Here is a 107500-nt window from a genome sequence, read left to right as displayed (position 1 = left end):
TTTTATAAATATATCTTTTTAAAAATACTATTTACTATAAATACCAATTATTTTTCCACTCTCTTTCTCTCTCTCTCTCTCTCTCTATATATATATATATATATATATATATATATATATATATTTACGTGTAACGTAAATACATAAATATGATCTCAGAATTTGTTCAGAAACGACGAATTTATTTTTTTGCCTGGAATACTTTTAATGGCAATACATTTAATTCGTACAGTTAATAAGATTAACTATAATAATCATGATAAAAGCAGGAAAAAAGCGCATCAGAAAAAATTTATTCTTCAAAGTACATAATTAAATATTACTTTTCCTTTTTTTTGTAATTTTTATTATTATTTATAAATTACGCAGAACGAAAATACGTACCATCTTAAAGTTCGTTTAGGAACGATAAATCCATTTTTTTGTTTTAAATATTTTTAATACAGATAAATCAGATTCGTACACTTAACAAGATTAATCCATATATATATATATAATATATATATATATATATATTATAAATATTTTATTATATTGTATCTACTAAAATAATCATAACACGAATCGGAAGAAGGCTAATTTAAAAAAAAATTCATCCTTCAAAATCAAAGATCAAATCTTATGTCCTATTTTCTTTTCTTTTTATAAACATCATAATTATTCTATTAAGCCCTATATATTACAACCAATATACATATATATATATATACACACACACATACATACATACATATATATATATATATATATATATATATATATATGATCTTAGAGTTTGTTCAGGAACTTAGGATGATACCAATGCACCGATTGAGGAAGCAATACTACAATACTACGTAGGACGATGAAGAGAGACATGGGTGAGAATAGTTAGGTAGTACATAACAGAATATATACATACCTAGGCGATATTCAAGATTTGATATCGAATTGGATCGGACGTTGATAGCGTATTCGGCTGTCATCGGTTAAATCGAATATATGCCAATGAACGATTTTCTGTAACGAAATATCGAAAATATTTGTGTATCTGGATAAAAGAAATTCTTATCGGCGTTATACAGGAAATCATAATTTTTTGTTAGGAGAATATTTTCCACGAAAAAAAATACGATATCTTATCTTTGCTAATCTATTAAAACGAGAGTATTGTCGACGACATATGTTACAAATAAATAAATAAATAAATATAATAAATATACATATATGTGTGTATATATATATATATATATTTATATATAGGGTTTTTATCGTTACGCTCGACGATTCGATAGAAAATCCAATTCGGATATTTATCGGGTAAAAATTGAATGAAGAGGGAGAAAAAAAGTATTGGACCGATCGTACATTCATAGAAAGATCCATGAGAGCGTGAAAGATCGATCGTTTCTATCTACTAAAATGATTAAAAAATGGCAGGAGAAACCTGAGTACCGTTAGAAATCCTTGCATTACTCGTAATGGAAGCCCTAGCTAATCTTCTTATTTTTAATAAAATAGAAAGATATATATATATATAATTCTATGAATATATATATATATATATATATATATATATTCATAGAATTTCTCGTTTGACACATACATTTAAAATAATTGTACTTTTTTCTTTTCCTTTTTTTTTCCTTTTATTCTTTAATACCCGCTGCATCATGCATTATAAAATAAGTAAGTATTGCATAGATCAAAAGATCTCTCTGCCCAATATAGATTTTTTATATAATTTTCTTTCAACTTTTTCAATTTTCCTGTTCGTTTTTAATTCACAGAAGCGATATCGTTTAGCGGTCCAATGTAATATCGACGTCATTTTGGTGTATGTAGAAAGACGAAATATATACTACATGCATGCGTATGCACTGACGTTTGAGAGGAGTTTCGTGAGAGAGACAGAGATAGAGAGAGAGAGAGAAAGAGAGAGAGAAAGAGAAAGAGAGAGAGAGAGAGAAGGATAAAGAAACAAATGTCAAAAGAATTTTTCACGCGTTCCATTAATCCGAAATAAAGTAATATCGAAATAAAAAAAAAAAAAACGGAAAAAAAAGAAGGAAATGATTGTAACGAAATCTAAACGCCATTAGTAGGATGATGTTAATCATAATCATAAATTTGGACAAGTTCATTAGTCAATCTATCAGCATCTACAGCTAGGCAACGCTTTTCTAGAGCGAAGAAGCATCGTGAATATTAATCGTCTACGTTCTCTTACATCCTTTTACCTCTTCTCTTACTGACTACTATTCTTTTGCAAGCAACTATCGATCCATTTCACCCACGTAACAGAATAAGTGTAATATATTGCGGAATTCATAAGACATAGTTATTGCTTCGTTTGTATACCGAATTCGGAACGTGTGTTTAATTTACGTAATGTATTGTGAAACTGTACTGGACACGTTTCTTTACTTATATATGTGTATATATATATATATAAATAAATAATTATATATATATGTGTATATGTGTGTGTGTGTGTGTGTGTGTGTGTGTGTTGGATCGTTCTAATAAAATCATTCACGTGTACAAATATACGTTTTTGAATAAAATTTGTTTAGAAAAGAAACAGTAAAAAATTTGAGGAAATAAAAAATGTAATTTATACACACAGATATATATATATATATATATATATATATATATATATATGAAATATTATCGACCCTACAATAAATTGAATCGATTATATAAAAACTTTTATTAAAGTAAATATCACACACGTTAAACCAAATGTTAATTTTGTTACGCTAATAGTGAATCCCTTAATTGGACTATCTATTTAATTTATTTATCCATCGATTAACAGCATAGAAATTTAATTAATTACTTCGTAACTGATATAATGTTCGGAGATAAAATGTACTTATATATATATACATATATACTGTACTATATATATATATATATACATATATATATGTATATATAGGTATGTATGTATATATATATATATATATATATATATATATATATATATATAAGTCGATCTAGATAATTTATCTTTTACACACGTATATTATGTATGCACGTATTATCCGACGAGTTACGAATAATCCTATACGAATTTGTTGGAAAAGAAAAGAAATTCACGACGCGTAATGCGAGTATTCGGCAGTTACGAAACAGAAAGCGATCGACTACGGCGAATACTTACATTCTTCCAGAACTGTTTTGTATTCACGAAGCTTTGACTATCAGCCTTATAAACGTGGGGCCGCATATAAAGACGAAAGACGGACTTGTGCTAAGGACAGTTACATTTTTTTTCGTCGTGGATATAGCAGCTCATAAAACTGGTAGTTATGAAGGTGACAATTATCTATTTCGTTTCCAGTTATTGTTAAATTCCGATTATTTGAGGGGAGAGGCTGATATAAAAAAATCATATTTCTATCCGAGATAAATTTATACGTAATCCAGTCCATTCGATTTGTCAAGAAATATCTACTTAAAGAAGATAATTATTCAGAAAAAAAAAAAGAAAAAAAAAGTAAAAAGAACTTCTATCTAGAATAAACTTATACTATTAGTCCGATCTTTTCGATGCATCAAAAAGTGTCTACTCGGTGAATAATTATTTAAAAAGAAAAAAAAGAATGATAAAAAAGAGAGAGAGAGAGAGAGAGAGAGAGAGAGAAAGTAAAATAAGAAAAAAAAAAAGAAAGAAATTTTTAATCGAAATATAAAATTTGATCGACGTTAAACCGACGTAATATTTCATGTAATATTGTTAAAGGAATATGAAATGGGGATTCATTTTTTGTTATCTTTCGGACTTTTGGATAAGATTCACCGGTATCATTTACTTTTAGATAATCTTCTTGATCCTTTTCATCGGAGTGGCAGCTACAACAGAATTGGCTCGCTACATGCCTAGAGGATGGCGTCCAAGTGGGAGACACTTCAATCCCGGTCACAGTCAGCCACACGCATACTATCGACCGGTTGGTCCATCGAATGCGATCACTTATCCAGCAGCATTTCCACCTCCGGGTAGTACGACGCCAACAACAGCTAGTACATCGTCAATGATACCAAGTACTACTACTCCTACTACTTCTACTATTACCATTACTACAACCGAGAGAAATATAGAACCAACGACTCAACCAAATCTATCTGATGAAAGTTTCGACACGAATCCGGCCCTTGCCATCGCCAATTCCTTCGCCTTCAACAGACCTGTCTACGTTTATAATACCTTCCCGTTCCTCCCAGGACACGTTTTAGTCAAGTAACCTGACCAGGACCGAAGAATATCCAAGAGAACTTGTGGAATAATCCCGACCCACCTCTTCTCTATCGTGTTCGTTCATGTATGTATATATGTATATATGTATGTATGTATGTATGTATGTATGTATATATGTATATATATATACATTACGACATTAATACTGTATTATATGTACCACCGATATATTCTCTCGACTTTGTCTATGTAATATTTGTTTTAGTAAATACATGTGCACATCATCAACATTTTCGACCACAAATGTTTGGAAACTTCGTGTTTGTAATTCAATATGTAGAATCTATTGTATTATATTGCGCTCTTATCCAATCGATACATTTACTACTTTTATATTATATTTCTTTTAGTATACATGAGTAAATTATTTCAATTGTAAATCTTTTATATATTTATATATATATATATATATATATATATATATATATATATAAAAGATTGATATACAGATCAATCCTTACACGGCCGATGAATAAAATTGTTATCGCGATAGAGTCAAAGTTCGAGGTGCTAAATACGTCATAAAAATATGACGCCCTCGCGGGTGGGACACTCTCATCGATATTCCTACATTTTTACAATCTCGCACGAGTGAGGTACGTCCAACTTCTACTGCATCTGACACTTTAAACGATCCATTTGAGAAGTATGTGCTTATATCCCATAACTTCTCGCGGCACTTCTCTTCATTGATCGCGCCTGATAGCACAACCAATGGTGTGTATAGAACATTGGTAACTATAATCCAAATACCTACCAATATAAATCTTTTTCTTTCTCGAGCAACTATAAATGTCAATAATATTCCTAGATGCTATCGTTCAGTAAACCATCGATATTTTCAAATTTTTCTTTCTCGATTAAATTCAAATCTCCATAATCATTTCGTTCGAGTTACATGTCACATTATTTTTTTTTTTATTCTTTCCTTCTATATTTTTTTCTTGTTCTCTTTTTTTTTTATCTTTGAAAAAAAAAAAAAAAAAAAAAGAGAGAAAGAGGGAGAACTATAATGTCGTTACAATTTCGTAAAAAGTGCGATGTCGGACAACGGCCATATTTTACATATGGCACGACCACGAAGTAATCCTTGTGGAACTGGCCCGTAGATTCGTGAATCTGTAGAATTACTGCTATTATCTCCTTCTAGCCAAACGTGTCCGATTGGTACCTAAAACGAGACAGCGCCTATATTTGGAAACTTCTTTTTTCTTTTCTTTTCTTTTCTTTTCTTTTCTTTTTTTTTTTTTTTGTTTTATTTCTGCTGTTCTCTTTTTCTATTTTTTTTTTTCTTCTATTTTTTCTCTTTCTTTCTCTCTTCTTCGTTTTTCAATACGTTTTACAATACGAAAATTGTATCACCCACGTATGCGGAATTATAATCGTAAAAAGGGAGAATTCTGTGGAGAATACGAATTCCTGACCGGCCAGGAATAAAATGAATGTACTGAGAAACAGTTGCTAATTTATAGTGTTACTATTTGCAGCTAAGTAGCCACTAGAGACAGTAAGAGGAGAATATAGACATAAGCATTTCTGTAAGATGGAACGCGGTAGTTAGACTATACGAGAAAGCAAATAAAAATATTCATTTTTTTTTTTTTTTCGTATTTCATCTACAATAGGAATATCCGAAATTCTTCATACAGTAAAGATGATTCTTAATTTTTAATCGAATTGTTTGGAGTAAAATTGATATTTTTTACTTAAAAAAAAAAAAAAAAAAAAAAAAAAGGAAGAAGAAAAAAGAAAAAAAAAAACGAGTTATATTTGCCCGTTTCTATACAATTTCTATAATGATAATAAAATAAAAAGAAAAAATTAATTTATGGTATATCAAATGTACATATATATTTTACGATGTTAGATTTGTAAGTTTTTTAGCGTATTAGATACTCACGATATGAGTGGTAAATCCATGTCGTATACTGTCCCCGGGTAAACCTACTACTCTCTTACAAATATGTTGCCTAGGATTGGAAGGACATATGGAAATGATTATATCACCTTTCTTATACCATCTTAATCTTGTACTTATATGTTCTGTAAATAATATATCTTTGCTATGTATCGTTGGCTCCATAGATGGACCAGAACACTGAAAAATAATAACGTGGAAATAACGTGAAACTAAATACTGCGATTAGGATACAAGACACGTTGTATTGAACGATATCAACAGAAATCATTAAATATAATTTACATGAGAGAAGTAACTAAATTTTTATAAGTATTACGATAACATTGATGTATTCTGTTTAAATGTATACGTCTATTACTTCTAATCATCCTAGTCATCTATAAAAATTATATTAAAGATCGTACAATTGCATAATCTTTAAATATAAATTCAGTATGAATATGAAATAACCTCTAAATTGCCATACAACGATACATCACACACAAACGATAAAACTTGTATGATACAAGAGATTAATTTTTTTTTACTTACCACTACAAACTCTCCGATATATTCAAACGCACAGTGTGTGATGCATGCATACTGTAATGTAACTCCTAACACACTTAAAACTTTGTATATGTGTTTCCGGAACATAATAACTAATAGTATGGTATAGGTTACATTTTCATAGAAATATTTTCTAATAAAAATGCTACATCGCATTAAATATTATACTTGTCTAAATACACGATATATATATGTATGTATATGTACTTAACATTTTCATTAAATAAATAAGATATAAGAATCACGTGTAAACGCGAGTTTAAACATCATCTTAAAATAAAAACATCGTGAAGTATAAAGCACGAGTAATTTGAATCTAATTGCGATCGTAGCGCCATCATCGAAGACTAAAATGAATTAGCAGCGACGCCTGGCGATAACATACTATAACTATTTTATATTTCAATTTACATTTCAAACGTCGAGTACGATCGATAAGTAGCATACGTTTGTTTTATTTTTCCAAAAAAAAATTATAATTAAAGAATGTGATGTTGACGTCACTCATTCTTTCGAAACGACAGAAAATAAAAATTTGCAATATTATTTCAAACGAAACAATGAAAATATTCTTTCGATATCTATCATACACGCGACATACGTGCGCACATATTTTTTTGTACATTCCTTACAAAGAGACTCTTACGTATCTAGTACATTAAAAATTCTATGTGATAAAAAGACTAATTAGAAACTAATTGGTGTAATGATACTAATACAAAATAAATTAATAAAAACAACAAAGAATTAATAAATGAAACTATGCAATAATGAACCAGACGAGGCCACACGCGCTCCTCCATATACATACATAGTTCTTATTGAAACGAACATATGAATTCATCGATTATATAATCAATATTTATATACATATATATATATATATGTATGTATGTATGTATGTATATCAATAGCCTTGCTTTTATAAATTACTTTGTCTATTATTAATTTTTTTCTTTCTTTCCCTTCTTTTTTTTCTTTTTTAACAGCAGGGAGCACGTGTTCGGTTCTGAAAAGACACTGAGAGATGGTAGACATACATGTTACATCTTTATATTACTCGAGTTAAAATACAAGATGTTGTGGTGTGCATAATCTTAATTTTAAAACGTCGCCTTATACAACTCTTCACGGTGATATAAAATAGAAGCATGAGAAGTTTGATCTTTCATTTAAAAGGCTATTAAGTTGTCTATAGATGACAACGCGTTCGCGATGATTAACGATGGCAATGATGATGTTTTAGAAGGATGATTCTAGGTGATTGTGAAAGTTAAACAAGTGGGACTGTAATTCATACTATTAATATAAATAATAATAATAATAATACTAATAATAATAATAATAATAATAACAATATATCAAGGATAATGAAAATGATGATGATAATGATGCTAATAATAATAATAATAATAATAATAATAATAATAATAATAATAATAATAATAATAATAATAATAATAATAATAATAACAGCAACAACAACAATAATTATTATAACAGTAATAGTAATAATAATGATGACAATAATAATAATTATTATAATTACAAGTATAATTATAATTATAATAATAATTATTATTATAATGATAAAGGATTAAGTTATTGTTTTTGCTGTAACTATTTCGACATATTGCACATTAACTATTTAGTCGAAAGATTGGTACATACAGATGGTATCGCGAGCGTTGCTCTTCTTCAACAAATTTCGATGATCTTTTAGCCACTTAAGAAAGTCTTTTCACGCTAATATTAAATTTATTTATATATATATATATATATATATTCATATAATATATATTTCGTCTCTTTCTCTCTCTCTCTCTTTCTTTCTCTCTCTCTCTCTCTCTTTATCTCTGTCTCTCTTTCTTTCTCTTTCTCTTTTTCTACCGTGTATGCATGGTATAGTATATACATATATATACGCTATGCGTATACATACGAGCCAAACACGTGTACGTACAAAGTTTAATCCTCCATCTGTACTGTAGCCAATATTATACGTTTCAAACGATTCTCAACGAGATAAATTAATTAAAAATAAATAAATAAATCGATAGATAGATAGATAGATAGATAGATAGATAGATAGATAGATAGATAGATAGATAGATAGATAGATAGATAAATGAATAAATAAATAAATGAGGGAAATCGTGTACATAAAACGACTCACTCATATTTTCATTCTAACTTATTTCGTTCATTTGTCAATATAATTTTTGTTATTGTTATATAGTGTTCTTAATGCAACCCACAATACTTCGAAGTGATTTTTATTTATAGAACAGATAAAGTCGAATTTTAATAATAATAATAATAATAATAATAATAATAATAATAATAATAATAATAATAATAATAATAATAATAGCTGTAAGATATCGATAACTTCGTCGTAATAACGATTAATCCGTCTCTTAGCCTAAACTTTACAATGCGACTTATGTCTTAAGTCAGCTAATAATTAATACTCGACGCAATTATTCGCGTAATTATCGTTGCAACAAATCGATCAACGTAAATATTACATCGTTTACATTTATAACAAGCACTTTATACAGAATTATACGATATGATAAATACAAAGAGCGATATTACGATTTTATACGGGTGATGCTCGTTCGTCGGTCGATTATTTATTTCATTATTAAAGTTAGGCGCTTAATGAGGTCACCAACGATCGGTGGTGCACGAAGAAAACGGGGGCGGTAGGGAAAGGGGAGGGAGGTTTAGGGGAAAGTTGACAAAACCTATATATACACATATATAGTATATATCGATCTATATGACGAACGTCTATTAATTTATAAAAAGATTTATCAAAATTTTATTTCTTCGCGATCGATTCTTCTTTCTCTTTCAATCTGCAATTTCGTTTTTCACATTTCAATAAGTTAAATAAAAAAGAAGAAAAAGAAAGATACATAAAGAGAACGTTTAATAGGACGATAAAGAAATAATTAAAATGTACTTCATTTTATGTAAATTTCACCACCACCCCCTATCCCTCCCTCTCCCCCACCAAAAACAAGATTAAGATAAGAGGAATTAATTTAAAGAAAAAAAAAAAACAAAAAAAAAAAGAACAGAAAAAAAAAAACAAATTGATGATAATAATAATTACATAGAAAGGTGGGAGAAACGCGTGTGCATCGTCTTATCAAGAATTATCAACTTTCTCTTTGTCTCTCTCTCTCTCTCTCTCTCTCTCTCTCTCTCTCTATTTTTCTCTCTCTTTTTCTTTTTTCATCTTTTTTATGTTTAAATCCGCTTTTTATAAGCTGTGCTTGAAACATTGCAACTATTGCATATTTTTTACTTTTGAAGAAACATTTCGATATATCGTCGACGACGCGAGGCTACAATACAGACGTGCGCGCGCACACACGCATCACACACGCATACGAACGCACACGCACGCATAAGCACTCTCAAATTATCGTTTTCCGATTTTCTATCTCTCTCTCTCTCTCTCTCTCTCTCTCTCTCTCTCTCTCTCTCTCTCTGTCTTTTCTCTTCTCTCTTTCTCGTATTATATTATATTTTGTTTTTATTTTATTTTATTTTTTTTTTCTCTTTCTCTTTCTCTTTCTCTCTTGCAACCCTTAACGATATTTTTCTTCCCCCTTTTCTTTCTTTCTTTCTCTCTCTCTCTCTCTCTCTCTCTCTTTCTTTATAATCTTTATAGTCGTTCTTCAATTATTAATAAGTTTTCTTTTTCATTTTCCTCAACACGATCTAAGATCAAAGTTAAGAAAAATTCTCTGCCATACTATTTCACTTTCTTCTTTTTCTTCTCGTTTTTTTCTTTCTTTTTTTTTTTTTTTATCTTCTTTTTTCCCCTTCTCCTCCTCTTCTTGTTCTTCTTATTCTTCTTCTTCTACTTTGCATATTTTTCTTCTTTACACATTTTTCTTCCTTTACTTTCTGTCTCTCCTTCTACATTATGTATTACGACGAGGGTAATGAACGATATCAAGTACAACACATACATATATGTATGTATATATGTATGTACCTACGTATGTGTTACGCCATGTGTATGTGTATGTGTGTATGCGTGTGTGTGTGTGTATCTGTGTCTGTGTCTATCGTCGTCGTCGATACAAAATTAATCGAATTAAGTTAAATTAAATTAAATTAAATTAAATTAAATTAAATTAAATTAAATTAAATTAAATAATAATACTAATAATTTATACATATATACATATGTATACAGCCTTATGAAACGTGACAATATTTAGCAAAGCGAAAATGTCAATGGTGTCGAAGATTCGTCGAACTTATTTTTCAACAATTACGAAGCCAAAAGTTTGCGTGACAGGATTAGGATGACTTAGCCCCATCGATTAATCTCGAGCAGAAAGTAATAAAAACATAAAAAGAAAAAAGTAATGAAATAATACTGAACGAGAGAGAATTGTATCAATCAGATTGGATATTTTTATTGATCGTTTTTTTTTTTTCATGGGGACTTTTTTTTTTATTCATTTCTTTTTGTCTTTTTTGGCTACGTCATCCTATTACACAATTATGTCCTCTCATCTAATAACATACATTCTCTCTCTCTCTCTCTCTCCCTCCCTCTCTTTTTCTATCTTCTTAAAGATAGAAAAACAAATTTTTTGTTTATAACGAAATGGTTCGTTACACCGATTCGAAAGATCGATTATTAACATTGCACTCTTGCTATAAGAAATGTATCAAAAGAAAAAAAAGTAAGAATATTAATAATATTGCTTTGAAGTATACGAGAGAAGATTCTTAAAAAAAAAAAAAAAAAAAAAAAAAAAAAATCGATTAGATTTTTAAATGGATCAATTTTACGAATCAAATAAAAAAAAGAGAAAATGAGAAATGGAAATGAGATTTGAAATATCTATATATAATATTTTTCAAAAATAGTAATCAGGAATAATAAAATAATCTATATAACAAAATTTGGTCCAAGTTAGATGCAACCCCCATCCCCTCCCTTTCTCCGTTCTCCCCGTCATCCCTTTTTTTTGTACCTTTGTCTTTTTCCTATTTATCGATTGATTTCTATTACATACACTTTTTATACCAATGACTCGAGTATTTTAAATTCAGTTTCGAAACGCGATCTAATAAAAAAAAAAAAAAAAAAAAAAAAAAAGGAACTAAATAACAAATAATATCTAACATATACATATTACTTTTGTTCGAGGTAATACGTGTGCATGCATTGTTAAAATATTTCATATATCTAACCCTTTATACTCGAAGTATTCCTCTGTAAAACATATACACACGCGCGCACACACACATACATACATATATATATATATATATATATATACATATATATGATGATGATTATGATATGATATAGGTGTATATATATATATCATATATATCATATCATATAATCTAGCTAATAAATTGTATAATAATAAGAAAAAATTAACAGAAAAAATTCTATGCTCTTTAAATATGCTTCAATAGTATGCTGTGTGTTTCCTTTTCTGTTCCTTGTCTTTTTTTTTTTTTTTTTTTTAATTTTTTTTTTCTTGTACACTATCACTTTATTACTCGAATATATTTACTCGAAATGATATGGCGGGCATATATATTATGTTTGACATCATTTGCTACTATTAAACGATAATAACAATTTGTAACTAACCAACTCCGAGTAAAAAGGGTTTTGCCGAGAAACTCATTGCAATAGACAGAAATGCTGTATTTCCATATCGGTCATAGATCATTTTTATTTTCATCATCTTTGACACGGTAGGTCCAGATAAGTAAAAGATTTATACTCTTTATACTCCTTTTTTTATCTTTTTCTTTTTCTTTTCATTTTTTTTTTTTTCTCATTACTTTCCCTAGAAGAAAGTCGCGAAGCGCTTAGGGCAATGTTATCGCTTATAATCGTTCGAATACGGTCATTATATATAATAATCAAATGTTCAAAATGACATTAATTCACAATTTCATTGTCCATTTTAATCGTAGAATATCACTCTATCCTCCGCTCACATGAAAGAGATATATCATCTTTTATACTTATAATCGTAAATAACATATTTTACATAATCGTTTCCTCGAGTTTTTCTACGAGTTAAACGATTGCGTTTAGACATACAACAAGAACGAAAGCTTCGATAAGAGAAGAATAGTTAAGTACTACTACAGAGCCTCTTGCAGTCTTAACACGATCTCTCCGAGATTATGAAGAGAGATTTTTAATTCCATTTTTAAACATTACGTCATCCGACGCCATCATCATTATCTTTCTGTCTCCTCTCTCTCTCTCTCTCTCTCTCTCTCTCTCTCTCTCTCTCTCTCTCTCTCTCTCTCAATCTATCTCTGCATTTTTTTTAATTTTTTATTCTTTCCTCACCCCTCTTTCCTTATCTCGCAAACATTGTCTCTCTCTCTCTCTCTCTCTCTCTCTCCCTCTTTCTTTTTTCTCGCTTTTTTTTTTTTTTTACACTTGTGCACCATTTCGAACGAGGCATTTTTTTAAATGGATAACTACAGCACATAGAAATGTCTGATAAGGATGAAAGCTGAAACGCGTGAGCTGCACGTGAAACACACACGTCGATATATAATGGAAAATAATTTCTTTTCGTTATAATCTCCTAAAGATTATCTCACCTCCTTCATATAACAAATAAAGGACACCTCGTAACGATATACATATACATACTTTAATAGTAATTCAATCATTTGTTTACATACTCATCGATGTGGTTCTTCTTTGGTAATGTGTGTATGTATGTGTATACGTGTTTGTATGTGTGTCTGTGTTTATTTTGTATTCGTTTATTTTGTATATATATATATGCGTCGTATTTCGTATATGTGATCGGCAAATAAATAATTATTTAAAAATGAGATAAGAGAGTTCTCTCTCGTCTATCTTCCCTCTCCCCCACTCCCACCCCTTCTACCATTCTTCCCAACACTCTCTCTCTTCTTGTTCTACTTCTTCCTTATTTCTTTTTTTTTTTTTTCCCTCTAAACGCACTTCACAATATTTAGGCATAAACGCATTCAACACGCAAACACCACCAATGTGTTTTTGGACGCACGTCTTTTCGAGAGATTTAACGAATACCTTTTTTTTCTTCCATAAGATTGGAAGCGGAAAGAAGAAGAGGGTATAGAAGAAAAAAAAAAAAAAAAGAAAAAGAAGAGAAGGAAAGAAAGAAAGAAAAATAAAGTACCAAGAAGAAAATGAAAGAAAATAAATAGAGATATACATGTAGACTGATTTATGAAATTCCCTGCGAACTTTCCTTGCTGTGTCTCGTCGGTGACATTTCGCAAGAAATCGAAACGTACCGAGAAACGCGAACCGCGAAAGTGCTCTCGGCTAAAACGCTAAAAGGTACAATGATTTTTTTTTTTTTTATTATTATTAATATATATATATTTTTTTTTCTTTTCAGCATGTTGCTATTCATAGAAGAGAATGTATTTCGCTTTTCTTTTTTACTTTTTTATCTTTTTTTTTTTTCAATCCTGCACGTAGGCGAAGTAAGCAGGGCATTTATTTATTTTGCTTTATTATAGTTTTTTTTTTTTTCTGTTTTACGCGATCGTTCAGTTTCTTCTTTCTTTTCTTTTCTGTATTATATCCTTGTTTTTCTTTTCATTTGGTATATTAGCGCCTATCTCGTGTATACGCGATTACGTGTGTATTTTTGTAAGTATTTTTTATGTATCCTTGCGTGTATATGTATGTATGTGTAAATGTGTTTGTCTCTGTGTATGATAAAATAACGTATGTATCCTTAAACGAGATTCCGAGATATCAAGATCGTCGGTTTAGCGAATAACCTCGTCGACGACGTTCTCTCGTCGCGACGATCACTCGATGACTACTGAAAATCGAAAACTATAGAAGTCCTGGGCCGAAAATGTCGCTTTTGGCCAACGGAATATTTTCTTGGAGGCTCTTGCAACGGCGCCGGTTACCTCCAGCAAGGCATCGATCACTCACTTGGTTTGATTCGATTGTTGTTCCGACGCCGAAGTTACACCAGTCGGTGAAACGTTGTTTAAGGATCTAGTAACCGGGCCTTTGCGTGCCAATTTTGATCTAAAACAAGTGATTTCGAGAAGAAAATTATCATTTAAGGAATCGTTAATCATATTTCATCAGACGCATACCTTATCTGGCCAGCTAGAAGTGGATTGATAGCGTACAACCAATCGTATACTTCCTTGTCACCTAAAGTCTGAAGAAGATAACCACGGTGTTTTGTCACGACGCTATAAAAAATAATAATAATATATATGTGTGTGTGTCTATCAAATGAAGTTCTTAATGTTTAATACTTTTTGACAAAAATAGATAAATGAAAGAATGGTTGACCGAACGAATGAATTTTTTACTAACCTGAACGTGTTTGGTACTTTTACCATAGCCAACTGATCCTCCGAGTATTCTACTTGAGCAGTTGCTAAATTAATCAAAGCTCTTTCTACGGGATCTTTTTCTTCTCGGAAGATCAAAACGTATGGTCGACGTACTGCCTACGTAGAAAGAAAGAAAAAAAAAAGAAATGAAACATTTGAGAAAACGATATAAGCAAGTTATCGACGATATAATTTATATTCCTTTTTTAAACTTACAACCCAACGTTTTTTCCATCCATTAGTCTTGTGTTCTAAAACATTCAAATATCCTTTCCTAGCAATGACAGGACTGATACGTATCTCTTCGACTTCCGGTACATACAACACTAGATTTTCTTTCGAAGGTGAGGACGATCCCATTGGAGCAGGTGCTGTACACGATTGACCAATTGTCTCGCTAGCCAATATGCTTTCTTGAAGTTCTTGCAATTTGGCTCTTTCGGGTGAACTCAATCTGTACAAAAGGAAAAGAAAAAAAGAAGAAAAGAAAAGGAAAGGAAAGGAGAAAAATGTTAATTTTTTTATTTTAACGCGTTCAGTTCTTATAAACAAACGAGATGAAAAATAGGATTAAGTTGTCTGTGAACTAACTCTTGTGACGATGAAGACAAAACCGATGATAGCATGGATGCCGACATATCACCCATCGTATCTTCTCCTGGCGAAACGTCGGATAATAAAATCGGTTCTTTGCTTGGAATTCTACCTTGGATAAGTTTAATATATTTAGTTGCCAATTCTCTCTCCCTGTCAGTCATTTCCCAAGGTTCATAAACGTCTTTGCTGGTTGAACGTTTGAGTTTGACCGGGCTGGCGTGTGATTCGTTCGTAGCTTTTGCTACCATGTTACAAACCTCCTATAAAAGGACGTCGCAAGGACCAATTTGTTTTTATAAATTTAAGTAAAAGTTTAAGCTTTAATAGTTTCAGTCTTATAAGTTCAAACGATAAATAATAAGAATATTGATTAACGGGATATTAATAACCTTTTCGCTTTTGGTGAAATCGTGTAATGGTTTATTGCACATGGGCATTTTGTCGATGCCAAGTTTCTCTCTTAAAAGTAGAGTATGTCTGACCCTTTCAACCTCTTCCAATCTCGTTAATTTCTCAAGTTCCCATTGGTGATCGAAAATCAAACTGTCACCTCGTGGTCTCCAGCCATGGAGATTTTCTTCACCTCTGACGTACGTAGAACTCGTGTCTAATACACGACGTTGTCGCCTTTGTACACCTAATATAATAAACGAAAGGAAAGAAGTTCGATGCGAATAGTCTAATAGACGTGTAAATTTCCATAAAACATTTTAATGCTTTTACTGAAATGTCTGCACGAAGCTTCGCGTTTGAACAAATAGGCGAAGCTGATGTACGCCAATAGAAGAAGCATGAACGAGATCGTCGTTATGTATTTAAAACGTCAAGTATATTACAGATATATTAAGATCAAAATATCGATCGTCGTTTCAAAAATTATTCAATAATGTATTCTTTACGTCTGTTATGTCTGTCATAATGATAACGATCATAGTGCAAACGTTTTAATTCGCTGTAACTTAGGATAGATAGTAGCAAGCTGCTACACTAAGGGATACACAGGACAAACCTGGGCTACCTGCTTCCGATGAACGTCGCAGCACCAATTCATAGACGCCGCTAAGTCGATTCGCTTCTTGATTTCGATAACTTCCACTGAACAGATGTTTCAAAGATCTTGGCCCGACCCTGGCATCTCTGCCATAAATAATCATGCTTAGATCTTTTGTAATGATTGCTGGTCTACCACAATTCTCCAACTAAAATCAAATCAAATCAAATCAAATCAAATCAAAGGATTTATATGTTTAAGAAAATGTCGCTTAATAGAAAAATAATATGTATATATATATATATATATATATATATGTATATAATTTTCTATTGTTGTTAAACGGGAAAACAAACCTCAAGGTATGCGGAGATAGTCATGAATATTTGTTCACCGTAAGACGTGACCCTGTTAAGCAAGGCCGAATTGTGCAAAGAACTGTCCCAGGCTGCTTCAAATCTGAACATACATCTGTCGTCACCTGGAACTTCAAGATATTCACCTGGGAATAATCCCAATGAAAGTACGGAGGAGTCGTTGTCCTCTTCTTCCGGTTCTGGTGTATTCCTAATACGACCTACAACGAGTTCTCTTACGTCTTTCCATCGTAATTCGGAAGCAGGCTCGTGTACGATCGTGATACGAATACGACGTTGAATCCCTTGATGAAGGAGGAATAATCCACGGCAAGGTAAATCATCGCTATGATCGACAACAGATGGAACGTATTCACCGTTTGGTGCTAACTCGCAAATTTCAAACCATACGAGCACATCGTATTTTGCATGAACGTGTGAAGTACTTGGTGATGGTAAAACGCTACCAAACTTTGGTGAACGTACAGGTTGACTGATCGGTATTGACGGTGGTAACATCCTTTTCGGTGGTTGTCGTACGCTAGTAGATAAATAGAAACAAATACTTAGACGTTTCGACACAATGGAAGAACTAGAATAGAAGATAATATTAATATTATATGTGTGTGTGTGTGTATAGATATCATTTATACTAACTATTCTAGTTTAGCATCCTTGTGTAACGGATGTTGCTGATAATGTCCAAAGATCTCAAATACAATCGGTTGTGATTTAAGATATTCCAAGAAAGATTTCGTGACCGTAACTGTAATCTGTACGATATATTATATCAAATATATTAGAATCGTTCGAAATTGATCGTATTATATTTTTCTTTGATCGTTGTATAATCACTTACATTTTGTACATGATAAAATCCAGGTGGATTTCCTTTGGTGGTGTTCTTTGCCGGTTCCGTTGAAAATGCTTCGTCGTGTCGGTGTAAGAAACTTAAATAATTAAATTTAAAAATGTAATTACATTCGGTTTGATTGATTTGTTCAAGTAAAATTTTGTAAATATTTGCTTTGACTGAACGCATCATTATCTACGTACTTGAATTGACAGAAAATATCTGCATACTCGGTCGAAATACCCATAGCCTGTAACACCGTAACTCTGAATGTAAATTCTGCACCGAGTTGTAAATGATCTGGTAGATCTTCCTCCTTCATATCGCTGGAAACTGAACTATCACCTCTTCCACTATCGGCATCACCTATGTCATCCTCATCTTTCAAATCCTTGTGTAATTCGTTATGTCCTATCACGCGATCATCGTTGATGAGTATTTGACGATTCTTTTCCAAAGTTTGAGTTAAAAGAGTGTTGCGTTTGTTATGCTTGTGTCCACCGAATAAATCATCTTCGAAAGAAATATGAGCCGACTGTCTAACGCCGCTAGAATATTCACTATTTTCTTCTCCTAAAAAAAAGATTGTCCTCTTCGTATATTTAGATCTATTTCCAAAAGGAAGAAAAAAAGAACACAAAATTTTAATTATCATATTCTACGTATTATTTTCAACACCTACCGACGACACCTTGTACGGCTACTCGTAAATAACCTTTGACATCTCCTTTCTCGTTGACTATTGCCACTTTGTGAATAAGTGGTACAGGATACATCAAATTACTTAGATATACGAATGATCTATAAATCAAAATTAATGATAATTATATTGTAACATCGCGTGTATGTGTTATCTTAAAAATTATAATATTCACCTTCCAACCATGCGGAACCAAGGGAAACGATCGTAAAATGGATCACCACCCGTGATAGTTTCGATATTAAAATCTGGGGACGTTGGTGAAAGTTCTGCCTCATTGTGATACATTTCACGCATGAGTTCTAACCTCAGCCTACGGAATGATTTATTTCAGTGATAAATTCTTTTTTCAAAACAAAAAATAAAATTCCTTTCTATCTTATTAACAAACTAATCTTAATTACCTTAATTTTTCCAAGGTCCAATAATGCGTAGCGCCATTCTTTGTATCCTGAACTTCAACTGCAACGATTGTACGAGGGAACGGTCTTTCTTCTTCGTCTTCGCCGTCGGTTGCAATCGGTAAAAGATCAACGGGTAACGGAGAGTAAAGGGTATCTGTTAATAGTGTAAATTGGAACTGAACCTGTAATTGAAAAATAATAAAATAAGATCCGTCGATATGTCTGACATAATATCTATTTATAAATATATATATATATATAAACATAATTAAATATATAAATATATAAATATATATGTATATATACTTACATATTTATATATCAGTGATAATATAAAAATTCTTTCTCCGTACGTTCGTTACCTTTTTCTTAAGTTCAACCGAAATCGCATTAGCTTCCTTGAGGAATATCGCGTTGCCCCAGAGGTCATCTCGTAGACTAGTAAATTGATGATACTTCCATTTGCGGAAGGCCCAAGCGGCCAGTTGGAAATCTCTCTCGGTCCAGTTGCTCTCTGCGTCAAACAAGGGGTTGACTGAAATGCAAGCCATCACAAGGCAAAACAGTCAGAAAAGCCAAGCATGTTACCAATGTCTTCGTCAACTACGCTCTACAATCATAACGATCGGGTAATACTGGTGCACAATAATAACAAATCAAATGAATGGTTCTTGCGTAAATAAAAGAATAATAATAATAATAATAATAATAACAAAAAAAATCGATTACAAGATGAGGAGAAATTTCGTGAGAGAACGAAGAGAAAAAAAAAAGTTCGACACATTAACAAATAATATTTCAACGTAGTTCTAACGAAGTGAGAAACGTGCCAATGGTGAAACGATAATGTTTGATGTTTGCGTAAACTAAGATATTAAAATACTATATTTCGTGAAATCGATTCGTCAAATATTACTCAGCGATTTCACAGCTATTTCATTAGCATACATACCGAATATATCTTCTTCGGTATTATTGAAGTCCTCTGGCGTGTAACTGCTATACATTGACATAGTCATACTTTGTTCTTCTACCTGCTTCTGCAAGGCATCTATTCGTGCTTCGTAACTCTATTATCGAGAAAAGAAATGGAAAAAATCTTCAGTGTTATGACGTAATGCGGGGTAAAAAGAAAATTGTAGAAAATTAAAGAAAAAGAGAGAGAGAGAGAGGAGAGAGAGAGAGAGAGAGAGAGAGAGAGAGAGAGAGAGAAAGTGAAAGAGAGAAAGAGAGAAAAAGAAAGAAAGAAAAAAAAAAGAAATAAAATACATGCGAACTTACCTTACGTTGTTCTTCGAAGAACTGATCAGCCTCTTCTTTTTCCTTCCGAAATTGTTCCTCTAGTACTAACAATCTCTTTTCCATTTCCAATTTAAGATCGATACCTTGTTTCTCTAATAATTCAATTTGTGCGAAGTTCCAGTCAACGGTCTCACCGTTGCCGGGTGTCTCAGCGGGCGAATTTTTCTCTCTTCGTTCACGTACTGTTTATTAACGTAATGGAACAAAGAAAGAAGAAGAAAAAAAATAAAAAATAATGACACTCTCTCGAGACACGCAAACGACATACAATCACCACGCACGCACACACGTATGTACGAATATAAAAAGTATATAGAATAAATAAATAGAAAAATATATATATAATATATATATATATATATATAGAAAACAATTGTTCAAGTACCTTGATCAGGATGATTGAACCTAAATACATGATTTTTCCCAAGGATTACGCGCGATCCAGTTTTAAGTACGATCGGTTCGGTTATTTCACGACCGTTTACATAAATCAATGCATCTTTCTTAGGCATCAGAGTGATAACACCTTCGTGATTTTCAAATACGCAATGCTCGCTCAATATATGAGGACCACAAAGTTGTATATCCTGTGGTATATTAGCTTCGGCACTTCCGATACGTGTGAAACCATCCTTTATATAATAAATAAGACACTCCGACATCAATGGATCCTCGTTTAGATTCACCAAGTGTGGTGTTTTCTTGGGAGAAAATACACCAACTGTAACGCCATCCTCTTTCACTGCTACACCCATTTCAGCAAAAACAGCTTCGCGTTGGAGTCGAATCGATTCGGTTCTCTTCAATTTTTCTTCCCATGTTTCGTTTAATTCTATAGATTTACAGATATACATATACATATATACATACATACATATACACACATATATATATATATATATGTAATATATAATAAAAAGTTTTATTAACAACGAGAATAAAGAAAATTAATTTTTCTTTTCTCGTCCTTTTTTCTTCCCTTTTTTTTTACGGATGAAAAATAAAAATAAAAAACGAGTTCATATAAAGTATATATACATGTTATATCAATTTACCGGCTATTAATTTTTCTGATGCTTGTAATTGATCAACCGCTTCTTCGGCGATAGTCGAAGTTGTGTGCGAGGGAATTCTTGAACGAGATTCTTTGTAATCGTCCTCGCGTTTATTCGTTCGAATGATTTCATCCCCTGCAGATTATAACAAAGAGACACAATATAATTTTAATATACGATAAAATATTATTCTTTTAGAAATTATGTTTTTTAAGTAATTATTGATTATTATTATTATTTTTATTTTTATTTTTTTATATATTGTTGTTGTTCTTGTTGTTTTCGTTGTTACCGTAATTATTATTATTATTACTATCATTATCATCATCGTTTTTATTTTTATTATTATAATTATTATTATTATTATTATTATTATTAGTATTATTATTATTATTATTATAAATTACGTGCTCGCGAAACGACGTCACGTATTTTTGAAAAACACACAGAAAGCCATAACTATAGGCGATAGCATAAGCAAAGAGATAATTTTTGACGCATTCGTCTCCTCCCTTCTCCTTTAAAATTTTCGTATTAAATTATTCATATAAATAATATACATATATATATATATACGTGAATATGTATATATATATATATATATATATATATATATATATAAGACGAATTATCTCCTCTTCTTGTTTTTATTTATTTATATATAATTAGAGCACCGTCTTCATTAAAAAATTTTCTAAATATAATTAGAGGGAACGAGGCGTAACGTGTCGATCATTGATCTTTCAAACGAAATTTAGCAGGGTTGTAATGAGAAAAGCATGGAGAATAAAATATGACGTTAGACATGTATATCTATCGTAATTACGTATGAATGAGTAACATAGAAACGATTTTTATATCTCGAATCTTTTTATACGTAATTCTTTTTTTCTTTTATGGGTATGGATAAGCTAACGTAACGATCAAATTTCTAAAACAGACGACATCTGAAAAATGAATCATTATCGTAGAATAAATGCATAAATATATCTATATATACTCGTGTATATACACCTAACAGATAAGCTTTTTAAAGCGTACATGCTATTTTATTTCAAGAACAACGAATCGCATAAGTCGACACCTCTTTCTTTTTTTTTCTCTTCTTTCTTTTTTTTAATCATCTCGTGTTATATCCTTTCGATAAATAATTCAGAAGCAAACATTTTTTCAAATTATTATATCTTCAAATATATTTCAAATTATTATATCTTGATGAGAAAAATTTGATATTATATAAAAAATTTATTATTGTCTATATAAAAAATTATTACATGGACTATAATTACATGGAAGATAATTATTTATATATATATATATATATATATATATATATATACTACGCAGGAAAAAAATATTCGAGAACTTACACTCGAGATAATATATTCATGCAATATGAAATAATAATAATAATAATAATAATAATAATAATAATAATACAACCATGTATTTCATATTATCAATGCAGCCATAATCACGCTTGCTTCTACCATGCATTTGACTTTATTATCATCGTTGCTACAGGATTTTTTATATGCGTCCATGCAACATGGTAGCTCATATATATATATATAGTTACTTCTTTTTTATAATTCATATCGATCAATCTTCTCTTTTGTTTGCTTGCTTGTTTATTTGTTCGTTTGTTCTTTTCTTTTCTTAATGCGATTCGTTATTTTCTTCATCGTGCATTCGATACGCTTCAAATGTAAAAGACTAAAAGAATTATATAATGATTATTTTTCTGCTAATACTATACTTGCAAAATCTATTATTCTTTTCAGAAAATAATTTATACATACATATAATTAATCTATATTTCTAATATCTTGTGCACTGATCTCTCAACAACTTTCTTACTTTCTTATTGTTCACATTTACTTTATTCTATTGTTCTTCTTTTCTTTTGCTTTTTATAACATTATACAGACGTTGATATTATTGTATTCGTTATAGGGAAGACACATTGGAAGGATATTGTAAATATGACATATACTTTTAATATAATGTTATCTAGGCTAAATGAAAACGAAGGAAAAAAAAAAAGAAAAATGGACACTCTCGCGAAGCAATATATATGATATGATATATATATATATATATATATATATATATATATATATAATACATATAAATAATCGAAGATATAAAAAAAGATACGCAGGTATGAAGGTGTTATGAATATTGTGCATTTGGCCGTGAAAAAGAAGCATATATCCAGTAAAAGGCACAATGGTAAAACAATTGCCTGGCTTGGACGCTGCTTTTGCCGTGTTTACTTGTCATTCTTATTCTTTTTTTTTTTTTTAGTTTTGTTTTGTTTCTTAAACAAAGAGAATTTTTTTTTTGTAAATTGTTACTTACTAGGCTCTTTCTTTTCATAAGTGACTTTGCCATCTGGCCCTACGTTATGCATAAAAGGGACAAAGAAAAAAATACTATATAAATAGCTTACCTACGGTGCACCATATAATATATACATTATATTATTTCGTTAAAAAGAATTGCTGTTCTTCTCCTTTTCTGTTTTTTCTTTTTTTTTTTTTTTTTTAAGATATATATATATATATAAATAGCTTTTCTTTTTTATTTTTCTAAATTTTGCAGCAACACAGACACAATATATTATTATTTTTAATCCGATCATAAACGTGTTGATATTTCGTTATTTTTTTTACATAGTTATTATATTACAATTAATATCTGAAAAATACTTTTACTTTGTATGACATTATGGTATTGAAATTTTCTATATATTGCCTTCGTTATACTAAAATCAAAACTATTTATAGGTTTAATTGTGGAAATTTGCTTTGGAAGAGTCAGTTTTAAAAGGTTACTTTACAACGCACAAGATTTGCATACTCTAAACAAGCGACACCAGTAAGGTACACGTTGTAACTCACCTTCTTGTACGTCGATCCCTTCTTGTTTGAGAAGTTCACGTAGTTTCTGTATTTCTTCTTTAAGCTCTCGAATGAGTTTAGCGTTTGCATCCTCGTTGACCACAGCTTTGCAAACGATTTGTTTCGCCCGATCCGCGTATCTTTGAAAGTTACAGCAATGATTGACTTTATCATTTTGTTGACTATTCAATTAAAAAGAAAAAAAATATATATATATATATATGTATATAATTACCTTAACGTTGATAAAGTTTCATCGTAATTGATGTCGGCTGGACTGACTGCTGCTATCATTGCAGTCTTCGAATTACCACCAAGATTTTCACGTAATAACCATGTTAGAACTGAGTCTCTGTAGGGGATGAAGTCAGCCTTCTTTTTTTTCTTAGTAGCCTGAAAAAATTTATAAATATATATATATATATATATATATAAATATTAATATATTACATCATTGATTTGAAAATATTTATTAAACAATTGAACGAATCTACGAGTACGATAAAACTTACCGCCTAATTATCCGTAAAAATAATGAGAGCAAGTAAATGGAAAGTATTGCGATATTAATATCAGAAAAAATAAGATTTTTTCAATATTACGATTAATGCCAAAGTTAAATCATATCAAAGAATAAAATGTATACTAACGATCTCGGCCAATGCGCTGATAACTTTTCCAAGTGTAGTAAGACTCTTGTTTATATTTGCACCTTCCTTCAATCTTGTACCCTTTGCACCAGTCGAGTCGGCTCTTTCAGAACCTGCCAGATCGACAAGTGATATTTTACTAACTTTCTCTGTCGCTAATCCGGTCGTTGAATCTTGTCTTTGTTGTGTGAAGAAGATTGTAAAGACCGCGTGCGATCTGCTGGATGTCTCGTTCATATTTGTGGCTGCGACCGTTCTATTAAAAAATTATAATTATAATTATATATTATGTATTATAATATCCATATAATTATAATTAAATTATGTTTATAATTACGTATAAATTATAAACATATTTTATTTATAAACATAATTCAATACGCAGGAATGAAACGCAATAATAAATTAAATCTTTTCTCTGGTTGTTATTTATTTATGTTTTTTTTTTTTTTCTTTTTGTTTAAACCAACCTGGCTTTGTTTCCTTCGTCTATGAGATCGTGAATATCTTGATATGACATCACTGCTAATTTTGAAAGATCCTCGACGTATGGTCCAAGAAGAGGATGTTCTCGTACACGTAAATTTCCTTTGTTCTTTGGATTTAACAAATCCCTTACCCTCTCGCAATAAATCTCCATGTAGCTTACCTCAACCGAATATTTTAATTGTTCGGACGAGTTTCGACTGATCTTACGGAATAGATCCTTACAAATTTGAGGTATAATACCCTCTTGACCCTCCTCCTGTTTACCCATCATTGTATACGACTTTCCAGCACCGGTTTGTCCGTAAGCAAATATACAAACATTGTAGCCTGTAAAAATAATGTAACCATCAATTCGTGATTCTCGTGATCTTCGTTGCTACATTTAATATTGCGACTTTTTCTCTTTTTTATTTATTCATATTTTTTCAATTAATTTAATCGTGTTTAATCTTTACCTTCAAATGCATGTTCTAACATTTCCTCGCCTATGTCCTTGTAGACCATAATTTGCGAGGAATAATTAGAATCGCTTGGCTGCAATATATAGGATAACGTTATTACCTTTATCTTCTTATTTTTAATTAAGGAGATGTTATCATTATTGTTTCTTTTATTTATTTATTTATTTATTTATTATTTTCCTTTTTATACTCACGTCCATGGAAAAGTAGGAATAATCATAATTGAAGCTTTTTATTGCATCCTTACTGCCTGCAGGTGCTTTCGGATTTACTATTGCTGTTAATTGGAAATGAGATTTTAGTAATGAATTTTTTTTTTCGCTCCATTTTTTAACTCGAATAACGAACGAAAAAAGACATATATGTATATATTAATTAATTGTAATTATATATATATATATATCTTTTTTCTTTTTTGACGTATATTCTACTTACAAGTAGTACTTCCTGACATTTCAATGATGCATTGTGCTTCACGTGAAATTTCACGATTGTTAAAGGGTCGAACCCTCACCGCTACTTTCACCGACGACATCCTTACTTTTTTCTTGTTGGCCTTTCAACGTTTCTTACAATTATTATAGTCGCGTTATTATTATGTGCCTTTGGTCTGGTCTGTTCTACGAAAAGAAAAAAAAAAGAAACAATTACGAGAAACTCAAGTTAGAAATGAAATTAAATCGACGAAACATTTTCAACATCATGGACTTCCATTTTGAAGTTCGTGTTCGTTCATCAAGCATGGACAATTTCAAAAATCGATTTCAAACGGCGAAAGATATTCGATAATAAATATAATAATTTCGCACTTTGATCGACGACGCTAATATTGATCTTTTAATTTTTTTCTTGTCCTTATGGAAAATAAATATCAATCGCGTAAACAATGCAAATCATACAGAATAATTTCTAAGTAGATTTTAAGCAAGACGAGAGAGATGAAAAAAAAAAAAAGAAAAGAAAACGAAAAAAATTAGAAAATAATTTCACTGTTCGATTATGACGCACGAGAGATAATGTTTCGTATTTTATTTTTATTTTCTTTCTTTTTTCTTTTTTTTCTTTTTAACGGAAACAAATAGCAGAAAGAATTATATCGAAAACAGGATGATTTTTAAGTCTATTTTAATAAAAAGAGAAAAAGAAATAGTTTCACATTTTGATCGTCGTGCATCAAAAGATGTAATTTTATTTTATTATCGTTTCTTTTTCCCCAGCCGATGGAAATAAATCAGAGAAATGGAAATGTAAATTTTCAGGAGCGTTAATTATGGAATGACTCAGAGTGCTCGATTATGTACACATGCGCTCTTGTACACAGCCATCCTGGCGCACGAGCAATTTGTAACACAGCCTCTCTCTCTCTCTCTCTCTCTCTCTCTCTCTCTCTCTCTCTCTCTCTCTCTCTCTCTCTCTCTCTCTCTCGGTTGTATGCATTTGTCTATATGTGTGGTACCTACGTACGTAGTTTCTCGTAAATAACGAAATAACATCGATATATCACGTCGTTATTAACCAACATACGAGTTTGACGATCGATCGGGACAAACAAATCAAAATTCAAAACACGAATTTTATTCAATCTAACGAAGACGAAACTCCTGAAATCCCTGAAGAATTTTCAGAAACGGGAGAAACGATAAATCAATAAAGTCTCGCTGTAATGGGAGATACTCGTCGTCTTACTCGTGGAATTTAGAACGCTTATATTATTAGGTCAATAATGCATATACCACTCGGGAAATTTATTGGAAATGAAAAATTTTTCTTTTCTTTTTTCCCTCTCTTTTATTCACTCGTCGTCGCACGATATATTAATATCTTGGAATTTCGTGGAAAGAAAAATAAATAATATAATTTTCAATATTTTCCAAGAATTTTTATGCGTCACTGATTCGCGTGTAAAATGAAAAAAAAAAGAAGACGAAAGGAAAGAAAATAAAAGAAAAAAGAAAAAAAAAAGAAACAAGAAAATAACATCACCAGGGATGAACAATGACGAGCGAGGTCCCCTCGACGATGATAATGCGTTGACTCATGCTACTTGGAATGACGACACTTGTCCGTCTTTCAACGGACTTGTACTCCTTACGTGATGTAGCTCGACGAATGGCCGGACGAAGTAGAGCGAGACGGAACAGTCGGCCATTTAAAAAATCGAATACGAAGAAAGAATCTAATATTTCGCACGTTGTTTATTTATTTATGCGTAACGAGTGACTAGAGACGTAAACGGACGTAGAGAAAGAGAGAGAGAGAGAGACAGAGAAAGGAAAAAACAATAACAAAAAAAATGAGAACGCATCTGACGAGAGCGCAGATAACTGTAAAACAAAATTGTATTTATTTAAAATCCGTAGAACGAGACATCGAATTCGAGTTAATTTCAAACACGAAATCACGACGAGGCGATCAACGACGAGAGAGGTCACGTCGAAGACGTTTCGAAGAAAACTGAGAAGTTCGAACTAACCGAAAGGGATCGAATCTTTCCGAAGGACGTTCGAGAAACGACGAAAGAACGAGAGAAATAGGAAGAGAGAGAGAGAGAGAGAGAGAGAGAGAGAGAGAGAGAGAGAGAGAGTAAGGAGTGGGATAAATGAGAAAGGCATCGTACCGTGATCGATAGAGAACCGGGTTGGTTCGAGTTTCAAGGGAGTTCGAAAAGACAAAGAAGGAAAGATAGAGATAGACAAACGGAGAGAGAAAGAGAGAGAGAGAGAGAGAGAGAGGATAGACACCATTGGAATACAAAACGTAGTAAGAAACGAGGGTGAGTCTGCTTACTTGTGTTTTCCTTACCTTCTCTCTATCAAATTAAAATTCCACCCTTTACTGTCCTTCCTTACTCGTATTTCTCCTTGGTTTATTGTAATCGGATATAAAATAATCACTGAACACTGAGGGACGCGCGCACGAAGAGCGCACGAAGACGTCGCCCGTCGACGTCGTACGGCATCGACGTAACCCCGCGATTATAACTTACTATTCGCGAGAAATAGATATAGTAAGAGAACGCGCACAAGAAAGAGAGAGAGAGAGAAAGAAAGAGAGAGAGAGAGAGAGAGAGAGACAGATAGATGAATAGATAGAAAGAGAAAGAGAGAAAAAAATCTCGAGATTACTATCTCGATGCACTGAACGATCGACGATCGAGATACATACCGCGAGACGAAGACATTATTGTTATTATTATTATTATTATTATTAGGGTAATAATAATAATGACGATGATGATACTTCGATTCACATGTTATTTGATATAACTTTCACGTTTTCTTATTTCGTTTCTTTTTCCTTTTTTTTTTTTTTAACACGTATATATGTATATCTGTGAGTTTTTGTATATATATGTGTGTATGTGTATGTGTGTATGTGTGAGTGTATGTGTATATATGTGTGTCCGTCTGTTTCTCTCTGTCTACTTATGTGTGTGTGTACGTGTATGTGTGTATGTGTATGTGTATATTTTTTTTCTACGCACGGCACGCAGCCGTCTCTCTCGCTCTCGCAGATCCACCCCGATGCCGAGTACAGCTAGCAATGCTCCTACGTTTTGGTAATATCGGTCGCCGAGAGTCAAGTGCACTGCGGGCGCCTGCGTCGATCGACGTGTGTGAAAGAGAGAGAGAGAGAAAGAGGGAGGGAGAGAGAGAGAGAGAGAGAGAGAAAGAGTGAGAGAGAGAGAGAGAGAGAGAGAGAGTAGATGGAAGGCGAACGACTGCGCCTACGCCATTTTTTCGAGGCATCCCAAAAAATCAACCCCTTTTTCTTCGTTCGATAACAAAGGTTAAGACTAAGACGTTAATTACTCGAATTTTGTCAAATTCTGCTTTCCTTTATTTATTTTATTATGCACATATATATATATATATATATATATATATATATGCATATATGCATATATATATATATCGGTCTATCTTTTTAACGATATCTATCTATTTCTAAATTTTTCTCTTGACTCTTTCTAAACGAGGTCATATACTACGCGTTCGATGGATATTAAATGGAAAAAAAAAAGATAGAAAAAAGATTTTTTCGATAACGTCCCAATCGAATTCTCATTTCTATTATATATCTATTTTATTTCATAATTATTTCACAATATCTATCTAATTTATTGAAAACGCATTCTGAAATAAGATATCGCGAGAAAAAAATCTCTCAAGATTACGAATAGATTACGATATTTCATTCGAATCGTGTTTTCTCGACTACCTGTTATCTTTCGTCGACGATTTTAATTATTGCGAATAAGTATTTCGATCTAACCATTTGCTTTGGTTATCGCTTTCTTTTTTCTTTTTTTTTTTTTTTTTTTTTTTCATTGACGAGGACGAGGACGATTAGCTTCATCAAAAAGTCTACTTGATCGAATCTCATTTATTCGTCGAAATAAGAAAAAAAAGAAAAAGAAAAAAAAGAAAAGAAAAAACTAGAGAAAAAATGTTAAAATCAAGAAACAAGGGAACATGGAGTATTCAGATTTTGGGTAGTTGAAAAATTCGATATGCGGTATGGAATATCTTTAGGAAGAAAAGAAGAAGAAGAAGAAGAAGAAGAAGAAGAAGAAGAAGAAGAAGAAGAAGAAGAAGAAGAAGAAGAAGAAGAAGAAGAAGAAGAAGAGAGCTTCTATAGGTTAAATTCTCCGACTCCTCTTTAACTCCCTCCAATCCCAATCCTCTTTCCCAAAAGCCCCTTTCAAAAAGAGAAGAAACATGGTCTATCTCTTTTAAGGGATAGCTTACCTGTGTACCTGCATATAAAATCCGTAGTGAAAAAATCCGGTCGGGACGCACCCTGGTCGGTGAATCGTCCCTAAACGAATCCCTACCAAGACGGGCCCACGACCGATTGGTACCGCGACTGGCACTACAAACAAGGCCGAAAGGGTATATCGAACTCCGAATAAAGATGGCGGCTTCCGTTCGAGGTTAAAAAAAAGGACAGATAGAGAAAGAGAGAGAAAGAGAGAGAAAGAGAGAGAGAGAGAGAGAGAGAGGGAAGGAGAGAGAAAGAGAGGAAGAGAGAGAAAGAAGACAGAACAGAGACGCCATTAGTAAAAGATACACGCGCAGTCTCGCTCGGTTGGCCAATAGCGTTGCTCGGTTCGTAAGAAAATCAATAGCTGAGTAGACGCGAGTGACGTCAACGTGCGCGAAGAGAACCGCGATCGACCGATGCGACACGGGCGGCGCCGGCCAATTTCTATGGAGCAATCAATAAGCCACCGGGGCTGCCCACATTGTCGCCGATGAGGAGAGACACACGCTTCCTTCGTATATTTACTTTTCCCTCCTATTCTCTTTCTCTTTTTCTATTTATCTCTTTCTCTCTCTCTCTCTCTCTCTCTCTCTCTCTCTCTCTCTCTCTCTCTCTCTCTCTCTCCTCGATCGTCTTCGATTTCTCTTCGACTTTCTTCGTCATCCCTATAAAGTCGTCCATTTTTTTTTTGGTTCGTTCTACACAAACCCCCACACATGACGCATGCACACACGCACACACGCATGCATGCATGTATGCATGAGCGCGCGCACGCACATACGTATGAGGGATGACAAAGGGGTTAATAATTATTATTTGTATATATATGTTACAAGGATGAATATAGACTTGTATATAAATATATGAAAGTCGACAAAAGAGCGATTGATGAATTATTATTAATTTGAAAAAGAAATTAATGATATACTACTTCCTCGTATAAATAATATGAAAAAAGTGTCATATTTGTACTGACCTATTTTCTTTTTCTTTTTTCTTCTTCTTTTTTTTTTTTTTTTTTTTTTTTCATAGATCACGTCCATGAAAAGAGTAATCTATCAGGGATAGTATCTATGTGTTCTAATTAATACGTTCTTTCATTGTTGGTATCAGTTCGATCTAACGAAAAACAAAAAAAGAAATTAATTTATTATCTTGACCGTTCATCTACTTCGTTCCATTCTTTCTTTTTTATTTATTTCTATTCGTATTCTCCTCGATCGAATATCGTGCGACTAATACGAGAAATGATTAGGAAGTATTGAAGTTCTTTTGACATTCTTTTTCTTTTTCTTTTTTTTTTCAAATTTCCTAATCACGATATATGAATTGACGCGTTTAGTTTGAATATTGAATAAGATTTTGCATTGAGTTTGAAATGTTTGACCTTTATTTTTCCCACACCATTCGATGACCCCTTGCATTCGCCAACGATAATCCCAATTACGAGGGGTGTCCAAGTGAAGGATGACGCGTATCCGCAGTGTCTGATACGAGAAATGCATCTCTCTCCCTCTCTCATTCCTTTCCCTCCCCCCTCTCTCTCATATACACACATATATATATATACATACGTACATACATACATACATACATACGTACACATTCCAAGTATCAGAAATGTTGCCGCATTTTTTACTGTCGGATTTACTCCATCACGTTTGACCTGACGCACATACGCATATATATATTCATATATAAGTAAAAATGAATACATAAGGGTTGAAAAGGCAGACGATAGTTAATTCCTATCAAATACCTCGTTTTCCTTGTCCGTCCAATGAATTGATTGAAAACGATACGACAAGAGCTTTACGTGAAAAAGCTACTCAATATTTTGATGAGAAAAAATAAAATGGCGTGGGAGAAGCTCATTGATTCTATTGAATGTTAATACAAAAAATATATATATATCATTTAATGAATAGCGACATAGTAATTCTGATTTATTGAACGAGGGAAGAAAACTAATAAAATCTGACTGACATTGATTTGATATCCTTCGTATAACCTAAACATCATGTAATATATTTGAAGTATTATTATACCATAACATAATCGATATAATCATAATGGTCTTCCATAAATCGTGCAATGCCAATAATACTGCGATGATTTTTTACGCAATCGTTTTAGAAACTATATTTGTTTAGAAACATAGCATTTGTCTATTTAATCGATAATTTAAAAATACGACGATTTATAAAATAAGTGTACAAGGTATAAAGTCATCTTCGAAATAATATTATATTTCCTATTTTTTCATTCTCGATACCATTATCTAACTTTCTCAATCGATCTTTACGATCAAATTAATTTAAATTAAAAGATTCGATTTAGGTAAAAAAAAAAAAAAAAAAAAAAAAAAGAAAGAAAAAAATGATAAATTATAACGATGATTGATCTCGTTAGCTTTTCTAATTCGCAATATAAAACAATCTCACGTTTGTTATCGACCATTGTCACTATTCTTGATTTATATTAGAAAGTTAGATTGAGATAAAATAATAATTAAATAATTTTAACAATGGCAACGCTTGTAGGATTTTCTGTCTTCTTTGTATATATGTGTGTAGGATCGTTATACTGGCAGAGAACTTCGATTATCGGTAGCAGCTTTCAACCACCTATATATATATATATATATATATAAACACACACACATACACACATACATATATATATAACAGTCCCAATTACTAGAATATTGATTCTCTTGTAACTATTCCAAGTAGCAATCGTTCGAAATGTCAATAATTTGTAATATCTCGTAAATCATGATAATCAAGTATCACCTTTCCAGATTACAGCTGAAATTAAAAAGCAAACGAAAAAAAATACAAAGAGGGGAATAGAAACAAAGATAGAGAAATAGAGATAGAGATAGATAGAGAGAGAGAGAAAGAGAGAGAGAGAGAGAGAGAGAGAGAGAGAGAGAGAGAGAGAGAGAGAGAGAGAGAGAGACATTTTTACACCCAATCGATGTGCTACATTCTGAATGACTTTTCTGAATAGGATTGATGCAACGTTCTACAACGTTCCGTTCGATAGTGTGCTAAATGTAACGAATCGCAAACGCGACCATCGTTTTTATTAAAGCTTATTTTCAGCCTTGAAACACGCGTCACGCTTTATGCGCAAAACTATATCAAAGATTATAATAATAATTATAACAACAATAATAATAATAATTATTATTATAAGAATATGAAAAAGTGATTAGTAATTTTCTTAGAAAGTAACTAAAAAGAAAAATACGAATATACAAATATGTCGACGATAAAATGATATGATAATGATTATTATTATTGTTGTTACTACTATTATTTTTCTACGTTTTGTAAACGAATATTCCCGTATATTCTTCAAGATTTCTATTACTCATTTACATATATATATATATATATATATATATATATTAATATTATATATTCATTATTTCTGCTTGCACAATTTCTACCTACTCTTCTTTGTATTTCCAACAATAACTTTATTCACAGAACATTCTACTTAACCTCATCGTAAGTGCGAAAGGGACAAAAAGAAAGCATGAATGAAAAACGGTTGACCTGTTCTTATCGGAGAATAAAAAAGAAGGGGAAGAAGAACAAAAAAATAATAATAACAAAAAAAGAAACAGAAAAAGGAAAATAAAAAGGAAATATACACGGAGAAAAATAGAAGAAGAAAAAAATAAACGAGCACGTTATTTTAATGAGTGGCACGCGTGAGATGATGAAGGATTTTTAGAAAATGAAAATAAAAAAGAAAAGGAAAAAGAAAGAAAGAAAGAAAGAAAGAAAAACGTTCCTTTCTTTCGCACCTTTCAATTAACGTGCGACATTTTCGCGAAATAAAAAATCGGTTAATAAAACGAGACCTCGTAAGTCCTAGTAAAAATATTATACATTATATGTGCGAGCAATATTTTGATGAAAAAAATCGACACCGCAAGAAATGTCGAGAGATTTTTAGAAAATGAAAATATCTTCGTTCCTTTCAGGTTAACCTACAAAAATGTTTTGCAGGTCGATCGAAATAAAATTGATAATACATTAGAGACCGTCTATATTTCTCGTTATTTTTTATTATATACGTAGATATTTTCACAAATTATTGACTTATCGTTCAAAATCTGCTATCGAGATGAACAACCGAGATATCATTTGTCGTGTTCAACAAGTCTGACCATTAATATATACATATCTTATTAGAAAGTGTAATTTATTTTTATCTGGAAAATAAATTCTTCAAGAAATTGTTTATTAGAGATCTTCTATATTTCTTATCCGTAATCTACGTTTTTTGCGAATATTACGAATAAATATACGAGTAATAGGAGAAGTACTTACATGACGTCATGGCATTGACTAATGACGTCAGAATTTCGATAGACGACACCACCATTTTATATATCGATATTGACTCAGATAGCTAGGATAATACTTTTTATCTTTTTTCTTCTTATGTTTTTTCATCGATAACGTCATAATTAAATATGACATAGTTATAGATTTCAACAACGTCAAAGTAATGCTAATGACTTCCTCAAAACTTGATAAAAAAAAAAAAAAAAGATCAATCGCATAAATAAAGTCCATCGAACAAATTTCCTGGTAAAAATTAATTTTTGCGTCTGCAAGTGTATATAAACATTTTAAATAACGAAAAAGTAATACTAATGATTTTACGACAAAAATGTGTTAGTTACGCGAATAAAATCTATCTGATAAATTTGCTATTAAATCAGAACGATGATTATATTTATTTTTTTATCATAGATAATTTCTGCATCTATTTATATCTAATACTTTTATCAAGCAATATAAATATATTTCCATTTTTAGATATTTGACATTCCTAGAAAACGTATTGTCCTAACAAACATACTTCTGTAAGAAAATATTTTTATAAAATGTATATATTAAAAAAATAAAATATGATTTTATAGTAACTTATTCATAAACACGCATACTTTACTTAATTCTTTATATCTAAAAGCTTTAATATAACGTATTGGTTAACACAATTTAATATTGATTAAATACTGAATACCTATTGGCTTTATTGTTTTCAAAATAAGAATGCGGTGATTGTTGTAAGAAATATAATAGTAAGTGAAATAAAATAAATTAAATAAATATTTTAATTTGGTATCAAATCAATCGTTAAAAACGTTATTCGTATTAAGGATTGATATTCTAAAAGCAATATCTTTGTTTTAATCATAATATTAATCAGAGATATCATGACATTTAGAAATATCTAATAATTTTAAGGTTAGGTATAGGTATCAAGAATCATTATAGATCACTCATAAGAGAATTATCAATAAAAGTTAGATATTTATCAAGCGTACAAAGAAACATATGAAAGAAAATCTTTTAACGTCTGCACGATCACTTGTTTTTGTCATTTATAAAATGCATTTTTCAATCTTTCATTTATATAACTCATATATATTTTGTTTCTTATCACAATAAAATATACATATTTGATAATGAATTAACTTACGTTCATGAAGTTTGTTAAAATCCTGCAAATTCTTCAAATAGAATTTACGTTGGTAAGACTTGCTCGATAAACACAAGAGTTCTCCAAAACGTTCACATATTTTTCTAATAAAAATAATTCTTCACGGATCACGAAACTTATCGACATAACTTATTTACAAAAATCGATCATAGAAAAACGTATTGACTCACTTATCACATCGAAGCTACTTTTACGAATGATACGATATATGAATACAAAAGCACCGTAGGGATTTAAAAACATGATAGCTAACCGCTTTAACCTTCTTTGTACCCGGAAGCGTTTCAATTTGCGCGCTAACGCCATTAAAGATTTGAATTCGAATATTTCTCATTTTATTTTATAATTGAAATATTAGAAATCGTAATATATATATATATATATATATATATATATATATATATACATACAGACATATATATATATATATATATTAATAGAAATATTTCGAGATCTTCAAAGATGGAAGTCGTACGATGAAAGAATTTTAACGTTTCATCATTAAAATCGTAATAAATTGCAGAACAAAAATTAGTGGCCATTGGACATCCTTCAATTAGAATGACGCCATTGTAATCATTTTTATGACATCGCTAATAAAAAGAAAAAACTTCCGTATATTAAATAAATTTCAATGCCCTATACATTTAATATTACTAATCAATAAAAATATTGATTCATAAAAAACCTGCCTCATTTACTTTTCTCCATTGTTTAACATTTCAAAATTTTATCATTAATTTCACATATTCCGTCATTGTCATCGAAAAAATAAAGGAGAATAATTTTCTTTCCTTTTACTCGACAAAGATTATTCTTATTTTCTTTTAAGAATGTTATTTCTATATCGATGCAAAACAATCTTTTATATCTCAAAAATAATGATCGTTTCATCTATATACGATAAGATGTCGATAAAAATGTTCGATATTGATTCGATTTTTATACTTCGTTGAGACGTTAATAAAATGAAATTAATAGGGAAAAGATTATCCATATAGGTGAATAATTCATATTAGATCAGAATACATACATTTATACATATATATATATGTATATATTAAATATAAATTTGAAAAAAATACTTTAGAATACATACGTAAACGTAGTAGAAATTCTATGTGAAAGCAATCAACGATCGTCCTATTCTTCTCTCACTCATCAGCACTCACACACTGACATGAAACAGCTGAAATCCTCCAGCCATACTGTTTCTGGTTCCGCTACGTTCCTTTGGAACACCGACGTGCACGCGTCGCGACGTGAGTCTCCAACTCGGGGTCAGCTTGTGTCCGATCGATTATCAAAGCCACGTGTTAGAGTGCTCTTTTTCTACTTTCTACTAGCTTCTCTTACACATTACCAATCGCCATAGAATCCCATCTATCCCTGCCATCTACACACCCTCACCTAAATCCAACGTCCAACCCCGTCTTCGTTAATCCCTCTACGTCGATATCTGCAACAATATATCCCATATGCATATACATAATTCATCTCCAATTAAAATATATTATGCTGATGAATATCGAAAGTTCTCTTCGTTTATATATCGTATATATATTTTCTGTAAAATTTTATTTTAACAAGAAAGAAACATATTTGATTTTTACAAAGCTCTCTACGAAAAAATACACTGGTATATCGTATTGATTTTGTGTTGAATTCGACCGATTTATTATTCCCGTGACACGAATTTTAAATACCCGCTAGTACCTATCATTTTCCTCTTCGACCAATCGCTTTATTGCACTTGATTTTATAAATAAGAATTCATATGTAATGACAAGTGATTCTTCCAGTCTATTTGACCAATCAGATGCCATGGCCGCACTCTTCTAACATATGACAGCAACGCCATCTGGTGTAGAGGGTGTTTGTTTAACTGAAACATTCTCATTCGAAGCAGAATAGTATCATGAATAGACGATAACCTATATAATAAAATATTAAATAATATTGTTAGGCTGTTTGGTTTGTTTTCATATTAATTTATATATATATATGTATACATACACATAAATATATATATATATATATTTATATAATTCTTATTATTTGTTTTATACGCGAATTTGTAATTTATTGTATCTTGTTTTATCGTAATATTGATCAATGTGTACGACGTAACAAGATTCGCGTAAAATTTTTTTAAATATTAGTTATTAATTTAGGTTATTCTCAGAAATTTTATTAATAATTAGTTGAAATATTGAAATGCCGGCCCCTAGTTCACTTAGCGTAGCCGTTATTTGCTCCAGTAATATGAACAGAAGCATGGAAGCGCATGCTTTTCTAAGGTAAAAGGTTATGTGAAACATGGAGAATTTAAAACAAAAAAAAAAAAAAAAAAAAAAACAAAGTTAAATATATTTGAAAAAGACTAACATCTATTAACTATTCTTTCAGTAAAAAAGGCTTTAATGTTAAATCTTTTGGTACTGGAGATAAAGTTAAATTACCAGGAAATGCTCCAGATCGTCCTAACATATATGATTTTGGAACGACATACGATGAAATCTATAATGATTTGTTAAACAAGGACAAGCAATAGTATCCAATTTATCGTAGCAATGTTCATTCCTTTCCCGATAAGAAATATTTATCTTTTCTATTACTTTTAGATAGATTTATTGAAAACATTTCTAGTTTAAAATTTGAATAATTTTATATTTTTCTAGGACTAAAAATTTAATTGTTATTATTGTATTCTTAAGTTTATATTGTAGAAATATCTTTAATGAAATACCTTAACGAATAAATCAGTTATACACAAAATGGATTGTTGCACATGCTGGACAGAAATCGTCGGATAAAACCTAAGCCTGAAAGATTCCAACTGTCAAAAGAAAAATTTGACATTTTAATAACTTGCGAAGAACGTGTATATGACCAAGTAATTGAATGTATGGAATCAAGAACACAAGAAGATAATCAACCTGTACATCTTATTAATCTTGATATTCAAGATAATCACGAAGAAGCTACAGTTGGATCCTTTCTCATCTGTGAATTAGTCACTGTGGTATTTTTAACCTTTTTCTTTTTATTAATTGTTACAATTTTTATATTTCATTTATTTATTTATATAATTATTTATCTACAATAATTACGAAGGATAGACAGTATTATATAAAGAATAATAATATATTTTATCACATTTCAGTTGGCCAATAGCGAAGACTTAGACAATGATATAGATGAATTATTGCATGAATTTGAATCGAAATTTGCTAGAACAATTTTGCACACGGTACTTTTCTACTAAGGTAATGTTACCTTTGAAGCGTTATTACACAGGCTCCGACATAAGTTATAAAAAACTATATATAATTTTTATTATATCGTTTCCTGAATTTACTGATATAGATTTAAGGGTAACAATGAAGACGAATGATAAGTGCTTCCTATTTAAATAATGATCATTTTTGGTTAAATAAATTTTGTAAATCTGACACATTTGTATCATATATAGAATTTATAGAAGATATGCGCGCCAGGTTAAAAAAATTGTATTGGGAAATAGGATGCCAATGTATTGGCAAGATATTAATAAAAATAAATATGAAAGTTACAAAAACAAAATATTTTAACTTTATTATATTGTATATATATAATTATATATATATATTATAATTATATATATATATATGATTGTGTATATTATACAGACGATTAATTTGTTTTATTATTTCATGGAAAACGAATGCCCATTTTTCTTAAATTCAGTAACTTGTATGTTACAGAACTGATTCTTTGTAACATAATAATTTCCTAAGTTAAGGAAAATCATAATTTGTGCATCATACTTTTCCATATCAATGTTGATCAAGATAACTATATAATCTTCTAGCCTTTTCCCGTTTTTTTTTATTACAATGCTTATTAATTTTTTTCCAAGGTTTTTCCTCCATACAAAGACTTTGCATTGAACCAGCTACAGAATCCACACCACTAAAATTGATGTAATAGTAAAATTAACAAATATTTTGTAATTTGATAATGATTGCCATTAATACTAATGGCTTTGAAAGAAAATGCATACATGATTGTATGGTATATACATAATTGTTTAATATAATTAATATTATTTAAAAGTATATTAAATACGATAATTATTTAAGAAAAGTAACTATTTTGAATAATCCATACTTATGATTGACATTCCATGGTGTAGCAGATGATTTTCCAAGAACACCTCTAGTATGCACACCGCTGCATACTTGGTTTAAAAATTTTTTATCTAATTCTTCAGACATAGCTTTTCTTCCTCCCATTACACGAGCCATTCTAGGTGGTATGTGAGTATTTTCTGTTTTAATTCTTCGCGGAGGTGGAAACTGATGAAATTCATTTTGATTTTGTGTTGGTGGGGCAACGCAATATAACAGTTTGCCATTTACAAAATCTTTTAAAACGTAACGAGCAGTTCGTGGATTATCTGGTTGCCCATTTTGTGTCATAAAACCTCTATTATCTGAAAACAAATATATGCAATGATATTGATTGGATTATATATAATCTTCCTCAGTTTTAAAACTATATTATTAAAAGAGTAACGAATACATAAAGACCTACATCCATATGCATTTAAAATTTCTTCTGCAGTTGGTGATCGATCTGGATCTTCTCCTTCTACTGGTACAGGTAGCATAATTCCATATATATCTTCAAGTACATATTTAGGCATTAACGTACCAAGTAACGTAACTGGTGGAACATGGTCTCTCATTTGATCTATTGGCAATATGCCATTTAAAATCATATCAGCTTTAGTACAAACAAACGACGGCATCACTAAACCAGGACAATCGCATAAAAGTAAATCTTTATCCAAAAAAAGAGTTTGAAAATGCTTTGTTTTGCCTGGTGTAGCAGATACTGAGACTTTTTTGTATTGTAATAATGCATTAATCGTAGAACTTTTACCAACATTAGGATATCCTACCATACCAATTGTTGTAACCCCTTCCAGATATGTTTTTTCTTTATATATTGATCTAAATAATAAAATCAACTTATCCCTAGTTAATAATTCTGGAGAATTATTAATTGATGATTTATTTTCTCCAAGTTCAGATATTTTATTATCTTCATCTTCTATTTCTGTATTCTCTATTACATTATCTAATGACTCTTCTTTACTTTCATCATTTTCATCATTTTCATCATTACTTATAGAGTCCTCATCGCTATCATCATTTTCCTGCCCATCAACGGGATCTTCAACATCCTCATTCGATTCTTCCTCTATTTTCTCATCTTCCGCAGCTAATTTAGCGGAAAAAAAAGCAATTCGCATATTAATGCTTGTAAAGTATTCCGCCCACAACTGTCTTTGATGGTCAGTTAAAAAGTCTGCCTTGTTGATAAGAATTAAATTAATTTTTTTAGAATCAATTTCCTTGACATAATTTTCCAAGTCTTCACAGCGGAACAATAAAGGATTTCTTGCATCAACAATTTGAACAATAACGTCGCTACGTTCTACCACTCTCCATAATTGTCTCCAAAATTCTAAATTTTTTTCATAAGGTGTAAGTATAAGACCCTCCGCTTCTTGTAACATAGCTAAACCACGTCTCCACTCTAAAAATTCTTCTTTTTCTCTAGCTTGTAAATCTTCTCCCGTAGTAGAACTATCCCATTTGGGTCTTCTAGGTATTTTAAGAAATCCTTTATTTTTTTCGTGAGCTTCCAAAACCTTTTTCTTCTCATCTTTGTTCAATAATCCCGGTAGACCTTGTAAATTAACAAATTTGATGTTTAACTTTTCTGCATTGAATTCCGTTCCGGCAAGATCAGCAGTCGAAAGAAATTCTTCGAAAGAGCTTTCTTCCGTAACAGATTGAAGATTAAGACATGCCCAATCGTATCCATCGTTAACATTTTCAGAATGTAGCTTTAAAAATAAAAGGAAAATCAAATTACACCAACGATTTCAATATCGAATTGTTATCAATATTTTTGTCGAGATAACCTCAACATTACAATAGTCAAAACAACACTGTTTTTTTTTTTACGATACGTAATTGATATTAAACATTTTTATTTTAAACTGATTTTTATACGTAATATATCGTTGCTATATTTAATTTATAATATCATATGTTTCTTTTTTTAAATATAGTCGTACAATCGTAAACAAAAATTTTATGTCATCATTACCTTCGATACATCTCCACGAAACTTTCTAGCGGTCGAAGAACTAAAACGATCTCTGATTAAAGATTTTCCTAAATTCTGCGCTTTAGTTTTCTTTCCCATTTTCTTCAATTATATTTTCTTTCAAAACATTACACAATATTACACTATGATCTGTAAATTAATCAACGTAACTGTTTGATAATATTCAAGACAGATGGCGCCATGGTTGCTCTTTTATTCATGAATCGAGATACACACTGAATGTTACTACTGACTCTTATCGATTTATCGAAGTATGTATATTGATGAGGTGAATTAAAAACGATTTAAACGGGAAGGAAAATGCGTAGAAAACAAGTCTCTCTCTCTCTCTCTCTCTCTCTCTCTCTCTCTCTCTCTCTCTCTCTCTCATATGCGTAGTCGCAAACGTTGTAAGCGTAAAGCGAATTTCATAATCCGATCTTAAAAACAAAATAAAAGTTTACATAACAATTAATTCGACGATAATCTCTAGCGTTTCGATAAAAAAGAAAGACCGTGTAAAATAATAATTTAAATAAATAACAACAAATTCTCTCATAGAAGATTTTCATTTCAAAATGGTCGTATAGTATAATACATAAATACGTACGTACGTAAATACGTTCAAAAATGTACGACGAACATAAAATAAAATATTAATGAAATAAACACAATAAACAAAAATATTACTATATATATATATATATATATATATATATATATATATATATATATTAAAAGTAAAAGACTATAAATAAGGATTATGATTATTCCGTTTTATACGATTAATTTATTCATTCGTGATTTCGAACGTGAAAATTACAATCGCACATTAAAATAAATTTTTCAATATTTATCTAAAGTATGTATCTAATAACATATTTTTAATAGGTATAGAAGAGATATCCTTCAACGTTCGTATTGTATTACCATTCACGTTTCAATTACTACGGAACTTTAAAATGTCACCTGTAATACACAAAGTGTCCTCGAAAAACACGTACACATACATACATATATAGATAAATACATACATATAAATATATATATATATATATATAATACATATATACATATAATATATATGCAAATATACATTTGAAACGATCGTACAAGTCAAATAAACGCGGAAATAGCTGAAAAAGGAGACGAGATGAAAGAAACGTAAGAGTCAAAGGAAGAGATAGATAGAGAAAGAGATAGATGAATAGATAAATGGACAGATAGATAGATAAATATATAGATAAATAGATAAATAGATAGAGAAAGAGAGAATGATGATATGAGGATAAACGGGGAAAGTAGTAAAAGGCTAAGGTGAGATGGATGATGAAAAGGGAAAGAGAAAAAGAAAAAGAAAGAATGAAAAAAAGAAAGAAAAAAAGGAAGAGAGAGAGAGAGAGAGAGAGATAAAAGTAGAGGAATCCCGTATCCCAGAGGCAACGCAGGTGGTAGACGAGTGAAAAAGAGAACTCTCACGATGGTATTCCTCCTTCCTTTTTTTCGTTTTTTACTTACTTCCTCGCTACCTTTCTCAAAAAGGAAATCAGAAAGGGAATATACAAAAAGGGGGACGCAAGAGAAGGAAGAAGAAGTAGTAGAAGAAGAAGAAGAAGAAGAAGAAGAAGAAGAAGAAGAAATAGAAGTAGAAGAAGTATAAGTAGAAGTAAAAGTAAAAGTAGAAGTAGAAAAAGGAATAGGAGGAGTAGAAGAAGTAGAAGTAGAAGTAAAAGTAGAAGAAGAAAAAGAAGAAATAGGAAGAGTAGAAGATGTAAAAGTAGAAATAGAAGAAGAAGAAGAAGAAGAAGAAGAAGAAGAAGAAGAAGAAGTAGAAATAGGAAAAATAGAAGAACTATAAAAATAAGAAAAAGAAGAAGAAGAAGAAGAAGAAGTGGAGACCGAGTTCTCTCGGCACCGGTTGCATTTCGCAGTAGTGCAACAATGAGACACGAGATCGGGAAGGATAGGAGGAGGTGAGGTGAGGTAGGGTATTGGGATGACGAGAGAGAAGGGGAAGGTGGGGAGAAAAGATGGACACGGTCATAGGAAGGACGGTCTGTGGGAAAATAGGGTTGGGCACGGGGAGGCGGGGACGCATGCGTCGACCCGGCAAAGGGCTGTTATGTCGCACTCTGCCGTCAGTTCGGTCAGTCGTCGTGACAACCTCGTTGATACCGTTTCTATTCCTCGCTTCGCTTCGTTTACTAAAGATAGAGAGAGAGAAAGAGAGAGACAGAAATCGCCGCGAACTCGTCGCGACATTATAGTTTTGTATTATACGTGCGTGCCTTTCTTTCTTTCTTTCTTTATTTCTTTCTTTCTTTCTTTCTTTATTTATTCTTTTTTCGTTTCGTCTTTTCTTTCGTTTTCCTATTTTTTTCTTCTTCTTTAGATCAACTACAATTCTCTATCGTTAATTTTTATTTATATATGTATGTACGTATACATATATATGTATATATGTATATATATATATATATACACATATACATATACCTACATATATTAAAAAGTTTTCTTCTGCAGGAGAAAATCTTTGAAAATCGATATCGAACTTCTCTCTCTCTCTTTCTATCTCTCTCGCGCGCACGCACACGAGCTAGCCGGTAATCATCGACAAAACTATGACGTGTCGTAGTGTTGCGATGAAGTAAAGAAGGGCTCCTCCTTTTCTCTCTCTCTCTCTCTATCTATCTATTTATCTCTCTCTCTCTCTCTCTCCCTCTCTCTCTCTCTCTCTTTCTCTCTCTCTCTCTTTTTCTCACTTTTATAAAAAACGAAGAAAGAACGATTTTCTCATCTTCTCTTCTCTTCTATCTTTTTCTCTATATCTCTTCTTTTGGCTACATTGAAATCGGTGAAAGAGGATGAAGGGAAGCTTACTTCGCAACGTTCACGAATGGCGAGTGTAATTTGTGGGTTTTCCTCGTTTTGTGAGATCCGGACAGGTGTGTGCTTCGTAACCCTTGGCGATACTTTATTGGTACGTTTCCCCTTCCATTGGTATGTATGTACATACATAGTTATCTATCTTCTAACGTTTTATTTTCTACGTTTACGTCTACGTCTATGTCCTACGTCTACGGCGACGACCGATGACGATGACGAAACAGCGACCACGACGAAATCGTTTTAAACGAAAACGAAGACGAACTTTTACGATCGTGTAAAAAATTAGATCTTCGATTTCTCTTATTCTATTTTTTTTTATTTTTTTTCCCTTCTTTTCCCCTTTTCTTTTTCTTTTTTTTTTTTTTTTAATATATGACGTACCACGTCACACATCGGACGCGTTTCGTAAGAACGTCGAACGAAATCGATTGGTATAATAGAAGAACGAATTCTTTCTTTTTTTTTTTTGCTTGCTTTCTCTCTTTCTTTTTTTTTTAATTCCATTAAGTTCCTCTTAATTTCTGTCTATCTGTCTGTTTGTTTCTCTCTCTCTCTCTCTTTCTTTGAAGATTTTCATTTGCATGGAAAGAGTCTTTATCATTTATTTGCGTCGCTATTACAATCTTCTTTTTTTTTCTTCTCTTATCCTTTTTCTTTTTTCTGCTCTTACGAAATAAATAGAGAGAGAGAGAGAGAGAGAGAGAGAGAGAGAGAGAGAGAGAGAGAGAGAGAGAGAAGAAAAAGAATTGCACGAGAAATTGGATAAACTTTCGGCTTACTCGAGATAACTACACTCTCCGTGTAGACGGCACTGAAGTATGCATTAACACTTTAAAAAAAAAGAGAGAGAGAGAGAAAGAAAAAAAGAAAGAAAAAAAGAAAATAAAAGAAAAGGAAGAAATATAGAAGGAAAAAAAGAGGAAGGGAGAATCCAAAAAAAAAAAGAAAGAAAAAAGGAAAAAAAAAAGAAGAAAAAGAAAACGAGCACTCGCCGTTTTACAATGAACGCGCGGGGAAAACGCATTCAGCAATTTTTTTTCTCGAAATATAGTCACGAAATCGCAATTAACGATGTGTGATATATCAAATATATTAAACGTTATCTACTTACATATCTATCTATCTATCTATCTATCTATCTATCTATCTATCTATATGTATCGAAATGAAATTTAATCGTAATCGAATATTCATTTTATTATTATTCGATTGCGTACGGGATAATATAGGAGATATTCCTGCGGGGTATTATTTCGAACGCGATAATTTTTGCGAATGGAAAAAAGAGGAAACAAGGATCCGATAAACCATAGCAACAGAGGCAACAGCAACACCAACACCAGCATTAGCACCATTACTAGCACAAGCATCAGCACTAGCACTAGCACTAGCAGCAGCACCAGCACTAGCAGCAGCAGCAGCGACCGGTGGTGTAGTTGCTGGCTTATGGATATAACATCGGAACAGCTGCTGTCCGTGAGACGTTTACAAAATTCTAATCTTTCGGGCACGTACCTACATATGAATGAAATCATTCAATTCTATACATACGAATATACTACCAATACGTGTGTGTGTATATATGTATGTATGTATGTATGTATATAGGTATGTATAAAGAAACTTTTCCACCATAGCATAACTTTATGCGACCCATCGAGTTCCCATAAAACTCTTCCGCACCATCAAAAGTTATACGCGTAGAGCATCTATATTATATTATATTATATTATATTATATTATATTATATTATATTATATTATATTATATTATATTATATTATATTATAATCATATCCTTCGAACGATTGAACGAGAATAAGAGCTCGTAGTTATTCAAAACGAAAATAATTATTAAATGATTACCCAACGACGCTTCTCCAACGTCTATCATAGTACATACATACGTTTTAGATTTATTAAACAGTGTTCTCATAAACTAGCTCGCACGATGAAAAAATTAGGTCCGATAGTCTAGATGCATATATTATAAATCATTTCTCGATTGACTTAATCGAGTTTGGTCGAATGTACAAAATGAAAATAAGTATTAAGTAACGACGTATTTCCTGTGGAGTGCAAATAAATGGTAGTCCATGTCGAAGAGGAAGGGAATGGATGGATGGATGGATGGATGGAGAAGGGGTAAGGGTAGAGTGGAAGCTAAGGGGGGAAGAGGGACAGGAGAAATAGGGAAGGAGTAGGGAAAGTAGGAACGGGGAAGTGGGATGAGGAGTAGAAAGAAGAAGTGGATACGAGTGAGTAGCGTGCCGGGGTCATACTTAATGCAAAAAGCGATGCTTTTTGCTACTTGTCTCTGGACGAGTGGGAGTGCCAGCTACACACGAACGAGCCTCTGACGAACTTACCGGAACGAGCGCAGCAAAAGGTTGGATGAGAACGAAGAGAAAAAGGTGGGAGAGGGGTAGGATGGGGAGGGAGGGGGAGTGGACAAGAAGAAAAAAGGGATGAGAGGTGATGTGTGTAGTACTATGAGCCCGGTACCTGGGAGCCCAGAAAGTCACGGTTCACTTACAAAATCGTTAAACGAAATTTATATAAACCGCGCTCTTTCAACCGAACCCCTTCTTCCCCTTCACTCTCATCCCCCAGTTTACAGTCTCCAGCCCCCAGTTTCCAGTCCTCAGTCCTCAGTCCGCAGTCCCCAGTCCCCAGTCCCTAGCCCCTTCCACACTCCGACTCCTCACCACCCCTAGACCCAAGTCTCCACTACTACTGCGTTATCACCACAACCTTTACCATCATAATGACTGCTCCTCGTTATTACGTAGGTGATATGTCCTACGCGCATGTGTATACTGATGTGCCTGTGTGTACGTGCGTACGTATCGTGTGTTTGTGTGTGTCGCGTATCGACAATAAAAAGATAATAAAGATTCATTTCAGTCCCATTCATTCGACCTGCTGCTATTATACAACGCGATTCAACGCTTGCGCACACACGACGTTCAGTTGCTTCGCGTTGAATCAACTTCGAGATATGTAGTGTAACGCAGAATGTGTATATATGTATCTACATATATATTCGCGTTTTCGTTAGTATATATATATATATATATATATATATATATATATGTTGTGATGTGTGGTATCACATGTGTGTGTGTATATACGTGTACGTGTACTTTTCCGCACGAGTTTCTGTTTTTTTTCGTACATTGTGTGTTTTTATACACGCGTGCGTCTCATCAAACCGGATATACAACGTGGAGAAAATTTAGATGATCTTAGCCCTTCCTCATCTTGATATTTTAGATTATTTCGGTGGTTCCTTCGGTAAAATTAAAAAGTATCCCGCGCTCTGACACACTTGAGGATTCTTTAAATAGCTTTCAACGATCGATTCCACGTAGCTACGTTTTATTTTCGTTAACGAAAATGATCGGACGGCTTTCGTTAACACCATCATTGAGATTATCGAGTTTAATGAAAATTTGTTGAATTTATTTCGATTTATGCATAATAAATACATTATGCATAATAAATACATTATGCATAATAAATATATAAATACATACACATACAAGTACATATAACATATTTATAGGAGAAAAGTGAAGTTTAAATTTCAACCGGAATGTTGTAAGTCTAACAACGATTGCAAGTACATTTTAAATGATTTCTCTCTCTCTCTTTCTCTCTCTGTTCCTCGTTCTCATTCTTCTCTGCTACCCCTTCAAATATTTGATCTGCTTATTCAGCTACAGTACGCGAAGAGCAATATTGTTCCGACGAGTAGAAGGGTTGTACAGTGTTCAATTTCTCTCGAGATATATAAACTCTAACATTGTACCACTAATCGTGTTCCAAATCGTTTGTTATATTAACTTACGAAATATATATGTACGTTCTTACGTATCTACGTACCTACGTACGTATTATATATACGTATGTATATATTTATCTATGTATCAATGTATGTTTCTTAATATTTCTTTTGAACTTCTTCGCCATACAATCACTTCAATATTCTATAGAATTATTCAATGTTATTTTCAATGTAGTATCATTGAAATTCTTAAAATTTTTAATTTCATAGAAATAAATCGTTTGTTACGTTTACATTATTTCGAATGTGGTTTCACGATGTCTTTTCAATATTGGAAAAATCATGTGTATGTTCTTCGTTGAGAAGAAGATTACACCTTGTCAAGGCAACTATTCACACGTACGTTACATTTTCTTTTTTTTTTTTTTGTTTCAATACAACGTACGCTTGACAATACTAGCCTATTGTACTATATCAATGAAGTCAAATCGATTAAATCCCATGAAACATAAAAGTAGAAAAAATTGATAAAATTGTATTACATTGATAAATAGATTATTTACTATTCGATTATCATAGAAATTTTTTATCAATTCAGTAATACCAGGTCTTTACAATTTTTTGTAATTTATAAATATATAAAGTTTCAGCGTCAATCGATTACTTTTTAGAAAATTTTTAAAATTTAATAGAAAAAAGGATAGATATAAAATCCTAAAATAATAAAATTCTAAGATAAAATAATTCTAATTAAATTCTTTAAAAATAGAGTTAATCGTTTTAACGATGAACGGTAAAGATTTATGTGTTGACATACATACATAATACACAATACATACATACATACATATGTATGTACTTACGTATATAGATAGATATATAATTTGTATGTCAGGCATATTGGGACAAAGGAAGTATCGAATACCTCAATTCACACATATACACACATATATATATTCACATATATATATATATATATATATATATACACATATACACGTACGAATTACACGTAGCAGTGTATTACATTTTGGTCGTACGATCGTACAAATTTCTTTCTATTCCCGAGGCACAAGTAGTAGAATAGAAAGGTTTTTACCTTTTTCGAATCAGTTCCCCTTTCTTTGAAATCTCCGATTCATTGACAAGAAAAAGATAGAGAGAGAGAGAGAGAGAGAGAGAGAAATAGAGAGAAAAAGAGAGAGAGAGAGAAAGAGAGAAGACGAAATGAACCGACTTCTCGAAGCTTTCATCAAAGAACGAAATGGGTGACGACAGCCCAAGGGAGAATAAACCTTGACGTTGAGATTCGATGCAGTTGCTACTGGCTACTATTACGAAGGACTCGAATTTCAAATTAACGGATTGTTACCGTTGCGTGATTAACAATTCGATGAAGAGAGAGAGAGAGAGAGAGAGAGAGATAGATAGATAGAGAATGTATATGGTAGAGACAGAATATGTTATCGGTCTACCGCGGTTGTGTTCAAAGCCTGATTACGGTTGTTTGTAGTACAATATATGGATGGACGATTTCACGGTAAATTCTAGTGTCCTGCTTAGTGACGATCAGCAATAATGTGTGAATGTAATTGACATAGGTGCATTATAGTAGACAATGGGTGGGTTGGAGAGAATCTATCGTAGTTCGGTAATATGGGATTTATCGTACCTCACGAGAGGCAGACTTGTTAATTGTAAAGTTAGATGTAAAGTGGATTATAATATATTAAACGTCGTGAAGAAAATTTAAGTGTATATGTAAGTATGTATATTGTGCTTTTATAATAGAGAAATATTCGTTGAGATACATATTTATGTACATACATACATACATACATACATATATATATATATATATATATATATATATATATATATATATATTCAAAGAGACGTCCATCGACAAGAAGAAAGTAATAACTTCTTCCTTTCATCGTCGTCGCGTTAGAGGAATTTTCTTTTTTCTTATGTTCTAACTTTCCATACTTCGAGAAGAAAAGTTTTCTTTCTTGAGGCGTGAAAGAAGAAATCTTCGCGATCCGATCCAAAGTAATTTTTCTTTCTTTTATTCATTCATTCATTCATTCGTTCGTTCGTTCTTTCTTTCTTTTTTTCTTTCTTTCTCTTCTCTTCTTTATTTTTGATTTTTTTATTCTTCTTTTTTTTTTTTTATAAATATTTGTTCCATTTCTTCTTCTTCTTTTTTTCTTATCTCTTTTCTCACCTATTTTTCCTTTTACTTTTTTTGAATAGATCGCGTCGTTGTCACTAATAATTTGCACGATCTATGGCTTTCGACACCTGTTGAAATTCTCTACGTTTCTATTATCATCATCATGATTATCATCATCATGATCATCGTCGTCATCATCATCAAATATATATCGCTATGGTTGATGGAAAGAGAATGTAATTCTATCAATTTGTAATGAATTGTAATATACGGTACGATAATCCGCAGAAATGTAATTTGCGCATCGTTAACTAACAAATAGGGCTTCAATGGCCGTCTATCTGATTTATTCATAACGATACAAATCGATCGTATTATATTCGTTAAAGATTTATAAGCTTTGATTTTATTAATCACGATTAGAAACATCATGGTGCCTCCTCATCAATTATACATGTTAAATCGGTTCACTTTGTAGAATGTGAAATGAACGATGTCCGTTCGATAGCGATTATAGAATTAATTTGGGTACATTGAAATTTTAATGCCAATAATACGATTTGAAAGAGGGAAAAGAAGAAAAAGAGAAACAAAAAAAAAAAAAAAAGAAAAAACGAAAAAAATCAAATCCCGCTCCAATCATTATTTCTCTAATCGAAAGTTTAATTGCATCTCGCATCAAGCGATTCGTTAATCTCTTTGTACATATCTCTCAATTATTATTTGCGAGCTTCGCACGTTGAACGTGATTCGAATACGTAATAAAGCGAAATATATATATATATATATATATATATATATATATATGAAAATGGCGACTACTTCCGTCGTGAAAATGGTGATCTGAATACCGATCTTCAGCAATTTGTATGAGGCCATGGTATTTTAATAATGAACTACGTCTTGGTACGTGTTATCGTTGTTGTACTTTCTTTTTTTCTTTTTTTTTTCTTTTTTGTGATAAATTTTTTAAATACGTTAAAATAATATATCACATTTTCTTTCTTTTTCAATCTGTTCGCACGATTTCCTCACGGCGTGTCGACGTTCTATTTTGATGTGTTCTATGTGTTCTATTTCCTTTTTATTTTTCGTTCTTTTCAAAAATATGCAAATAATATATTATATTTCCTCCACTTTAAATCTTTCTTTCCATCTATTTGCACAAACTTTTTCACGATCTGACAGCGTTTCGTCCCCTTTCTTTTCTTTTCAAAAATATGAAAGTAACAATTTATTTCTCAAAGTCTTCCTTGCGATATATTTTTCACAATTTTTCACCATGCGTTAGCGTATTTTTCAAAAAATATACAAATGATAATATATATTCTTTCTAATTTTTCTTTCGATGTTTGTGCCCAATTTTTTCCTCTCTCTCTCTCTCTCTCTCTCTCTCTCTCTCTCTCTCTCTCTCTCTCTTTCTCTTTTAGACAGGAGAAAGAACACGAGCATGAAATCGATCGTCGATATCGTAACGTAGTTTTCTTTCTACTTCTTCTCTCGTCCTTTATTACTATCAACGAGTCTTTAGAGAGAAAAGGACAGAGATATAAATAGAAATAGAGAAAGAGAAAGAAAGAGAGACAGAGACAGAGATATCAGCAAAGGAATGCAACATATATTTTTCTCGGATCACAAGTGGCCATTCCAAGTTGAATTGGATGACAAAAGGCAGGTCGAAAGGCATGTTTACAGACAACGTACACCACTAAAGCTTTCTTTTGATGTACCACTTTATGCGGACTAACGACTTATGCTGATCATCGCTACCGCTTCCCGCCGACAATAATAGATGGGAGCTTGCAAAGCTTGCATCACTGAATTCCTCGTAATAGAGAACGAGATAATTTTTATTTGATCGTGCTAATCAAAGTTTTATCAGGAAACAGAAAACGTATCAATGAAATTATATTCGACGTTTCGATACATCGTCGTATCCGGTTCGATCGATATCCGATATGACGTTTGATGATCATTATCAAACGAGGAAATAATTATCATTATTGTTAATATTATTTTTTCATGTATAAATTTAATTTCATAATTGATCGCTACAGGACACGTTTCAATGACATTAATCAAAATTTTCAAATCTCATTCGACATGGATATCGCGTCGTTTAATAAATGTTTCTTCTACATTTATACGATTGAAAAACGAAAGAAACGAGTATACACAATATTAGAAAGAAAAAATTACATTAGATCGATTAAGAAAATATATATCGTTCGTTGAGTTCGATCGATAGATATTTTTTTCTTCTGTATCTACATTTGTGTGTATCTAAATTCAATTTGATAATTAATTACTATGAGATTATTACTACGAGATTACTTTCTCGACTTTAATCAAAAATTTCAAATCTCGTCGTCGTCGTTGTCGTCGTTTAACAATTTTTCCACATTTTCGCGATTGGAGAAATGAAAGGGACGAATTATAAAAATATTAGAAAAAAGAAAAGAAAAGAATTACATTGAATTAAATTAATACGAAATTACGATGGCGGATATATATCGCTCGGTAGTAGATACGAAAGAAATGTAACTGAGGATTTGTCAACACATTCGGATGAATCACCGATCCAAATTTAGAGTCTCAGGGGGGAAGGGGAAAATCTATGTTTCCTGTCGTGGCAACACGAATCTTCTTCTCTGATACATGAGCTTGAGCAATATACAGTGTGCTTTGTCAATGGTGTCCCTTGACTCTTGTTTGTATGTTCGACCATTATCGCTTTATTATATATATAATGAAGATTTACGTCAACGTTCGTTGCTATATTTTCTATTAAAAAAAAAAGAAAAGAAAAAGAAAGTGTAAAAGAAAAAAACAGATCCCTCTTGTCGATATAAATATATTTTCTTAAATTATGATCTTATAAATATATACTCTGAAATAATATGAATTTTAAAATTGATTAGAATATATCAGATAAAAAAAAAAATAAAAAAAAAAGAAAGATTTCGTGACGTCGCATAGAAATATTTAAAAAATGACACGAAGTATTTTAACGAGTATGTCGATCGATGAATCGACAAGTTATTATGTTTCCTTATGTCTCCTGTTGCTATTGAAGAGAAAGAGAGAGAAAGATGTGTATCTTGAAGATTCTCAATTGATCCACAGTGCCTGTTGCTGATATCTATTTATTTTGGCACCGATTCAGGAGACTAATAAAAAGAACGTTCTCCTACTAGTAGAGTTCTCTTGCGTCGATCAAAAGGAACTAGTTTCTCGCTCGTTTAGACAAATATTTTATAGTATTTTCTCTTCTCTCTCTCTCTCTCTCTCTATATATATATATATATATATATATATATCTCTTTTTCATTTTTTTTTTTTTTATAATACCAACTTTCGTCGACTTTTAATGGCTTAACGTTGGGAAAACCAGAGATAGGAATAAATTTATTTTCGTAACGACTTTTTACGCTCTTAGTTAGATGCATAACTACATACGTATTTACATATCTACATACATAAGTAGATACATATAATATAAATGCATGTATGTATGTATATATGTATGTATTTACGTATATACACACTCCTTTTCGGATATTAAGACTTTATCGTGGAGAAAAAAGTTTAACTTCTTGCTTTCTCTAATGGCATCCAGTTTCAAGCAATTTCCCTTACCAAACCAATATTTCTTTCTTTTTTCTTTTCTTTTTACTTTTTCTTTTTCTTTCTCTTGCCGATATCGCACAGATAATGGATAGAAGATATCGAGGCAAAAGTAACCAACTTTTTCTTTCTTTCTACCCCTTTTTTCTCTTCTTTTCTACATTCATTCCAAATGATTCGAGCGTCGATAATCATCTACAAAAATATAAAACCTTTTAACCGAGTATTAAATTTAAACGAATTCGTAAAAAAGAAAAAAAAAAAAGAAAAGAAAGAAAAAGAAATAGAACATCTATAGTTATAGTATTACATTTCGCTAATTCCAAAATTATTTTTTATCTATTTAATTATTATTATTATTATTATTATTATTATTATTATTACTATTTTTTAATTAAATGTACGTCAAAAACAAAAATATATAAATCTCTTTATATACGCATAAACACGTTTGTTATAATATATTATTAAAAAAAAAAAAAAAAAAAAAAAAAAAATGGGACAAAAAACCAATTAAATTAAATTGAACGTATATAATTCTCTCTCTCTCTCTCTCTCTCTCTTTCTTTCTTACTGCAAAAACAAGTTTCACGGTTATACGCGTAGACGAGCAGTTCACTAACTCGTCATTTCGTTTTACGCTGTGTCGCGTAAAGTACGATTACAAAGCCGTCATATATGTATGCTGGACCGTATAGGTAAATGCAATCGTATATGTACTCCCATCTATACTTATATATATGTGTGTGTGTAGAACACATACACACATACAATTTCGCCCCTGAAACTAATAGATGGTACTAAAGATTGCGTCCCATTTATAACACGCGAACTTGGGTACCCCCTTCGTCCAGTCATCCTCTCATATGCCCTTGTCTCTCTCTCTCTCTCTCTCTCTCTCTTTCTCTTTCTCTCTTTCTATATCTCTCTCTCTCTTTCTCTCTCTCTTTCTCTTTCTCTCCCTCCATGTCTTTCTCTCTCGCACTATTACTACGTCAGCACTACGTTCATCTCTACAACCACATGTTACCATCACCCCACCCACTATTCTATGATCATATATATGTATGTATGTATGTACGACCGATCTATACATATAACAACGTTGTTCCCTATACCCTGCCAAAAGGTGTCCTCCCCTCTTGCACTTACTCCGTCGTTGTTTGAAGTTTTGGACACGTGTAACGCTCACACGTACGAACATATGTATATAGATATATATATATATGCACACACACATATATATATATATATATGTATAGTGAACGAATTAAGGGTTCGTTGCATGCACCCAACTAGTACTCAAAAAGACAAAGAGAATACAGTAACGTTATTATCTTGAACGATTTCCGACTGGAATTGGATACTTTCCATTTGGTAACTTATCGCGAAAAGATCGAAATGATATTATCTGGATAAAGATAGGTTTTGATAACGTTAGATTTCTACAGGAATTTACGTCATTGTCATTCTATCATATATTTTACCGGTTAAGTCTTCTTGACGTTCGTGATATAACACCGAAGTTATGTTATTATTCTCTCTCTCTCTCTCTCTCTCTCTCTCTCTCTCTCTCTCTCTCTCTCTCTCGATGCAAGCAAACTCGTCTTCGGTAATAGCGTCTTAGATGGAAGAACATTTTATCGTAAAGATGCTGGAACATCACTTCGAGCTAGATAGAAAATTCTGCCATATTCTGGGCTAACAAAATCTGAGTCACGATAATGTCCTATGTCGGGTAGTAGTATGACGTAAAGTAAAAGAATGAAGGAAGGAAGGAAGGAAGGAAGGAAGGAAGGAAGGAAGTAAGAATAAGAGAGGAAGAGGAAGAGGAAGAGGAAAAGATAAAAGAGAAAGGACAGAGCTGGGCCACGAAGAGAGATGATAATGCTGCTGGTGGTGGTAGTTGTGGTGGTGCTGGTGAAAGAAACTAGAAAGTGGAGAAGTAGAAGAAGTAGAAGAAGAAGAAGAAGAAGAAGAAGAAGAAGAAGAAAAAGGATAAGGGGATGGGTGGGGTGGAATAGGGTGGTTTTGAGGTGGGGGTTAAGAAGGAAGGAAAAAAGCATCGCGATAATGGTCGCATGGAGCCACAGGTTTCCCAGACGTACGACCCTCACCCTGTCATCCTATAGGCCATTCCTAACTTGCTCTTTCATGCCTCCCTAGTTTCTCTCTTGTCCCCTTTTTCTACATAGATGCTGCCTTTCTTGCCTCGCCGTCGATCTCACTACCTACCATACCTCTCTCTCTCTCTCCCTCTCTCTCTCTCTCTCTCTCATTCTCTCTTTCTCTTTCTCTCTTTCTCTCGCTCCGTCTCGTTTGCGCTTTGAACAAACGGCGTATGCGCGTGCCACCGGGGCATGCTCCTGCTTGCCCTGCATCCCACCGTGGTGGTATTGATCCACGAGCGCTCCCTCCCACTCCCATCCCTCTTGCTCACCCAACGACAGGGATTGTCAACCAACCAACCAACCTACCTACCTATCTACCTACCCCTCTCTCTTTCTCTCTCGTTCTCTAATGCCTTTGCTAAAATAGTCCTTCGTCCTTCTCATTCATCCACACATAGAAGTGTACGTGCTTTTCGAACGATGACTTCCCCTATTTTATATATATTTCCTCTATCTCCCCTCTCTCTTTGTCTTTTATCATCCCTAAAATGTTAAACGAACGATAAAGGCAATCCCTATCCATCGTTAACCAACGTACCAGTCTAACGCCAAAGCCGAACGGATTTTTAATGAAAATCGAAAAAGGTTGAAGATCCCTGGCACGAAGTTAAGTTGGTGAGAGGCTGATGGTGCCGGTTGTGGTAGTGCGGAGAAGAAAAAAGGGCCCGAACCCATGCCGGAACGCCTACCCACAATCCAAACTGAACCGAACCATCCACGCGGCATACTACTCTCTCTTCACTGTCTTCGTTCACCTTTTTTCTTTTTCTTTTTTCTTTTTCCTTTTTTCTATTTTTTTCCCCCTCTCTCTCTCTCTGCTTTTTTCTCTTTTCTTTTCTCCCCCTTTCTCTTTCTCTTTCTCTTTCTTTCTTTCTTTCTTTCTTTCTTTCTTTCTCGACTACCGTTCCATTTCATTTCTCGGATTCGCTCCCTCGTAGTAAATAGTAATGTAGTAGTAGTAGTAGTAGAACGTTCGCTGTACTTACGTAGACGTACCGAACGCACGTTCGTCTATCTGCCCTCCAAGCAACTCGGTGCCATCCAAGCGATTCTCTTCTACGTCGGCGTTCAACCAACCTAAAATATGATGCTACGTCGACGGACTTTGAATAATGGGAAATACCATTTTGTACCACTGTACTAGTCGATATTTCTATTCTCATCTTCTGCGTCGTTCGTAAAAAAAAAAAAAAAAAAGAATAAAAAAATAAACAAAAAGAAAACAGAAAGGAAGAAAATATATTGCAACGAGATCACGTTTCGAAAAAGTTACAGAAGCAGAAGAGGAGAAGAACAAATGTCAAATATTCCGGAAACAACATGGATTACGATGATTAAACAATCGGCGACCTCCTATCGGTGTTGAATCGGAAAGGAATTCCATTTTGTAAAGGCAACGGCCAAACGCGGTTACCCTCGCGATTAGAGACAAGCAATTTGAAAGATAATGACTACAAACATGTGGTGGGTAACGTCAATGTAGAAGTACGAAGAGGCGGACGCCCATTTTCAATAGGGCTTACGCCCCCTACGTGAAGTAGCTTGATACTTTGCATAAAAGCACAGCGAGGGAGATGTGGACTTTAAAATACGTGAAAAGTTTCGCCTCGTGCACGGGCCCGAAAGGATACGTACACATACATACATATATTGTATGAGGCATAAAATAACGTGACTATTTCGTTCTCTCTCTCTCTCTCTCTCTCTCTCTCCTTTTCTTTCTGTCTTTTGTGCTTTTTTCCTTTTTTTTATCCTTTATTCTTTTATCTTTCTCGTTTTGTTTTTATTTTATTTCATTTTTTTCCTTTTTTTTATTACGAGAAGCATCATCGTGGAAAAACTTTAATGCAAGTGTTTCATCTCTCGTTTGAAGAGAGAGAGAGAGACAGAGAGAGAGAGAGAGAGAGAGAGAATAAAAAGAAGAAACGAGTATAACCGTGGAATTTTTTAATTGGATATCTTTTCTAATTCGTTCGACGCAAAGAAATTAACGTTCTATCCGCGTCACGTATCACGTTTGAACAGAGATGCCGACTGAAATGTGGAACTCCATCTCCCGAAGGGATGTCATCCAATTAAAGTTGAAGTTGCGAAACTTGCGTATAGGCAGAGACGACGTCACATCATCGGAACGACGAAGATGATTCGATTGTGACGACGAATACAGAAATCATTATAATAATTAGAGTATCGCTTTCGTAATCTTTTATTCGAGTTCAACGTATCCTCGAGGATTTAGGCAATGAAATCGTGCTCTGATAGAGGATGATATTTTTCCAAAAAAAAAAAATAAAAAATTTTTTATATAATATTTTAGAATCCTCTCTTTTTGTTTTCTTTAAAAAAAAATCACGATTCGACTCGAAAAAATTCGAGTTCGATTTTTATCCGATGTTGAACCTTGTTATATTCCTTTGATGTAACCTTCGACACTCGAATCCTTTACTTATTGGATAGCAGCCGAAATGAGCTTGCGATCATCCCGAGGGTGCGCGCAGTTAAGCGTTTCTACGAGAAGGAAAAGGGATGAAGGTAGAAAAGAGAGAAATATATATATATATATATATTATTATGTGTGTGTGTACATATTATATATACATATATGTATGTGTACGCGCGCGTGTGTATGTGTAGATACGAAGGGATTTCTGATTGCCCGCTCAAATCATCTATAATTTTGATTGCAATGAAAAGCAACATTTATTCGCGTGATTAGAACGATTCAACGAAGGAACTCCGATTTATCGTATCACATAAAATTTATTTAACGAGCGTGTGCGATATAACATAATTTCGTTTCTATAATCGCATTATTTTTGAATCGTACAATGTATTCGTTAGATTTCTTAATTATTGATATTATAACGATTTGACGTATATAGTAATTATTTAAAGTTAACGATAAAGATGAAGTACCTACCCTTTTAGCGATATTATTATATCAACTTCCATATCGACCTGAACGATCGCAGACTCGTTAGACTCCTTGTAATAACCCTTTCTCACATCGTCCTTTGTCGTAAACGAAACACGAAACTCCCCGAACTATTTCGAAGCACTTACGTGTGTACGTGAGGACTTACGTACATAGTTACGTATGTAACGCACGTACACGTACTTACTTCGTTTAAATACAGCAATAAAAGAAACTATTTTTCTTTTCTTTTGTTTTGTTTTTTCTTTTCTTTTATTTTCTTCTTTCTTTTTCTTCTTCCTTTCATTTTCTTCTTGTTTCTTTGTCGTTACTATTTCGATACGTGTTATCTTCAAAAAAGATCGTTCTATCTCTCAATATTCGTTGTAAAGAATACTTTATAAATATTTTTTAAGATATTATTTTATAAATATTTTATAAAATATTATACATAATAGTTTATAAATGTAAAAAGTGTTATGTATAATATTTATATGTAATATTATATAAATATATCAAGTATTATATTTAATATATAATAATAATATTATACATAATATATATATATATATACATAATATATATATATATATATATTATTTATAGTATTATTTAGCCAATATTTACGTCTACGTATAATCTATATATGACCAATTATAAACCTTATCGGAGAAATTATCAATTTGATTTCGTTCGAATAGCATTCAAAATGAGGGGAAAAAAAATATTTCATGCGAAGAGATTTCTCTCGTACAATTTCACGTATATATACAAACTAGGATGATGTACGTAGGTACGTACGTCGCGTCGTATAGGGTCAAACGCAATGCCGCGTTAATGAAACGCGATGCGAAAAAAAAAAGAAGAAAAAAATGTTGAAACATCCACTCTCTTTTAACTATACCATGTACATCCCAACTCGAACAGTTCTCTAGAGATCGTAACGTTTTTAATTTCAGCTTATTCGAGCGGGAGAGAGGATTTTTTCTTTCTTTTCCTTTTTTTTTTTTTGTAACTCTAGGAACGTATACCTTCACCCCCAACCCACCCCCATACTTCGCCCACAATTCCCTTATCAAAAGTGAATTTAATCAAGTTAATTTTCAAACGACATTTAAACGTCACTTTATTACTTAACGTTACATGAAAACGCGTGTTTGTTAGCTGGATGCCAAAAGGATTTTAAAAGTTGTTATGCGTGTGTGTGTGTGTGTGTGTGTGCGCGCGTGTTTGTGTATCATTTATATTAATTATGTTTGAAGAATAAGCCCGAATATTATGTTACGGATGAATATTGTAGTTTCATTCGACTAACAATTTTCGAAAAAGAACAAAAAGACAAGGGTACGAAGAAAAACAATTTTCGTTGGAAAAGAATTTTTAACGAGCAAGTAAAATATATAGTAGTTATATGTATATATACATACCTATATACTTCTTTTTTGATTTTTCAAAATAATTGCGTAAATGCATTGATTGTTCTGGTACTACTGCTGTAAATGTTATTAAATTAATCACGTAGTAATATACAGATCATTGTACCGTGCGATTTCGCTAGTGGATAAAAAAAAAAGAAAAATAAGAAAAAAGGAATTTCAATAAGAATTAAAAATCGATCAAAATGAGAGAAAGAGAAATTGAAAGCAAAGAGAACGAGCTCTCCCTCTCTTTCTCTTTCGTCGTGGAATAACGCTTTCTCACTCGTAATACTAAATCAATATCTGGCGGTAGGGTGAAACGTTGTGTAGTAGTAGGTCTTACAAAAGTAACGGCCACAAAATGTGCGAACGAAAACGATCGTTTCGTTGTTAAACCTCGTTAAACTTTCTTTCTTTTTCTTTTCTCATTCGAATATCAAAGCTTTGAACACGACGTGAAGTTCTTCTAGCTATCGTTTAAACGATCTCTTTTATTGTCTCTTTAATAATCTTTGATCGAGACATTCTAGTTGTGAATGAAGAAAAAATTGAGTTAATTAAATTTAATAAAAATTAAACCGATTAAGAAAACATTTCGTTTCTCTCTCTCTCTCTCTCTCTCTCTTTTTTTCTTTTAGAATTAAATATTAATCGTTTATAAGAGAAATCATTTGTTACAGTATTGAGAGCTAACGAAGAACAATTCAACGACATGAGCTTGCGAACTAGCCCACCTTGGCTTTAATCGAAGGCATCCTCGCAGATGCACAGGTATCGACATAAATACGATAACATTTAATATTTTATAATCTTCTACTTAAAGTTTGAATAAAGATTTGTTCTATTTTTTATTTCCATTGATTTTTTCTCCTTTTTTTTTTTTTCTTTATTTTTTCTTTGTGAAGACAAAGGATACGTTTAAAAAGATTCTATCTATCGATGATCCCACTAAATCCGTTTATTCTCCGGTATATATATATATATATATATATATATATATATATATATACACATACAGACAAAACTCTTCGTCATGGTGGAGGAGAACGCAGGGACGGGTGCTCGACTGGATGGGGAGTTGCAACGTGGAAGAGGAGAAAACGTAATCTTACGTGGCGAATCGCGTGATGTTGTTCCTAGTACATCGTCATCGTCGGCTGCGGCATTGAACAATAACGGTGTTACGAGTAACAGCAATCTGGCTAGCGGTGGTATAATAAACAGTAACAACAATGGGTCATCCCCGGCTTCCAGTGGTATCGGCAATCCGAATCTCTGTCAAGAGGGAAACGAATCTCAAACACACACGCAGGAAGATGGTAAAAGACTCAGTGCTAATAGCAGTCCAGTTGAGAAGAGAAGTTCGGCCAGTGATAAGTCGGTTAGTCCGATAGATAAGAAAAATAGTCCGATCGATAGGAAAGACAGGTCTAGTCCCATAGATCGAAAGAGTAGTCCCGTAGGTTCGTATAAAACGATCTTATATTATTATTATTTTTATTTTTATTTTTATTTGTTATTGTGCTAATTAAATCTCGAAATTACTCAGCTAACGATAAACTAACGAAAACTCGAACGTTTACTCAGAAACTCGAAACAGTTCGCCATGTCGAAGTCCAAGCGAGAAAACCCGAAGGTCCTACGCGTTAAATCGCGATAAAACACGGCTCGGCGAGTCCGGAAGAAATTTAGATTCGCGATCTAGAAGTGCCAGTCCTGATAGGGGCTCTTCCAACAGGACATCCTTCCTACATCGTGGTTGCAGCGATCTATCGGGCGTCGAAAGGCTTCGAATTTCTACTAATCCTGACTCATTGAGATCGCGAAGATTTTGTAGAGTTACGACGGATCCGGAGACCGACGTTCGTAAAGAGATCGTTGATAACGACGTACGACCGGAGGAAGACAATGAACCACCTGATCCAGCTCCAGGAAGTAGACCAGCCTCACCGGCAAATTCTTTAGGTAAAGATTTTTTTAATTGTTAATCCGTACAGGTATACCTGCACACACACACACACACACACACATATATATACATACATATACATTATTTTTCAAATATGAAAAAATATCTTCCTTCCAATATTTTCTCCTCATTCGTTTCTTTTTTGTCCTCTCTCTGTCTCTCTCTTTTTTTTTCTTTTTTTTTTAAACACGTCAAAGGGATTTGCGACGACAGCGTAGTCGGAGCAAGATTATCGAATCTACATGGTAGCGGAAGTAGCGGAGGTTCCGTTGAATTAGCTAGCGCGAGAAGGCTACGATTGGAGAACGAACGATTAGTCGCTGAAGTTGCGAGGTTGAGAAGGTTGTTACTTACCGGTGCGGCACGTGGCGAAGTTGGAGCCGAGGATGCGGCATTGGAGGAGGAGGCACGCTTTGTCGCCCTCGAAATGGAATTGCAACATGCGAAGGAAGCCTTGCATGCACTGAAAGCCGATCGTAAACGATTGAAGGCCGAAAAGTTCGATCTGCTCAATCAGATGAAAGCTTTGTACGGTACCCTTGAAGATAAGGAACGAGAGCTACGTGATTTTATACGTAATTACGAACAGGTGATCTATCGATTAGTCGATTCGATTGGATCATTGATTGTTTTAACATCCTATTTGGATTCTTTCTTTTGTTAGTTTTTTTCTTTTTCTTTTTCTTTTTTTTTTTGTCTTTCGCTCGTACGTTCGTTGTTTCTTTTTCTTTTTTGCTTTTTTTGGTTTTTTTGTTTTAATCAATTTGGATTGCGTAGCGTATGCGAGAGAACGAGGCTACGTTGGGTCGTTTTCAACAACAGGAAGGCGGTATGTCCTCGGAGGAACGTGAAAGAGAACGAGAGAGGGAACGTTGGAGCCTTTTAAGAGCAGCGAGAGACGAGGCGGATAGAAGCTTAAGCCTTGCCGCGAGTCTGGCTGACAAAGAAGTTGCCCTATCGCATGCACGTGCTACTATAAAGGAGGTAAGAAGAATATACGTCGTAATAAACGTACCTTTTATATACATATATAAGAATTTATAATATATATATATATATATACATATAGTAACGTATATATAGTATATATAATTTATAGTATATTTATAATATATGACATATACATACATATATATATATATATATATAAACTTTACGTTATCTACACAATATAAAAATTATTTTATCGTTCGCATGCGATCTACAGCTTCAACGTCAATTAATGGAAAGAGGAGGCGGCAGTGGCGGCGGCGGAGGTGCCTGTTTGAGCGATCAGGAATCCTTGGTGTCCTTCCCACGTGGTACCGTAAATGGCGTGGCAACTCCAGGTGCTGGAAGTAACAGTGGCGGTGGTGTTAGTGGTATCATCCCTCATATCAATTCTCAGCCACCCTTAGGGACAACGGAGTTGGGGATGGCCAGTAATATGAGTGGTGGTGGTACAGGTGCAATATCCTCGGGTGGACAAGCTGGAGATCGTGGTAGCTGTAGTGCCGATAGTGGTGTTCGTGGATCTAGCGATAGAGAAAGTGGTGGTGCAACGAGCATCGGTGGAAATCTATCGGACTCGACGACCGACGGTAAGTCATACGTTAAAAAATTATCATGTCATCGACATTAATCTATTATCTATGCACGTAAATAAATACATATACATATCTCGCACACTATATACCTACATATACAAGATTAGATAGAAGAGAAATAAAAAAAATTAAATAAAGTAAAAATAACATGAAAAAAGAAAGAAACATAAATATGAACGAAGTTGCGCACATACGCACTTTTTTTTTCAACGCATATTACCCAATCCCATCGATAGATTTTCAACGGATATGAATATATTGTCATCCTCGTCGTTATTATCAAATATACCACGTCGATGTTCTCTCTGTTATTCTCTCTCTCTCTCTCTCTCTCTCTCTCTCTCTCTCTCTTTCTCTCTCTTTTTTTTCTCTCTCTCTCTCTCTCTCTTTCTCTGTTAGCGAGATCATACGGTCGATTGTGTTTTAGCGTTTAGCTTCCTCTCGTATAAGTCATCATCTCTCTTTTTTCAGCCCACGTCACTTCGTTCAGAATCGTAACTCATCCGGTTAATAATAACCGTTTGGTGAGAGCCGCTCGTTAAAGGGCAGGATTATCTAAGTCGTTTCCACTGGTCGTTGTAAAATCTTTTATGAATTATCTCTACTACTTAAACAACGTCGTTTCCTATTTATTATCCTATACCATTCTTATCCATTCATTCGTACTTAAAACGTTTTTATTTCTCTTTCTTTTACTTTCTCTCTCTCTCTCTCTCTCTCTCTCTCTCTTTCTTTCTCTATCTAAACGTATCCTCTTCGTAAGGATTTGCTAAGCTCTTCTAAGATTTCACTGACCTATTATCTATTTGGTTGGTATTAGAAAGCCGTATTGAGAATATTGACGTTCCTATCAGTATTCGTACCAATACTTTTACCTGAACGATGATAAAATCGATGAGAAGAACTACAACATTCATTATAATTGCATTTATAGAAAACGAAAAGACTCGACGGATCTGGGGGGTGGATGTACGCTTTGTTTTCTCAAAACTTTCTGTCATATTTATTCGCGTATTATTATACCATGAATTATTTCATATACTTCAAAATTCGTTTGTACAACATATACATATATATATATATATATATATATATAATATATATATATTTTATTCTTTCATATTCATTAACGGAGATAAAAAAAGAATTTTTTTTTATTCAAAAATATGACTTCAGAAAAACTATTATACCTCTTTCTCTCTTTTTTTCTCTTTCTTTCTCTTTTTTCTTTCTTTTTCTCTTTCTCTCTCTTTATCTCTCTCTCTCTCTCTCTCTCTCTCTCTCTCAACATTCAACAGTATTGTTGAAATTCGTCTGATACATATATTAAAGTATATTGTAAAAAAAATTTATGTCCGTTATATTATTTACGCGCAGGAACACCGACAATTACGATCGAAGGAAGCGGTCCCGACATGGACAACATCTCTGTGGTATCCTCCGTAGCACCTCCCCACATGTATCAGTGTAAGTGGAAAAGTATAATCGGTACTCGTCGTTTATTTTCAACATCCTCGTAATTCTGCGAGATTATCAGGAATCATCTCTTCATATTTCCATCAGCAGTAATCTGATTTTTTCCTCATCAGTTCCTTTATATCTTATATATATTGTATGTATACATATATATACATATATACATACATACATATATATATATATATATATATTTTTGTAATACTAACTACAGAAAGGAGAAGTCCGTGATGTTAAAGATCATCATCGTGTTCATTGTCCAAATCGTTATTAGTTTTGAAGGAGATCCCAGGAAACCCTTGATAGTAATTTTTTAGACCGATGCATGCGCATGCTTATACTCCTTTCGACGATAATTCATAAATTATCTATCAATCAATAAATCTATTGCTTATAGAAAATAAATTAAGGTTTTATACGAAGGAGGATATATCTATCTACTTACCTACCTACCTACCTCCCTACTTAACTATCTACCTACCTACCTACTGCACGAATTCTAATTATTTAATTTGATCTCGACAAATCAATTGATCGCTTCGGAACTCCAGATAGTCTCTAATTTGTGGAAACAGTCGGCTAAGAGTTTGCAAAATGCGTTTGAATATATATATGTGTGTGTGTGTGCTGCTAGTAAAGAGTGACGTAAGAAATAAAAAGAAACAAAAGTTGCAAAAAATAGAAAGAAAAAGAAACAACAAAAAAATGAGAGGAAAATATAAACATGTTCACTAATAAAAATTAGATTAACACATATATACACGACACACATCTTCTCGAATTTATATATATATATATATATATATACATAGATATATATTTATGTATATATGTATGTATATATGTATATATACGTACAATTCTATTACAATTGAATTTGTCTTTCAGCAGCGACGACACCAAAGGATTGTAGTCCCACGCTGTCACCATTGAATGCATTTTCAAGATCTACAGACAACACTTCGTTATCACGATCAGTGGAACAATTGTCGAGTCCTTTAGAACCTGAACCAAGAAGAAGCAAACAAGCACCAACTGTAGCAGCACCTACAACACATTCACGCTCTTCCGCCACTCGAGGTGGTACATGGGGTTCTATATCAAGGTAAAATCTTTCTGTATAACTGGGTAATATACATACATACATACATACATACATACATATATATATATATATAACATATTACGTATTTTATATAATTATATTTTTCGAAGGGTTTTCGCACGGTCACGAAATCGAAAGAGTGCTAACACTTCCAGCAGCGGAAGTGGTGCTAATGAATCTTCAGAGGGATTCGATCCTTATAGATCATGGTCGCCTCTTACCGAGGAAGGTTATGCCGAGAAGCTTCGTTTGTTGAGAGAAGCAGCATCGGTGCCAATGGAACGATGGAGAGCACCGACCGTTTTAGCATGGCTCGAAGTAGCTCTTGGTATGCCACAATATGGTCCAAGATGTGCAGAAAATATCAAATCCGGCAAGGTAATATTAACTCCGATATATACATACGTATGTACATACATATGTACATACATACATACACACATATATATATATTCTAATAATACATCTTATTATTATGTCATATAAAATTTATTTATGTATTATATATCTATCATATCATATTCCTCAGGTACTCCTTGAACTAAGCGATGCTGAGTTGGAAGCTGGTTTAGGGGTGACTCATCCTCTTCATAGAAAAAAGTTGCGGTTAGCTATCGAAGAACATCGACATCCTAATCTGGTTAGATATCCTTGCATAGCTCAGCTCGGTCATACTTGGGTTAGCTCAGAGTGGTTACCCGATCTTGGACTAGCACAATACTCGGAAAGCTTTGCTACCAATATGGTCGACGCACGTATGCTCGATCATTTGAATAAAAAAGAATTGGAAAAATTACTTGGCGTATCGAGGAAGTTTCATCAAGCTAGTATAGTACACGGGATACATTTATTACGAATGTTGAATTACGATCGTCAGGTAAATATATATTCGACTGACGAACACTATGAAAATTCTTGTTTCTTCCATGTTTACGTGATCGATCATTTTTCATATAACGATCATTTTTTTTTTTTCTTTTTACTTTTTTTTTTTTTTTTGTTTAACACAAACTTTCAGGCACTCGCCGTAAGAAGACATCAATGTGAACAAGTTGACACGGATCCTTTGGTATGGACTAATCAAAGGTTTATAAGATGGGCAAGAAACATCGATTTGACCGAATACGCAGAAAATTTAAAAGGTACGTAATCGATTAATCCATTACGACGATTCGATGATTTCGATTTCCATAATTTATGTGTTATAAATTCTACAATGTGAAGATCGATCTTCTTTCTTTTAATTCGTCAAGTCGTCATAATCCTTTTAAACATATGATCCAATTAATTAAATTCTAGATTCAGGGGTACACGGTGCGCTCGTTGTATTGGAGCCATCCTTCACTGGCGATACAATGGCTACCGCTTTGGGTATACCACCAGCGAAGCACATGATCAGGCGACATCTAACAGCCGAACTCGAAGCCCTCGTTTTACCAGCAAGGTACTCTGTCTACTGTCAACCGGAGACCACAAATATGGACAACGCTCATTAATCAATATAAATTAATTAATTAATCGTTGAAAAAATGATTACTAATCTCGGAAGTATATGAGAACAGTTGCTTCTTCTTCTTTTTTTTTTTTTTTTCTTTTTTTTTGTAATCTTTCCGAGGAAGGAGATGTACCTTGCTGTTGTTGTGGGATATATTCATTCACTCGAGTCATTTTTTCTTTTTGCAAGTAATATTACATAAAAAGTCTCAAGAAATGATTGACACGTTGGTGTCTGATCGATAACGACGACCATGACGACGATGAAAAAAAAGAAAAAAGAAAAGATTTAAAAAAAAAAAAACAAGAGAGAAAGATAACTCTACAAGCTACAGCTACGATGCCCGTTGTTCTGAGATACGACATTATCAAACATTCGAAAAGATGGTCTAAAGAAATGTTCCAAGTAAAATTGATCGATATGATATAATGGAATTGATTATACCAGAATATACATAAAATGATCGATGAAACGAACTAAAGGCTCTAGAAAATATAAATAATACCTCGGAACAACGTGCCATTAATTGCGAAATTGTCTATCGTTAAAGTCAGGCCTTTTGAGCTGCAACAATATTTACAATCCCCTTTCGAGGGTTCATTAATTGTGACGATGATGATAATGATGACGACGATGATGATAATGAGAATTGAAAAAGGATGCTTACGGTTTTTCTTGTCCTTTTTTTGTTGTTCTTCTTTTCCTTTCTCGAAAAGAATTTAGAAAAACTTTTGAGGATTAAAAAAAAGTGCAGCTCAAAAATGAACGAATGAATGTTGTAATAATCTGAAAAAGCTCTTTCATCAAAACTAATCAACGCCATTCCGAATGATTTATCGAGTTTTTCAATTGCAGAAATTTGGACAACTGCTTAAGCGATCAACGAATTACACAGTGTAACATCTTGCCATCGACAAGCGGTTGAACGAATCTTACATTTCACGTCAAACATAACGAGAGTTCGTGCCTAACTCATAAAAAGACAGAGAAAAAAAAGAAAAGAAAAGAAAAAACTTTTTTAAAAACTTTTGAATACTTTTTTTTTAAATCTCTTTTTTCTACTTTTTTTTTTATTTCTTTCTTATTTATTTATTTATATATTTTTTTTTAATAGAGAGAATTCATATAGTTATAGAGCTAAAAAATTATTATCGTTAATATAATAATCAATACATGTACATACACATATACATATACTTATACATACATACGCGAGTGTGTGTGTGTGTGTGTGTGTGTGTGTGGTGGATGTGGGTGGGTGGGTGGATGTTTTAAAGAGACTAACCAAACCAAAAAGTATGTACAATGGCAATGTATGTACATGCATACACTTGAATATCTTAACATTCGTCAATCAGTACAAGTATTTTCTTGAAATTGATTGTCAAATCGTAATTCTATAACGTATAAATTGATACACGTGTATCTAATAATATAAATAATAATAATAATAATAATAATAACAATAATAATAATAAAATAATAATTATGATAACAACAATAATTATAATAATGATAATAACAATAGCGGTGTGGTTAGCGTTTGATTATCAAATTTCTCAGGCATATACGAGAGACGTATGTATGTACATACATTAAATAGAAGCACAAAGAAAAGAAACATTTTCTCTAATATATATATATATACATATATATATATACATATATATATATATATGTATATATATATATATAAACAAGTAAATAGACGCTCAAAAGAGATCGCCGGTATAAATAGTTGAATTATTAATAATATGCAACCAGGGGCTAGTGCCGTTCTATTGTTCGTATGTTATTAAAAAAAAAAAAGAAACAGAAAAAAGAAAACAAAAAAAAAAGAAAAAAAGATAAAAGATAACACTAAAAAAGAAAAAGAAAAAGAAAGGCAAGGCAAAAAAAAAGACGTCGTCGCTGTTTTGAGGATAGAAATTCAAAGATCAAATTGAAGAGATACTTTTATCGCCGATTCGCACACTTTAGAGTCGTGTTTCAATGAATTAGTTTGACAAAAAAAAAAAAAAAGAGAGAGAAAAACAAAAAAAGAAAACAAAAAGGAACAAAAAAAAGTAAAAAAAAAGAAAAAATGACAAAAAGAAAAAGAAGAAAGATAGAAGAAAAGAAAAAAGCGATCAAAGAAAGGAAAATGATTTGACGAAGAATTTTTGCTAATACCATACATATATATATATATATATATATATATATATATATATATATACATACATGCATACATACATACACACATAAATACATATATACTTTTATCTATTTATATAATAGAAGTGCTCGTTAATGTGATATCGTATTTCGTAAAAAAAGAAAATAATTTGCTCAAGATCGCAAATTAAAATCATTCCGACGATGTTATCTAAATAAAGAAAAGAAAAACGACAAATAAACGAACGAATGAACGAACAAACATACAAACAACAAACAAATGCTTGTCGAAATATCGAAGATTCTGAAGGAACTATATATGTACACTTTATAATTCGTATGTAATGAAAACGCACAATTTATCGACGAGTTATCCAATTACGCAAGAATAGCTTCGAGAGTGTTCAGAGATTGATAACATAATTAGAAATTAGCGGTTGAAATTATTCTAATGATATTTGCTTTTTTTTTTTATTTTCCTTTAGTTTCTCTCTCGTTTATTTTCATAATGAAAATCGTTTATAAATGTTCATGCATTCGAGTCTTCGTCGAAGCTTCTATATATCTATCTATTTCTCTTTCTCTCTCTCTCTCTCTCTCTCTCTGTCTCTCTTTCTCTCTCTCTTTAAGGATATATATATATATATATATATATATATATATATATTATACATATATAATTAAAAAAAAAAGAATCATGGAAATTACAACTTATATAGTTAAGAGAGTGAGTTTACGAGGAAGGAAAGAATAATAAATAAAAAATGAAAATTAAAAAAAAAAAAGAGAGAAAGAAACAAAACGAACGAGAAAATATATATGTAACTCACAATATGACGCAGTAATTAGATAAAAATATAGGCCTAAGGATAACGAGTAGATGGCAAACTTTCGCTTCGACTATCATTGAAAAATCGAGCTTTTACACATTAAAAAGATTAAGAGATGATTTAAGACAAACGAAAAATAAAAAAAAAAAAGAAAAAGGAAACAAAACGAAACAAAAGGAAAAAAAAAATAACGAAAAAGAAAAAAAAAAAAGAAACAAAAAACGAAGGACGAAAGAGAAGTGAAAAAGGTATGAAAGAAGAAAAGAATATGCGTGGGAGAAAATAATTAGAAAAAGAGGAAGATTAAAGTGAATGGTTAAATAATATGTAAAATAACCGTTAGTCAATTGGGGTACAAAGTAGCCGTAATATACATATTTATCGATCTCTACACATGCCATACTTGGGTAATATCGGGTATACACACACGTAAATACAATACAAATGCAGTCGACATAATGTACATATACAAAAAAAAAAAAGGAAAGAACAGAAAAGACAAAACAAAAAAAAATAAGAAAGAACATACTAAACACTTGGGAAAAAACGTGTCACGGGACATTATTATAATATTATATATATATGTATATATATATATATATATATATATATATATATATTCTTGGCACCAATGATTCTACAGTCCCCTCTATCGCGGATTCCATTTTAAATGTTTCTTATAGCTGAGCCGTAGCCCACAGCTGCTGCCTGCACTGCACTGCGCTATGTACAGCACATGCTAATACTAGTGATCGTGGTGTAATCCTTGGACGGACATGTTCGATTTATATTCTTTATTGATAATAAATTTTGTTTTCTTTTATTCGTTTGAAAAAAAGTAAAAAAAAAAAAAAATTAAAGGAAGAAGAAGAAGAAGAGAAAGAAGAAATATCGATTAATACGATAATATCGATTATGTCGTTAGAATGATAATCGATAACCATGACTAGCCATGGATAACATCACTGTGCATATTATAGCTCCTATTATATTTTTTCCTGATTAGTTAAGTTTAATATTTATACATATATACATACATATATGTATGTATACATATATATATATATAAATATTTTTATTTATATATAGATATAAATAATATTTTTATTTATATATATATATATATATATACATATATATATATATATATCTTTTTACTGTTCGATGTTTCGTCAACTGGTCCGATCAAATGCACCGATGTGTCCTATGATCGTTTCGAAGGATGTACGATCATCGAGTAAACAATTATCTATTATTCATATTTTCATATATATATATATTATTATCGATGGTGCACAGAACAACACTCTTGTGTATGTATATTTATGTTGTAACTAGATTATTCATTTATATGAATCTTCTTTTTTCGAGCAGCTGCAGCAACCAATGGTATTAAAAATTAAAATTCTGATCGATCATTGGAACGTCAATTTTTTCCCATGAAATTTATAAATTCGATCGATTTAAATATATCTTTAACAAAATATATATACATATACATATATATATATATATATACATATATATTTCGGAATTGAAAATCTTGAATATAAATGAAGAAAAGGGAAAAGAAAAGAAAAAAAGAGAAAAAAACAGTTAAACAAAGAAACGGTCTGCTGCAGTATGTATTCGAACGTGTATGTGTGCCCGCTGAGACGCCAAAGTGTGTGCATATAAAGCGAAATAGAAAGCGTGTACGCAGAGGTGTGCATGAAGCGTGGTGTGCATATGTGTAGAAGTCAACTGGAGGTCGTCCCGAAGGGCAGCACTGTCAGAGGTCGTCAAATGAGTACCATGAGCGCCGGTGGTAGTCTCAATCGTGGAAGCAGAGCTCTACATCAGCACCATCAAACCTCACTATCGGCTCTTCATATGACGGCAAATCATGTTGGAACTGTTGATAGACGGAGATCCAGTCTCAGGGTAATGTACTACAATAATGATTCAAGAGTCTCGTCCGTAAACGACCGTATTAGGATTAACAAGGATTATTCCAATCTACATTGTTGCGTACACATTTTTAATAGAGAAGTGTACGTCGTTATTATATTCAAATCATTGGAGACAAGTTGTTATATATCATTATTTTTCTGTATTTTATTTTTTAGTTTCAAAATATTTTTATTTCGTTTTTTTTTCTTTTTGTTTTTTCGTATTCTTTGTTTTTCATTTTTACTTACTCTAAAAATTACTGCGTAAAGTATCATTTTGGAGAAAAGTTAAATTTTATCAAAATTAAAATATCGAGTATTTGAAATTTTGTAATAGTTGAGAAACGACCAATCAATAAACTTGTCCCATTGATATTGAAACTTTGAAAATTATTAAGAACGGAGAACCGTATCTGACAGAGATAGATGGGCTTTTCGATACTCTAGATAGCGGTAACGTGTCTTTTCATTTTCATGTGCATGTTCAACAAGTATCTGATATCAAATGTGCATGTTACGCATCGGAGACGCGGATCAAAAACGATCGAGAAAATACCCGTTCCATTCTTCGCTTCATACTTTGCTTATTTTTTTTTTCTTCTCTTTTTTTAATAGGCATGTCCATAAACTCCTTTTATACCCGTGTATGGCTTGAAAAACACATAAGGTTGATCGATCGATATCCACACGTTTTATCAATTTTTCTTCCTTCTCTCTCTCTCTCTCTCTCTCTCTCTCTTCTCTCTCTATCTCTATCTCTTTCTCTCTTTCTCTCTCACTTCCTCCATTTTTGATATTATCGCATAACACAACGCTTGATCGATGATTCTCACTCGATGCACGGAGATATGTGATAAAATATCTTTTCCCAATATATATGTACATATATATATATATATATATATATATATATATGTATATATATATATATATATTATTGAATATTTCCCATTTGTTTTCCTTTTCTTTGTTTCTTTCAATGGTCTCCATGCTGTGAGCTATGAGCTCGTATTAATTCCAAGATCGAGATACATATATACACATATATATATCGCTGTGTTTTGTGAGTATTCGTCCAAAAAAAAATCTTCTAATAAAATAAAATTTCCCTTGAAACAATTGAAATCTGGTATTTAACATGAATTAATTCTTAGCTTCGTTAATTACATACATACATACATACATATCTTTGTTAAGCGAACCAACGAAAGAAAAAAAAAACAAATATGACAAAAACGAAAACGAAAAAAAGAAAAAAAAAAAGAAAGAAAAAAGGAAAGATAGGAATAAAGAAGAAAATGAAAAAAATAAAGTAGAAGATCATTTTGATTAACTAACCAAGGAGAGTTAAAAGAAAAAAAAAAAGAGAAAATGGATAGACGTTTAGGCGAACGTTAGTTAGAACGTTAGTTACGTCCGTAATGAATAAAAAATGCTCGAAGGTTATACATAGATAAGTTTTGAGATGTATAATAACTCTGTTTTTCGTCGGTCTCATGATATTTCACGATTTTATAGAGGGTGATTGTAGATTTTTTAGAGTCCTCGTAAAAATCTCTCTCTCTATCTCTCTCTTATCGTCGATCCGCTAGAAGAAGAAAAACAAAAAAGAGAAAAAAAAAACGTGAAGTATACCTGCTCGTACATATTTCTTGTATCTCCTTTAATCTATCCGTAAATTCGCTTGAATGAGGAGAGTTGTAAAAAAAAAAAAAATGATAATAAAAAGAGAAAAAAAGAAAAAATAAGAAAGAGGAAAAAAAAAATAAGCAGAAGAAGAAGACTGATCGATTTATGGGCCTACGACTTTAAGGTTCGCGCTCATGCTGATACGTAAATAAAAATAATGATAATTTAAAGAAACAAAATTAAAAAAGAGAAAATAATAGCATTACTAACAACAACAATAACAATTACAACAACAACAACAATAACATCAACAACAACAGCAACAACAATAATAATAATAATAAGGATAACAATAACGATAATAATGATAATGATGATGATGATGATGATGATAATGATAATAATAATAATAATAATAATAATAATAATAATAATAATAGCAATTATTATTATTTTAAAAAGAGGATTCTCTCGATTGAAGAAAAAAGTAAAGCCCTCCCAGCCGCCCTTTACCCGCACCCCCGACCCTCGAAAGAAAACTAAAAGAAAAGATATCTTTTTCTTTCAACTATACGAAATAATCGTAAATCTAACGTCTGTAAACCATGATTGTTACCTTTTATGGTCTCTAATCGTGTGTATAATATCTGACATAGTAATGCACATCATCGGACGAGAAACTCTGTATATATAAATTCTGTATATATATATACGTGTAGGAATATACATACAATACGTGTGTCGTCCTTGTGTGTCTGATTGGACCCCTGCCTTGTACGAGAAAACAGCATCCATTTATACGAGCGAAGCTAACGTGAATAATATCTAATACTATATATATATATATATATATATATATATATATATATATACATACACATAAACATATACATAAACATATACATTTACATATGCTCGATTATAAATAATTTAATTATTGCGTACGCGTACCGAATCATATTAATTAATCACTTTGGAATATAAACAATGACGAAAGGTGTTCCATTAGCCTTAATCATCCTGATATACCACCACGATTATGTAAATATAAACTATAATTTCAATGTGGAATAAAAACGTGTGTGTGGGTTCTTAATCGACCTTCTTTCGCCTTTTACTAGTTATCGTGGATGAACTCACAGGTATGCGTTTAAAAGAAATTAAAAGATTAAAAAAGAAAAATACATATAAAAAGAATTAAAAAAGAAAACAATTATCACAATTTCTCTTGTATAAATAAATATTTCTATATATATATATATTTCTTTTTCTTTTTCTTTTTATTCTCATCAATTTTCTATGTATCACTAACGATGAGTATCTCTTACTATCTCTCTCTCTCTCTTTCTTTCTCTCTTTTTCTCTCTCTATCTATCTATCTCTCTCTATCTCTGTCTATCTCACTTCAGAAACATCTTCGAACTTGAACATACGTACGTCTGTTAAGACGAACGTCTGATCAAAAAAGAGAAAGATGCAATATGTATATATACATATATATATATATATATATATATATATATATATATATATATTCTCTTCGCTGTACCATCGCACGTGCTTTCGCTTTATCATAAACTTAATTTAATGTGTCATCTTGTCATGTATCATGACTAACTGATCTCATAACTCTTGGAGTTATACTCTAAAAAAACTCTTTAGAACTTGTACCATAAAAAAAAAAGAAAAGAAAAATATCGAATCTTCATTAAGAAAAAATAAATCATCTTTCTTATCGCTCTATCGACATACAAAAACGCATCGACACGTTCATCGTGATGCGTGAATTTCATTCCTCGACATACATGTATATACGTACTTATATAACCAATTTAATCTAAAAATACGTGTTAATATTTCCCTCGAATTAACCATCTTCTCTCTCTCTCTCTCTCTCTCTTTCTCTCTCTCTCTTTCTCTCTCTCTCTCTCTCTCTCTCTCTCTCTCTCTCTCTCTCTCTCTCTCTCTCTATCTCTTCTTAATTTCTAATTTGATAACGTTCGATCGGTTTACGAAGAGTGCTTGTTAAACTTGTAAAAAGAAAAAGAAAAGAAAAGAAAAAAAAAAGAGAGAAAAAAGAAAAAGAATATCCAACGATCGACGAATAAAAAATTCTGAAAATTAGAGAAATTTATCCTTTCCTTTTTCTCTTTTTTAATCGCAGGGTTCCTTGAGTCGTGCGTTTGGTTTACGACCGAGAAGTGAAAAGGCGTCGCCATCATCCTCGTCGGATACAGGAAGTCTTGCCAGTCAATGTCAATACATTAACAGCGTACGAAGTAATTCACCGGCACCTGAGATTACCGTTGGGAAGAAGCATCGTCGTGTTAAGAGTATCGGTGACATCGAATATATAACAAGCGTGGCGGTAAATACACCAGTCTGACAAGAGGATAGGCTCCATCATTCGGGGCCTTATAGAAGTTTGAGCGAACGTGGATATTCATCGTCTTATTCATCGTCTCAGTGTAGCTCCTTCTCGGGTTACAGCAACGTATTAGCGGACGATCAATATCAGTGCGAGCAATCAACCGGGAATTATTATCAATTACAAAGCAGCTCTTATTCACCGCAAAGCTTGGGCCAACCATTTCCCGGTGTACAAAGATATGGGAGCCTGGCCGAAGAAACATGGCAATCAACCACGAAAGAGGACACAAATACGAAGAAGAAGAAGAATCAACGAACTTATCTGGTGGAGTAGTAATTCGTAATTTTCTTTTTTTTTCTCCTTTAAATAGAATCTTATATTTATCGATCGATCTCCCTCTTTTTTCTGTTTTCTCCCTTTTTCTCGTCTCGTTTTTCTTACGTTTCTGTTTTTTATTATCTTTTTTTTTTTTATTTTTTATTTTCTTACGGATAATAAGTAAAATCGATCTCTCATAAGTATATACATTGAAAGAATCTCGATTGATTCTTTACGCATATCGATAATAATCAAGTATATCCCATTACGGAATAATAATATAAAGAGATAATTATCTCGCGCAAGAAGTTTTTTATTAATTTTTTTTTTTTTACTTTTTCTTTCTTTTCTTTCATAGAACACAACCGGAATATATAACGATCACACGGTGATATAACATTGAGAAATAATTGAATGATAACGAGAGAGACTGGCCTATGTATGTAAGTACATGAGATTTTAAATTCTCGAGACGATACGATTATCAATGAAAAAGAAAATAAATGATCAAGAGGAACGTCTGTGATTGTGAGTATGTGTGTGTGCGTGCGTGCGTGCGTGCGTGCGTGCGTGCGTACGTGTATGTATGTGTTTGACTTAAACTTCATACACGATGAAACGAATGATAATCACGTTTAATAACAACGAATATGATTATTTCGCTTCAGACAAAAAGAAAAAAAAAAAGAAAAAGAAAAAATAGAGAAGAATCTATGTTTTTACGTTATATCCGGTACTAATTCTATTCCTGCCACATGACAGATACGATTAATATTATAATAATAATAATAATGAGAGAGAGAGAGAGAGAGAGAGAGAGAGAGAGAGAGAGAGAGAGAGAGAGAGAGAATGAAAGAAATTCTTTTAACGAGGATAGCCCCATTACTACGAAAAGAACCCAAACTGTATACATATATACGTACATACATACGTGCATACATACAAACATAAAAACATAGATATCACGATTATTATTTTATCTCCATTCGTTGTTCATATTTAATGAAAAAATAATCATTGAGTGATCATTAAATGTATATATTATCTAATAATAAGAAGAAGAAGAAAAAAAAAACAATACTCTCTAGTTAAATCTATAGGACGCATTTAACTTTAGATTAGAAAAACGAGGCGAATGATTTAGGATTAGCTTAAAAGGGATTAAGAAAAAAAAAAGAAAAAATAATAACAATAATAATAATATTAATAATAATAATAATAATAATAATAATAATAATAATAACAATATTAATAATAATAATAAAAATAATAATAATGATAATAATTTCGTCAAGCGTATATCCATAGGTACGACGAAATGAATGACGTCGAAAAAGAAAAAAGACAAGAAGGAAAGAAAAAAAAAAAATGAAAAAAAGAAAGAAATATATAAATAAAAAAAAAAAAAAGCACAATGCATAATTTGAATATTCATAAAATGAAATATGTTTCTTAATTCGAGAGAAGATGATGGGCTTCCATCTGTAATCTGTCGCAAATACCCCACTTGGTATACTCTAATCGTAAATATTGCTATTGTGTAATAAAATTAAATAACGAGCGTTTTTGTTCATAATCGTTAGATCATGTTTTATCATCGGGTACCATAACGTAACAATATTAATTAGATTTAACTAATCAACAACACGTCGAGCGCGTTGTACATACATTAATTTATATTCAAGACGGTATTTAAGAGAGATATTAGATATTTTTTATGAAAGATCAAACGAAACGTGAATGTTCTTTCGCTTTCTCTCTCTCTCTCTCTCTCTCTTTCTCTATCTCTTTCTCTGTTGTACTTCAATTTATTTATTTGTGCTTCCTATCAATTTTTGTGTTCGTAAATTATTTAAAAAAAAAAAAAATGAATATAATTATAATAAACAACAATAATATAATTGAAAAATAACAATAACATCTATATAATAATAATAATAATAATAATAATAATAATAATAATAATAATAATATTAATAATAATAATAATAATAATGATAATGATAATGATAATGATAATGATAATGATAATAATAATGATATACATATAACGATAATAACGATGATAAATGATAATTTCGGGGGAACAAATTCATTCTTAACGAAATTACACAACCTAATTCCAAACGCACATATGCTGGAATATATATATATATATATATATATATATATATATATATATAAAAGAAATAAAAGATTGTATACAAGTGTGCTTGTCTCTCTTAGAATAAGAGACAAAATATTCTTGTTGCTCTAATTCGATAGAAATACACAAAGTAAGATTACTGACTCCATGTTCTAAAGCATTACTTGCTTAAGTGGCTTACTAATGGAAAGTGGATTTCGAATGATATATTAATATGATGGGTGGGGTGGGATGGGAGATTAGGGGAGATTAGGGGATGGGATAAAATATGTATAATCTCTATGATAAAATATCATATCAGGTACGTGTTATGAGAAAATATATGTAGTAATGATTGTACTGCCTTGTGTATCAAATTCCACTGTTCCATTATACCTCGATATATAACGTGGTTGACGCTCCTTGTAAAGCTGTTTTTATGAGAGGGGTAAGAAAAAAAAATAAAAGAAAAGAAAAAAGTAAAAAGAAAAGACATAGCTTTTATTTATCATTGCGCATCAAGCACAAAAATAATAAAAAATAAAAAATAAAAAAAAAATTTTAAAAATGCGAAAAGGAAGGGGGCCACTACTAAATAATAGAGGACACAATGATGGTATAGTGGACAAATATATGATATAGTGGAAAAATATGAGAAGGGTGAAGGAGGATGACAATATTTATCAAGGGGAAATGTAAAATAATTTTTCGAATGAATTTGACTTTTCAAAGATGGTGACTTACTTGTGTGTTTCTATTTATGTTTATAAAACGTACCCGTAGTTTTTAATAAGTACATACATAACTACATACATACATTCATACATACATACATACATAAATACATACATACAAGGCACAATTGCATATTATATTTCAACATTCCACTCTAGCTTCGGCTCTGTGTATTGACTATAATTTAAAAATTAGTTATGTTGAGCCCTGATTACACAATCATAGAAAATATTTAGGATATGTGTAGCAGAGAGTAAAAATAAGAGTGTCATATATATGTATATGTATGTATATATATATATACATATATATATAATGACAAATTAGGGAGATATATTGTTCAAGACCACAATAAAATTAAATTGAATTCAATTGACCCGTTGCAAGAAACAATTTAAATAAAACAAAAAGACAAAAAGGAAGAAAGAAAAAACAAACAAGAAAAAAAACTGCCGATATATAATTGCGTTTCTTAAATGACAAATAAGATTTCATTTATAAATATACTTCTCTTTCTGATGCCAGAGTATATATATTTAAGAAAAATTTTTTAAACCTCTATTATTCTAACTTTGATAATTTAACTGACAATTATTGATGTTAATTAAAAAATTCCATTGAACTTTCTTATAAAGTTCAATCGGTCCAAGTTTCATTGCAAAAAGTATTTATTAATTGCGAAGGGAATATAAGAAGCACAAAAAAGAAAAGTAAAAGGAAAGAGAACAACCGAATGCACTATGTACGTGTGAAAATATAGAAATTATGAAATTTCCTTAAAAAACTGAAATAAGAATCTACTAAACTAAACTAAATTGTATACTATACTTTGATATTTTTATTCTACATAATACCATAATTTTTTAAATTGTGCAATATATATATATATATAATCTCTTGTATTAATATTTATCTATTTGTGTATCTAAATAACGATACATTTATGAATCTCCTATTAATTCGAGGCAACAGACTTTTATTGAAATATTTCTCTAATAAATTATATTTGATTGACAGTAATAATAATCGTGCACATAAAGTGCTGGCTGGAATAATGTTTTATATGTCAGTATGTTGAGAATTCTTATTGACGACTAAACAGATTATTCTACTTTCTATGTGTTCTGCTTCTTATTACTACATATATATACATATATAATATAATATATAATATATATATATAATATACTATATAATATATAATATAATATTATATATATTATTATTATATATTATATTATATTTTATATATATATACATATATATATATATATATATATATATATATATATATATATAACTTATTCATCGGACGTAACATGTGTGTGATTGTAAATGATATTTTTGTAGATATAATATTTATATAATTTGATATTTATTAATAGGAAATCATTTTATAATGTTTTTCCAAGCGCGCCGTCTTGTTAATTCGATTAAAAAGTGATCTAATCAGAGTTATTATGCGAGCGATTGTCGAAAGTGAATCTTCGCCAATTTACGTAAATGTACAATGTGACGATTTAAAATTCTAACAATATCATGCTTTCGTCTATCTAATATGTTTATTTAAAGACATTTATTTCAGATCTGACGTAGAGCAGTCATATATGCAAATTTTTCAGATCTACCATTTGATCTGATTTATATTTTAAAAATATCGACAAACGATAGATCGCGATATCGTTTATATCAATCATCATAATATTCGCTTGCGAATATCTATTTAAACTGTGAGCTAAAAGATTGAAAGAAAAATCGTTGTATATGTGACCAGTACTGTTTGTATATATTTGTGTGGATTGTACCTAAATATTTCGAGAAAGAGAAATAAACAAATACTTTTACTTCTGTGCAATGCTGAATTAATTATCTTTCTAATATTGAATAAATATAAATACTTCGAAAGTAGAATTTGACATTTTGAAAGGAAAAAGAAAATGGCGAATATCGCTCAATCGATAAATCTGTCGATAAAAAAGTTTTCTCGTTGATAGATGACGCTTGCAGTCGTAATTATCAATCAAGTGTAGAACGATAGCTATTTTCAGGCGCGTAACACAAAAAATAAAATGTATATATAATTAATGACTAAAAAATATCGCAATATTTCAATTATAGTCACAGAGAAACTTTCATTTCTTAATATTCCTTACAATCGTGTTAGAAACTTATTAAAAAATAAAACAACAAAATAATTCCTCAATTAGATTCGAAAAGAAAATAAACGAAATAATTATTAAAATTATTAAAACTTACTCTTTTCAAAAATTGATTGAAATCCATTGACAATTTTATAATTGCCAACGTTTTTTGTCTAATTGTAAAAATAATTATTTTTACAGTTTATCAATATTTTTTTTTTTTTTTGTTTTATGTAGAACACTATATCTATATATTCATTATTTACAAGGTCGTAATATGCAATTATTGACGTCCAAAGTAGCATTCATTATCAGAATTAAAACGAGATTTATCATATAGAAATTACGTATACTTCTTCATTGGTCTCATTCGTCCTCGTTGTAGAACTCTTATGCTCATTCTACTGCGAGACGTCACCGGTAACCGGTACCCTTACCGTTTAAAGTCGGAACATAATAGTTAAAAAAAAAGTTTTTATCATATATATTTACGACAATGTACTCCATTAAAAGAATTCTGACGTCTAATATCACGTAAGTTTTTCTACATTTTCCTTCATATACGAATTTGTTCATTTATACATTTTGCATTATATAATTTCTAACCCTTTTACTATCTACTACATTCCATTTTAAGTCAATGACTATTTTCAGTATTTAACTGAATTAATTATTTTATAATGGATAAATTAATTTTATAATGGAAAAATTAATTAAATAACGAAGATATACAAATTTCTTATATATTTGGAACAAGACTTTTTTGCTCAATATCATATCCTTTTACATCGACCTATCAATTATAACATAACAAAATTAGCATCATGATTGGTTGGAATAATTAAGCATTCATTATATAATTAATTCTATAATTATACTAACATAAAATTCTTAATATTTTCTATAGTAAAGATCAATGTGCAAGACTGAAACATTGCTTACCAGATTTGCCTTATGAATACAAGGCATTGGAACCGATAATATGTGCAGAAATTATGCAACTACATCATTCTAAACATCACGCAACTTACGTTAATAATTTGAATGTTGCCGAAGAAAAACTGAAAGAAGCTGTTGCTAAAGGCGATGTAAATGCGCAAATTGCACTTGGTCCTGCTTTAAAATTTAATGGAGGTGGCCATCTCAATCATAGTATCTTTTGGAAAAATCTGTCGCCATGTGGTGGTAAACCAAATGGTATATTTGAACAATTTTATTACATAGCTATTATTATATCCAATAAAAATGCTATAAAATTTGTCTTTCTTCAATATATATAATCTTTACTGAGCAATTAATCAATATTATATATATTTAGATAAATTCTCTGAAATTTTTTTATATCTTTATATCTCATTAATTAATCCATACATATTTATTATTTGTCATATCTGTTTTAAATTAGTGAAGCATTTTGGTAAAAATGTATGGATTTAACATAAAAGAAAAAAAAAGAGAAAATTGATTATTATTATCATACTCGTTTCTTTTTTGCAGTTTTGACCTTGCACTCTCTTTGTTTTTTATGATATGATACTTAAAACAATTTTAGAAAATGATACTAATATATATTTACATATTTTGACAGATGCTCTTATCAAACAGATAGAAAAAGACTTTCATTCTTTGGATGAGATGAAAAAACGTTTATCAGAGAGTACCGTTGCCATTCAAGGCTCTGGATGGGGATGGCTTGGATACGATCAGAAATCAAAGTCCCTTAAAATTGCTACCTGTGCGAATCAGGATCCTTTACAGGCTACAACTGGCCTCATACCTCTTCTTGGTATTGATGTTTGGGAACATGCATATTACCTTCAGTATAAAAATGTACGACCTGATTATGTAAAAGCAATCTTTGATATTGTTAATTGGGAGGATGTCAGTGCTCGTTTTAAACAGGCATCTGGCTGTTAAGTACTTTATATATGCTTTATATAAGCGTAATACTTCACATTTGAAATTACCATATACTGTGCACCATATAAAACAGTTATTGATTTCAACAATTTTTTTTATAAGATAGTATATCTACACCTGTGTTACTATTTTATAGAAATATTTCCTATAATATCTTAGGTACTTATTCAATGCATATACAGTGAATAAGAAATAAAAATAAAATTAATATATATATATATCTACTTATGTAACTTGGATACTTTTCATATTAACTTCATGTATCATATATAAATTGATGTTATGGAAATTGCAAAATACAATTTAATAATTGAAGAAATTGATGCATCGATTTTTTAGAAATATATTAGCACAAGTGATGTCATTCTTTTCAGTAAAAATAAGTTTAAGTAAATAATTGCATTCCTGCACGTGTCCTTATCTTACCACTTTGTTTATACATAGAATGTTAAACAAAAACACCTACGTTTATTATTATATTTTATTACAATTTTTGAACGATAACACACAATTTTTCCTGTTACTGATCACTTCATTAAAAATATTTATAACATTTTCAAATGTTCATAAGTGACCGAGACATCGTTAGAGACTAGGCTTATAACCTAAAAATTGTAATCAATATATTATGCGCGGTAAATAATTAGATTTAGAATAAAATTCGATGATCCAGAATTAATTTAAATGTAAACAAATATGCTTTTCGAAATTTTAAATAGACTTTTACAACTTATTCTTTTTATTGGTCACTTATAAACATTATTTTAAGTCATTGGCTACGTGGATCTAAATTTTCTAAATACTTTCACTTTTGACATTTGGCAACGCTGCCTTCAGGATTGAAGCCATCAAAGGATATAAACGAGAAAGAGCAAAAATTATAACCTTTGGTATTTCGTCGTTTTAATTATAAACAAAATAAAAGGACGAAGAGAGAAAGAGTTGAATATCCTGTTATATTGCCGAGTAATCAAACACGACTATCCATTTGTGAGATATCGTGACTCATTGAACTGAAGCTTAAACATATGCACGTGTAAGACATTATTAGAACTGTCATTACAAAAATAAATTTAGTGAAAGATGACAATGGGCGATGAGACTCCAATTACATCTCTTGTACTTCCCGTTATATTACGACCGATTTTAACTAAGGTATCGTCATATGATATCTTTATGTAATATTATTACATTCTGTTATATTAAGAAGCTTCATTGAAAATCAATAAGAACTTAAGGTTCTTATTATTTCTATTTTACTGGTTCTCTGTGTAAATATATATTATATTCTTAAATTGATATTATTATAGTTGGAGAGACAAAATGTTATGGCAGCTCAAACTTTATGTACCGCACTTTCAAAAGCAGAAAACACATATCCTGGTATTATGCATGACCTAATTTTAGGAATAATACAAAGGGCTGAATTAAATCTTGACATGAATGAAAGTGTTTTACGTTTACAAGGTGCTGCTTCTGATTACGATGGTAAGATCTTCGTATTACGAATAAAAAAAAATTGTCTGTAAAAAATTTACAAAAAAGTTTTAATAATTATAAATGTAAAGAGTTTCTACTAAGATAAAGAAGATTATAATTAAGATACGTGTTACAGTTGTTGAATATCGGACTGCACGATCTGAAGATGCTTTCCAAGAATTAAATCGTAAATCTATGTCACTGAAAAGAATATTGAGTCGTATTCCGGATGAAATAACAGATCGTAAAACATTTCTTGAAACAATAAAGTAAGTAATATCGTATTTCTACTTTTTTTTTTTTTTTTTAAGATTTGATATTATAAATTAAAAGTATATTTTGATATAATTCTCGCAGAGAAATTGCAAGCGCGATAAAGAAGTTATTAGATGCAGTGAATGAGGTCACTGCATTTATACCTGGTTCAACGAGAAAACAAGCATTGGATCAGCGTAAAAGAGAATTTGTAAAATATAGTAAAAGGTTTAGTAATACGCTGAAGGAATACTTTAAGGAAGGACAGTAAGTACATATATACGTATATGCTTATAAATAGTCTCATTTATAAGAACTTTGAGTGTGTGTATGTGTATATAATATATATAATCAGTAAAACATTTAGGACATCAGTTTTTGGTATAAGAATTCTTATAAAATATTGTATAAATATTGTGCAATAATTCAAATCTCTTAACTTAAGTATGATGAACATTTTGAACACATTTATCATATTCTATCACATACACTTTTATTATTATAGGTAGTAGCACCTCTTATTTAATACTTTTCTGTACAACTTGTTTCTACTTGACATTTTGAAAATGTGATATTTTAACACAATTACACACAAACTTATGTTAAAAAGTAAATCACAATAGATTGCTAACAAGAATAGTTTAGTCATTTTTATGCACATACTTTTTTCTTATAGAATTTGCTATTACGTTTGGAAATGACAGTATGTTATTTAAAATATGGATGTATACTGACTTTGACAATATTTGTGACTTTGTTATAGAGCAAATGCAGTATTTGTGAGTGCATTATATTTGATACATCAAACAAATATGATAATGCTTACAGTAAAGGATAAATGTGAATAAAAAATTCATATGGCTCTTCTGGGATCATTGGTCGGTGTGATACCATAACAATAAAATAATCGATATATATATATATATAGATATATATATGTATGTAATATAATATTCTAATATTGTAGAATCTATTTGTTTGAAGATTATATTTAAATAATGTATAACGTGATAAATAGAGTACCACTATTTTATCAGTGGCTTCTAGCATACAATTATCATACATATACATGTTAAATAAAAAACTGTTGTCTTAATTATTATTAATATTACAACTATTTATATTACATTATTGGAGATAGATTTTTATGTCAAACGAAAAAATGCTTTTACTCGTGAAAATAATGAACATTTACGAAGAAAAATGTTAAAAACTTATTTAATTGATTACAAAAGAAATAAAAGTTATTTTATGAATAACGCTTGTACACAAATAGATGTATCTCTTTACACAAAATTAGTTGTGACTTTTCATGCCTTCTTTGTGTCATATCAATAACAGTGAGGAGGAATAAAGCTTAACAATAATTATGATAAAATTGCTAAAAAAAAATCGAGATACTTCAAGCACGTTTACTGTCTGAAAATGCACGCACGATACTACCTACTCCACTAATATTATATACCTTCTCGTGCCATATTAACAAGTGATTACTGCTACCTTCTGTTGGAATTTCAAATCCTCGGTAAATATATTTCATTAGAACATCCATTAAATCACGATCTAATTGTGCTAGACAATCATCCATTTGATTCGACTTTATACTTAGAAGAACCTTTTGCGTTAAATTTCTAGCATTATCCTGAAATTTGTACATATTGAAACTTTTTTACAACATGATATATTTGATAGAAAAATCTTAAAAATATTATTAACGTCTTATCATTTAAAAATATTCATAGAAAAAAGAAAAGTGATAATTAAATTATACAACGGTTCAATCTCATTATAATCGACGATTAACGAGATAAATGGATAAAGAAATTTAGAACGGAAGAATGAAAATTTGAGGTTACCTTTATCTGCTGGTTTTTACATCCTAAAGGTGCAGACTTTAAAACGGATATCAATGCTTCGGCATTCTTACCCTTAAAAATATGTTAAGGAAAATATTCGATTAAACTATAATCCGATTATATTATTAAAAATTTCACAGTATGTATATATGTGTGTGTATGTGTATATACGAAATTATGCGAGAAAGGATATTGGCTAAGAAGTGTCAGAATTTCATTTTCGTCAGGACCAGTGGGTCCCGTCGAACCCGCATCGGCATCCTCTTCTTTGAAATTATTATCACTGTATTGATCAACGTCTATTTTTCGGAATGCTGACGCCGACGTATCTTTCTTACCGTCGTTTCTCGACATATCTATTATCTACCACGTAAACCTTCCAAGGATCACGCCTGATCACGCCCGGCTTATTGCCATGCCATGACACAAAGGGTATATTATAAATCGTGGCCATCGTGACTGCAAAAGCGACATCTACGTACGTGTTCCGAAACACATCTCGATCGATCTAAAGAACGACTACAGCGCTCTTGGATAATTTATAGATCGGTAATGTAGAACTCTACGTAAAAGTTATAAATGATCGTTCTTATCTGTTGTTAATCGAATCTATATTACAATGCATTTATGATTTAATAAAGAATAATACAATAGATACAAAGGAAATTTAGTTTCTTACAGTTGTTCTTGTATCATGTGCTTTTGTGTTTTTAAATAGTACGAGCTCTAATTGGACACAATGGACTGTCCGAAACTTATTAGTATATTTAATACTCCTAAAATAATATGGCATCAAACGGATAATACGATTGGTATTCGTGTCATGTTACAGGACGTTAAAGATTATTTTCTTAGGGTCGAAGCTGATCACTTACGTTTTAGGTATAAACAACGTGAAGGTTAAAAACTTGTTTACATTATTATCGAATCAATGTTAAGTGTTGAGTGAGAAAAAATGATAAAAGAATATCTATTTTTAGCACCATATTAAACGACAAAGAATATTATCTAAGTTTGTACCTATTTGGCAGTGTGATACCAGAAGAAACTACTCATGTCAATTTGGAAAGAGAAATTAAAATCAATCTCATAAAGGCATTTAAATGTAATTTTATAATAAGTACGAAATCATTGTTAATATGACTTATAAATAAATGTCGTTTTAATTTTATCAAATGTGGCAGGGCTACCTTGGTTAAGATTACAAGATAATAAAGAGAAATGTCCTTATATAATTCTTGATTTAGAACGTTTATACGAACCAAGTTGGAGCAAAGATAAACGAATAAGAATTGTTGTAGATGGTAATTGCTTTTTTTATAATTTCAAATTTTTATTGAAAATATTTCCGTGATATAATTATATCATGCTTTGAAAAACTTTTGTGTGTATAAAGTTTATTATTTTATTATGATTTTTATTTTAATTTAGAGGAACATACAATAGCCAAGTATGCACGTCAAAAAAATATCATGATTGACGATGTATCTACCGATGATGAAGAATCTAATGATGAATGGCTAGATGGTGAATTTTTTTAATGATACGATAGAATTTTAATTGTTTAATGTACAGTTTGTTAGAATAATCAATTAGTATTCAATCTGTAATTAATATTTTTTTTTATATGAAAAATATTTTATTTGCAATATTTGTTTCATTAAATGTTTATATTTTAATAAGTTACAAAAAAGCGATGTAACATCATTATTATTTTTTTTTATAAGTATTTTTATTACCAAAGATTAGTAGTCGTATCATTTATTAATTAAGAGGACATTTGTTATACTTTCATGAGAGATTAAAGAATGTTTTGAAAATAAATTTGAGCATTTATAAATATTGTTATGTTCGTATTAAAGTATAAGGATAAAGTATTGAAAAAATAAAAGGAATTATAACACAACTTTACTTTCTTCAAATAATTTAATAAAAATTGTGAATATGTAGAACCTGGATATCATTTCTCAACATATGTCTTTTATCAATAATGCTTGTTGTTTGTATGAGTAATATAATTAATTAACATAAAAATGTTACAATTATCAGACATAATTTAGCCCAAAGATTTTGTTTTCGTACTGAGCAAAAAAGTGAAATAGCTATTAAAAGTAATAATAGAACGTGTATTAAATAATGTATATACACTCATACAAATCAATAAAATAATCTAAAAATGATAATACTTATATGATTGTCAATAAAAACAATCTTTTTATATAATCTTATTTAATTAGTCAAGGAACTATTAGAATGTTGGTATTCGATATAAATGCTAAATATTTGTTCATATATCGTACTATACAATATTGCATACGACTGCTTATAACATAATGGAATATGTTGTTTTGTGTGAGACATATTATGTAAAATAAAGCTATTACAAATATGACTATCATATATCCCTGCAAAATATACTCTAAAATTTGCGCACAATTCTTGTAATATATATACATCATTTATACAAGCAATCGTTATAAAATAGAAATAACATATTACTTAGAAAAGAATAAATCACGCTCTATTGGTAATCATACATAAGAATAGAGAACACATTCATGAGATTGTATTATTTTAACTACTTTCTAATAGCTATTTAAACAATTTACTTTAACGTTGTTATATATTTAATCTTATTTAAATAATTATTGTTCACTAAATTATTATTATAAACTAAATATATAATAAATTATTATATATTATTTTAAATATATTTATTCGAGAAGTATTTGCAATTTGGACTAAAAAAACTGAAACAATGTATACATTAATATTTTTTGTTTAATGCTAACAACTGTCTTTGGTACTGACGATTAATAAAAATAAGAAGATTATTTAAATGCCTTTGTGAAGAAATTTTTGTCTCTGAGAAGTTATTATACTATGGAAAAACCGAAATTAATATTTATATTTTTTCTTTTAGATATATAATATTTACGAATCGAAAAAATTAAGTATTTCAATATTTTATATAGAATTTAAAATATTAGATCGTAAGGATCAAAGTCCGATCATTTTTCTTACCAAACGAAACTAACTTAAATTGAAAAAAAAAAAAAATTAAAGATTACAATTGATACGAAATATTTTGAAAAAAAAGAAAAGAAAAAAATTACGTAACTTTCATAGTCCAATAACGATATTTATAATAATACTCTCATCGTTGAAAACGAGACGAATATTAATATCAGAGATTACATAATATTTTCATAGTATTTTAATATTCTCTAAGCTATATATATATATATATATATATATATATATATAAAAGCTATATATATATATGTATGTATGTGTGTTTGTATGTATATATCTAAATTGCTATGAATAATTTATTTATTTTTTTAAATTTGACTGGCACCTTCCAACGAAAGTCTTTGATTAATATTCTCTACCCTTACTTTCATTTCCCTAAGTATATCCTCAGCTAGATTATCGACAGTAGTATATCTAACTTTGAAGAAATTAAATATATCTATGAGAAATTCTATAATCTGATCTCTAAAGAATTGGCAGGTAGATCGTAGGCTTCCTTCGGGACCTAGGAATCCCCAAACAAGTACTGGTGTTACTTGTTCAGAAATGGAATAGAAATGGGCCAAGAAACCTTTATCATATTTCAACATTTGTCTTTTACCCATCAGCATCGACCATACCGCGGTTCCTACAGCCTTAAACACAAGATTCGTCATATATAAACAATTCCAAATAAAATTCATCGATTGAAACAATTTTTTAATTTTTATTTTTTAACTCACCGTTTCCCTGAAACTCGCGGATATCCATCTATTTTGAAGTATGGCCTTGATGGACGATGGCGGTTTCTCGACTTCCTCGAAGGCATCTAATAGTATAAAGTCAATTAGTACGTCATAAAAATTAATACATTTGACACCACGGTTAAATAACTCTTCTTCGATCATGTTACTGTTACTTGGATTATTTAAGAACTCCAGCATTCGTTCGTAATGCGTTAGATAATCCTTTGGGTCCTAAAAGAAAAAAGAAAAAGAAAAAAAAAAAAAAAAAAAAAAATTATCATCGAGTTTCTCATGAGATTATATTTTGTCATTTTATACTTCGTATAGATCGAAGATACATACCCTGTCGGCATAAATAATTAAATCGCTGATAATTTGACGGCCAATATCAGCTATCCAAATGGAGGTCGACTGTATATCGAACAGTTTCGTGTAAGCTTGACGAAGACAGTATACTTTAGCCAAGTACTCAACATCGGAGCCGCATTTTACCAGCTCTGTATGCAATCGTCTGCAATGCAGTGTTCATATGAAATCCGATATTTTTTCGTGTTAAAGAGTATAGAAAAAGAAAAAGAAGAAAATCAAGATCTCAAATGTATATGCATGCGCGCGCGTGTGTTTGTATAAATGTATAAATGTATATGTACCTGCAAGGAATGCCTTTATCTTCGTGTTGCTTTAATGCTGCATGATATAACTTTTGCCTTTCGAAATGTGGAAAAAGTTCTGAAAATTCTTCGAATTCACGTAGATCAGCTACCTGTAAAGAAAACGATCGAAGTTCTAAATAATAGATACAATAAACGTACGAGTAGGCGAGTAAAATTATATTAAAAAAAGAAAATAAAAAATAAAAAAAAATAATAAAGGAGAACGAACAGCGTTTCCCAAACTACGTCTCGTGAAAAATGACGAAAATTAATATTATTTTTTCCTATTTCTATGTAGTTCGTTATAAATGATTAAAATTTGAGAATACACGTTTGTTCTATTCTCTTATCTCTCATATCGATTTCCTTCATCCATATTTCATCATTAATATCTACCTACCCAAACAAAAATAAATCAAAGTGTCAATGTTGAAATTTCAGAATTTGCGAAGTGTTACGAATAGGGTAAAATTTCGGGAAACTCTGCTTTGGAATATTTAGTATATTTTATGAGAAAAGAAAGAGAGAGAGAGAGAGAGAGAGAGAAAGAGAAAGAGAAAGAAGAAGAAATATGAGGTATTGTTTCAAAGTTGATTTGAATACCGAATCAAGATTTAAAAAATCTGTTCTTACGAGCGAAAAAAAAGAAACAAACAAAAAGAACGTAAAGCGATTATTCGCGTCCACTCATCGTCATAGTAATCGTACATAGAGATTATTTCCCCCTTCGCCATCATCATTCGTTGGTATTCTACGCAAAGAGGTAGAACGACAACGTACAAGTCGTTGTCCCCAAGCGTAGGAGGAAGAATTGAAGGAGGAGGAGAAGTAGAGGAAGAAGAAGAAGAGAAGGAAGAAGGAAGGGGAGGAGGAGGAGGAGGAGGAGGAGGCATGATATGCTCACGGGAAAGGCTTTAGAAGATGAGGGCTGCATCGTACACACAGAAAGGGGAACGAACGACATCCATGGATAAGAAGAGTGCACCGTATCTTCCGCATTCCAAAACATGAAATTCATAGAACGCCTCTCGTCTGTAATAAACTCTTTTACGAGTAGAAAGATAATAGATGGGTGTTCAACGACTAACTAAATCATACAATTTGTAAATCAATTTTGTAAATACGGAGCAGAGTAGGGGGACACTAGTTGGTCCCCCTTTTTTCTTTCTCTCTTTTTTATTTTTTTTCGTTATTTTTTTTTCGATCATCGTACTATATGTGGACGTGTGTGTGTATTTTCAAAGTTTGATAAGCATTTGTTTTTCGACAAAGATTTGAGATTCGTGGATTTTCCCCTTGCTGATATATTTATATCCCCTGCGAACTGTCGACCGTGAGTTATGAATTTAATAGTTTATGACGAAAGTAGACAAAAAGAGAAGAAAGAAATATGTGTTAAGAAGAAGGAAGAATTATGTCAATTTTCTCAATGATTCTGGAGATTTTGTCTCTCTCTCTCTCTCTCTCTCTCTCTCTCTCTCTCTCTCTCTCCCTCTCTTCCTGTTTCTCTCTCTGTGTTTGCACTTTCATCTTCCTTCACCCGTCGTATCAACGTCATTTCGTATCAATACCATTCCCCTTATATCTCTCTCAAGCTTTATTTTCACTTCGCGCGTTATAACTTTATTCTTCGTCATCGTCGTCGTTATTGTTCAAAAGAAAAAAGAAAGAAATCAAAACGTAAAATTAGAGACGATACGAGAAGTCCGAGCAGTGTAAATCGATTAGTTAAAAAAATAGATTTTTAATATGATTACGATGTGAAAAAAAAAAGGAAAGAAAAAGAAAAAATAAAATTAGAGATAACAAATATCCTTGTGGCGAGGGTGAAACTTACCCCATCCCGTGCTGATTCAAACGATTCTGGCGAAGAGGCAGCATCAGCTTTTTCCTTTCCGGATATTCGCATTCCCATGTTGGATTGATGGCGACTCTCTAAGCTTTCCTGGCTATCGTCACGAAACAGCACCGAGTGCTATGACATAAAAAGAGAAGATATATATATATACGTATATATATACGTACATATGTGCGCGCGTATACACATTCTCATGGAAATTGTTTCGCTAGCGTAAAAAATGAATTCAAAGAGAAAGGACAGCGATTGTGACGTATTTGAAGTGACGCTAGACGGAGAGAATAATAGCGATTTTTTTTCGCGAGTGCCAACGGTATTCCAACGAAACGAGCAATTATAACAGGGAGGATGAGGATGAGAAGGAGGACGAGGAAACAATACCTGATCGATGAATAGAAGCTCCGCGTGATTCTGGATTTGATAACCCATGTCGAGGAGATCTTGTACGTCCTGCGTAAATGCTGCGTCCGCGTTTGATGGCAGGGCAAGGGCATCGTTACTTAGAGTAGAACTGAACGCGGTGAGTGCATCCTCCCAACAATAGAGTGCCTTCTCTAGTGCTTCCAAACCTGTGTATCATTATCGTCATTATCATTACTATCGTCATCGTCATCATTTATTGATTTCTATTCCGTTTAGCTATGTTTGTATCTTTTATCGATAATCCCTTTGTACTGGAGCAACCTTTTTGCATCGAATTAATCATATAACCCATCTACATACAACACCTCTCTCTCTTTCTCTCTCTCTCTCTCTTTCTCTCTCTTTCTTTCTCTCTCCCCTTTTTAATCTTATCTGCGATGTTTTTATTTGAAATTTAAATTAACCGGATATATCTCATTGTATGTCAGATTTCTTTTTTTTTTTATTTTTTGTTTGGTTCTCCTTTGTAATAAGGGGCTTATATACGAACTTAAAAAGTTCGAAAAAAGAGGAAAAAGAAAGAAAAGAAAGGAAAATTCAGAATAGATCTTTCCAAAAATATTTTTTATTCGAGACGACAGTAACTCGTTTAAGAATATTATCGATCAAATTTTATCGAAGAATTACGTATTTTAAACTTTAAACCTTGTTTTTTTAAAACTTCTTACGTTTTTTTTTTTTTTTTTTTTTTCCTTCAAATCGACGATTTGAATGAAATTTGAGCAGAATTACTTCTCATATCATTATCTGATATTTATTACGGAAATTTTTTAAGAGTCCGTTTTTTGTTGCGGTCATTAAAAAACTATGGAAATCTTTTTATCGGAATTTGTATGGTAAATTCAAATATTTTGTATCTTTTGAAAATATATTAAAAATGTATTTGAAGAATTTTTTAGTTTTCATTTTTATTTTTGATAATACTCGGAAGAGAATATTGATAAAATATCGTAAAAAACTCTGCTTGAATCGACATCGATAAAATCAAAAAAAAAAAAATATATGTTACATGTAAAGTAAATCATAAAAATTGCATTTCTTTTTCTTTTTGAACCGTCCAAGTATACGTGAATACTTGTTAAAATTGCAAAAGAAATTTTTTTTTTAATTTTATTTAAAATATACCTACAATTTATAGAAATGCGTTGTTAATGTTGTCCGAAATATATTTCATTCATTATTGGAAGATAGATAGGACCGTGTGTTTAACTGTATGTGTACTACAACGAGAAAGTATAATACTTTCTTGGTAGATTTCGTAAGACGTTCATCGTTCAGATCGGGGACGCCTAGTAATAAAAAGAAGAAGATACGATTTTTGTATAACGGGTATGTTTAAAGTTTATTAATATTCATTAGAAACGAATGAAGTAATATGGAGGAACGCGCATTCCTTGTGCTTTCAAGAATGTCAAGATATCAACGGGATCTACAGAGTACTCACAAGAATGGTAGATTCTATATACATATATATAAGTGAGAAATAGTTAAAAAAAAATCGACCGTTTAACAAGGGTCAACAAGGGAAGTCCTGTGGAGTATTGTATTATATTTCTTTTTTGGACATCTTGCCTTTCATATATCCAAAACTATTTTTTTTTGTACTAAACTGTCGATCGTTTATAAATTTTTATTACTTTATACATAATATACTATATATATATATATATATATATATATATATATATATATATTAAATAAATTTTAATTACTCATAAGTTTACAATGATTATATTTTTAATATAAATAAATAATCTATTTAAAATTAACTATTATCATTAACAATTTATTTTTCCCTTCCAAATTAATATTCATCATTTTTTATTATATATTTGTCACTGCATATTTATACGCTTTGAGGAATATTTAAATATAAAGTAAAGTTCAAACATCAAATAAATATCACAGAAATTATTTCATTATTTCTAATTCTTTAAATATTTTATATTAAAATCATTTGTAAAGCAATATCAGTGATAGATTACATTTCACAGAACCGTATCATAAATAAATTAATCGTATGCGATTTATGATAGGAATAACAATCGAATTTAATATATATTGAAACTCTCCTCTAGTCTACTATACATGTATACACATATAAATATACATATACATATATATATATATATATACACATATACACATATATATACATACATATATGTACAACGAGCTTCTCTTATTGTAATAATATTTGGCCAGAGGGCAGCAATGTGCAATTCATGAGTGCAGCTGTATATAGGGAGGTTTGCACCCCTCATCGGTTGAGATTGCTTTGGTTTCAACTGGGGTCCAGATAAGATATTTCTTACCCCCAGGAGCAGAATACAAGTTGTGTACGGCAGTAAACCCTAACGACGAACGTTTATTTATCCATCCTCTCTGATCGATAAAATTTCTTGACCAACGCAAGATAGAAAGAGGGAGGGAAAGAAAAAGAGAAAGAGAGAGAGAAATAGAGAGAAAGATATTAATTATTTTACAAGTAATATGACCTATATGAACATCTTTTTAAACGATAAAAGCTATCTAAAAATACGTTTAATTCCTATCTTAACGCAATAATCGATCGCGCTTTATAGGTCGATCCATTTGCACTGCCTTTTAATCGGTCCACGAAAATTAGAGTTAATTGATCTTCCGGAAATAATTTACTCTTCGATAAACTCGTTATCGAGTGTCCTAATGGATCTCTAAAAGATTTATCGCGTGAGTAAACCTATGTTTTAATATCTTTTTTGTTGTTGATCTTTTGTTAAAAAAAGAAAAAAAAAAAGAGAGAAAAAAGAAAAAAAAACCTTATATGATCGATCGAGAACACAGATCGAAGATAATTCTCTGTAAGAGAATCTAGTAAGATAGTTGTTCTATTTTCAAAATAAAAACGAATATGACGTAACGATTTGAAACACGTTTATATTTACGTTAACGTGTTAGTACATGACATTCTTTAAATAAACTTTGCAGCAACAGGTTTACTTTTTTTAGATTCTACCGGTTGGATGTCCTTCAATGGTTATCGCAAATAAAAGCGACCCTTTGGCTTTATACTTTTGCATTTACCAGAGTGTGCATCATAGAAACTGCAATATCGCAGGATACATGTACGTAATTGAAGAAGGTTTAACCGTAAAAGTAACTTATATGTACGTATACTACATATACAATGTAAGATGTGTATATATATATATATATATATATATATATATATATATATACATCGTTTTATTGCATAATAGAAGCCAACACATAAAAATCGTATCGTTCGCGCTCAAGTTGTACCCTATATCTCTTAAAGAAACCAACTGCAGCTCGGCGCCAGACAGCTATTTTTGTTTTAAAAACTATCCATTCCGAGCTAACGCAAAGTTACGTTTTTACGTAATATTTACGTATTATTTAAATCCTGAAAGTTTAAAATAGATAGTATCGACACGTTTAATTGCGAAAGTCGAATCGAATGCCAAACGAAAGTACAAACAAAAAGAAAAGCGACAATTTGGTTCAGAGTGATAAACTATTAGAACGAAATAGATCGTTAATATCGTGAAAAATGAATTATGAAACGCTCGTAATATGTATTTAATTCTCTTAGTTAAAAAAGGAAAAAAAAAAAGAGAAAGAAAAAAGAGAATGGGTTACGTAAGGAAAAAAAAACGTCGATAAGAGGTAACCAAAAAAATGCATTTCCAATATCGTACTCGTGCAATCGACATAAATAACTTGCGTAAGAGCATATATATTTGTTTGCAGAATGTTCGACAAAGGTATTCATAAATCTCGTTGGATATGCTTGATCGATAGTTATATTTGAAATCTACGTTTGTATCTCGTATCAAAAAGATATCAAATATCTCTACGCTTTCGACAAGTGAATAAAATAAGAATAAAGATAAAAAGAAAAAGAAGAAAATGACAAATTTATTCCTTTCTCGTTTCGATCTTGTCAGAGACAGACAGAAAAACAAACAAACAAACAAACAAACAAACAAAAATTCGAACGTCGTAGATTTTTCTATTCGCTAAATGTCGATCATGAAATGTAAAGGTAATTTAAAAACAAATTTTCAATCTCGCTAAACCATTTTATATATAATAAAGGAAAATACGAAAGGAGGAGGAAGTAGATAAATGAAATTGTATAGGTAGATATGAGAGATAGGAGAATCGGTAACAAGAATGTTAGGAAAAGACGATCGAGAGAAAAAGAATGATGAGGAGGATCAAAGAATGTATTTTCGCTTTGAAGAAATTAGGGCTAAAACGTTCGTGCACGCCGACGAAGATCTCGAAAGCTTTTGAGATCCTGACGTTTCCCATAACGCGTTTCCTCTTCTTCGTTTTCTTCCTTCTTCTCCTTTTCGCTTTCTCCCTTCGGCCAATATAACCCTGACATTATCAAATCTCCCTCCTCCTTCTCCCCCTGTTCCTCCCCTTTGCAGCTTCGAAGCCTTGCCGGCACTTAAAGCAGCAAGGAAGGCTACCCTCGACCGTTCGGCTCCGCGATGCTGCCGGATGGTCGGCATCAATAATACCGAGAGGTGACGTAATGTTTTCGGCGGCACGGCATTGGACGAGTTGGCGTCCAATGGGTAAGGGTCGATACTGTTGGTAGAGAGAGAGAGAGAGAGAGGGAGAGAGAGAGAGAGAGAGGGAGAGAGAGAGAGAGAAAGAGGAAGAGAGTACGGGGATGAACGTGCGCGCTCTGTCCTTCTCTCTCTTTCTCTTCGTGCTAGCTCGTGCTACATCGCGAGCTACTATACAGGGTGAGTTAACTAACGTCCGTACGTTGAAATATCGTTTTTCCAGATAGGAGAAATTCTCACTAAAGCAATACACTCTCGAGTCTGTATATATCTATGTTTACGTATGTCTACGTTTGGTGATATAAACGAGTAAATAAGAAAGTAATAAATACGATTCTTTTTCAAGAAAGATTTTATTATTCTCGTTTAATATTTACTCGAGACATCAATTCAGTTTTGGAGAATTATTGTTGTAATAAAAAAAAAGAAAGGAGAAAGTGAGAGAAAAAAAAATAGAAAAAGGATATAAAAAGAAAAGAAAGAAAGAAAGAAAGAAAGAAAAGAAAAGGCAAGAAAAAATATTAAAAATTACGGACGTTACGATGACTCACCCTATACCTACCAATCTTAACGATGCCGCAACAGCGCAGCACCACGTAAGCGCGTAAGAGCGCGCCGCGCGACTGTACGGGTCGCCGCTGTAACGCGCCCGTAAAAGCTACCCCCACCACCACGGGAATCTCTCTCTCTAACGTCTCCTGGCAGGCTAGGCGCACTGGCGTCGAACGACGCCGCGAGGACGGACGCCAAGGGAGGGGAGCTCGCGTATATGTGCGAGAGAACGATAGAGATAGAGAGCAAAGGTACACACTGCGCACGACGAGGATACCAGAACGCGATGGTGGGGGAACGCAAGGGTTGTTAGAGGCAAGCAGGGAGAGAGGAAGGAAAAGTGAGGGCTGGTAAAGGGTGGGGGGGTTGAGCGCGAGAGACCCGCTCCTCGCAGTGGCGTCAGTTATTCGGATTACCGATCGTCGTACGGTGTACTTGTTCTCTCTCTCCCCCTTTTTTCTCTTCAAAATTTTCTCGCTCTCTTTCTCAATCACTTACTAACACGGTCGTTCAGTCACTCACCACGTACTCACGTACTCTCTCTCTCTTTCTTTCTCTCTTGATCTCTGCAATCTCTCGATCTCTCCTTTATTACAAACGTATATATATATATATATATATATACATAATATATATATATATATACACATACACTTTGCGTTTATCGTTCTACCGGTACGTACGGTGGTAGTACTCGGATATATTCGAGAGAAGAGACAGAGAGAGAGAGAGACGTTGGTTGTGTTTAAACGCGCACGAGACGTCTCGGTGATATATCTTATCGTCGTAGAAGTATATATAATGCGAGATATCGCGTGGATCATTTGTGACAGGTAGAAAAAGAAACAAATAACGAAAGGACAAAAAAGAAAAAGCAAAAGAATAAAGGGCAAAGGAAAGGAAGGAAAGGAAAGGAAAGGGACTGTAAGATTCAAGTGAGAGAACGCAACCCGAACGCGAGAACCTGAGAATCCTTTAGATAATCCGTCATCGTCCTCTTCACGTCGACGAAACTTTCTCCGAAAGAAAGAAAGAAAGAAAGAAACAGAAAGAAAGAAAAAGAAAGAAAGCTACGCGTGATACGCGTGCACCGAAACGAAAGGGAACACGCATCCCGTTCGAGGATATTTGGATTAAAGAACGTTCTATGAGAGCGAGGGCATAGGACGAGCGTAAGTACGACGTTCGATACGTTTTTATTTATTTTAAAGGATGGACAACCGAGAAAAAACGAATACCATCCATCCTCATCCCACTCTATTAAACATCCTTCCCAACTTTTAAACGAAAATTTCAATGGATTGACAAGCCTATTCCTTCTTCCTTTACTATTTCTACTTCTTCCTACTGTTCTATCTCTTCGATCGGGAAAGAGGGGAAGGTCGTGCGTTTTACGGGAAGGAGACGCGTCCTGGTTTCGTCCTCTGATGGCTATGTATGTACGTCGATTATGGATTTTTCCTCGAGCTTTCTCGTTCTACACTCGTACGAGATTCTCCTCGTGCATTCCTCGGAAGAAAAGAAAAAAAAAAAAAGAAAGAAAAAAAACCTATTTAAATGTTTTTTTTTTTTTTCTTTAGCATTGCGAATCGCGAAATAAATCTGCCATTTAATGTTACCTGCATGCAACGTGAAATATACATATTTTTTTGCTTTTCTTCGTCGTAAAAATCGTAATCCGCGCAACAGATCAGGATGAAAAGGACTGTTCGCGTGTGTTCTACTCTGTGTGTGTGTGTGTGTGTGTGTGTATTTTGTTGCGTAATCTGCATATACGTCTAGCATCCTTATGTCTAGCTCTCGTTGCGAATGTACAATTCCACTAGCATCCTTGTGAAAATTGAAATGACCATTATTGCTGATAGAAAGAGGGAGGGGGCAAAGGGATGATGAAAAAGAGGGGAAAAATTCGCGCTCGATTTCGAAAAACGTCGCAATCTAGTCGACCTAACCTTGAAACGGTCACGTAACGATTCGAGCTTACCAACACCTTGTTTTAACTTGGAAAACGTGTTAACCGTGAAACGATAGACCGTCATAATCCATCGATGTGCCAACGACGAGCAGGCCCTTCCGATAGACTTACCCTTTGGGTCAAGTTCAAAGGTCAATACCTCGTATAAGCAAGAGAATCTCAGAGAATAGGGAATGTGCGAATGGTTCATGCTGTATATATATATATATATATATATATATATATATCAACGCACATATACTTATATTTTATACATAATATTTGTGGTACACACATATATGTATGTATAAAATAAATATATATATGTATGTATAATAAATATAGGAACACGGTTCACCCCTATCGGCAGATCGATGGAGGAGATTCCTGGTATGCCGGTGAACTTGGAAATTTTCCTAGCACACGCGCAATATCCTTCCTACCGGCTGACACATTCATTCTCTAGTTACTCGCTGTTTACGAGTAGTTGAATGCGATCGCGACGTAGTAGATACGAATGCGTCATTTTTTTTTTGTTGATTTCATATACATATATAGGTATTCGTAAATATGCAAGTACTTGGCGCCATTCTCAATATAATCCGTCACTTTGTTTCTAAACTCCCCGACGAGAAAATACATCGAGATATTTTTTCTCTTCCTTTCTTTTTTTTTCCTTAGGCTCTTTTTTTTCTTCCTTTTTCTTTTTTTTTTTCTCTTTTTTCATGACTAACAACAAGTCGTTCATCGGATTATCCACGGAAAAAAACTTTTCAGCCGAGAATGTGAAAGACAGACGCGGATTTTTTGCCAGACGCGGAAACGAATCTCCTCCATTATTTTCCTTTCATGAATCGTGCATAAAGATTAGAAGAGGAGAGAGAAAAAGCGAGAAATAGAAGAAGAAAGAGAAAGAGAAAGAGAAGCAAAGGCCCCAGTCGCTGACGCACAAAGTTACTTTCAGCCGTGCTCGTTCCTCTCTTTCTCTATCTGTATCTTTCTCTCTCTCTCTCTCGTTTTCTGTACGTCGTCTCGTATTGTCCGGTTACGTATGTACGAGGCTAGAAAAGTGTTATTTTCGCGAAGCGTGACGACGGTGAGCAGGCAGGTGTGAATAATAGCCTGCAGATTTGAGGGAGAAGAGATAGCCACGATAGTAAAAGAGGTTTTGTTTTAAAGTAAAGGAACTCTACATTACTGTGTTGAACGACAATCGTTACACACACATATATATGTAAATATATATATATATATATATCCACACATATATACAGAAACAGAGAGAGAGAGAGAGAAAGAGAGAGAAAGATTTTTTCTATTAAAATCCCCGACGAGTTATTATCGTTTCGCCATTAGCGTAATTGACGTCACTATCTTCTTTAGACCGAAATCCCCTTGAAAACTTTATCCTGCGCGGTTACCTCTTCTACCTTGGGCGTGAACGATTCAACAAGTTGTCAGCCTACCAGCCAACCGTAACAAAACTCATGTTACTCGATCCCTTTCCCAGACGCATCCCTGTCTAACAACGTATGTTGGATATCTATATTCGTAATAATGATCTTTTAACAACTCTTCTTCTTCCTCCTTATCCTCTTCCTTCTCCTCTTCCTCTTCCTCATTCTCTTCTTCCTATCATTATTACTTTTATTAGGTATGGATGCACGTACCTACGCATTTAAGTAGATATTATTCTTTTTTTTTCTTCCTTTCTCTCATCGTAAAAAATTTATTTTCCCAAATGGATTTTTTATTATCGAATAAAAATTTCGACTCCTTTTTTTCTTGGTTTTTTTTTTCTTCGATGTTTTGTTTCCTATTTTTCTCTCCCTCCCCTCTTCCCCCCTTATAACGAAAGGGATTCGACGCCGTTCAATGACTCTTCCTTCGTCCGAGATACAAGATATGAGAATTTTGACCCTAATGCATTCGATCTTGGCAACCGTTCAACTTGCTGATCGGGATGTTCTCTTTTTCTATTGCGAAGCCAACAACGAACTTACGATCGTTTCTCTCCAAGTTTTTGTATTCAAGATTAAGGACACGCGTCGTGAAACGTTCGGAAGTAGGTGATATATTCTAGACTTTAGAGTGAGAGGGTGGGTGGCTGGAAGAGGGACAGGCAGGCAAGCGTAAAAAAGAAATAAATTTTTACGGACTAATGACGTGAGCGGACTAACGATTCTTCGATGATCCTTCGATTTCTTTTACTTGGTCACAATCGCATTGTTACATAAAACTTTGGAGTAACACGAGAATCCATGAACAAACTAGTACTACGTACGTACTTGGAAAATAATTCCTTCGAGAGAATCTCTCTGTCTTTCTCTTTTTTTGTCTCTCTCTCTCTCTCTCTCTCTCTCTCTCTCTCTCTCTCTCTCTCTCTCTCTGTCTCCGTTTTTCTCTTATGTTACGTGCGTTACGTGAATAAGGACGACAATGATAAATTCGCCGCCTGAGAGGAGCCAAAAAGAAGGACGCGAAGTATCACGAACGACGATGACGACGACGACGACGATGTGCGTTTAAAGCCGACGAGATGATAAATTCGCGTTGCAATTATTTCGTTACTACTAAGCGCTGACGCATTTGTAAAACTTTATACGATAACGCGAGACCGTTATTATTTTATTATTATCATCATCATCATCATCATCATCATCATCATTATTATCATCATTTTCTTTTTATTTTTTTATTTTTTCTTCTTCGCTCACATTACGTCAGCAGGATGATGATTCAGAATGCGTTAAGAGTAATCAAAAGAAAATGGGGTAAAGAGAGAAAAAGAAAGAAAGAAAAAGGGAGGGAGGGAGAGAGAGAGAGAGAGAGAAAGAGGGGGAAGGAGAATGGGAAAGAGGTACAATAAAAAGAGAAAAGATAAAATGAAGGACAACGGGACAAACCTAAAATAGATTCCGACAGTTATCCGAGGAATGTGACCTCGTAGAGGATGCTGTACCAGTAAGAAATTTAGAAGCAACATTTTGGAAATTTCGAAATAGCCGGGTCAGGTCGACAGAGAGAATGAGAAACAGAAAGAGAGAAAGAGAGAGAGAGAGAGAGAGAGAGAGAGAGAGAGAGAGAGAGAGAGAGAGAGAGAGAGGGGATTGACTATTTTCGTTGACGCATGCGATTAGGAGGAGATAATTCCAAAGTGCACGAATACATAGCATAGTACAGAGGTGATACGCAATTAGGTCGATCATTAGGTAACAACACCATACCCTCCCCATTATCATCATCATCATCATCGTTGTCGTCGTCGTCGTCGTCGTCATCGTCATCGTCATCGTCATCGTCGAGGATGTTCGACCCTGATAGGATTAATAAAAGTGACATGCCCGTATCTCAACTTAACGAGCTGTTAACCTGAGAGATCTGCTCCGATTTCCATAACCGAGTTCGCATCGTCGATTCTCCGTTACCCCTTTCGTTCGTTCGTTCGTTCATTCGGCCCCTCTTACCGTTTCTTGCTAACCGAGAAAATCGAATAATGTAGGCCACATATCGGTATGCATCGGGATATGCAAGCATATATAAAGATCTGTTGCATGAAAAGAATGAAACAGGGCTAAGTAATTAGTCATTATTTATAAACAGCTGCTACTTTGCTTTGAAACATGATAAACTGACGTAGTCGACATGCATTGTCTGATGCTTACGAAAGACAAGGTATTCTTTTTTTAATATTTGCTCTTCAATGACCTTCCTAGTTAATTAATTTTTTTAATAATACAGATACATATATATATATATATATATAATATTAATATAATCATACATTTAAAAAGTATTATATAAATGTTAAATCGAATATATAAAAGGTCACGCGTCTTTTGTTTACCAAGCCTTAACTCCCACCCCATAGTTTTTGGTACGCGAGTAGAGCCTTAAATCGTCGATAGTTGTAGAATGTATGTAGGTGAATCGTGCCAAGAAAGATCTTTACCGTGTATTTCTCTATCGTCATTCGGCAGACACAAGAAACGTACCTACATAGAACTCGGATTGAATATCCTGGCGAAAGGGTAAAATGTTCGTGGCGCCCTCTCCCCCTCCTATCCCTCTTTCTCTGTCTGACTCTCTCTCTCTCTCTCTCTCTCTCTCTCTCTCTCTCTCTCTCTTTCTCTGTCTGTCTGACTCTCTCTTTCTCTCTCTCTCTCTCTTTCTTTCTCTGTCTGTCTGACTCTCTCTTTCTCTCATTCTCTCACTCTCTTTTCTCCCCACCAGGATCATAAAGTAGACCGACGAAGAGAGAAGATAAAGAGAGAAAGAGAGATAGATAGAGAGGGGGAAAAAGAGAGACCTCGTACTGCCCAACTACGTGCCACGTCAGGCGGAAAGATCTTCCGTATCTCGATAGTAGAAGGCAAAGGAGTACGATATCCGACATTTTCCAGCAGGATTGCTTTTGCTTTTGCTCTTTCTTGTTCCTTCGACTAACGGTCCTCTTTTCCTAACATAAGCAATAAACATAGAAGATTTTTTTTGTCTAATCTATATATATATATATATTAGATCAATTTCTATTTTTCGTAATAATTAATATTTTTCCTTTTCACAAGGATCAAGTATATCGAAGTAAAAATCGAAATATATATTTTATGTCCAAAAGTAAATTAGAAATCCTGATAAATTATAATGTAAATTTTAGTTTCCTAATGAGAAAAAAAAAATTAAATTGTAGAGAACAATTATATTGTTTCTTAATAAAAAGAAAAAAAAAAAGAACCAACAAAAAAAAAAAAGATCATCGTGACGATGATAGACAAATAATGATAAGCAGTAAATATCGAAGTATGTTCGTTGGTTCTATATTAGTTAGATCTTTCATGATCAATTATTTTATTTAATAATTAAACTTTCCTTTTAGAACTTAATATATCACAGTACTAAAACCAATATATATATCTTATGATGATCAAAAGCAAACTAATACTCAAAGTGATTTATAAAGTAAATTTTATAGTTTTCTAATAAAAAAAA

The 107500-nt window shown here is 32.0% G+C and overlaps 12 protein-coding genes and 2 long non-coding RNA genes across 37 annotated transcripts in view; 7 read left to right on the top strand and 7 right to left on the bottom strand.

Moving 5' to 3' along the window:
• The first annotated feature begins 3057 nt into the window (after window positions 1-3057).
• LOC122628599 lies at window positions 3058-4704 on the top strand. 2 transcript variants are annotated; one of them, XR_006327077.1, is made up of 3 exons: window positions 3058-3305; window positions 3810-4313; window positions 4455-4704. XR_006327077.1 is itself a non-coding variant. In XM_043811039.1 (2 exons), exons 1-2 carry the CDS (start codon window positions 3300-3302, stop codon window positions 4233-4235), a joined length of 432 nt encoding a protein of 143 aa, XP_043666974.1. In that variant the 5' UTR covers window positions 3058-3299; the 3' UTR covers window positions 4236-4704. The 2 variants fall into 2 exon arrangements, 1 of the variants encoding a protein (XP_043666974.1); XM_043811039.1 differs by having other exon boundaries at window positions 3810-4704.
• A 524-nt stretch (window positions 4705-5228) lies between these two features.
• On the bottom strand, window positions 5229-8085 carry LOC122628596 (mitochondrial inner membrane protease subunit 1). Its single transcript, XM_043811036.1, has 3 exons — window positions 6702-8085; window positions 6150-6347; window positions 5229-5420 (listed from the first exon to the last, which is right to left on the bottom strand). Exons 1-3 carry the CDS (start codon window positions 6873-6875, stop codon window positions 5268-5270), a joined length of 525 nt encoding a protein of 174 aa, XP_043666971.1. The 5' UTR covers window positions 6876-8085; the 3' UTR covers window positions 5229-5267.
• A 5298-nt stretch (window positions 8086-13383) lies between these two features.
• Window positions 13384-29207, bottom strand: LOC122628587 (kinesin-like protein unc-104). 6 transcript variants are annotated; one of them, XM_043811004.1, is made up of 29 exons: window positions 28689-29207; window positions 26322-26506; window positions 26081-26163; window positions 25881-25959; window positions 25407-25752; window positions 24937-25192; window positions 24799-24801; window positions 24522-24679; window positions 24287-24426; window positions 23745-23783; window positions 21381-21515; window positions 20711-21157; window positions 20305-20507; window positions 19976-20093; window positions 19386-19558; window positions 19024-19205; window positions 18795-18932; window positions 18602-18720; window positions 18123-18492; window positions 17926-18016; window positions 17724-17839; window positions 17067-17607; window positions 16729-16918; window positions 16109-16356; window positions 15714-15979; window positions 15339-15576; window positions 15103-15239; window positions 14874-14975; window positions 13384-14802 (listed from the first exon to the last, which is right to left on the bottom strand). In XM_043811004.1, the coding sequence occupies exons 2-29, from the start codon at window positions 26419-26421 to the stop codon at window positions 14700-14702; spliced, it is 5121 nt and encodes a 1706-aa protein (XP_043666939.1). In that variant the 5' UTR covers window positions 26422-26506; window positions 28689-29207; the 3' UTR covers window positions 13384-14699. The 6 variants fall into 6 exon arrangements, with proteins under 6 accessions (XP_043666939.1, XP_043666940.1, XP_043666941.1 ...); XM_043811005.1 differs by having other exon boundaries at window positions 16738-16918; XM_043811006.1 differs by having other exon boundaries at window positions 19386-19537.
• Window positions 29208-38095: 8888 nt separating this feature from the next.
• LOC122628595 (RNA polymerase II subunit A C-terminal domain phosphatase SSU72) lies at window positions 38096-39773 on the top strand. Of its 2 annotated transcripts, none has more exons than XM_043811034.1 (5): window positions 38096-38162; window positions 38363-38488; window positions 38598-38741; window positions 38955-39213; window positions 39355-39773. In XM_043811034.1, exons 2-5 carry the CDS (start codon window positions 38406-38408, stop codon window positions 39454-39456), a joined length of 588 nt encoding a protein of 195 aa, XP_043666969.1. In that variant the 5' UTR covers window positions 38096-38162; window positions 38363-38405; the 3' UTR covers window positions 39457-39773. The 2 variants fall into 2 exon arrangements, with proteins under 2 accessions (XP_043666969.1, XP_043666970.1); XM_043811035.1 differs by lacking the exon at window positions 38096-38162 and having other exon boundaries at window positions 38228-38488; window positions 39355-39457; window positions 39558-39773.
• A 155-nt stretch (window positions 39774-39928) lies between these two features.
• On the bottom strand, window positions 39929-42602 carry LOC122628590 (large subunit GTPase 1 homolog). The gene is made up of 4 exons (XM_043811027.1): window positions 42357-42602; window positions 40767-42090; window positions 40341-40665; window positions 39929-40142 (listed from the first exon to the last, which is right to left on the bottom strand). The coding sequence occupies exons 1-4, from the start codon at window positions 42453-42455 to the stop codon at window positions 40007-40009; spliced, it is 1884 nt and encodes a 627-aa protein (XP_043666962.1). The 5' UTR covers window positions 42456-42602; the 3' UTR covers window positions 39929-40006.
• Window positions 42603-44480: 1878 nt separating this feature from the next.
• On the top strand, window positions 44481-79173 carry LOC122628589 (kazrin). Of its 17 annotated transcripts, none has more exons than XR_006327075.1 (19): window positions 44482-44636; window positions 44883-45006; window positions 45221-45339; window positions 62024-62114; window positions 62362-62806; window positions 62931-63308; window positions 63510-63901; window positions 64090-64296; window positions 64520-64892; window positions 66276-66365; window positions 67263-67479; window positions 67590-67857; window positions 68009-68356; window positions 68498-68621; window positions 68779-68923; window positions 73698-73884; window positions 76643-76663; window positions 77686-78216; window positions 78569-79173. XR_006327075.1 is itself a non-coding variant. In XM_043811018.1 (18 exons), exons 5-18 carry the CDS (start codon window positions 62377-62379, stop codon window positions 77905-77907), a joined length of 3402 nt encoding a protein of 1133 aa, XP_043666953.1. In that variant the 5' UTR covers window positions 44482-44636; window positions 44883-45006; window positions 45221-45339; window positions 62024-62114; window positions 62362-62376; the 3' UTR covers window positions 77908-79173. The 17 variants fall into 17 exon arrangements, 15 of the variants coding, with proteins under 15 accessions (XP_043666956.1, XP_043666947.1, XP_043666954.1 ...); XR_006327076.1 differs by having other exon boundaries at window positions 77686-78231; XM_043811018.1 differs by having other exon boundaries at window positions 77686-79173.
• A 4400-nt stretch (window positions 79174-83573) lies between these two features.
• Window positions 83574-85450, top strand: LOC122628593 (superoxide dismutase [Mn], mitochondrial). The gene is made up of 3 exons (XM_043811031.1): window positions 83574-83745; window positions 84119-84408; window positions 84800-85450. Exons 1-3 carry the CDS (start codon window positions 83708-83710, stop codon window positions 85126-85128), a joined length of 657 nt encoding a protein of 218 aa, XP_043666966.1. The 5' UTR covers window positions 83574-83707; the 3' UTR covers window positions 85129-85450.
• A 688-nt stretch (window positions 85451-86138) lies between these two features.
• On the top strand, window positions 86139-87904 carry LOC122628594 (programmed cell death protein 10). The gene is made up of 5 exons (XM_043811033.1): window positions 86139-86286; window positions 86442-86619; window positions 86747-86879; window positions 86968-87132; window positions 87629-87904. Exons 1-5 carry the CDS (start codon window positions 86215-86217, stop codon window positions 87711-87713), a joined length of 633 nt encoding a protein of 210 aa, XP_043666968.1. The 5' UTR covers window positions 86139-86214; the 3' UTR covers window positions 87714-87904.
• Window positions 87905-88067: 163 nt separating this feature from the next.
• On the bottom strand, window positions 88068-89171 carry LOC122628598 (actin-related protein 2/3 complex subunit 5-C). The gene is made up of 3 exons (XM_043811038.1): window positions 88915-89171; window positions 88722-88794; window positions 88068-88507 (listed from the first exon to the last, which is right to left on the bottom strand). The coding sequence occupies exons 1-3, from the start codon at window positions 89073-89075 to the stop codon at window positions 88268-88270; spliced, it is 474 nt and encodes a 157-aa protein (XP_043666973.1). The 5' UTR covers window positions 89076-89171; the 3' UTR covers window positions 88068-88267.
• Window positions 89172-89336: 165 nt separating this feature from the next.
• LOC122628597 (putative ATP-dependent RNA helicase TDRD12) lies at window positions 89337-90545 on the top strand. The gene is made up of 4 exons (XM_043811037.1): window positions 89337-89603; window positions 89702-89826; window positions 89906-90025; window positions 90153-90545. Exons 1-4 carry the CDS (start codon window positions 89461-89463, stop codon window positions 90260-90262), a joined length of 498 nt encoding a protein of 165 aa, XP_043666972.1. The 5' UTR covers window positions 89337-89460; the 3' UTR covers window positions 90263-90545.
• A 74-nt stretch (window positions 90546-90619) lies between these two features.
• LOC122628591 (mitoguardin) overlaps window positions 90620-107500 on the bottom strand; it is a 32305-nt gene continuing 15424 nt past the window's right edge. Inside the window, exons 4-9 of the mRNA XM_043811028.1 lie at window positions 95375-95562; window positions 94973-95110; window positions 93133-93245; window positions 92825-92993; window positions 92480-92713; window positions 90620-92392 (exon numbers count right to left, since the gene is read on the bottom strand). Of these exons, the coding sequence (XP_043666963.1) occupies window positions 92066-92392; window positions 92480-92713; window positions 92825-92993; window positions 93133-93245; window positions 94973-95110; window positions 95375-95562 (1169 nt within the window). The 3' untranslated portion in view covers window positions 90620-92065. The remainder of the gene's footprint in view (window positions 92393-92479; window positions 92714-92824; window positions 92994-93132; window positions 93246-94972; window positions 95111-95374; window positions 95563-107500) is intronic.
• LOC122628601 lies at window positions 98316-98619 on the bottom strand. The gene is made up of 2 exons (XR_006327079.1): window positions 98576-98619; window positions 98316-98502 (listed from the first exon to the last, which is right to left on the bottom strand). It is a non-coding gene; the product is annotated as an uncharacterized LOC122628601 (long non-coding RNA).
• On the bottom strand, window positions 99083-100822 carry LOC122628600. Its single transcript, XR_006327078.1, has 2 exons — window positions 100568-100822; window positions 99083-100024 (listed from the first exon to the last, which is right to left on the bottom strand). It is a non-coding gene; the product is annotated as an uncharacterized LOC122628600 (long non-coding RNA).
• LOC122628592 (protein unzipped) overlaps window positions 100972-107500 on the top strand; it is a 20844-nt gene continuing 14315 nt past the window's right edge. The window contains exons 1-2 of the mRNA XM_043811030.1: window positions 100972-101090; window positions 101391-101729. The gene's annotated coding sequence lies outside the window, so the exon portion shown is untranslated. The remainder of the gene's footprint in view (window positions 101091-101390; window positions 101730-107500) is intronic.

This window comes from Vespula pensylvanica, chromosome 4 (genome assembly GCF_014466175.1).
Source record: "Vespula pensylvanica isolate Volc-1 chromosome 4, ASM1446617v1, whole genome shotgun sequence".
In the NCBI taxonomy this organism is placed as follows: Eukaryota; Metazoa; Arthropoda; class Insecta; order Hymenoptera; family Vespidae; genus Vespula; species Vespula pensylvanica.
The sequence above is the reverse complement of the archived record's forward strand: the minus strand, read 5'-3'. Positions and strand labels throughout refer to the sequence as shown.

Coding starts and splice junctions, on each gene's coding strand:
- LOC122628596 (XM_043811036.1), bottom strand. CDS start 6,875: ATGCGATGTAGCATTTTTATTAGAAAATATTTCTATGAAAATGTAACC. Junction 6,348..6,701: donor ATATCGGAGAGTTTGTAGTG/GTAAGTAAAAAA, acceptor ATTATTTTTCAG/TGTTCTGGTCCATCTATGGA. Junction 5,421..6,149: donor ATGGATTTACCACTCATATC/GTGAGTATCTAA, acceptor GTCTCGTTTTAG/GTACCAATCGGACACGTTTG.
- LOC122628587 (XM_043811004.1), bottom strand. CDS start 26,421: ATGTCGTCGGTGAAAGTAGCGGTGAGGGTTCGACCCTTTAACAATCGT. Junction 26,164..26,321: donor AATGTCAGGAAGTACTACTT/GTAAGTAGAATA, acceptor TCCAATTAACAG/CAATAGTAAATCCGAAAGCA. Junction 25,960..26,080: donor ATTCCTACTTTTCCATGGAC/GTGAGTATAAAA, acceptor TATATATTGCAG/CCAAGCGATTCTAATTATTC.
- LOC122628595 (XM_043811034.1), top strand. CDS start 38,406: ATGCCGGCCCCTAGTTCACTTAGCGTAGCCGTTATTTGCTCCAGTAAT. Junction 38,742..38,954: donor TTAAACAAGGACAAGCAATA/GTATCCAATTTA, acceptor CGAATAAATCAG/TTATACACAAAATGGATTGT. Junction 39,214..39,354: donor TCTGTGAATTAGTCACTGTG/GTATTTTTAACC, acceptor ATCACATTTCAG/TTGGCCAATAGCGAAGACTT.
- LOC122628590 (XM_043811027.1), bottom strand. CDS start 42,455: ATGGGAAAGAAAACTAAAGCGCAGAATTTAGGAAAATCTTTAATCAGA. Junction 42,091..42,356: donor TTCGTGGAGATGTATCGAAG/GTAATGATGACA, acceptor TTATTTTTAAAG/CTACATTCTGAAAATGTTAA. Junction 40,143..40,340: donor CCATGGAATGTCAATCATAA/GTATGGATTATT, acceptor CATCAATTTTAG/TGGTGTGGATTCTGTAGCTG.
- LOC122628589 (XM_043811012.1), top strand. CDS start 62,377: ATGGTGGAGGAGAACGCAGGGACGGGTGCTCGACTGGATGGGGAGTTG. Junction 64,297..64,519: donor CACGTGCTACTATAAAGGAG/GTAAGAAGAATA, acceptor TGCGATCTACAG/CTTCAACGTCAATTAATGGA. Junction 67,858..68,008: donor AAAATATCAAATCCGGCAAG/GTAATATTAACT, acceptor CATATTCCTCAG/GTACTCCTTGAACTAAGCGA.
- LOC122628593 (XM_043811031.1), top strand. CDS start 83,708: ATGTACTCCATTAAAAGAATTCTGACGTCTAATATCAC. Junction 83,746..84,118: donor ATTCTGACGTCTAATATCAC/GTAAGTTTTTCT, acceptor TATTTTCTATAG/TAAAGATCAATGTGCAAGAC. Junction 84,409..84,799: donor ATGTGGTGGTAAACCAAATG/GTATATTTGAAC, acceptor ATATTTTGACAG/ATGCTCTTATCAAACAGATA.
- LOC122628594 (XM_043811033.1), top strand. CDS start 86,215: ATGACAATGGGCGATGAGACTCCAATTACATCTCTTGTACTTCCCGTT. Junction 86,620..86,746: donor TGCTGCTTCTGATTACGATG/GTAAGATCTTCG, acceptor TACGTGTTACAG/TTGTTGAATATCGGACTGCA. Junction 86,880..86,967: donor ACATTTCTTGAAACAATAAA/GTAAGTAATATC, acceptor TAATTCTCGCAG/AGAAATTGCAAGCGCGATAA.
- LOC122628598 (XM_043811038.1), bottom strand. CDS start 89,075: ATGTCGAGAAACGACGGTAAGAAAGATACGTCGGCGTCAGCATTCCGA. Junction 88,795..88,914: donor ATTCTGACACTTCTTAGCCA/ATATCCTTTCTC, acceptor ACATATTTTTAA/GGGTAAGAATGCCGAAGCAT. Junction 88,508..88,721: donor GTAAAAACCAGCAGATAAAG/GTAACCTCAAAT, acceptor TACAAATTTCAG/GATAATGCTAGAAATTTAAC.
- LOC122628597 (XM_043811037.1), top strand. CDS start 89,461: ATGGACTGTCCGAAACTTATTAGTATATTTAATACTCCTAAAATAATA. Junction 89,827..89,905: donor TCTCATAAAGGCATTTAAAT/GTAATTTTATAA, acceptor CAAATGTGGCAG/GGCTACCTTGGTTAAGATTA. Junction 90,026..90,152: donor AATAAGAATTGTTGTAGATG/GTAATTGCTTTT, acceptor ATTTTAATTTAG/AGGAACATACAATAGCCAAG.